We start from the raw sequence: 144,179 nt of genomic DNA on the forward strand, positions 1-144,179 counted from the left end.
ACAACCTCGTACATGCAAACCTTAATCCCACACGCCGCACTGTATTTATCATGCCATCATATGAAAATACGAGAACCACACTATCAACCCTAAACCCCAAGTGGGATACACGCTCCATTAGCCAGATAACTTTCACTCAACTCCCATCCAAGAGAAAATCACAACATGCAGCATACTCCTCATGTTTGTCGAAAACATCTGTCCTAAGCCGTGGTCAAAAACATAGAGAACTCTCCGAGGCCCATTAGCACAAACCAAACCATCGAAACTGAATCCCTCTAACTCAATCAAGTCATGCAGCATATCGTTTCTATTATCATGCCGAATCGAACCACTACCAAGATGACTAATTTCTTCGAGTTCCTCTCGATTTGCCTTCAAGTTAACACTTTTCCTTGCTATTACACTACGATCCTTAACCCAAAGCTTACCATAAGAGATCCTAGCATGAAACCACATCGTCTTAAGGCCCATAAGTCATTGTATTTCCTCTTAAGAACCCGATTGTATCGCAACTGACTCACTCTAAAGAGACCTTCTGTAAATTGAAGATGGTCTTTAACCTCTATGATACTGAAATGTAGAATCTCTAATAATACAAAAATACTGCAAGTCTCAGAACCACCCAATGCTATCTCAGATCTTATCCATATACAATTTCAGAAAACCGTCAATACCACACATTAGAATTTTCTCGGGAGTCATCCACTCTGCTATAATCTCCTAATGCACCGCCAATACAAGTCGAACAACTTGTGCTCCATTAGAACACAAATACCTAAAGAAGCAACCCCACCTTTAAGCAATCGAGTGTATCCCTTCTCCTTGCACACTACGTCCACCACAAATAACAAACCTGAATCACTCCAAGATTTTCATAAATCCATAATGTGTAATACATCATGCATCCAGAAATTTTCTTACTCGAGTCATCCTCAAAATCAACCACTTCAAGTCATAACATATCCACAGGTATGCCTTAGACCAAAACTAACATAACACATTACCATGCAATTTGATCATCGATAGCAGACTCCCCCACTTGGCTCGAAGTTATAGAACACAATATCTGATAACCCACAAAAACCTTACTCCATAATTGCCATGATCTCACACTGTAATTCAACTAAATCTTTCATAAGCTCATGTAGCATCATTCATAAAATATGCTATATTATCTTCTAAGCAGATATCCATCCTTGTGACAGTCATGTGATCTTCCTCAAATGACACAAACTCATATTGCAACACATATAACCCACTGGTAGAAAGGCAACTTCTCCACAGAAACATCATAAAGATCACACATCTGTAGACCACCCCGTAGGTTGCAATGACCCCATCATGGTTGCAACCACTATGCAATCGTGAAATCCTCCCGAGTCTGAACTTGTCAACAAGACATAAGAATCTACTTTATTCCACAAATGTACAGCTAAAAGATCCCTCAACACACTCGAAACTCGAGACTATGCAACACATCAAGATAGAAATCAAGCATCTATAGTCCTTTTGCATCCCAAGCAAATTCTTCTCGTCACATGCAAATCATCTAAGAATATACCATAATCACATCATACTAATCATAAAGTTATCCAACTACTCACTAAGAATATCATCCCATTCCTAGGGACACTACCGAAAATATAAGACCATCAATATGTAGTCACACAACTGGAATCACCGAGCTCGAACTACGGTCTGAACCTAGCCTCAAGTCCTCCAAACTAGCCTATCTCCATAACACCAGGAACACATCTCTTACCTCATCCATGAAATCACTAGCCGTCAATGCAAAGCTGATACCAAAGTGCTCAACATAACATATGCGCAGATGGAAGGAATTAAACGAGATACGCTACAAGTTAAATAAATGTCGCATGATACGGAAAGAAAGATAAGAATTTTCCTACATGTCCTGTAGCCTCTCGAAGATAGGTATGGACGTCATCATACCATTCTACAAGATTCTATTAGACACTTGCTCATAACTCGTAGAACCTATGAACCTAGGGCTCTGATACCAACTTGTCACGACCCAAAATCCCACAGGAGCCGTGATAATGCCTAACGCTACTTGGTAGGCAAGCCAATAGTTTCACAATAACACTAAACTCCGTCAGAAATTTATAAATCTCAACAACAGAAATGTCATTAAATATCTAAGAAAACAAAGATAACACAACTACAACCATCCCAAAGATCTAGTGTCAACGAGTGCTTGAGCACTATCGAATGTCAAAATACAAGGCTAAATCCTCAATACAATTATCTGAATAATAGAACTTCAATAACAGAGCTCCTAGGTCTGCAAACGAGATAGCAGCTACCTTGTAGTCTCTTCAAGCTGGTATCGGTTCAAACTCTAGCAATCACCACGCTTGAAAATACCTGGATTTGCACATGAAGTGTAGAGTATAGTATGAGTACAACCGCCCCCATGTACTCAATAAGTAACATACCTAACCTTGGACTGAATGTAGTGACAAGCTCAGACGAAATAGCCAGTAACTGATATAAATAATCAACAACAACTTGGGATATAATGGAAATAGTAAAAGTAATAACTCAATGATATCATGTTCAGCTTGTTCATAGTTACAGCAATTTAGACATGCTTTTCAAGTATAATATTCAAAGCCCAAACAGATAATACATTTCATTTACCACCTAGCATGAGAAAATACATCACTATGCCTACATGTCAAATATACATGTCAAGTCAATAACAATATAGTAAAATCATCTAGTATAACCACACTCAGCACGCTCCCAGTGCCTGGCACAAGTGCCCCTCACCTTCAAACACACAACCACACTAAGCACTGTACGGGTGCCTTGCATAATGCCCCTCGCCAAAGGACATATATATTATTGTGCATATTCTCAGTATAGTATTAGACTTCAATAGGGCATATCCTAGCCCAAACACTAATCAATACCACATAGCCCAATCGGGGGGGCATGGTGCACGCATACTCCCTAATTAGTACTACTTAGCCAATATGGGCTTGGCTTATGCGTCACCTCAAAATCAATACCAAATCGGTTCTATGAATACTATAGTGCACGCACACACGCCCGTCACATCACCCCCAACACATCTCAAATATCATAGTTATCCGAGATAATTACCCTCAAATCAAAGTTTAGATATGTTACTTATCTCGAACAAGCCAACATAATTCTCTAGAAATGACATCCCGCAAAAATCGACTTTCGAACGGCTCAAAACTAGCCAAAAGCAACTCAAAAATATAACCTAATATCATAGGAAACAAACTGAAACGATAAAGGTTGAATCTTTAACCAAATACTCAAAGTCAACAAAACATTCAACCTGGTCCTGCACCCTATAACCCAAAAAACTCACAAATTCTGATAACTCATTTGAATACGAGTCCAGCCATACTAAGTTTACTCAAATCCGATTCAAAATCGATGTTCAAATCTCAAATATTCACTTTAAAAGATTTTTGACAAAACACCCCCAATTTCTCTTTTAGATTCATTAATCAAATGCCAAAATAAAAGATGGAATCAAGTGAAATAATCAGATCCGAGTAAAAAATAATTACCCCAATCCAAATCCTAAAAACCGCCTCAAGAATCATCCAAATCCGAGCTCCCAATCTCAAGATGTGATCAAATGAGCCAAAACCCTCGATATATAGAATCTACCCAGGCATCTCCTCATCTAGGGAACAAGCAGCCGCACCGGCGGTGTCACCTCTGAGACAAACAACTCGCATTTATGAGTTCCACTGAAACTGATCGCACCCGTATCTGCGGACAAGAACACGCATTTGCGGCTCCGCATGTGCGCAAGAAAATACGCAGAAGTGCCTCCGCATCTGCGCCTCATGCTCCGCAAAAGAAAACTCCTAGACCAATTCCCCTTCGCAGAAGCAAAATCCTCTCTCGTATAAGCGGTCCGTAACTGCAACCACACCTGCGCAAGTGAGATAAACCAGAATTAAAACTGCCCATCAAGACCAAAATAATCTGAAACTCATCTGAAACTCACCCGAGGCCCCTGGGACCCCGTTCAATCACACCAACTAATCCCAAAATACAACACGAACCTACTCGAGGCCTCAAATCGCACAAAATAACATCAAAACCACGAAACGTCGATCTAGATCCATCTTAATAAACTACTTCAAATTTCCTAATTCTAATTTTTTGTCGAACACCTCTAAACAACTCAAAATCACCTCAAATTTTACACACAAGTTTCAAATGACATAATGAACCTATTCCAACTTCCGGAAAAACAATCCAAACCTGATAACCTCGAAGACAACTTCCAGTCAAAACTATGAACTTTCCAAACCTTCAAATTGCCAATTTTCGCTAAATAGAACCGAAATATTCTAAAAACATACAAATGCATATCTAGGCATACGCCCAAGTCAAATATCACCATCCGGATCTAACAGAACCACCAAAACTCTGATCCAAGGTCAGTTACCCAAAAGTCAAACTTGGTCAACTCTTCCAACTTAAAGCTTTATATTTAAGAATCATTCTTCCAAATCAATATCGAATCACTCAAAAACCAAAACTAACAATACACACAAGCCATAATATATCATATGAAGCTATTTATGACCTCAAACCCCCAAACTAAATGCAAATGCTCAAAGCAACAGGTCGAGTCGTTACAGACCTACAATGAACCTATGCAATAATATATCAAGAAGTAACGAAATAACAGATAGAGTATCAAATATAACAACGGGATAATGACAAGTGAACGGGATAACAAGTACACAAGTGAAGGGGCATATAACAAAAACATAAATTAAAGTGTCACTGTGTAAGCCTCTTTCAAAAGTAAATAATGAAACCACAAAGCCAAGTCCACATTCCAAATATCAAAGTAAAGAGAAATGAAATCAAGAAAATTGCACGGCATCACCCTTTGTGCTTTTACTCTCATCATCATCTTATAATGTTGAAACAATTGCACTGCATCACCCTTCATGCTTTTACTCTCATCCTCACATTATAAAATAATAACAAGTACGAAAATACCCTTCGTGCATATATCGGCACGTTCACTCAAAGAATAATATCAGTATATAAATAAGGCACGAAAACACCCTTCCTGCACAATCACTCTTCCTCACAAGAACGGCAATACCATTCATGCATTTCACTCCTTCTCACCAAGCAATCATATACAACACATTACCAAGTAAGGTGGGAAGCAAATTCAATATCAACAACAGTATTTGAACACAACTTGTCATATGAGAATCTTCCAACAAATATCACCAACAACCAATGAACAATTCAACGATCTCAAAACCAATATCTCAATAATCTCAACATAGAAAATTACATGAATACGAGAAATTAAAAAAATTAAATAATCTATCTAAAGCGTGGAAGATATAATACACAAAACATGATACAAATAAGGTTGATTCTACCCGCATGCTTATATCATAGCCAACGCATAGATCACATAGCGAATAGATTTGATTCTACCCTATTTCTCTCAAATCAAGGTTAACCAAGAAACTTACCTCTTTCCGGAACACGACTAATAATCCAACATGGCTTTTCCTTTAGAACAAGCCTCCAAACCAATCAAATCTAGTCAAATATTGTTCAAACAAGTCAAAACAAGCTTTAGAGACTACCCTTGAATGAAAAAGGTTCAATCTTTAACATAAATTCGAACCCACGTGGTCGAAATCCGAAATTAAGACCAAATTCCGATGACCTATTCACCTCGAGCCCGGATATATGATTTGTTTCGAAATCTGACCTCAATTTGAGGTTAAATCTTAATTTTACCAAATCCCTAAATTCTATCCAAAACCCCTCAATTTCTACTTTGAAATTCCTAGATTTGATGATAACATGCATGAAAAAGTAATGGAGATTGAACAAAAATAAGTTAAGATTACTAACCTATAAATTTGAAAAGAAATTGCTCTCCAAAAATCGCTTCTATGGAGTCTAGGGTTCAAAAATGGTGTAAAATGAGTTAAGTACCTAAATCCCCACATTTTGCCCAGCTGCAGATATTGCAATTGCGAACAAGAGTTCGCAATTGTGATATTCACAAAAGCAAACCATTGTTCGCTTTGCGAACAATGTGTGAGTGCCTCTGATGTCGCAATTGCAACCCAACCATTGCATTTGTGAAGGGCCCCTTTATCAAAAATACGGACCAAGCTTCGCATTTGCGAAGCTACCTTACAACTGCTCAGTGTCATAATTGCGACATTCTCATCGCAAATGCGACACTGACTTTGTAATTATGAAGCTTTTCAGCCCATGCCTAATATCGCAAATGCGAACCTGACATCGCAAATGCAAGCCTCGCATTTTCGAACAGGTTCTCGCAAATGCGAGATCTACAGATCATGCACACCAGCAGTTCTCAGCTTAGCAAAAATCATCTGAAACTCACTCGAGCGCTTTGAGCTCCAATCCTAACATCCATACAAGTGTTATAACATCATATAAATTGCTCGCAAGTTCAAATCATCAAAATGGCATTTAAATCAAGATTCGATTAAGGGTGTGTTTGATATAAAGGAAAATGTTTTCTATGGAAAATATTTTCCTGAAGAATGTTTTCCATGGAAAATGTTTTCCTGAAAAATGTTTTCCATGAAAAATATTTTTCTGGAGAATGTTTTCCTAGAAAATAGGTGATTTTATCACTTATTTTTCCTTGTTTGGTTGGTGATGGAAAAGCATTTCGGAAAGTATTTTCTAATATTTAGTTAGAGTAGAAAATATTTTTTGAAAAATTAACATTTTATGCTACTCTCCTCACTCCCCCCCCTCTTCCCCCAAATCGTCATATTTCCTGTGCTCCCATTCCCCCTCTCCCTCCCCCCCCCCCAAATCGTCATGTTTCCTATGCTCCACATTCCCCTCTCCCTCCCCCCCCCTCCCACAAATCCTCATGTTTCATGTGCTCTCCTTCCCCCTCCCCCCACCCCCACACCCCAAATACCCAACGTTTTTAGGATTCTATTTTCTTTAAGAATTTAATTATTCTTTTAAAAATTCCTACAAATCAAAGGAACTAATGTGTTGCTTTACTTTTTAGCAAAAACAACGGTAAAATTGTGCGCCATAACTAAAAAGAAAAATTTTTTTTTGGTTGAAAAAGAACGACTCTTTCTATAACATGAAAAGAAAGTACTTTTTTTTCTACATCATGAAAAGAAAATACTCATTTTGTTGAAATGAAAGAAAACACTTTTTTCTGCATCATGAAAAAAATACTCATTTTGTTGAAATGAAAGAAAATACTTTTTACTACATTATTTTGTTGAAATGAAAGAAAATCCTATTTGCATATCATGAAAATAAATTACTTTTTTTGTTGAAATGAAAGAAAATACTTTTTTTATATCATGAAAAAAATACTCATTTTGTTGAAATGAAAAAGAAAGTACTCTATCTACAACATGAAAAGAAAGTACTCTTAATAATATTTTTATTTAGGGTGGGGGGTTTGGTGGGGATGGGGGAAAACTATACAAATTTGCTTCTACTTCTTAAACTATTTTTGGTATTCAAATATGCATCTGTCCATCCCAAAATCCAACTAGTCGTGATGGCACCTAATCCAACCCGCTAGGTAAGCCAATTATCAACTATCCAATTCCAATAAAAATTATTAAAGCAATTTAAGTAAAGAAAAATCTTAATCTTATACATTCTCCAAGAACTGGTAGTACAATTCAAGAGCTTCTAAGAATAGAGTATACAAAGCTGGTATGAAGTAATACATCATCTGTTTGAAAAGTACATAAACAGAGTTTTATGAATCTAAGGCTACTATGAACAAGAGGCAGCTACAACCGGGTCGCGGGTACATCTTCAAATCCAGCTCCCAACAAACACAGCAACATCAGCAGCCAACATCTGCACGCAAGGTGCAGAAGTGTAGTATGAGTACAACCGACCCCATGTACTCAATAAGTAACAAACCTAACCTTTGATTGAAAGTAGTGACGAGCATGTACTAAGGTCAGAGTTCAACTCCCATAACCAATAGCAGTTCATAACAACATAAAGCAAGAAATACAAAAGGTAACTCAGAGATAAAATGTTCAGCTTAATTCATGATTTCTGAAAAATAGTTCTGCCTTTCAAGTACATCAGTGAAAACTCAAATCGTTTACCGAAGTTGTCAAAAATATGAATAAGTTTGAAAACAGTAATTTTTCCAAAATCCTTTCAATGATAATTAAGATGTCTCAATACCTAGTGTAAAACAAATGCATCGCTATGCCCATCTTTCAACATGTGTGAGAAATCATGAATGATGTGATACCGTACAGCATGAGAAAAATACATCTATATGCATGTATGTCATGTATGCATGTCAATGCAATGTATCTCAGAGATGAACTCATGTACTCACACTCTCAGAGTACTCAATCTCACTGTCTCACATATTCCACACATCATGCTCAATCACTCGGTATTGTATATGGCCAGTCGGGCCCAGGGAAGATCCATCCCGGAATATACACATCAACTGATCATCAGTCACTCAGTACCGAGTAGGGCCAATCCAGCCCATGGAGAAGATCCATCTCCAGGTATATAATTCTTCGAACAAGATCTATGTGTAGGGAAGATCCATCCCTCAATAATATCAACCGCGCTCACTGGGGGATGTGTGCAGCCTCCGGAGGGGCTCTTTCAGCCTAAGCGCTATAAACCACACGGACAACTCACGTGCTATAGTATCAATCTGGATCCGCACGGACAACTCACGTGCTATAGTATCAATATCTGGATCTGCACGGACAACTCACATGCTATTTTAAGCCTATAAGGCCTCCTGCAGGCGGGCAGCCTCGATCCTTATAATAATAATATGCGTACATCCAATATGGCCTGCTGCGGCGTACATCCCGATCCCAAAATATCCTCACAGTTAGGCCCTCGTCCTCACTCAGTCATCAAACTCTCCAGTATCTCTCTCACGGGCTCACAATGTCATGAAACTAGACCGAAAATGATCATATGATGTATCAATGAATAACAACAGAGACTGAGTAAGAAATTGCAATGTAAGCAAATAACTCAACAGCAGTAATGACCTCAATTGGTCCCAACAGTATAAGCATGTAGCCTAGAAATAGTTTCTAACATGGATCTTAACTAAATAACTCTAGTACGTAGATATTTTCATGATTTCAAATAATTTCAAGTAATTACACAGTACCACAGAATTAACAGATTCACAGTTCACACGGTGCATGCCCACACGCCCGTCACCTAGCATGTGTGTCACCTCTAAGCAATTCACATAATACGTATTTTCAGGGTTCATACCCTCAGCTCCAAGATTAGAAGAGTTACTTACCTCAAATCATGTAATTCTTTATTCTGCAATGCCTTTGCCACAAGAATTGGTCTCTAAAAGCCTCGTATCTAGCCAAAATTAATTTGATTCAGTCAATACAAATTATTGTAATTAATTCCATAAGGAAATACTAATTTTCCAATAAAAATCCGAAATTAACTCAAAAATTACCCGTGGGGCCCATATCTCGGAACACGACAAATATTATAAAATATGAACGCCTATCCAACCACGAGTCCAACCATAAAAATTTTACCAAATTCCGACATCAATTCGACCCTCAAATCTCCAATTATAGTCTTTGAAGATTTCTACCATTTTCAACCCAATCTTTACCCATTTGAACTCAATAATCTTTCCCAAAACCTTATTGATACGTATAAATAATACTCTTACACCCAAGAATCATACTCTTAATCACCAATCTTTACCCAAACTCTAAATTGAAGACTAGAGGTTAGAACCCTGCCGCGGATTGATCTATCTCGGCACCACAAAACCTTAATTTACTCAGCAAAAATTCTCCAGGGTCGTTACACATAATTCCATATCCGGTCAACCTTTTCAACTTAAGTTCTAAACCTTGGAACTAAGTGTTCCAATTCATTTCAAAACCTCGCCAAATCCAAACCAATTACCCCGACAAGTCATATAAAAACTGTAAAGCACAAATTGAGCGGTAAATGGAGAAATGGGGTTGTAATACTCAAAACGACCGATCGCGTCATTATATTCTCCCCCACTTAAACATACGTTCGTCCTCGAACATGTCAAGAGTTATTTCCAAGCCACCAAATCATTATTCCATCTTACCACACACGTACTCGGGGGTGATCCCACGCCACCCTATTCTGTGTAAATTGTATAGGCCTAACAACACAATATAATTGAAAGTCATTAATTTAACCTTAGCCCAAAAACCTTGGAATTCAATTCCAACCTTCAGAATTTATTTTCAAGACACGAATCTTACATTTACACATTGTATGAGTCTGAACAAGCTGCATCGACCCATAACCATAACCACGGATATAATCACCTAACATATTACACAACTCGCATGCTCATAGCACAATTCTTGATCACAGTAACTACTTCAAACCAACCAAGTACTGGTATTAAACCCCATATCAAACAAAACTTCATTCCAAAACCTTCGTACAATATTGATAATGAAAGAAACACGCAGAAATCTCATGACCCCTTTATTATATCAACAAGTCATGGAGCTCTCTCGCCCCAACCAGAACCATAATCGCTTTCTAAGCCGAATTTCAATATTATCCTCCCGAATATACTGTTTCAAACCTGATAGTACTCATTCTAGATCCAATGGCCATATATTACTAAACACAACTATCCCACAGACATGCCACACAAATATAACTCAGAGCCACAACTCGTGCCATCCGTGCGCCAATACGAAACAATGCAAATGTACTTAGTCATGGACAAAAATGACTCAAATGAGAGAATTGCCCCGCAAGATTAACGCAGAAATAGTAACTGCCCCATTTATCCAGGGAATTAGCCTTTTTGTAACCTCAAATGTAGACAGATAGTTCTCAACAAAGGTAAGAACATGAGAAATGTTATAACTTTACGCTTAACAATCAACTCTAGGCATATCATAGCCTAAGCATTCTTTCGAGTATAAATACTTGCCCCGATGCCTGCACATTGGCTCAAACCTCACATATATGCACACTTATAGCACGTAGCTATCACAAATAATTAACACAACTAGTGCCTCCACTGAGTTGAAATAAAATACTCACCTTAAATAGGCCGCAACCCGAAACAATATGCTTCTGAGAACTCCAATCTCCAAATTCATCGAGCACATGAATCACCGTAACTGATCCAAACTCCATCACTAGAATGACTAACACATCTTTCATGCACGATCATCCCACGAGGAATACTTCTATAATTCACCCGTGCCACATAGCAAAAATTTGAATATCAGAAGTCTATCAACCAGTTGAGTACCGCAATACCAATGAACACCCGTAAATCAAAACGTTATGAACTTTTTGAAATGCACACCCTTCTCAGGGATTACCGAGCAGTTATAACATTCATCTAATTATTTCAGACTGGCCATTCTGTCCAAAATTCGTGATCTTCGTTTTCAAGAATGAACTGTCATCTTGTACATGTAAATCTAAACCCCGCACAACACCCACATCTATCATGACATCATATGAAAAATACGAGAACCTCATAATTATTCTGAGTCACAAGTAGAATACAAATCCTCTCGGCCAGAAGCCTTCCATTTGATCCCATCCGGTAGAAAATCACAATACTCAACATGTTCCTCAGACCGGTAGGAAATATCCATCTCAAACCGTGGTAGCAATCCTCGAGAATGCCTTGGTATCCATTTGTACATAATCAAGCCATCATAATTAAATCTCTCTAACTCAACTAAGCCCCTGCAAGTCACCAAACCCAAGAATATTGCCGCCAAACATCTGTAGAACACCACTACATAATAATTACCCAAAAGAACCGAGCATACCATTACCATACCGGTCTAGCCTACTACCCAGTTGTCCTATATCCCCGAGTTTCTTCTAAATTATTCTCAAGTTGACACTTATTCTCGTCTGAACTCCAAAATCCTTTTCTAAAGCTCACCTGCAAGACATCCTAACGTAAAACCACACCGCCCTAAGGCCCATAATTTGTTGTATTCTTCTTAAGCACCCCCATAAATACCACAATCGAGACACCCACTCTGAAAATACCTTATTGAGTCTAAAGCCATTTTCCTTCACATTTTCGATACCGAAATATAAAATCCATAATGATAAAAAGAAATGCCGCAAGTCTCGACACCATCCAACTTAAATCTCAGATTCTAGCCATATACAAATCCGTAAAAAAAATCTCAGTTGCTACGTATTAATCTTTAATCCATTAGAACTTTCTCGAGAGTCACCCACCTTGCTCAAATCTAAATTGTTCCGCCCAAACAGGCCAAGAGACACATGCCTCATTAGCACAACAACACTCAAAGAAGTAACCCTTCCTTAATACCACCGATCAAATTCATACTCTATGCGCACTATATCCTTCACGAATAACCACTCAATTATTTTATAATTCCCATACACCCATAGAGTGTAATACAACCTGTATCTTGAATTTCCTTTACCTGAGTCATCCTCGATCTTGACCTCTACAAGTCATAATTGATTCACCAATATACCCCGAACCGAAACCAATACAACACATAATCGTGCAATCAACTCGTCCATAGCAGGCTCCCCTACTTGGCTCAAAGCCACAGAACAAAACACTCGATAACATCATGATACCCATACTCTATTACTGCCAAAATCCCACAATGAAATTCAACTAAATCCTACATAAGCTCATGTAACACAAACTATCTAATACTTCACATTATCTGCAAATCTCACATTCACCCTTGTAATAGTCAAGCCAACTCCACAAGCGATCCAAACTCAAATTGCAACATATATCATTCACTCGTAAAAGAGAACTCTCTACAAAATATCATAAGGATCACACAACCTCAGGACACCTCGCAGGAGATAACCCACCTGCTCTGCCTCAAACTGACATCTCTCTATATCCTTCCACAGTCACGACTACTACGCAATCACTTAATCTTCTTAATTCTGAACTCATCAAAAGGACATGAGAATCTACTTCACTCCACAACTAAACAACATGAGAGATCCCTCAACACACCTATAACTTGAGACCATATGCCATATCAAGACAGAAATCAAACACCCAATAGTCCTTGCTACCTCTCAAGTAAACTCTTCTCATCACATTCGAACAATCTGAACACATTCCGCAGCCACATCATACACACCACATAGTCATCCAATCATAAATTCCACTATTAGGGACACCACTAGACATATAAGTCCCAAAAGCACGTGCTCACACAATCGAAATCTCTTTGCTCAAGCTACAGTCAAAACCCGGCCTCATGTCCCCCAAACTGGCCCATCATCAGCACGCCAAAATCACATCTCACAAGTCAACCATGGAATCACAAGCTGTCGATGCACAGCTGATACCGAGTGCTCATGTGCGCATACGAATGCGTGGGAGGAATTCAAAAAGTTACGCTTCAAGCTTAATCAATGCCGCATGATAAGGAAAGAAAGATGGAAAGTATATCCTAAATGTCCTGTAGCCTCTCGAAGATAGGTATGAACGTCATCATACCGATCAACAAGACTCTACTAGACACTTGTTCATGACTTGTAGAACCTATGAACCTAGAGCTCTGATACTAACTTGTCACGACCCAAAATCCAACTAGTCGTGATGGCACCTAACCCAACCCACTAGGTAAGCCAATTATCAACTATCCAATTCTAATAACAATTATTAAAGCAATTTAAGTAAAGAAAAATCTTAATCTTATACATTCCCCAAGAACTAGTAGTACAAATCATGAGCCTCTAAGAATAGATTATACAATGTTGTTATGAAGTAATACATCATCTATTTTAAAAAGTACATAAACAGAGTTTTATGAATCTAAGGCTACCATGAACAAGAGGCAGCTACAGCCGGGTCGCGGGTACATCTTCAGATCCAACTCCCAACGAACACAGCAACATCAGCAGCCAACATCTGCACGCAAGGTACAGAAGTGTAGTATGAGTACAACTGACCCCATGAACTCAATAAGTAACAAACCTAACCTTAGGTTGAAAGTAGTGATGAGCTTGTACCAAGGTTAGAGTTCAACTCCCATAACCAACAACAGCTCATAAAACCATAAATCAAGTAATACAAAAAGTAACTCAGAGATAAAATGTTTAGCTTAATTCATGATTTCTAAAAATAGTTCTGCCTTTCAAGTACATCAGTGAAAACCCAATTCGTTTACCGAAGTTGCCAAAAATATGAATAAGTTTGAAAACAGTAATTTTTCCAAAATCCTTTCAATAATAATTAAGATGTCTCATTTTCTTTCCTGATAACCAGTGTAAAACAAATGCATCACTAAGCCCATATGCCAATATGTGTGAGAAGTCATGAATGACGTGATACCGTACAACATGAGAAAAAATACATCTCTATGCATGTATGTCATGTATGCATGTCAATGCAATGTATCTCAGAGTTGAACTTATGTACTCACACTCTCAGAGTACTCAATCTCACTGTCTCACACACTCCACTCATCATGCTCAATCACTCGGTACTATATATGGCCAATCCTGCCCAGGGAAGATCCATCCCGGAATATGCACATCAACTGATCATCAGTCACTCAGTATCGAGTAGGGCCAATCTAGCCCGTGGAGAAGATCCATCTCCAGGTATATAATCCTTCGGACATGATCCATGTCCAGGAAAGATCCATCGCTCAATAATATTAATCACGCTCACTGGGGGTGTGTGTAGACTCCGGAGAGGCTCCTTCAGCCCAAGCGCTCTAAACCGCACGGACAACTCACGTGCTATAGTATCAATCTGGATCCACACGGACAACTCACGTGCTATAGTATCAATCTGGATCTGCCCAGACAACTCACGTGCTATAGTATCAATATCTGAATCTGCACGGATAACTCACGTGTTGCACGGACAACTCACATGCTATTTAAAGCCTATAAGGCCTGTTGCGGCATACATCCAATACGGCCTGCTGCGGCGTACATCCCGATCAAAAAAATATCCTCACAATCAGGCCCTCGGCCTCACTCAGTCATCAATCTCTCCAGTCTCTCTCTCACGGGCTCACAATGTCCTGAAACTAGCCCGAAAATGATGATATGATGTATCAACGAATAACAACAGAGACTGAGATATGATATGTAATGAATGAATATGACTGAGTATGAAATTGCAATGTAAGCAAACAACTCAACAGCAGTAACGATCTCAATGGGTCCCAACAATATAAGCATGTAGCCTAGAAATAGTTTCTAACATGGATCTCAACTCAATAGCTCTAGTACGTAGAGATTTTCATGATTTCAGATAAGTTCAGGTAATTACACAGTACCACAGAATTAACGGAGTCACAGTTCACACGGTACACGCCCACAGGCCTATCACCTAGCATGTGTGTCACCTCCAAACAATTCACATAATACGTATTTTCAGGGTTCATACCCTCAGCTCCAAGATTAGAAGAGTTACTTACCACAAATCGTGTAATTCTTTATTCTGCAATGCCTTTGCCACGATAATTGATCTCCGAAAGCCTCGTATCTAGCCACAATTAATTCGATTCAATCAATACAAATTATTGTAATTAATTCCATAAGGAAATACTAATTTTCCAATAAAAATCCAAAATTAACTCAAAAATTGTCAGTAGGGCCTACGTATCGGAAGCCGACAAAAGTTATAAAATATGAACGCCTATCCAACCACGAGTCCAACCATAAATATTTCACCAAATTTCGATATCAAGTCGACCCTCAAATCTCCAATTATAGTCTTTGAAGATTTCTACCATTTTCAACTCAATATTTACCCATTTGAACTCAATAATCTTTCCCTAAACCTTATTGATATGTATAAACAATACTCTTACACCCAAAAATCATACTCTTAATCGCCAATCTTTACCCAAACTCAAAATTGAAGACTAGGGTTTAAAACCTTACCTCTTAGGTGAAGATCTTGTGATATTTTCTTGTTGGATTTCAAAACTTGAACAAGATCTTGATGAACAAAGCACTTGAGCTCCTTCCTCTCTCTAGAACACTCTCCCTTATCTCTAAAAATGTCAGATTTTTGCTCCAAAATGAGCTTCAAGGGCTATTAATTGAAGTTGGGTCGGGTCAAAAATTAGAAAGAATTGAAGCCTCGAAGGAGATTTGCGATCGTATATGCGATCACATAACACGTATGCGGTCCGCAAACTGACCGCATAATTGAAGCTCCAAAAACGAGGGTTGCCTGGCTGGGTCTGCAGTGATTATGCGGCCCGCATACCTGTTCTGCGATCGCATAATGCATCACAGAACTGGTTTGCGATCGCATAATGCGACGCAAACCTAATCTCCAAACTCGCCTCACCTACTTCACTCTGCAGCCATTATGCGGTCCGCAGAGTGATTCTGCTACCACATAGTGGGCTGCAGAAATGAATGTTTCCGGCAAAAATTTTCCTTTACTTCCCAGTACATTGTTCAACCCAAAAAGTGCCAGCCACGGATTGATCTATCTCGGCACCACAAAACCTTAATTTTCTTAGCAAAAATTCCCCGGGATCATTACACATAATTCCATATCCGGTCAACCTTTTCAACTTAAGTTCTAAACCTTGGAACTAAGTGTTCCAATTCATTTCAAAACCTCACCGGACCCAAACCAATTACCCCGGCAAGTCATATAAAAACTGTAAAGCACAAATTGAGCGGTAAATGGAGAAATGGGGTTGTAATACTCAAAACGACCGATCGCATCATTATATTCTCCTCCACTTAAACATACATTCGTCCCCGAAACGACCGATCGGATCGTTACAGTAAAATTGAAAAAGAGTTTTGAAAAATATTTTTTCTTCTCTTAATAGGGAAAACATTTTCATCTAATGGAGGAAAATGAGTTCATGAGAAAAATATTTTTCAAAACATTTAAGCCAACCAATCATGGAAAAATTTGAAAATATTTTTCGGAAAAATATCTTTTCTTTGACGAACAACTCGTTGAAAATTAATTATCGTTGAAGACTTGAAGATTTCAATTCACTAACTTCACAATTTTTCATAAATTGTAACAATAAAGTAAGCAATTATAGAAGAAAATTAGAGAGAGATTGAGAGAGATTGATGATTTTGTGAGAAAAATGAAAGAATGAGAGGGTATATACAGTTGAAAATTGGGAAAAAGTATAATTATAAAAAGTTTGGGATTAAAACAAAGTTTGGGGGAGGTTAAATGGCTATTTTGTAAATAGCCAGCGACTATTTTGACAGAGAAAATGGCTAGATTTTAAATGCCCAAACGGACAGATTTTATTTTAAAATATTATGGCTGTTGGGACCGTTTGGGACCGCTAGGACCGCTCCGGTCCCGATCTCAAACGGTCCGATCTCGCGGGCCTCAAAATAAGGATCGGCCCACTTGCCATGCCCACCTCCCCGGTCCGTTTAGGCCCACTACCCATATGGGTCGCGGTCCTAGGCCGGTCCCGGTCCAGGGCCGGTCCTGGACCGGCCCGCTTGCCAGCCTTATACCAAACACACCCTAAAACTCAAGATTTTCAAGCTCAAAACTCAAATTTTACAACTTTTCACATAATACGCTGAAACGGCCTCGGGTCACCTGGGACCCCAATCAAATATGCTTACAAGTCGAAAATCATCTTACCAACCTACCAGAATCGTCAAAACACCGATCCAATGTCATTTACCAAAAAATTGACCATGGTCAACTATATTTATTTTTAAAGTCAAAAATCAAATTTTCTTCAAAATTTCATATAGAAACTTTCCGAAAATCAGCAGATACTACGCACGAATGTCATAAATCATCAAATTGAGCTATGAAAGATCTCAAAACACAAAAAATGAAGCTAGTACTCAAAACGACCTATCGAATCGTTACACTTTTTCTCATTTTTCACTTTTTATTTTGATTAATCAAAGGAGTAGAATGTAGTACGGAGTAGTATTTTATTACAATTTATGATTAGAATGTTTCTCTCTCAAAGATAGTAGTACTTTATGAATAGTTCAATTCAGTTTCTAAATTTCTTGGCGAAACAGTGCAGTCAACACTCAAACCCCTCTAAAAGAACTTGAAACTGGGAGTATTCCTTAAAAACTCAAAGTCGGGAACAATACGTTTTGTAAGACTGTAACAGGTATATAAACACCGCATTACTTCATCATAAAATATCTCCCATTACCAAACTCATCATCAAGATCTCATTCCTTCATTTCCCGTTTAATTTCCATAAAATCACGTCTCGATTTCTATATATGACAACTCAAAGTAACTACATAATTGATTATAGGCTATAATTACGTATTTTAGCCGTTTATTGCACTTTATGTTAGGAATATAGTAGATATGCCCTAGATCCAATCTCATATTTGATGATTTGAACATATTTTTTTGAACGTTATTTGATATAAAATATATATTGCATTTGATATTCTTTTATCATAGTTATTATTAATTGCTTGATTAATTTAATAAGGTCCTTGATTAAAGTTTGAGACTTGACATTGTGATGGAGATCATGATAATGAGAGTGAAGTTTCTTATAATTTAATCTAAATTTGTTCTTGATAGTAGGATTATTAATTTGGACATTAGTAATCCGGTTAGATCAATATTTATGTGATATTCTTTATGGGATATATATTAGTTGATCTCATTAACTAAATCACTTAGATAGATGATGCATATAGAGATATGATCATTGAACCGACTCATTGGATAATTCCTAATGGTTAGAATTACCATAAACTGTCAATAGGATATTCTCTTGAAGATTGTGATATAAGAGTTTCCTTTGACCTAAGATCGCCATAGTAATTGAGAAGTTATTTATTGTGCTTTGATACTAGACACCTATGGCTCTAGGGCGATAGTTGAAAGGATATTGGGTATGATTAAATACATGTAGAATTAATGATTGATCAAGATGGAATCTGTCAACTCTTGGTAATGAGTTTAAGCTCCAAGTTGTCATGAATTATAAACAACCAAACTAAGACCTTGGCCAGGAAAATTGAATGAAAGAAGAAAAGAGTTTCTTAGGTTATTCAATGGTCGGTTATATTCGACATGAATACATAGTTGGTCGCCTATTAGGATTTAAAACTGTTACTTACCTCAAACCGTGAAATTCTCATTCCGCTAAGCCTTTACCTCGTGAATTGGCCTCCAAACGCCTCGAATCTAGCAACAAATAATTCGATTTTGTCAATAAAATTTATTAGAATTAATTCCATAAGAAAATACAAATTTTCCATAAAAATCTGAAATTTAACACAAAAATTGCCCGTGGGGCCCACGTCTCGGAACCTGACAAAAGATACAAAATCCGAAAGCCCATTCAACCACAAGTCTAACCATACTAATTTTACCAAAATCCGACCTCAACTCGACCCTCAAATCTTCAATTTAAACCAAGAGGGTTTTCTAAATTTTTCAAATTAATTCACTCATTAAATGATAAAAACAACCATGGATTCGGGTAATTTAACTAATATTGAGTTAAGAATACTTACCCCGTTATTTTCTCTGAACATCTCCCAAATATCACCTCAATCCGAGCTCCAAATCGGTAAAAATGGAAATTGGGATGAAGTCCCACGTCCCATTTTCAGAACTTAAACTCTCTGTCCAGTCATTTACTCTACGCGATCGCGGACAATCTCACGCGATCGCGAAGCACAGTTTGCCCCTGACCAGTTTTAACCTTACGCGATCGCGGACCTGACCACGCGATCGCGATGCACAACTTCACAGACCTATGCGATCACGGACTCGTCTACATGATCGTGGACTCATCTACGCGATCGTGAAGCACAAACGCGTGACCTCCACTTCTGCTCCACTTACTCTACGCGAACGCGACCTTTTTCATGCGTTCGCGGATAACAAACACCTATAGCTACGCGATCACGGCCCTCTTCACGCGATCGCGAAGAACAAAATCGTCACTGCCTCAACAAGCCTACGCGATCGCGGTTGTCTTCACGCGATCGCATAGAAAAATTTCACCTCTGCCCAAACAAGCCTATGCAATCGCGGACCTTCTCACGCGATCGCATAGAAGGATACCAGTGACAGAAAACCAGCATTCTTCAGCTGAAATGCCAAGTCCAAAATTGATCTATTAGCCATTCGAAACTCACCCGAGGCCCCCAGGACCTCAATCAAATATACCAACAAGTCCTAAAATATCATACGAACATAGTCGAGCCTTTAAATCACATCAAACAACGCTAAAAATACGAATCATACCCCAATTCAAGCCTAATGAACTTTGAAACTTCTAATTTCTACAAACGATGACGGAACTTATCAAATCAAGTACGATTGACCTCAAATTTTGCACACAAGTCATAAATGACATAACGGACCTATTAAAAATTTTAGAATCAGATTTCGATCCCGATATCAAAAAGTCAACCCCCGGTAAAACTTCCCAAAAATTTGACTTTCGCCATTTCAAGCCTAATTCCACTCAGACCTCCAAATAATTTTTTGGACACGCTCCTAAGTCCAAAATTACCATACAAAGCTACTGAAGTCATCAGAATTCAATTCCTAGGTCATTTACACATAAGTCAATAACCTGCTAACTTTTCCAACTTAAGTCTTCAGCTAAGAGACTAAGTGTCTCATTTCACTCCGAAATCCTTCCGGACCCGAATCAACTAACTCGGTAAGTCATAAAACAAATGTAAAGAATAAATTGAGCATTAAATGGGAGAACGGGGTTATAATACTCAAAACAATCGGCTGGGTCGTTACATTCTCCCCCTCTTAAACAAACGTTCGTCCTCGAACGGGTTTAGAATCATAACTGGAGTTTCAAATAGGTGTGGATATCTGCTCCGCATTTCCTGCTCAATCTCCCAAGTAGCTTCTCCGACTGGCTGGCCTCTCCACTATACCTTTACTGATGCTATGTTCTTTGACCTCAGCTTTCAAACTTGCCGGTCTAAAATAGCCACCGGCTCCACATCATAAGTCAAATTAACGTCCAGCTGCACTATACTGAAATCCAGAATATGAGACGGATCCGCGACATACTTTTGGAGCATGGACACATGGAACACTGGATGAACACTTGATAGACTAGGTGGCAAGGCAAGTTCATAAGCCACCTCTCCAATTTTCTTAAGTATCTCAAAAGGTCCAATATACTGAGGGCTCAACTTGCCCTTCTTCCCGAACCTCAACACACTCTTCATGGGTAACATCTTGAGCAGAACCTTCTCCCCAACCATGTAAGCAACATCACGGAACTTCCGGTTGGCATAACACTTCTGTCTAGACTGCGTCGTGCGAAGTCGCTCCTGAATCAATTTAACCTTCTCCAAAGTATCCTGAACCAAATCAGTACCCAATAGTCTCGTCTCACCGGGCTCAAACCAACCCACCGAATACCGACACCGTCTCCCATATAAAGCCTCATACAGAGCTATCTGAATGCTCGATTGGTAGCTGTTATTGTTAGCAAACTTTGCCAGTGACAGAAATTGATCCCAAGAACCTCCAAAATCAATGACACAAGCGCGTAGCTTATCCTCCAACATCTGAATAGTGCGCTTGGACTGTCCATCCGTCTGAGGGTGAAATGTTGTACTCAACTGAACTTGTATGCCCAATTCTCGCTGCACTGCTCTCCAAAACTGTGATGTAAACTACGTGCCTCGATCTGAAATGATGGACACTAGCACACTGTGAAGGCGAACAATCTAGAGGATATAGATTTCATCCAACCGCTCCAAAGAATAATTAGTACCAATTGGAATAAAATGCGCAAATTTGGTCAACCAATCCACAATCACCTAAACAGCATCAAACTTCCTCAAGGTTCGTGGAAGCCCAACTACAAAATCTATGGTAATACGCTCCCATTTCCACTCTGGAATTTGAAGTATCTGAAGCAATCCTCCCGGCCTCTGATTTTCATACTTCACATGTTGGCAATTTAAACACCGAGGTACAAACCCAACTATATCTTTCTTCATTAGCCTCCACCAATAGTGCCGCCTCAAATCCTGATACATCTTCGCGGCACATGGATGAATGGAGTACCGCGAACTGTGAGCTTCCTGGAGAATCAACTCACGCAAACCATCTACATTAGTCACACATAACCTGACATGCACCTATAATGCACTGTCATCTCCAATAGTGACTTCCTTGGCATCACTATGCTAAACCGTGTCCTTAAGGATGAGCAAATGGGGATCATCACACTGGCGCTCTCTGATGCGATCATATAAAGAAGACCGAGAAACCATACAAGCCAAAACTCGATTTGGCTCGAAAACATCTAATCTAACAAACTGGTTGACCAAGTCCTGAACATCCAAAGCTAAAGGCCTCTCTGCAATCGGTAAGTATGCTAAGCTGCCCAAACTCTGCGCCTTATGACTCAAGGCATCAGCCACCACATTGGCCTTTCCGGGATGATAAAGAATTGTGATATCATAATCCTTAAGCAAATCCAACCACCTTCGCTGCCACAAATTAAGATCCTTCTGTTTAAACAAATACTGTAGACTCTAATGATCAGTGTAAATCTCAAAATGGACACCGTACAAGTAATGCCGCCAAATTTTTAAGGCATGAACAATAGCTGCTAAAAGATCGTGGACTGGGTAATTCTTCTCATGTACCTTTAACTGTCTGGATGCATAGGCAATCACCCTACCGTCTTGCATAAGCACTGCGCTGAGACCAATATACGACGTGTCACAATACACAGTATAAGACTCTGAACCTATAGGCAACACCAATACTGGAGCTGTAGTCAAAGTTATCTTGAGCTTCTGAAAGCTCTCTTCACACTCATCAGACCACCTGAACGGAGAACCTTTCGGGGTCACTTTAGTCAAAGGCGATGCAATAGACGAGAAACCTTCCACAAAGCAATACTAATAACTGGGCAAGCCGAGAAAACTCCGAATCTTAGTAACTGAAGATGGCCTGGGCCAACTCTGAACTGCCTATATTTTCTTTGGATCCACCTTAATTCCTTCACTGGACACTATATGTCCCAAGAATGCCACCGAACTAAGCCAGAACTCACACTTAGAGAATTTGGAATAAAGTATCTCCTCTCTCAATCTTTGTAATACAATACCCAAGTGTTGTGCATGCTCCTCCTGGCTACGTGAGTACACCAGGATATCATCAATAAATATTACGATAAATAAATCAAGATATGGATGGAATACACTATTCATCATGTGCATAAATGCTACTGGGGCGTTGGTTAGCCCAAATGACATCACAAGAAATTCATAGTCGCCATAATGAGTTCTGAATGCCGTCTTTAGAATATCCGAATCCCGAATTTTCAACTGGTGATACCCAGATCTCAAATCAATTTTGGAGAACACCCTCGCTCCCTGAAGCTGGTCAAATAAGTCATCAATACGCAGCTAGGGTTATTTATTCTTTATTGTAACTTTGTTCAACTGCCTATAATCGATGCACATCCGCATAATACCATCTTTCTTTTTTCACAAACAGAACCGGTGCACCCCAAGGTAGCACACTAGGCCTAATAAACCCCTTTTCAAGGAGTTCCTGAAGTTGCTCTTTCAATTCTTTTAACTCAGCTGGTGCCATACGATACGGAGGAATAGAAATGGGTTGAGTGCCCTGCACCAAGTCAATACAGAAATCAATATCCCTGTCGGGTGGCATACCCGGCAGGTCTGCAAGAAATACATCCGGAAAGTCTCGCACGACCGGTACTGAATCAATAATAGGATTATCTACATCAACATCTCTCACAAAGGCCGAATATGATAAACATCCCTTTCCAACCATACGTTGGGCCTTCAAATAAGAATTACCCTGCCAGGAACAAAATCTAGAGAACCTCTCTATTCAACCTTTGACAACCCTGGCATCATCAACATCATGATTTTTGTGTGACAGTCCAGAATAACATGACATGGAGACAACCAATCCATACCTATGATTACATCGATGTCAACCATACCGAGTGATAAGAGATCAACTCTAGTCTCCAGCTCCCCAATAGTTACCACACACGATCGATACACACAGTCCATAGTAATAACATCGCCCACCGATGTAGATACCCAAATAGGTGAAACTAAGGACTCACGAGGCATATCCAAATAATGAGCAAAATACGATGATACATAAGAATAAGTGGAACCAGGGTCAAATAATATAGAAGCTTCCCTGTTGCACACTGAAACAATACTTGTGATCACTGCATCTGAAGAAATAGTATCTGTCCGGGCAGGAAAAGCATAAAATCTGGCCTGACCGCCACCTGATCGGCCTCTCCCTCTTGGGTGACCCCTAGCTGCCTAACCCCCACCCCGAGCTGGCTGGGCGGGTGGTGGAACAGTTGGTGCTGGTTGCCGTCAGTCGAGGACTCTGTTGTGGAGCCCCACTCAACAGCCTAGGACAATCTCTCTTGAAATGACCAAATTCTCTACACTCGAAACAATCCCTCCTCTGACGGAACTGTTGCTCCTGATAACCCGAGAAATTACCTGTAGAAGCCTGAGCAGACGAGTCATGATGAGAACTCTGCGCTGGTAGTGCACTGAATGAAGACTGGCCTGAGTGAGCACTATAAGAACTGTGGCTAGCTGATGCACCACGATGAGCTGGATGACCTGTCTGAGCGTGTCTGTAAGAGCGACCGGTCTGAGCGTGTCTGTAAGAGTGACCCCTACCGCGGTAAAACTGACCCCCTGAAGGAACACTACTGTAATCACCTGGACCACGAGGCCTCTTAGCCTCCCTCTGTCCATGTTCCTGGCTACAAACCATCTCTATCTGCCAAGCAATGTCAACTACCTGATCAAAAGTAGCACCAGATACCCTCTCCCTAGTCATAAGCAACCGCAGCTAATATGTGAGGCCATCAATGAACATATTAATCCTCTCCCTATCAGTGGGAATCAACCAGACTGCGTGACGAGCCAACTCAGAAAATCTCATCACGTACTGCGTCATAGATATACCATCGTGATGTAACTGCTCAAACTGTCTGCGCAGCTCCTCTCTGCGAGACTGCGGCACAAACTTCTCTATAAAGAGAACGGAGAATTCCTTCCATGTAAGTGGTACAGCACCGGCCGGCCTGCGCCTCTCATAAGTCTTCCACCACCTGAAGGCAGCCCCAGAAAACTGAAAAGTAGTGAATGAGACCCCACCGGTCTCCAGAATACCCGTTGTCCGAAGCATCCGTTGACACATATCCAGAAAACCCTGAGCATCATCTGACTTAGTACCGCTAAATGGTGGAGGTCGAAGCCTCTCAAATATCTCAAGTATCCTCTGCTCATCATCTGCCATAACAGGAACTATCGGGGCCTGAGCAGTTGCAGCCGGCTGGGCTCGTAGTGCCCCCGGTATCTGAAGTCCCTGTATTACCTGGTCTGGAGTATGGGCAACAGGGAAATGAGTACCTCCCTCGGCCTGAGAAGTGGCAGGTACGGCCTGAGTAAGACCAGTACAAACTGTCAATATATGGGCTAGAGCCTCCTGAAGGCCTGGAATCACAATAGGTGTAGCGGGTGCCTGAGCTGGTCCTGCCGGCTTAACTGTATCTAGAATCTGCTCCTGAGCTGGAGCAACTGGTGGTACTACAGGTGCTGCTCCAACTGCTGCACGAGCTATATCTCGACCACTACCTCGGCCCCGGCCTCGCAGCCCTAATTGGTGGCACTGGTGGCTGGCCGTCCGATCCGGTAGTACGTGTCCTTACCATCTGTGAGAGAATAGAATAACAGAAATTTAGTTTCTGGAATCAACAAATTCGCACGACAGAATACAAGAAAGTGAAATTTTCCTAAGGGTTATGCAGCCTCTCACAGATAAGTAGAGACGTCTCCGTACCGATCCGCAAGACTTTACAAAGCCTGTTCATGACTCGTGAGACCTATGTAACCTAAGCTCTGATACCAACTTGTCACGACTCAAAACTCTATCATGTCGTGATGGCGCCTATCTCGATACTAGGCAAGCCGACAATCTCAACAAACCATAATTTTTTTTAAGTTTGAAAATGTAATATTTAAACACAATCCACAAATCTCGCAAATACTTATACAAACACTCCCAAAACCTGGTGTCACTGAGTACATGATCATTTAATATGAATACAAGTTTAGAAAATATGGTCCATAATAGTCTGAGACAAAATACAGTAAATAAGGAGATAGGGAAGGAGAGGCAAGATCTGCGAAACACGACAGCTACCTCAAAATCTCCGAAAAATCAACTGTGCAAAAGAATCAACACTCACTATGTCTAGGAACACCTAGATCTGCATACGAAGTGCAGAGTATAGTATGAGTACAACCAACTCAGCAAGTAACAATAATAAATAAGGAACTAAAGATAGTGACGAGCTACACAATTACAGTTCATTTTTAGTAATTCCAGCAGGGAGTAGACATGCTTTCAATTCCAGCAGTTTAAGTCAAATCAGTTTTATACAGTTCAAGTTTATGTAATCCAAATATAAAATCTTTTAGAGAATTTCACAACAATGACAGATAGTAACTAAGTGCAACAACAAATGAAAAGCAAGTACAGCCTCTTAGGGCAACAGTAACTCAACTTGTCACAACAGCTCAACCACTCGGCTTTAGCCCTCAACACTCACACTCAATGGGTACCCACGCTCATTGGGGGTGTACAGACTCCGGAGGGGCTCCTACAGCCCAAGCGCTATAATCTGCACGGACAACTCGCGTGCTGCATGGATAACTCACGTGCCATAGTATAAATATATGGATCCGCACGGACAACTCACGTGCTATAGTATAATATAAGGATCCGCACGGACAACTCACGTGCTATAGTATAATATCTCACAATCAGGCCCTCGGCCTCACTCAGTCATAAATCTTTCCAGTCTCTCGGGCTCCCAATAGTCATGATGCTCAGCCCAAATAATAATAATATGATGCATCAATACTAAACAATAGAGACTGAGATAAAATAAACAAGTAAATTTTGACTGAGTACAAAATAATAATTTAGCAGGTAATTCAACATGTACAAGACCTTTGTGGTCTTTATAGCACCAACACATAGCCTAAGCATGCTTCACTGTCAAATATTTATAGCATAGAAAGGGCACATAGGTAACGACAAGCTTATTCAACTTTCCAATTTTAGGGAATGGACCAAGTCCCAATTCCCACGGTGCACGCCCGTCACCTAGCATGTGTGTGACCTCCAAAATACTCACATAATACAATAATCTGGGGTTTCATACCCTCAGGACCAGATTTAAAATTGTTACTTACCTCAAATCATAAAATTCTTATTCCGCTAAGCCTTTTCCAATTGAATTGGCCTCCAAATGCCTCGAATCTAGCCACAAATAATTTGATTTAATCAATAAAATTTATTGGAATTAATTCCATAAGAAAATGCAAATTTTCCATAAGAATCCGAAATTTAACTCAAAAATCGCCCGTGGGGCCCATGTCTCGGAACCCGACAAAAGTTACAAAATCCGAAAGCCCATTCAACCACAAGTCTAACCATACCAATTTTATCAAACTCCGACCTCAACTCGACACTCAAATCTTCAATTTAAACCAAGAGGGTTTTCTAAATTTTCCAACTTAATTCACCCATTAAATGATAAAAAAAACCATGAATTCGGGTAATTTAACCAATATTGAGTTAAGAACACTTACCCCATTGTTTTCTCTGAAAATCTCCCAAAAATCGCCTCAATCCGAGCTCCAAATCGGTAATCTCACGCGATCGCGAAGCACAGTTTGCCCCTGACCAGTTTTAACCTTACGCGATCGCGGACCTGACAACGCGATCGCGATGCACAACTTCACAGACCTACGCGATCGTGGACTCGTCCATGCAACGCGAAGCCCAAACGTGCGACCTTCACTTCTGCTTCACTTACTCTACGCGAACGCGACCTTCTTCATGCATTCGCGAATAACAGACTCCCACAGCTACGCGATCGCGGCCCTCTTCACGCGATCGCGGCCCTCTTCACGCGATCGCGGTAGCCTTCACGCGATCGCATAGAACAATTTCACCTCTACCCAAACAAGCCTATGCGATCATGGACCTTCTCACGTGATCACATAGAAGGAAACCCGTGACAGAAAACCAGCATTCCTTAGCTGAAATGCCAAGTCCAAAATTGATCTGTTAGCCGTCTGAAACTCACCCGAGGCCCCCGAGACCTCAACCAAATATATCAACAAGTCCTAAAACATCATAAGAACTTAGTCTAGCCTTTAAATCACATCAAACAAAGCTAAAAACATGAATCATATGCCAATTCAAGCCTAATAAACTTTGAAACTTTCAATTTCTACAAACGACGCCGGAACCTAACAAATCAAGTCCGATTGACCTCAATCTTTTCACACAAGTCATAAATGACATAACGGACCTATTAAAAATTTTAAAATCGGATTTCGACCACGATATCAAAAAGTCAACCCCCCGGTCAAACTTCTCAAAAATTCGACTTTCGTCATTTCAAACCTACTTCCACTACGGACCTCCAAATAATTTTCTGGATACGCTGCTAAGTCCAAAATCACCATACGGAGCTACTAGAATCATCATAATTCAATTTTGAGGTCATTTACATATAAGTAAATATCCGGCCAACTTTTCCAACTTAAGTTTTTACCTAAGAAACTAAGTGTCTCATTTCACTCTAAAATCCTTCTGGACCCGAACCAACTAACTCGGTAAGTCATATAACAACTGTAAAGCATAAATTGAGCAGTAAATGGGGGAACGGGGTTATAATACTCAAAATGATCGATCGGGTCGTTACAAAAACTCCCACAAAAGTGTGGAGATCCACAGAGTTTTACTATACCTTGCTCTGTAGGAACTATTCATTTTGATAAGTCTTTATATGATTTTACTGCCTCTATTAATCTAATGCCTCTATCTATTTACATGAAATTGGAGAAGGAGGTTGGAGAGATAAGGTCGGTTCCAATATCTTTGCAGCTGGCGGACCAAACGACTTTAATACCCGAGGGGATAGTGGAAGATGTGTAAGTTCGGGTGGATAAGTTCGTATTTCCTGTAGACTTGATAGTGGTAAATATGGAGGAGAACAAGGAGGTCCCCCTCATCCTAGGAAGATCATTCTTAGCGACGGGTGGATCAATATTGGATATACACGAGAGAAAACTCATGCTTAGAGTAGGTGAGGAGACTATGACTTTCGAGATTAATATAGCAAATGGGGCACAAAAGGAAAAACCAGGTGCAAGTGAAGGGCTCGAAAGAGAAGGCTGCAGTGAGCGAGAAAGATAAGTGTGGGGTGTAACCAAAAAAGGCTGAGAAGAAGTTGTATGCATGGATATGTGCATTAGTTCGGGCGCGAGGAATGGAGCCCGATTTCGACTCAGACCCCGACTAGATATTCAGGGAAGTTTCCTTTATCTTATGCTTTTTAATTGTGTGTCATGGAGACATGCCATAACTTAAAGTGTGGGGTGGGGGTATTTGTATGTATGTATGTTTGTATGTATATTAGTTTTCTATTTGTGTTAGTTGTAGTAGTTAGAGATAGAAAATAATTGAAAATTTTGAAAAATAATTGATTTTTCCCGACGATGGATATCATTCGACGGGTTTCTTGAGGGATTAAAGTCGAAAGAAAAAGACAAAAAAATATTCTTTTGTTAGGTAGTGTACTAATTTCTTCTTGGTTTTTCTTTATGCGACGGTTCTTTTCCAAGGGTTTTGTTTGAACCGGGTGTAGTTAGTTTTTATTTTTATTAGGAGTAGGAAACGTTTTGCTATGATTTTAATAGAAGGCAATATCTTTTAACTTTATTATACCTTGAGAATAGTGAGTACTTTAGTTGTGACGCTTAGGCTCAGTTTTTTGACTCTTGTATAAGTACCTTAAATTGTATGATCTTAACTTTGCTTAATTGCTTTGACTAAAGTGTTGTAATAGTCCGATCCTAAGTGACTTATTTGCCAGGTGTGTGTGAGGTTTTGTGTATTCTGTGCATTGCATTTGATGTCGAGAACTTGCCCCGTGTGTTTGCAAAGCGAAATAGTAGTTTTCTTCAGTTTTGGAAGTGATATAGGCATTTCTTTATTAATCCAGATATATGTGTTTACCCACCTAATTATTATGTATCGTAGTTAACCCCTTTGAGCATGTAATCCTGTTTCTTTAGCAACCACATTACAAGCCCTACCCATTTGTTTGAATTGACCATCTATTTGAACCTTGTACCTCTCGTGAGCCCTTGAATTTGTTATGAACTTTGTAAAAGTTAAAGTGTGGGGTGTTGGGTTGGCTTTTGAGTGGAACTATTGAACTAAGGGGAAAGGTGCACTGTTTTGAAAAAGAAAGAGCCACTTGAATTGAAAAAGAAAAATAATTAAGTATATGATTGTGAAAAATATTTCTTGATATTGGTATATTGATGTAATTGTGCTTAGAGAAGTAGGGAGTTAATGTATATTGATGTGAAAGTGGAGTTATGGTTTGACATAAGTGTGGGGTTTTGAACAATGAAATGTATGTATTAAAGTGCTCAGGGAGGTGTGATCACTCTTATATCTAGATAATTCCTACCCATCCCGCAGCCTAAATTACAACCAATTAAAGTCATATGTGATCTTTGACTGAATGAGCTCAATTAGTAGAGTAGTACACTATGGGTAAGCCTATGGTACGTCTTTTGTGGCATATGAATATTGTTTCTGAGAGTGAGTGAATTCTTTCTATCTTGAGTTCCTAATTGTTCTTAAATTATATTGTGTGCGGAACTACTCTCTATTGTGGTGTGAGGGTACTTGATTCACGAAGGAAAGGTAATGCTTGACCTCTGTGTTAGAGTAAGTGAGCGGGTTATAAAAATGTGTGGTGCTTTTGAGTCAAATCTTGAGGCGAGGATGTTACGGTATTGTACTTAATCTATTTTAATTATTTTTTGTATGCTGAGTTAGAAGAGTTGTTGAAAATAGGTCATGTCTATATGGAGTGTAGTTTGATTGCTTGAGGACGGGCAATGGTTTAAGTGTAGGATGTTGATGATAGGCTATAATTACGTATTTTAGTCGCTTGTTGCACTCTAATTCACTGCACTTTATTCATGTTTGTGCTTTAATTGATAATGTTTTACATTTATTATGTGTTTTATGCCTTGTAGGAGTGATTCCGAGCTATGTAAATGTTATGGAATGAATTCGAGCTATTTGAATCTTTGAAATCTGAGTAAAAGCCCATGGGATTAAGCCGGGATCGTGTTCGGGGGTCGAGGACCAAGCCTGGACGTCAAAAAGCAAGATCTAATCTATGCTCTGAGAAAAATGGCTTGCCGCGGCGTGTGGGGCGTCGCGCTTGTGCAAATCCCTGTCACTACTTCTCAGGGGTTAGGCTATATACTTACTGGGTACGCATTGATTTACGTACTCATGCTACACTTGCTGTACTTATTGTGCAGGTATATATATGTTTTCGGTGGTCCTCTGGGGGCAGAGGCACGGCTATTGCGGGGACTTTACAGTGAGCTGCATTCCATGTTACGATCCGCATCATTTAGAGTCTTCATCAGAGGTATTTATATTCTCCTGTCTAACTTGTATTCCACACGGATGTTGTATTTTTTTTGTACTCCTTAGTAGATGCTCATGCATTTGTGACACCGGATTTTGGGGGTTCCTACTGGTTGTTCATTATTGTAGTTCACGTAAATATTATCATTTTACCCTGTAAATTCTATTTTATACTATTCAAATGGAAATTATGATTTCGGAAATAATAAAATGAGTAAATAAGTTGATCGATCACCGTTGTGTTAGGCGCCATCACGACTTATAGTGAATTTTGGATCGTGAAACTTAGTCCAAAGCCAACAATATCACACCATGTTAATAGCATCTACGGGTTGGTTGAGCCCAACAACTAGTATCAAAGCCTAGATTCGCTAGGACAAGTATGGCGATGGCAGGGTGATAGTGCGGGGCTCGACTTGCTTACGGGTGATGGTACGGGGCTCGATTTGCTTGCCCGTACGAGCTTAGAGATGCACCCGCAAGAAGAAGCTAGTTGCGGGCTTTGGTTGCCATAAGTACTCTAACGATGTGGGTGGCAAACAGTGAATCTCGGGGGAGAAGCTTGGATTGTGGTGATGGGCCACGTGGTGTGAGGCCTTTTGGAAAACTCATGCGGGCTTTGCCCAAAGTAAAAAATATCACACCATGTTAAGAGTATCTGCGGGTTGTTAAGCCTAACAACTGGTATTAGAGCCCAACTTCAACGGGACGAGGATGGTGATGGCGGAGTGATGGTGCGGCGCTCGGTTTGCTTACCCTTACGAGCTAGAGATGCGCACACAAGAAGAAGCTAGTTACGGACTTGGATTGCCATAAATACTCTGATGATATAGGTGGCACACAGTGAATCTCAAGGGAAGACTCGTGGATTGTGGTGATGGACCACGTCGATCATAAGTTGAGGGGAGATTGTTGGGTGTGAGAACGAAGTCCCACATTGGTAGCTGAAAAGATTGGGAACCTACATATAAGATATATGGATCTCTTAATGGTATGAGTCTTTTTGGAAAATCCATACGGATTTGGTCCAAAACGGATAATATTACAATATGTATGCGGGCTGGTTGAGCCCAACAGTATCGGTCCAGTTATATTAAATTTCCCCAAATGAACATTGATTTGAATTTTTAAATTGAGGAAAAAGTCGATTAAAAAACCCATTTGAAATAGTAAAAAATGCCAACTTCTATAACGTTCGTGCATAAAACTTACTTAAAATCATAACTAATCAGAGGGCTGTCAGTCAGCCATCCTAGTGTCCTCGGACTTCAGTTCAACCAAAAATCGTCTGCCATTTCTTTCTTCCGCGGGAACATAGACAAAAAGATTGTAGGACTGGGACAAACCTGGAAAAAGCTTCAAGCTCAGAGCATACGAGTAATGACAAATTCAAAGGGACCTGTTCAAAGCGTACAATATTAGAATCCTAAATAATCGGTTCTTAATTAGTCTCTCTTTCCTTCTTATACGAAGTCTACTAATTAGTAAGGACTTAGAGTTTAAAAAAAATGAACGTTCAACTAGACTGAAAGTGAAGTGCCTCTTTTTCCCTTTTTAATTAATTTGACGATTTCAAGAATGTACCTTTTTTCCCTTTTGTTTGTTCCTTTTCCATGAAGAAAGAGAAGAAGAAATAGGTAAACATGAGTTCACAATAGAGGAAACGATATAAGAGATGAGCAAACGATAAAGGATAGAAGCACATAGTGCACGAGAATTAATTTAATGAATACTGATATTATTCGCTTTCCCCCACTTTTAGTTTGTTATTTATTTAGATATTAGCTTTCTTCTGGTTTGGTAGATAAAATTTGTAAGACATATATTCTATTTGTGATCTTAAAAGGTATCTCGGTAAATTTATTAACCAGCTTATAGTAAGCATTTTTTGGCTTATAATCTGCGTGTTTCGTAAATATATAATGTATAACAACTACTGTCATTCTGCCCCTTATTAATTGCCAAGTAAGTATCTTTATTTCTCAAACTTTAAAGTTAACGTGAGAATGATTGTTTATGTGGTGTTTAAATAAGTAAGCAGCATAACAACTTTCGCCTTATGTTTTCCCCTTTATTTTTCATTTTGTTGTCTTTCTTGTTTATTGTAATACCCTCGTCTTCTATATGACTCATTCAATTCAAAAATTCTTTTTAAGCCCAAACCAGTCAACGGTCAAAACTGTTGCATAAACTTAAAACTTGAAAGAGGTTTAAATCTTACTAGCACGTTATTGCATGGGTTTAAATAGCCCTCATATACTGATCTCTTCTTAACCAAATCAACCAAATCGTCTTCCATTCGAAACAAGACAAGATATATCCTTCATAATACACTCATTCCATCAGAACCAAACATGAAACATCAAAGTAGAACAATACTAATGCTACTGCTTTTTCTTCTAATAATTAGCATCACACCAAATGAGGCTGCTCGATTTCTTAACGATATTAACAGAGGAAAAGAAGTAGAGTTTTTGAATGGAAACAAACATCTATTGTTACCATCTCTACAATGGAATCCTGTTCGTCCACCAACTCCGAATCCAGGAACCAACTCTCGTACTAATCTGACAAGCCAAGTTGCTCAAAGGAACTTTGCAGGTCGCAAAGAATTTGCTCCTCCTCCTCCTTCTCCTTCTAATAATTATTCGCAGCTTAAAGTTGCATTTAGCGTGGCTATGGATTGAATATAAGGCCAAACGGATAAATCTAGGCCTAGCCACTATAACACTCTTGACAAATGAACAATACCTTCGACAAAACAATAAAATTAAGATACTCTTAAATGAGTAGGTAGCAAGCTAGCCAGGATATTATACTCATGAAAATAAACAAGATATTGGTTCAGTTTTTTTAGGAAAAAAGTTGTTTGACTAAGCTCTATGTACTCATGTTTTTGCTATCTGGCATTGCATGCCGGAAGAGTTGGGCTAGGGTGACTTGGTGTAATAGAAAAAATTTCAATTATACTTTATTGTAATTGTTTATTGATCAAAGTTGAAACTTATGTCAAATTTGATTACTCATGATTTTTGGTATGAATGTCAAGGGAAGCGTTTGCAAATTTATTTGACAAAAATTTGTCAAAGCACAAGCTTTTCATACATTGACTTTCAGTATAATGTGCCATCCAGTAGGTGTTAGTATTGGAAATATTTTTAGAAAGAATGGAATGGGAAAAATGTAAAGAGATGCAGAAATTTAATAATTGTTGGGTTCTATATTATTAACAATATGTTTAGATATAGTATTTAATGTGGAATAATTATTTTTTCAGTTTTAATGAAGATTTATTTAGTAGATTATATATTCGTATGTTCGTCCGTTTACTTATATAGTTGATGATTTAGTGTGTAACATTTTTGCTTATGCACGGAATATTAAATCATCAGTTCTTATAAGTTATAAAGTTTAAGTTCACAATCTAAGATGGAAATTGAACACTCCATCGGAATAATTGTAGCACAAGCTTACTAACTTATCTTGATTATGCGAATGTATAGTTCCAACTTCTTGTGCTAGTACTTATTGTATCAAGTATTAAACAGACCATGTAGAGATATGTATTTTTATTCTTACTATGTAAAATAATTCCTTAATACATTAAGTGTGCTTATACTCTTAATCTAGATATAATTATTTTGAGTAATGTATATTAAATTTCATAAAATTAAAATATTGAGATCCTTTTCTTGGTGGAAAAGAAAATACAACAGATTTCGAAAAAGGTTTATTAACCTAAAATCGGGATTGTTAAAAGATGTTGCTTCTCTTAGCTATTTGCCCACACACGTGCTAAGAGCCCGTTTGGACATAAGAAATTTTTTCTTTTTTCCAAAAAAAATTCACTTGTTTTCCGAAATCAGCGTTTGTTCATAAAATTTTCAATTTTCATTTGAAGATACATTTTGAAAATTTTCGAAAATAAAACTCCGAAAAGTTATTTTTCAAAATTTTCACTCAAATCACTCACAAAACTTCAAAAACAACCCAAAATTTTATTCATGTCCAAACATAATTCTAAATTTCAAATATCATTTTCACTTGAAAATGTTTTTCCCCTATTTTGGAATTTTATAACTCTTATGTCCAAACGCCCACTAAGTCTAACGAGTTGTTGAGTCACACAATGGAAGATCACGGGAATGTATAGGTTGGTTCCATCATTGCCGTCACGCTTTAAAAGATAAGTATTAATTAACGTTTGATTAAAATCTATGATTATAATATGCGTTGTCTATATTTCTTGCAAGAGATCGTGGCTATTTGCTTCTATTGATTGATATTTCGTTCAATGATATCAAATCATGTTTGCATCTAAATAGATATCTTAGAAACCTTTTTTTAAGATATATATTCTATATATACATAATCTCTCACACACAAACACACACACACTATATATATATATATATATATAGTGTGTGTGATTATATATAGATTATAATTTTTAAAATAAAAGGTGAGCTTGCAGTTGGATTTCGGTGACAGCACAACATGCACGTTAATTCTGGGAGAAGCCCATGCACAAATACCTGATTTCGGTGTCACTATTTATGTTAAGTCCTAAGTTTATAAAATTTTGCACGTCTCCCAAATGACCCTATATAGGCTCTCAAAATTTTAATAGCCCATATTTTTCTCCATTGACACGAAATGTCCCTCCGGTCCAAATATATTATATTTAATAGCCCGAAATATCTATTTTGTATATATTTTATATATTTTTTTTTATAGTGATAGAAAATTTTGTATATTTTTGGTATAGTGATAGTCTATTGTATATAAATTATATAGTGACAGTCTATTTAGTATATTTCTTATATAGTGACAATATATTTTGTATATATTTTGTATAGTGACAATCTATTTAGTATATGTTTGTATAGTGACAGTCTATTTTGTATATATTTTGTATAGTGACAGTCTATTGGTTATAAATTGTATAGTGACAGTCTATTGTATATAAAGTGTATCGTGTATTTTGCAGTGTATCCCTAATGTATCATTAATGTATCCCGATCATTTTTATCAATATAACGTGTATAGACTATTGTATCGATGTATAAAAGTGTATATATGTAACGACCCGAACGATCGTTTTGAGCATTTGTACTTCGCTTGGTATTTTGGGGGCACGAGTAGCTCCATATAATATATTAGGACTTGTATTCAAAATTTGAGTTCATTCTGAGTTTATTTAATATATTTCGGCGCGAGTTTTTGGAAGTCGAAAGTTCGAAAGTTCATTAAGTTTGATTTGAGGTGTGTTTCATCGTTTCGATATTGTTATGCATGATTTGAGGCCTCGAGTAAGTCCGTGTTATGTTATGGGACTTGTTGGTATATTCGTACGGGGTCCCGAGGGACTCGGGTGAGTTTTGGATAGAATTGGGTTGTGTTGCGCTCATTTTTCTTATATTTCGACGTCGTTTCTTCAAGCATAAATGGTACCACATTGAACAAATGAGATCCGATTTCTATTTTGATTGAAGCATTAGATCTGTATCGTAATTACGGATCCGTAACAAAAAGAATCGTCGAATTTGGACATCGTATGAGGATTTTATGGTCATTTTACTATGAATTGGATTGCTAGATTTTTCAGATTCATTACGAAATTGCCACTCACTTCGTATTTAAAAATCTGCACTATTTCCAAATATTAAAACCAACATATCTCCTTCATTATAAGGTCAAATGGAGTGATTCAAAAGTCTATCTTGACTGAAATTTTACAAGGAATCCATTGGAGGTATTAAAAGCAAGTTTTGGGATCGTTTGGCATACAAAACGAGGCAGCACAGCTGGACAAACGTACTTAATATCAAAAATTTATTCATTTAGTCATATTTTGAGTTGGGGAGCTCGGATTTGGATAATTTTTATAGGAAGTTTTCATCATATGGATTGGGATAAGTGTTCTATACTTGGTTTTGATTATATTTCTTGAATCCATCTTCGTTTTTAGCATTTGATTGATGATTTCAAAGTAAAATTTGGGGGTTTTGTCTAAAATTTCATAAAGTGAATTTTGAGTTTTGAACATCGATTCGGAGTCGGATTTGAGTGAAACTAGTATGGTTACTCGTAATTGAATGGGTTGTCGGATTTTATGAGTTTTGTCTGGTTCCGAGGCGCGGGTCCGGGTTGAGCGTTTTGGCCGATTTTGGGCTTTTGATTAAAGATTCTACCTTGTTCGATTGAGATCGGTTCCTTTAGCATTTTTTGATGTATTTGAGTTATTTTTGGTTAGTTTCGAGCCGTTCAGAGGTCGGAACGCGCGGGGATGGTATTTTGGAACATCGCTTGGCTTGCTCGGTATTGGAATTGGCTTGTTCGAGGTAAGTAACTCTTCTAAACTTAGTGTTGAGGGTATGAAACCCCGAGTTACATGTTATGTGATTGATGATGAGGTGACGCACATGCTAGGTGATGGGCATGTGGGCGTGCACCCGGTGAATTGTGACTCCTTTGTTTTCATGGCACTGTTTAGTAGCCTTATTTTGTTGATATCTGTGTTTTCACCAAGTGATTAAGTAACTGAACTGTGAATCATGCTAGCTATCCTGTTTAGGCCTTATGCTAATAAATAGTGGTCGCTTCTTACTGTCATCTCACTGATTTCATTGATATTTCGTACTCAGTCATATTCTTGCATTCATATCATATCTCAGTCTCAGTTGTTGTGTATTGATATATCAAATCAATGTTGTCGGGCTACTTTCATGCTTTGTGAGCCCGTGAGTGAGACTGGAGGGAGTGATGATTGAGAGAGGATGAGAACCTGTTTATGAGTGGCAATTATGGGATTGGGCTGCACGCCGTAGCAGTTATATTAACGATTATGATAGTGCTTGGGTTGTAGGAGCCCCTCCGTAGTCTGTAACATACCACAGTGAGCGCGGATGATATTATTGAGGGATGGATTTTCCTGGACATGGATTTGTCCGAAGTACTTGATACCTGGAGATGGATTTCTCCATAGGGTTGGATTGCCCTTTTTCCTCGGTACTGGGTGACTTATAGTCAGTGTTGTATATGTTGTGGGATGGATTTTCCTGGGCTGTATGGGTCATATACAGTACCGAGTGGTTGAGCATGATGAGTGGAAAGTGTGAGACAGTGAGATTGAGTACTCTGAGAGTGTGAGTACATGATTCATCTCTGAGATACATGGCATTGGCATGCACACATGACATACAGGCATAGAGATGCATTTTTTCTCATGTTGTACGGTATTACGTCATTCATGAATTTTTACACATATTGATATGTGGGCATAGAGAGGTACTTCACACTTGCTATCTGGAAAGAAAATGAAACATCTAATTTATTGAGGAAAGGATTTTTGGAAAAATTTACGGTTTTCAAATTATCTCATATTTTACGACGATTTCAGTAAAGGATTTAAGTTTTCACTGATATTCTTGAAAAGCAGAACTATTTTCGGAAAACTGTGAAAATGCTGAGCATTTGTATCGCTGAGTTACTTTCTTATTTATATGCTCTATGTTGTTATGAACTGCTATTGGTTATTGGCGTTGGACCCGACCTATGTTCCAGCTCGTCACTGCTTTCAACCTAAGGTTAGGTTTGTTACTTACTCAGTACATGGGGTCGGTTGTATTGATACTACACTTCTGCACATTGCGTGCAGATGTTGGCTGATGTTGTTGCTGTGCTCGATGGTTGCCGGATTTGAGGATGTACCTGCGTTCCTATTGTAGCTGCCTCTTGTTCATGGTAGCCTTAGATTTATAAAAATTATGTTTATGTACTTTTCAAACATAAGATGTATTTACTTCATATCAGCTTTATAAATTCTATTCTTAGAAGCTCATGATTTGTACTACCAGTCCTTGGAAAAGGTTTAAGATTCAGTAAATTCCTTTGTTTGATTGTCTTATCACTATTATTGAAATTGGACAGTTATTAGTTGGCTTATCTAGCAGGTTGGGTTAGGTGTCATCGCGACTAGCGGATTTTGGGTCGTGACAGATTGGTATCAGAGCTCTAGGTTCATAGGTTCTACAAGTCATGAGCAGGTGTCTAGTAGAGTCTTGCAGATCGGTATGATGACGTCCATACCCATCTTCGAGAGGCTACTGGACATTTAGGATATACTTCCCATCTTTCTTTCCTTATCGTGCGGCATTGATTCAGCTTGAAGCGTAACTCTTTGAATTCCTTCCACGCATTTGTATGCGCATGTGAGCGCTCGATATCAGTTGTGCATCGACGTCTTGTGATTCCATGGTTGAGGTGCAAAATATGATTTTGGCGTGCTGATGATGGGCCAGTCTGGAGGACTTGAGGCCGGGTTTTGACTGTAGCTTGAGCACGGAGATTTTGATTGTGTGAGCACGTGCTTTTGGGACTTATATGTTTGGTAGTATCCCTATTAGTGGGATTTGTGATTGGATGACTATGTGGCGAGTATGATATGACTGTGGAAAGTGTTCAGATCGTTCGAATGTGACGAAAAAAGTTTGATTGAGATGTAAATTTGGTGCTTGATTTCCGTCTTGATTTGACGTATAGTCTCGGGTTATGGGTGTGTTGAAGGATCCTTTCATATTTTTTAGTTGAGGAGTGAAGTAGATTTTCATGTGGTGATATGAGTTCAAACTCAGGAAGATTAAGTGATTGCGTAATAGTTATGACTATGGAAGGGTATAAAGAGATGTTAGTTTGAGGCGAAGCAGGTGGGTTATCTCCTACGTGGTGTCCCGAGGTTTGAGTGATCCCTATGTTGTTTTGTAGCGAGTTCTCTTTTACTAGTGAATTATATATAGAGCAATTTAAGTTTGGATCTCTTGTTCAAGTTGGCTTGGCTATTACGAGGATGAATGCGAGATTTACAGATGATTTGAGATATTAGATGGTTTGTGTTACATAAACTTATAAAGAATTTAGTTGAAGTTCAGTGCGAGATTTTTGCAGCAACAGAGTATGGGCATTGTGAGTTATTGTGTGCTTTGATCTATGGCTTGGAGCCAAGTGGGGGAGTCTGCTATGGATAAGTTGATTGCACAGTTATGTGCTGTATTGGTTTCAGTTTGAGGTATACTGGTGAATCAGTTATAACTGGCAGAGGTTGAGTTCGAGGAGGACTCGAGTAAAGGAATTTCTGGATACGGGTTGCATTATGTTTGTGGGTATATGGGAAACACTGAATGATTGATTTGTTATCCGTAAAGAATGTAGTGTGCATGGAGTAGGGAATTCACTCGGTTGCTTAGAAGTATGGATTACTTCTTAGCATGTTGGTGTGCAAATGGGGCACGGGTCGTCCGGTCTGTTTGATCAGTTTAATTGAGATTTGAATAGAGTGGATGACTCTCGAGAATGGTTCTAATGGATTCAAGATTTATATATAACAATTGGGAATCTTCAGGATGTATATTTGGCTAGAAACTGAGATTTATATTGGAGGGTGTCACGACTTGTGGCATTTCTATATCATTATGGATTCTACATTTCAGTATCAGGAAAGGGGAAAGAAGTGGCTTTAGATTCACGGAAGGTCTCTTCAGAGTGGGTATCTTAGTTGTGGTACTTTTGGGGTGCTTAAGAGGTAATTCAATGGCTTATGAGCCTTAGGGTTGTGTGGTTCCATGCTAGAGTTCGAAGGGCACGTTTGGTTAAGGATCGTAGTGTTCTGGCAAGGAGAAGTATCAATTTGAAAGGCAATTCGGGAAGGACTCGTAGAATTAGGACAGCTTGTTAGTAGGTTGGATCAGCACAGTAATGGATATAATCGGTTCTTTGGGTGCTTATGATGTGGTGGGTTTCTATAGGTGCTTCATGGCAATGCTCTTGGGTTTTGGCTGCCTGCGTGGCTTGGTTGAGATAGGGAGATTTAGTTCTGATGGCTTGATTATGTGTAAATAAGTTTCGAAGAGTTTTCAATGGTTACTACCATGGTTCGAGGTGTATATTTCCTACCGGTGTGTGGAACATGTTGCGAATAGGGGTTTTCTCTTGGATGAGATCAAATGGAAGGTTTCTAACTAGTTGAGTATGTAGTTTACTGTGACTTGGAGTGGATTATGAGATTTTTGTACTTTTCATACGATGGCATGGTATATGCGGTGTGTTGTATGGGATTGAGATTTGCATGAGCAAGGTCACGATGTATTCTTAGGCAGCATGGACGGTTTCAAAGGACTAGGTGAATAATATTACTATTTGGTATGGCTGGATGAAAGTATACATTTCAGAAGAGGCAATGTGTTTTAATTTATGTATACTTCATTGGTATTGCGGCACTCTTGGTTGATGGACTGCTGATATTCAAATTTTATTATGTGGCACGGAAGAATTATAGAAGTATTCCTCATGGGATGATCGTGTATGAGAGATGTGTTAGACATTCGGGCGGTGGAGATGGGATTATGGTGATTCGTGTGTTCTATGGATTTGGAGACTAGGAGTTCTCAGGAGTAGATTGTATCATGGTTGTGGACTGTGACGTCGTGGCCGAAGCTAGCCAGATGATAGTGTGTGTTATGATTCAGTTATTGTGGAACATCAGGAGGTTATTTATCTATTTTTAGGTGACTAGAGCTGATTTGGGGTCCATTGGTAGGCCCAATTAGAATGTGTATTCTACACCAAGTCGGATTGGTTGGCTCCATATTGTTATTGCTGAGGGATGTGCCATTCGGTTGTTGTTGATCTTATTCGTGTTCTGAAATGATCTGTGGGTTACTCTTCTATGCTACGAGGAGTTGTGAATTGTGGGTTATAAGTGTCACGACTTAATTCCTTCGGGCCATATAACGGAATTTGAGCGAGATGAGTATTTGAGTTTTGCATGATTGATGACGTATTGGTTATGTTCTTTCGGGGTTTGTATGGCACTGTGTCATTTGCCTCTCCATGGTTATGGTAATGCATTTTGAGTACTTGATGTCGAATTACGCGTGGCTATTGATTATGAGTAGGGTGGCTTGAGGTATATGCCATGGATCAGTGTTTGGATGGGGCACACATTGCAGCGAAATTATATCGAGGTATAAACCTTTGTGTTAGATTCGTATGATGGTCCTACGGGGTGTGATGGATTTTCAGTATTTCGATGTGGCAGTACTTGTTAAGCTTGCGGGACAGTTCTCTCATTTGAGTCATTTTTTCATGATTTGAGTACATTTGGATTGTTGCTTATTGGTGCACAGATTGCACGAGTTGTGGCTTTAGATTGTGTTGGAGTGGCATGTCACTAGAATGATTGTGCTGGATGAGATGAGGTCATTGGACCTAGAATGGATACTATCGTAATTGATTACAGCATAGTTGGAAGGATAATATCGGAAGTCGGCTTAGAAATCGGCTATAGTTCTTGTCGAAGGAGGGAGAGTTCCATGACTTGTTGGTCTGATAAGTGGTTACGAGTTTCTGCGTGTTTCTTTCATCATTGGCAGTGTACAAAGGTTCCGAACAAGATTTTAGTTGATATGAGGTTCGTTACCGGTGTCGAGTTGGTTATCGAGTAGCTATTGCGGTCGGAGGTTATCGCTATGAGTATTTGAGTTATGTGGTATATCCTGTGATTGTATCGTGGGTCATGGTTATGGCTTGATACAGCTTGTTCAGACTTATATAATGTGTATATGCGAAGTTCGGGTCTTGTAGTAATTTTGGATGTTGGAAATTGGATACTGTGGTTTACGGACTAAGGATGGAGTAATGATATTCAGTTGTGTGGTGTGGTCGATCCTAGTTGAAATAGGGTGACGTGGGATTAACCCCGAGTATGTGCATGGTAAAGTTAAATGGCGGTCTGATGGCCTTGGGAACAACTATTGGCACGTTCGAGGACGAACGTATGTTTAAGTGGGGGAGAATATAACGACCCGAACGGACATTTTGAGCATTTGCACTTCTCTTGGTAATTTGAAGGCACGAATATCTCTATATGATGTATTAGGACTTGTGTGCAAAATTTGAGTTCATTCTGAGTTGATTTGATATGTTTCGGCGCGAGTTTTTGGAAGTCGAAAGTTCGAAAGTTTATTAAGTTTGATTTGAGGAGTGTTTCATCGTTTCATTGTTATTATGCGTGATTTGAGGCCTCGAGTAAGTCCGTGTTATGATATGGGACTTGTTGGTATGTTCGTACAGGGTCCCGAGGGGCTCGGATGAGTTTTGGATATAATTGGGTTGTGTTGCGCTCGTCTTTCTTATGTTTGACGTCGTTTCTTCAAGCATAAATGGTACCACATTGAACAAATGAGATCCGATTTCTGTTTTGGTTGAAGCATTAGATCCATATCGTAATTACAGATCCGCAGCAAAAAGAATCGTCGAATTTGGATATCGTATGAGGATTTTATGGTCATTTTACTATGAATTGGGTTGTCAGATTTTTCAGATTAATTACAAAATTGCTACTCACTTCGTATTTAAAAATCTACACTATTTTCAAATATTAGAACCAACATATCTCCTTCATTATAAGGTCAAATGGAGTGATTCAAAAGCCTATCTTGACTGACATTTCACAAGGAATCCATTGGAGGCATTAAAAGCAAGTTTTGGGATCATTTGGCATGCAAAACGAGGCAGCACAGCTGGACAAACATACTTAATATCGAAAGTTTGTTCATTTGGTCATATTTTGAGTTGGGAGCTCGGATTTGGACAATTTTTGGAGGAGATTTTCATCAGGTAAGTGTTCGATACTTGATTTTGATTATATTTCTTGAATCCATCTTCGTTTTTAACATTTGATTGATGATTTCAAAGTGAAATTTGGGGGTTTTGTCTAAAATTTTATAAAGTGAATTTTAAGTTTTGAACATCGATTTGGAGTAGGATTTGAGTGAAACTAGTATAGTTGGACTCGTAATTGAATGGGTTATCGAATTTTATGAGTTTTGTCGGGTTCTGAGATGCGGGCCTGGGTTGGGCTTTTTGGCCGATTTTGGGCTTTTGATTAAAGATTCGACCTTTTTCGATTGGGATTAGTTCCTTTAGCATTGTTTGATGTATTTGAGTTATTTTTGGTTAGTTTCGAGCCGTTCGGAGGTCAGAACGCGCGGGATGGCATTTTTGGAGCATCGCTTGGCTTGCTCGGTATTTGAATTGGCTTGTTCGAGGTATGTAACTCTTCTAAACTTAGTGCTGAGGGTATGAAACCCCAAGTTATGTGCTACGTGATTGATGATGAGGTGACGCACATGCTAGATGACTGGCGTGTGGGCGTGCACCCGGTGAATTATGACTCCTTTGTTTTCATGGCACTGTTTAGTGGCCCTATTTTGTTGATATCTGTGTTTTCACCACGTGATTAAGTAACTGAACTGTGAATCATGCTAGCTATCATGTTTAGGCCTTATGCTGATATTGTTAGGACCCATAGTGGTCGCTTCTTACTGTTATCTCACTGATTTCATTGATATTTCGTACTCACTCATATTTATGCATTCATATCATATCTCAGTCTCTGGTGTTGTGTATTGATACATCATATCATTGTTGTCACGCTAGTTTCATGACATTGTGAGCCCGTGAGTGAGACTGGAGAGAGTGATGACTGAGAGAGGCTGAAAGCCTGTTTATGAGTGACAATTATGGGCTGCACGCCGCAGCGGTTATATTGATGATTATGATAGCGCTTGGGCTGTAGGAGCCCCTCCGGAGTCTTTACACATCCCCAGTGAGCGCGGATGATATTATTCAGGGATGGATTTCTCTACTAGGTTGGATTGCCCTTTTTCCTCGGTACTGGGTGACTTATAGTCAGTGTTGTATATGTTCTGGGATGGATTTTCCTGGGCCGTATGGGCCATATACAGTACCGAGTGGTTGAGCATGATGAGTGGAAAGTGTGATTGAGTGAGATTGAGTACTTTGAGAGTGTGAGTACATGATTCATCTCTGAGATACATGGTATTGGCATGCACATATGACATACAGGCATAGAGATGCATTTTTCCTCTTGTTATACGGTATCACGTCATTCATGAATATTTACATACATTGATATGTGGGCATAAAAAGAGATATTTCACACTTGCTATCTCAAAAAAAAAAAACAAAACAACTAATTTATTGTGGAAAGGATTTTTGAAAAAATTTACGGTTTTCAAATTATCTCATATTTTACGACGATTTCGGTAAAGGATTTAAGTTTTCACTGATATTCTTGAAAAGTGAAACTATTTTCGGAAAACTATAAAAAAGCTGAGCATTTTTATCGATGAGTTACTTTCTTATTTATATGCTCTACATTGTTATGAACTACTATTGGTTATTGATGTTGGACCCGACCTATGTTCCAGCTCGTCACTGCTTTCAACCTAAGGTTAGGTTTGTTACTTACTCAGTATATGGGTTCGGTTATACTGATACTATACTTCTGCACATTGCATACAGATGTTGGCTGTTGTTGTTGCTGTGCTCGATGGTTGCTGAATTTAAAGATGTACTTGCATTCCTATTGTAGCTGCCTCTTGTTCATGGTAGCCTTACATTTATAAAAACTCTATTTATGTACTTTTCAAACAGAAGATGTATTTACTTCATATCGGCTTTGTAAATTCTATTCTTAGAAGCTCATGATTTGTACTATCAGTCCTTGGGAAAGGTTTAAAATTCAGTAAATTCCTTTGTTTGATTGTCTTATCACTATTATTGAAATTGGACAGTTATAAGTTGGCTTACCTAGCGGGTTGGGTTAGGTGCCATCGCGACTAGCGGATTTTGGGTCGTGACAGTAATTCCTGGATATTGTATAAAATTTGTATATAAAGTGTATCGTGCAATTTGCAATGTATCCCAAATGTATCTCCAAAGTGTATAGACTGTTCTTGATGTGTGTGTATATATATATATATATATATATATATATATATATATATATATATATATACACACACATCAAGAACAGTCTATACACTTTGGAGATACATTTGGGATACATTGCAAATTGCACGATACACTTTATATACAAATTTTATAATGTATAAAAAGAGTGTGTGTGTATTATACTAAATTTTTATTTCACTCTCGATGAGATAATTTATAATCACAAAAAAATTTGTGACTTATTCATGACCACTAATTTCAAGATCTTCTTTTCTCTTTCAAGCTCCGAAACTCGGAAAAAAAGAAAAGAAAATTGAGCTTACATATGCCGAGTAAAAGAAGTCATACATGATACCACATTGCAGTCTCTGCAGCGTGTAGCCCTCTTAGTTTGATAAGAACTTATTTTGGGGACAATACAGCTGGCACACTATACTGTGTATATTTGTTATCCAAATTGATACATGGCAATTTTGAGGTGTTAGTATTCACTCTGCCACATGACATCATGCTCGCATCATCTCTAGTCCAACAAGCTCTTTAATTTGCTCATCCAATTCTTCTGTGCCTAAGAAAACGTGTACTTATAGAAAATTTGAACCGTGAAAAAAAAAAGAAAGAAAAGTAAAAATAGTCTGCATACGGTAAGTTTGGGCTAGCCGGTATAATTAGTTTAGGGTTATGAATTGTCTGACTAATATTTATGACTAATAGATGCTATTTATTTTCTCCGACCGGCTAAAGGTGAATTTCTCTCTCAAAAGAACTCTTGAAAAAGCCCAGCTTTTGAAGTTTCTGCTGAAGTTTACCTTGCTACATTAGTCAGTTTTGCCTGACTTCAGCCATTTTTGTCTGAAATTCATGCACATATGGCTAATGTTCAACTTCAGCATATCTGAAATTGTTTCGAAGTAAACAGATGTAAAAAAATATTTTAAAATTTGGATACAAGTTAAATAACTATGTTCAAATGGAATACCCTATGAAATGTTTATGTTAATTCTTGGATCCCTCTATTCATATTTTTACGAAGTCCTTTGTATGAATTACAGGAATCAAATTGTTGAGATTGCCGTATAGGCCACTTTCCTGAAAGCGGGTTCGGTGTCTTTTGTATAATTACACAACACAGTAAATATTTATATTGTATTTATTATTCGTAGTTATACTTTCAGCAATTTTACCATTTGTAGCTATATTTTAATTTTATAGCAAATTTTTTGAATAAGAGATTAATTGTTTTGAACTAAAACAAGATAGCAACAAGCTCTTGTAGCTCCGTTCGTTAGAACGCTTGCTTAGCTAGCTAAGGTCTTGAGTTCGAATCTCAGCAAGACATTTATTTTTCTGTATTTCGCCTTAGATGTATTCGTTGCGCGAACAAATACAGTCGATACATGTTGTATCCTTTGTATATACTATTCGTTGCACATTTAGATACAAATGATACAAGTTTGTAACAACTGAACAGTAGCTACGAATGGTAATTAGGTAAATTATAGTTAGTAGGCTCTAAACTATAGTAGTTTATAAAAAATCCTCATCTTTTGTATATATATAGTGTGAGTTGTTATATGTAAATAGTTTCTTGCGCGAATTAAAAGTAAAAAAAACGCATTTAAATTGACATGGTTATGTGTCCTTCAGCAATCCGGGTTTCTTACAAATTGTATTGACTTGATTTTGATTGGAAAAGAACCAATGCCAATCATGTGATATTGAAACTAAGAGTAAATTTTATGGGTTGTTATTCAGCTTAGTGTTCATTATTTAATTTTTTTTTATTACGTAAAAGTTATTCAACTTTGTGTTTATTATCAAAAATTATTTTTCTTTATTTTCTTATACAAAAATTATTTTACTATGCTCTAATTATCAAAATAGTAACTTTGACCAGATTTTATAAAACTTTCACCTGAAAAATCTATTATGCCCTTGATACTATAATTTTCTCCCATTTATGTAATACCTTCTATTACAATTAAAATACACTTTATATTATTTTATTTATTATTATTATTTTAATATATTAATACATTTAATTTTTCCTTAACATTAATTTTCAATATAGGTAGCATTATTAAATTTGTTTAGTAACATTACCGTGAACAAATCTCAAGTTCATGTTCATAACAATGGCTAATGAAATATTTTTAATAAAAATTATAAAATTAAAGCTCGCAAATTTATCAGCCAAACCATATTCATTAATCTTCATTAATCTGACAAACAAAATACTCACATTTAGAACACTGACACATCGTATTAGTAATTTAAAAAAAAAATATCAAGAGATAAAGCTATAAAACTTTTAATATTAAACACAAATATATTTAATTTTTTTAAAGTTACTAGCTAGAAAAAAAATCATTTGTTACATAATTTTTATTATGTCAAATAAATATTAAAAATTAAATATTTTTTGTCTTTTTTATATTTTTAAAATATGTTCATATTTGGAAATGATTAAACAAATTGAGTGCCATGGAAAATTTTAATGTACGAATATATTATAAAAATAATAACTAAAATAATATAACTTTATTTCAATTGTAAGTAAAATATCTAGGTAAAAATATATTATATAGTATATATGTGATGACTCAAAAGGTCATCTCATATTTTAGAACTTGATTCTGTGCTCTTAAATCTTAATTTTTTTTATCTTTCTCGATTTGCGTGCGCAGTCCGGGAGTGTTTTCGGAAAGCTTTCGTGTTAAAAATTGATAAAAATAAGAATATTTGCCTAAAAGTTGATTTTAGCTGACTTCGGTTAATAATTTTGGTAAACGGGCTCGGATCTATGTTTTAAGGTCCTGGTGGGTCCGTATCGAAATATGGGATCTGGACGTATGCCCGGAATCGAATTCGAAGGTCCCTAACTCGAGTTATGAATTTTTGATGAAATTAAAAGTCTAAAAGTTTAATTATTTTTCAGAATTGATTGATGTTTGGCATTGTTAGTACCGGGTCTGTATTTTAGTTTCGGAGCATGGTACAGGTTTATTATAATATTTAAGACTTGTTTGTGAAACTTGGTGAGAAACAGAGTTGGTTTGACATGATTCGGACGTCCAGTTGAGAAAATAGAAATTTTAAAGCTTTCTTGAAAATTTCATTCGATTTGGTGTTCAATTCGTAGTTCTAGGTGTTATTTTGGCGATTTGATCGCGCGAGCAAGTTTATATAATATTTTTAGACTTGTGTGCATGTTTGGTTTGGAGCCCCGAGGGCTCGGATGAGTTTCGGATAGGCTACGGGATGCTTTTGACTTAGAAAATCTGGTGTGTCTATGCTGTATCTGGTGTCTGATATGTTGTGCTTCGCGACCGCGTAGTCACTCTCGCGATCGCGAAGGGGAACCTGGGCTGGGGAGGATTTTACTCAACGCGAACGCAAGACCATGGTCGTGAACGCGGAGCATTGGGGGGAGTTGCTCTACGCGAACGCGACCCGTCGAACGCGAACGCATAGCTTTAGCTAGGCTAGGCAGGGGACCTGGGAAACTCTATGCGAACGCAAGCCCTGTCTCACGAACGCGAAGGTAAGGCGGGGTAAACCTTCGCAAATGCGTAAAGCCTCCCGCGATCGCGTAAGTCCTTAGGAGGCTGCTCTTCGCGAATGCGACCGTGTTCACGTGATCGCGATGAACACTATCGCCCTGCACTTAAAACAGAATCAAAAACGGGATTTAGCCATTATTTCACATTTTCAAGAACCAAACGGGCTATAGGCGATTTTCAAGAGATATTTTCTTCCCCAAAGTGTTGGTAAGTGATTCTAAACCATTTTCTTTCAATTACTCATTTCATTTCATGAACTTCAAACCTAAAATCTAGAGTTTTCATGGTAGAATTAGGGGTTATGGGTAGAAACTAGGGATTTCAGAAATTTGGGAATTTAAACCTCAAATTGAGGTCAGATTCCAAAACAGATTATATATCCGGGCTCGAGGGTGAACGGGTAAATAGATTTTGGTCCGAACCTCGGGTTTTGACAAAGCGGTCCCGGGGTCGATTTTTGACTTTTTGGAGGAAAATTTGGAAAATCTAAATTTATGTAATGTAATTGATTCCTTTATCAATATTTGATATTATTGAGTTATTTTTGAATAGATACGAGTGGTTTGGAGGTGAATTCTAGAGGAAAAGCTGTGATTGAGTATTGAGTGGCCTTCGGAGCGAGGTAAGTGTCGTGGTTAACCCTGACTTGAGGGAATTAGGAACCTCAGATTATTTGCTATGTGAAATTCATATGAGTGGCGTATATGTGAGGTGACGAGTACTTATACGCCGCCAATTTACATGTTTTCCCTATTTTCTCCCGTATTTCTAATATTGTCTCTTTTTTATGCCTAATTGCTACGTGTTTAGACTAGTGTTATTGAATCGATCGTTCTTATCATGTTTACGGATTTTCTGGTGATAACTGAGTATTTATTTCAACGTTGAGATTGATATTATAGAACCAAATGTTGAAGTAAGGCTTGTATTCGTTATTCTATCTTCCTGTTGTTAATTGTTAATTGCATTATAGTGAGGGAAAATGTTAATGCACGAAGGGTGATGTCGTGCTATATTGTGAGTGTCAATGCACGAAGGGTGATGCCGTGCCATATTGTGAGTGTTAATGCACGAAGGGTAATGCCGTTCCATATTGCGAGAGTTAATGCACGAAGGGTGATGCCGTGCCGTTTCTATTGATGTTATGGTGAGGTTGAGAGTAAAAGCACGAAGGATGATGCCGTGCATTTTTTCTTTACTTTATTCACTGTTCCTGTTGATTCATAGTATATTGGTTGTTCCAGTTATCATTCTGCTATAGTTCTCTACCTCGTATTTTCCTCAGTACGTTTCCCCCTCCCGATATTTCCATTTAGCTCTTCATTACTGTTATTTGTATATGCACTGTTAAATCATACAGTTTGATTTGTAGGTGCCTTGCCTTAGCCTCGTCACTATTTCGTCGAGGTTAGGCTCGACACTTACCAGTACATGGGGTCGGTTGTACTGATAGTACACTCTGCACTTTCTGTGCAGATTTTGGTACCGGCTCGAGTTGATCGAGATTTTTGCTGTTGGACCACAATCCAGAGACTCAAGGTAGATATGTCGACGTTCACATACTTTGAACTCCCCGTCTATCTTTTCTGTTTTACTATTTCTTTTATTCAAACAGTTGTATTTCCTTCAGACTATTTCTTGTAGTGAATTTTAGAATGCTCGTGAATTGTGACTCCAGATTTAGGTAGTAGTAATTAAATACAGTCTTTATATTATTCCGCACTCACTATATTTCATCTTAGCTAATTTTTGTTATTTATTGAATGGAATAAGGATCAATTTAAATGATTCTCTAACGTTGGCTTACCTAGTAAGTAAAATATTAGGTGCCATCACGGTCCCGACGGTGGGAATTCCGGGTCGTGACAAGTTGGTATCAGAGCACTAGGTTACATAGGTCTCACGATTCACGATCGAGCTTAGTAGAGTCTGGAGGATCGGTACGGAGACGTCTGTGCTTATCTTCCAGAGGCTATGAGGTTTAGGAACAAATTTCACTTTTATTCTTTTCTTTCATGCGATGTTGTTTTCTCAATACTGATTGAACTCTTATACTCTTATTCTCTCGCAGATGGCAAGAACACGTACCGCTTCCTCAGTTGAGCAGCAGCCAGAGCCTCCAGTGGCAGCTCCTATGAGGGGCAGAGGTCGAGGCCGTGCCAGAGGCCGAGGCAGGGGCAGGGCTCAGCCCAGAGCCTGAGCAGCAGCCCCAGCAGTGGAGCCTCAGATAGAGTTGGGCGAGAAGGTTCCAGCCCAGACTGTTCCTGCCGGACCAGCTCAGGTTCCGGAGGGGTTCATTGCCACCCCAGTACTTCAGGACGCTTTGGTCCGTTTGGTGGGCCTTATGGAGAGTGTGGCCCAGACTGGCACATTTCCCATGGCACCAGCCATCTCTCAGGATGGAGGAGGAGCCCACACTCCCACTACTCCCGCTCCGGAGCAGATGGCTCCCCAGTATCAGGTTCCAGCAGCTCATCCAGTCGGAATAGTTCAGCCGATTGTTGTGCCACAGACCGGTGATGGGTTAGCTATGTTTTCTAAGGATTTGTGGAGATTGGACAGGTTTACCAAGCTCTTCCCCATTCACTTCAGCGGTGCCTTTTTAGAGGATCCCCAGGAGTATCTTGACAGCTGTCACGAGGTCCTACGGAACATGGGTATAGTGGAGACCAATGGGGTCGATTTTGCTGCATTTCAGATGATTGGTTCCGCCAAGAAATGGTGAAGAGATTATTTGTTGACCAGACCAGCTGGGTCGCCTGCTCTTACTTGGGACCAGTTCTCTCAGCTCTTCCTAGAGAAGTTTCTACCTATCACATTGAGAGAGGAGCATCGCCGTCAGTTCGAGCATCTCCAGTAGGGCAGTATGACTGTTACTCAGTATGAGACCTGTTTGTGGATTTGGCCCGTTATGTTATTCTTCTCCTTCCTACCGAGAGAGAGAGAGGGTGATGAGGTTTATTGATGGACTTGCTCAGCTTATCAGATTGCAGATGTCAAAAGAGACTGGGAGTGAGATTTCTTTTCAGGTGGCTGCCAATGTTGCCAGGCGAGTCGAGATGATTTTAGCTCAGGCGAGTGTGTCAGGGGTATGACAAGAGGCTTCGTCACTCTGGTGGATTTAGTGGAGCCTCATCTGGAGGCCGGGGTACTTATGGCATAGGCCATCCTCCCAGGCCATTTTATTCATCACTCCAGGCATCCCACGGTGCCTCAGGTGGTCGTGGCCCTCAGATGCATTATTCCGACCAGCTAGCCTATAGTGCACCACCAGCCCCTATTAGTGCACCCCCGCTCCAGAGTTTTCAGGGTGGTTACTCAGGTCGACAGGGTCAGTTTCATGGCCAACAGTCACAACAACCAAGGTCTTGTTACACTTCTGGTGATCCGAGGCATATTGCTAAGTTTTGCCCTCGGACATCGAGCAGCTCACAGCATCAGGGTTCTCATGCCATGGTTCCGGCACCAATTGCTACACCACCTACTCAGCCAGCTAGAGGCAGGGGTCAAATAGCTAGAGGTAGGGGCTAGACTGTTGGAGGTGGAGGTCAGGCCGTTAGAGGTGGAGACCAGTCAGCTAGAGGCCATCCCAGGGACGTAGTTCAGGGTGGTGGGGTAGCCAGGCCTGAGGCTGAGTCATCCAATGCTGTTATTACAGGTACTGTTTCAGTTTGTAGTAGAGATGCTTCAGTTCTATTTGATTCGGGATCTACTTACTCCTACGTCTCATCCTATTTTGCTTCATATTTGGTTGTGCCTCGTGATTCTTTTAGTGCTCATGTGTATGTGTCCACACTTGTGGGAGATGCTATTATTGTAGATCGTGTTTATCGTTCATGTGTAGTCACCATTGGGAGTCTTGAGACTCGTGTAGATCTTCTACTTCTCGATATGATTGATTTTGATGTCATTCTGGGTATGGATTGGCTGTCACCTTATCATGCCATATTATATTGTCACACCAAGACGGTGACCTTAGCCTTTCCGGGGTTGCCTCGATTAGAGTGGAGAGGGACTCTTGGCCATTCTACCAGCAGGGTTATCTCTTATATGAAGGCCCGACATATGGTCAAGAAAGGGTGTCTAGCTTATTTGGCTTTTGTCCGCGATTATAGTACGGAGGTTTCTTCCATGGATTCAGTGCCGGTTGTTCGTGAGTTTCCAGAGGTGTTTCCTGCAGACCTGCCAGGGATGCCACCCGACACGGATATTAATTTTTGCATTGACTTGGCTCCTGGCACTCAGCCCATTTCCATTCCACCATACCGTATGGTCCCGCCAGAGTTGAAAGAATTGAAGGAACAATTGCAAGATTTGCTTGATAATGGCTTCATTAGACCCAGTGTCTTGCCCTGGGGTTCACCTGTATTGTTTGTGAAGAAGAAAGATGGATCGATGAGGATATGTATAGATTATCGGCAGTTAAACAAAGTCACCATCAAGAACAAGTATCCATTGCCAAAGATTGATGATTTATTTGATCAACTTCAGGGTGCCAAGGTGTTTTCGAAGATTGATGTGAGATCTAGCTACCATCAGTTGAGTATTGGGGCATCCGATGTCCCTAAGACAGCTTTTCGGACTCGGTATGGGCATTATGAGTTTCTAGTGATGTCATTTGGGCTGACAAATGCCCCAGCAGCATTCATGGATTTGATAAACCGGGTGTTCGAGCCCTACTTGGATTCCTTTGTGATTATGCTTATTGATGATATCTTGATCTACTCCCACAGCCGAGAGGAGCATGAGCAGCACATCACCTTCGAATCATTCTTTAGACTCTGAGAGATAGTCAGTTATATGCTAAGTTCTCAAGATGTGAGTTTTGGTTGAGTTCAGTTGCTTTCTTAGGTCACGTTGTATCAGCAGAGGGTATTCAGGTGGATCCTAAGAAGATTGAGGCAGTTTATAACTGGCCTAGACCCACATCACCTATAGAGATTCGTAGTTTCTTGGGATTGGCGGGTTATTACCGTCGGTTTGTGGAGGGGTTTTCATCTATAGCAGCCCCATTGACCAGGTTCAATCAGAAGGGTTCCCCGTTCAGATGGTCAGACGAGTGTGAGGCCAGCTTTCAGAAGCTCAAGACTGCTTTGACTACATCACCGGTATTGGTGTTACCCTCAAGTTCATGATCTTATACAGTATATTGTGACACATCTCGTATTGGTCTGGGTGCGGTATTGATGTAGGGTGGCAAGGTTATTGCATATGCTTCGCGGCAGTTGAAGGTTCACGAGAAGAACTACCCTGTCCATGACTTAGAGTTGGCAGCCATTGTTCATGCGCTGAAGATTTGGAGGCACTATCTTTACGGCGTGTCATGTGAGGTTTTCACAGACCATCGGAGTTTATAGTACTTGTTCAAACAAAAGGAGCTCAATTTGAGGCAAAGGAGGTGGTTAGAGCTATTGAAAGACTATGATATCACCATCTTGTATCATCCTGGGAAGGCCAACGTGGTGGCCGATGCTTTAAGTAGGAAGTCAGTGAGTATGGGCAGCCTTGTGTATATTACAGTTGGTGAGAGATCACTTGCACTAGATGTTCAGGCTTTGGCCAATCAGTTCGTGAGGTTGGATGTTTCTGAGCCTGTCATGTTCTAGCTTGTACCGTCGCTCGGTCTTTGTTGTTTGAGCGCATCAGGGAGTGATAGTATGATGAACCTCATTTTCTTGTCCTTAGGGATACTGTGCGGCACAGTGATGCCAAGTAGGTTACGGTCGGAGATGATGGAGTTTTGAGGATGCAGGGTCGTGTTTTTGTTCCTAATATGGATGGACATCGTGAGTTGATTCTAGAGGAGGCCCACAGTTCCCGATATTCTATTCATTCGGGTGCTGCAAGATGTATCAGGACTTGTGGCATCATTATTGGTGGAGGAGGATGAAGAAGTATATAGTTGCATATGTAGCTCGGTGTCTAAATTGTTAGCAAGTCAAGTACGAACATCAGAAGCCTGGTGGTTTGCTTCAGAAGAAAGAGATTCCTGAGTGGAAGTGGGAGCGTATCACTATGGATTTCGTTGTTGGACTCCCACAGACTCAGAGGAAGTTCGATGCCATTTGGGTCATTGTGGACTGGATGACTAAGTCAGCACATTTCATTCCTGCGACAGTTACCTGTTCCTCGGAGCAGTTGGCAGAGATTTACATCTGCGAGATCATCCGTCTTCATGGTGTGCCCGTGTCTATTATTTCTGATTGAGGTACACAGTTCACCTTACACTTCTGGAGGGTAGTACAGTGTGAGTTGGGCACGCGGGTTGAGTTGAGCACAACATTTCATCCTCAGACGGACGGACAGTCCGAGCGCACTATTCAGATCTTGGAGGATATGCTCCGCGAATGTGTTATAGACTTTGGAGGATCGTGGGATTAGTTCTTGCCCCTTGCATAGTTTTCTACAACAACAGCTGCCAGTCGAGCATTCAGATGACTCCCTATGAGGCATTATATTGTAGGCGGTGCCGATCGCCAGTTGGGTGGTTCGAGCCGGGGGAGGCTCGGTTGTTGGGCACAGACTTAGTACAAGATACCTTGGATAAGGTCAAGATTATTCAGGATCGACTTCGCACAGCTCAGTCCCGGCAGAAGAGTTATGCCGACCGCAGAGTTTGTGATGCTGCATTCATGGTTTGGGAGAGAGTGTTGCTTCGGGTATCACCCATGAAGGGTGTAATGAGGTTTGGAAAGAAGGGCAAGTTGAGCCCTAGGTATATCGACCCTTTTGAGATTCTGGAGAGAGTGGGAGAGGTGGCTTACAAGCTTGCATTGCCACCGAGGTTATCATCAGTTCATCCGGTATTCCATGTGTCCATACTTCAAAAGTATCACGGCGATCCGTACCATGTGTTAGATTTCAGGTCTATCCAGTTGGACAAGGATTTGACTTTCGAGGAGGAGCAGGTGGCTATTCTAGCCTGACAGGTTCGCCAGTTGAGATCAAAGAGTTACCCTTCAGCTCGAGTGCAGTGGAGAGGTCAGCCCGTCGAGGCAGCTACTTGGGAGTCCGAGTCGGACATGCGGAATTGATATCCACATCTTTTCACCAGGCCAGGTACTTTTCTATGTTCGTTCAAGGACGAATGGTTATTTTAGAGGTGGAGAGTGTGATGACCCCAAAGGTCATCTCATGTTTTAGAACTTAATTCTGCGCTCTTAAGCCTTAAAAATCTCATTTTTACCCTCCTCAATTTGCGTGTGCAGTCCGGGAGTATTTCCGGAAAGCTTTTATGTTAAAAATTAATGAAAATAAGAATTTTTGCCTTAAAAGTTAATTTTAGTTGACGATTCCGGTGGGTCTGTATCAAAATATGGGACATGGGCGTATGCCCGGAATCGAATTCGGAGGTCCCTAACTCGAGTTATGAATTTTGATGAAATTAAAAGTCTGAAAATTTAATTGTTTTTAAGAATTGATTGATGTTTGACATTATTAGTACTGGGTCCATATTTTGGTTCCGGAGCCCGGTACAGGTTCATTATAATATTTAAGACTTGTCTGTGAAAGTTTGGTGAGAAACAGAGTTGGTTTGACGTGATTCAGATGTCCAATTGAGAAAATACAAATTTTAAAGCTTTCTTGAAAATTTCATTCGATTTGGTGTTCAATTCATAGTTCTAGGTGTTATTTTGGCAATTTGATCGCGCGAGCAGGTTTGTATGATGTTTTTAGACTTGTGTGCATGTTTGTTTTGGAGCCCCGAGGGCTCGGGTGAGTTTCGGATAAGCTACGGGATATTTTGGACTTAGAAAATCTGGTGTGTCTATGCTATATCTCGTATCTGATATGTTGTGCTTCGTGATCGCGATCACGAAGGGAACCTATGCTGGGGAGGATTTTACTTTATGCAAACGTGAGACCATGGTCGCGAACGCGGAGCATTGGGGGGAGTTGCTCTTCGCGAACGCGACCAGTCGAACGCGAACGCATAGCTTTAGCTAGGCTGGGCATGGGACCTGGGAAACTCTATGCGAACGCGAGTCCTGTCTCACGAACGCGAAGGTATTAGGGAACATTCAAGCACCAATACACTGGCTAACGAACTTAAAAGGGTCAGATTATCCAAGTTAGACTTAGGCAATATCAGAACTAGCAGCATTAGGTGGAGGTTAAATGCTAAAGAGACTTAGAACAAAGTAGAATTAACAGAATCGTGCACAAAAGTAATCCAGAAAACATATTAAGCCATAGATTTTAGAGCTGAGAACACATGTAAATCAAAGACACATAGGGATGAAATTGCAGAAGTCATGTGGCTTACCAATTAAATGGACAACAATAAAGAACAAAAGATCCACAAGAACCCAGAAACCTCGATGCGTCAAAGTTCCCAAGAGCTTCGAAAGAACCCTGGGCAATGCTTGCACCAAGAGAAAGTTAGAACAGCAGACGCTCAGTGGCCTTTGCTTTCAGCCGGCCAACACAAAACACAGAACAAGATAATGTAAGAATTAACAGAGCAAAGCTTCAAATTTTAGTGAGATTATATCGATTCCCCTTTTTCAAAGGGGAATGGGGAGGGGTTTATATAGTGACAGTAATCGAATAAGTAAACAAGGAAAACTGTAAAATCAAACATAAATAAGGAAGGATTAACATGCATAATCAATAAAAATTGGATTAGGAAAAAAATAGGTAAACCCTAGTTGACAGAAATCAAAGATTGGCCGGAAATCCTGGCTAATCGGACCCATATAGCCATGGTCTTGATGTATATGGACTAGATATTGTCCAGATTCAAATGGTGGAAGTAAATGGGCAGAATCGGAGAGATAGTACTTGCCATGTTTAGGAAAGTACTAAGTAATACCATGGAGAAACACCAGTAGCGGGGAAATAATAGTATGGTAAGTGAATGATGGGAGAATCCCATTATCGACGGGATTAGGGAATGATTTGGAGAAGGCGGCGATTAGGGTTTTTTGGTGGGAGGAGGAGCATTTGAGGGCGGCTGGGTAAAGATAATGGGTCTTTAGGATTAGGGGGTCGGATTTAAGAGAAGGGGTTAGTTTATTAGGGGTCGTTGATCATTTGAGATCAACGACTAAGATGAAAGAATGGGGTTAGGCGGATCGTTTAAACAAGTTACCGGCCGGGTTATTTTTAAAGGGTGGTTTGGTTTTGGGCTTGGGGTAATTGGGCTAATCCTGGTCCGAAAATTGGTTAAAATTGTGATATTATTTAAATACCCAAAAATTATCAAAATAATTTATAAACAATGCCTGATAAATAAATATAAAATATTATTTATGAACTAAAAAGATTAAAAATAATAACTTTGTATTATAAAAATATAAAATGTTATTTTGACAAAATTAATATAAATAAAGAGCATTTATGTACATATATAGGCTATTACTGCAAAATTGCGCAAATAGCTTAAAAATATTAATGTAATTACATAAAATGAAATAAAATATTTTAAGCATGTATTATAGGTGAAAAAAGAATAAATTTAAGTAGTTAAGTCATCATAAAATAATTTGAATGAGTAATTAAAAAATATTCAAGCAATTTAAATACAGAAAAATCAATTTTAAAGCTCTAAATATTATAGGAAATTATAGAAAAATGATTGTATAGATTTGTAAACTAAATAATGATGTAAAAATGATGTTTTGAAAGTATATATATATTTTTAAGAAAAATATGAGGGCAAAATTGGGTATCAACAGGGGATTTAAGTTATTTTCGTAGAAGCGGAGAATTTACTACAGAAGCGGTTCTGCAGGTGCGTAAATCCTGGGCAGATTATTAAAACAAGGGTTCGTGATTTTGGCTTCATATCAAATAGTTCAAGCACGGTTTAAGCGATTCTTGAGAGGGTTTTCGAGGGGATTCTTGAGGTAAGTCCCTTGTGCTCATTTTTTATCATTAATCTCGCTTCCCTATTAATTTTTCACCCTAGTTGATGTGTGTTTAATGTGTAAATTGGGGGTTTGAGGCTAGGGATTTGGAGGGTTTGATTTGGAAATTTGGGTGACGATTTGGTGTCGGATTTTGATAATTTTGTTATGGTTAGACTCGTGGTTGAGTGGGCTTTCGGGTTTTGTGACTTTTATCAAATTTCGAGACGTGGGCCCCGAGGGGCTTCTTTTGAGTCGATTTTAGACTTTTGATTAATAACTTATCATTTTCTTATGGAGTTGATTCATTTAGCCCGTATTGATTATATCACATTGTTTATGGCTAGATTCGAGACATTCAGAGGCCGTTTCACAAGGTAAGGGTGTGTTGGAGTAGAGATTTACTCGTATTGAGGTAAGTAACAGTTCTAAATTTGGTTATGAGGGTACGAAACCCCGTGTTACGTGTAATATATTTTGTTTTGAGGTGACGCACATGCTAGGTGACAGGCATGTGGGCGTGCACCGTAGGAATTATGACTTGGTAAAATTCTGTGGAACCGTGTAGTTGAATAATCTATTTTTATCTATACATTCTCCGTGTAGTAGAGAAATTAAACCACAAATCATGTTAGAAATCATTTTTAGACTGTGTTGGCACTGTAGGGACCCACAGAGGTCATGTACATATTGAATTATCTGCTAAATTGTTGTTTTGTACTCAGTCACAGTTTTACTTGTTTATTATATCTTAGTCTCTATCGCTCCTTGCTGATACATTATATCATTTCTATTGGGGTTGCCTTTTATGACTACTGAGAGCCCGAGAGACTGGAGAGATTGCTGACTGAGTGAGGCCGAGGGCCTGATTGTGAGATAGTAATACTATAGCACGTGAGTTGTCTTATAGCATACTTTATTATTATAGCACGTGAGTTGTCCGTCCAGCACGTGAGTTGTCCGTGCCGATTATAGCGCTTGGGCTGAAGGAGCCCCTCCGGAGTCTGTACACACCCCCAGTGAGCGCAGGTACCTACTGAGTGCGAGTGCTGAGTGACTGGGAGGCATGAGTGATTGTGAGGTATGCCCTAGTGGCAAGAGTGATTGTGATTTTATTATTGTTGCACTTAGCTGCCATTTATCACTATCTTGAAATTTATGAAAGATATTACACTATGTTTCACTTAAACTTGCCATGGAGTAACTGTTTGGCCTAATATATCGAACTTGAGAGCATGCTTACTTTCCTACGTTGAAATCTCTATAGTTGAACTATAACCGTGAAGCTCGTCACTACTTTCAGCTCTTTATTTAGTCTTGTTACTTACTAAGTTGGTTGTACTCACGCTACACCCTGCACCTTATGTGCAGACCGAGGTGCTTCCGGTCATGGCGGTTGCTGAGTTGTGGAGTTCGGATTCTAGGAGACTATCGAGGTAGTTGCTTGGCATTTCGCAGACCTTGTTTCTCCTTTCCTATATTTTCACTTATTATATTTAGTTTCAGATTATCATAGACAGTATTTTTTGGACTTGTGATGTATAGATGCTCATATACTCAGTGACACCCCAATCTTGGGAATTTTCGCGTTGTGTTTTGGATTTTCTATCCTGGTTATGAGGAGTTTTGTTATTCAAACTGCTTTACATCCATTTTCTTTTAAACGCGTTGTAGTTATTTTGTAAATGTAGGCTTGCCTAGTTCACGATATGAATCATCACGACAGGTTAGTATTTTGGGTTCTGACAAGGTTGTATCAGAGCCTAGGTTACATAGGTCTCACGAGTCATGAGCAGGTTTAGTAGAGTCTTGCGGATCGGTACAGAGACGTCTGTACTTATCTTAGAGAGGCTGCTGAACCCTTAGGAAATTTCACGTTCTTGTATTCTTGTTGTGCGAATTTGTTGGTTCCGGTAACTTAACTTCTGTATTCTATTCTCTCACAGATGGTGAGGACACATGCTACCAGACAGGATGGACATCCACCAGTACCACTAGCTAGGGCCACGAGAGGCTGAGGTCTTGGTAGGGGTCGTGGTAGTGGTAGAGGTGCAGCTCGTACATCAGCTAGAGCAGCACCTGCAGATCCACCAGTTGCTCCAGCTCAGGAGCAGGTTCTAGATGTAGTTGGGCCAGCGGAGCCAACTCAGGCACCAGCCTGGCCTTCAAGAGGCTTTGGCCCAGATATTGATAGTTGGCATTGGTCTTGCTAAAGTGATTTCGGCTTAGGCCGCACCAGCCACTTCTCAGGCCGGGGGATGTACCCATACCCCCGCTTCCCGTACTCCAGAGCAGGCGATGTAGGGACTTCAGACACCAGAGGTACTACCAGCCCAGTTGGTTGCAGCTGCTCAGGTCCCGGTGATCCCTGTTATGACTGATGATGAGTAGAGGAGACTTGAGAGATTTGGGAGGCTTTGGATTCCATCATTTAGCGGTGCTGAGTCGGAGGATGCCCAGGTCTTCTTGGAAAAGTGCTAGTGGATTCTTCATACATCAAGCATTCTGGAGACCAGTGGGGTCTCGTTCACTACTTTTCAATTTTTTGGGGCTGCGTTCATATGGTGAGAGGCTTAATAGAGGCGCATGCGGGACGGTGCAGTACCACTTACATGGCAGGAGTTCTCCGTTATCTGCTTGGAGAATTTCGTGTTGCAGTCTCACATGGAGGATATGCGTAGACAGTTTGAGCAGCTTCAGCTGGATGGCATGTTTGTGACCCAGTACGAGATGAGGTTTTCTGAGTTAGCTCGCCGCGCAGTTTGGTTAGTTCCCACTAATAGGGACAAGATCGTGAGGTTCATCGATGGCCTCACGTATTAGCTGCAGTTGCTTATGACTAGAGAGAGGGTATCTGGTGCCACTTTTGACGAGGTGGTTGACATTTCTCGGCAGATAGACAAGGTCTGTAGCCAGGAGTGTGGTGACAGGGAAGCCAAGAGGCCTCAAAGTTTGAGAGGTTTTGGTGGTGTACCTTCTGGGGGGTAGTCCTTCCACAACAGGGTTCGTCCTAATAGGCTTGCTCAGATGACTCGTCCAACTCATCGTGGCGCATCAGCTAGTCACGGTTTTTACAGTGCTCACTGAGGCCAGTCTTCATTCAGTGCACTACCAGTGCAGAGTTCTCACCATGCCTCGTCTGCTCAGGTTTCTACAGGTAGTTTCTCGGGTTATTAGGAGTAGTCATTCCGTTAGAGAAGGGGTCATTTTGAGTGTGGATACTTTGGTTATATTAAGAGAGATTTCCCTAGGTTGTTGAGTGGGGCTCCACAGAAGAGTTCTCGGCTGATGGCACCAGCACTAGTAGTTACACCACCCACTCAGACAACTCAAGGTGGGGCCCAGGCAGCTAGAGGTTGCCCTAGAGGGAGAGGCCGATGGGGGGGCGATCAGGCCCAATTCTATGCTATTCCTGCCAAACCATATGTTGGTGTTTCTAATGCAGTGATCACAGGTATTGTCTCAGTATGCCATCGGGATTCCTCTGCATCATTTGACCCTGGTTCCACTTATTCGTATGTATCATCGTAATTTGCTTATTATCTGGATATGCCCCATGAGTCCTTAGTTTCATTTGTTCATGTATCCATGCCAGTGGGCGATACTATTGTTGTGGGTTGTGTATATCGGTCGTTTGTAATGACTATTGGGGGATTGGAGACTAGAGTTGATCTTTTGCTACTTAGTATAGTTGATTTTGACGTGACCTTAGATGTGGATTGACTGTCTCTATGTCATGCTGTTCTGGATTATCATGCTAAGACCGTGATGTTGGCGATGCCGGGGTTGCCAAGGATTGAGTGGAGATGTTCTCTAGACTATGTTCCCAATAGAGTGATTTCATATTTGAAGGCCCGGCGGATGGTTGGGAAGGGTTGTTTATCTTATTTGGCCTTTGTGAGGGATGTTGATGATGATACTCCTGCTATTGATTCTGTTCTGGTGGTGCAAGATTTTTTAGATGTGTTTTCTATAGACCTGTCAGGCACGCCGCCCGACAGAGATATTGACTTTGGTATTGACTTGCTGCCGGGCACCCAGCCCATTTCAATTCTACTGTATCGTATGTCACCAGCTGAGTTAAAGGAATTGAAGGAGAAGCTTTAGGAACTCCTTGATAAGGGGTTTATTAGGCCTAGTATATCGCCTTGGGTACGCTGGTTCTGTTTGTGAAGAAGAAGGATGATACTATGCGGATGTGCATTGATTACAGGTAGTTAAACAAAGTTACAATCAAGAACAAGTATCCTCTGCCACGCATTGATGATCTATTCGACCAGCTTCAAGGAGCGATGGTGTTCTCTAAGATTGACTTGAGGTCTGGGTATCACCAGTGGAAGTTTCGGGACTCGGATAATCTAAAGACAACATTCAGGACCCAAAATGGTCATTATGAGTTCCTTGTGATATCTTTTGGGCTGACCAATGCCCCAGCAGTATTCATGCACCTGATGAACAGTGTATTTCAGCCTTATCTTGACTCGTTTGTCATAGTGTTCATTGACGATATCCTGGTGTACTCTCGTAGCCAGGAGGAGCATGACCAACATTTAAGGATTGTGTTGCAACGGTTGAGGGAGGAGAAACTTTATGCTAAGTTCTCCAAATTTGAGTTTTGGCTTAGTTCAGTGGCATTCTTGGGGAACGTGGTGTCCAGTGAGGGGATTCAGGTGGATCCGAGAAAGATAGAGGGAGTTCACAGTTGGCCCAGATCGTCCTCAACTACGGAGATTCGGAGCTTCTCGGCTTGGCCGGTTATTATCATCGCTTCATGGAGGATTTCTCGTCTTTGACCAAATTGACCCAAAAAGGGTGCTATTTTCAGATAGTCAGATGAGTGTAAAGAGAGCTTTCAGAAACTCAAGACTGTCTTGACCACAGCTCCAGTACTAGTTCTACCTTCAGCTTTTGGTTCTTATGTAGTGTATTGTGATACTTCCCGGATCGGTATTGGATGTGTTTTGATGCAGGAGGGTGTAGTGATTGCTTATGCTTCACATCAGTTGAAACCCCATGAGAAGAACTACCATGTCCATGATTTAGAGTTAGCTGCCATCGTTCATGCATTGAATATTTGAAGGCATTATCTCTACGGTGTGTCTTGTGAGTTGTTTACAGAACATCGGAGTCTCCAACACTTGTTCAAATAGAAGGATATGAATTTGAGGTAGCGGAGATAGTTTGAGCTACTAAAGAACTATGATATCACTATTCTGTATCATCCCGGGAAAGCCAATGTGGTGGACGATGCCTTGAGTAGAAATCCCGGGAAGGCCAATGATGACCCTCATTTGCTTGTCCTTAAGGACACGGTTCAACACGGTGATACTAGAGATGTTACTATTGGGGATGATACAGTATTGAGGATGCAGGGTCGAATTTGTGTGCCTAATGTAGATGGGCTATGTGATTTTATTCTTGAGGAGGCCCATAGTTCATGGTATTCCATTAATCCGGGTGCCGCGAAGATGTATCAGGATTTGAGGCAGCATTATTAGTGGATAATAATGAAGAAAGATGTAGTGGGGTTTGTAGCTCGGTGGCTCAACTGTCAGCAAGTGAAGTATGAGCATCAGAGACCAAGCGAATTGCTTCAGAGGTTAGAGATTCCAGAGTGGAAATGAGAGCAGATCACCATGGATTTTGTAGTTGGGCTCCCATGGACTATGAGGAAGTTCGATGCTATTTGGGTGATTGTGGATTGGGTGACCAAGTCCACGCACTTCATTCCAGTTGGGACTACTTATTCTTCAGATTGGTTGGCTGAGATTTATATCCAAGAGATTGTTTGCCTCCACAGCGTGCTAGTGTCCATCATTTCAGATCGGGGCACGCAGTTCACATCGCATGGAGAGCTGAGTAGCGAGAGTTGGGTACCCAGGTTGAGTTGAGCACATCGTTTCACCCTCAGACGGACAGATAGTCCGAGCGCATAATTCAAATATTGGAGGATATGCTACGCTCTTGTGTCAATGATTTTGGGGGTTCTTGGGATCAGTTTCTGCCACTCGCGGACTTTGCCTACAACAACAGCTACCAGTCGAGCATTCAGATGGCTCTATATGAGGCTTTATATGGCAGACGACGTAGATCTCTAGTGGGTTGGTTTGAGCCTGGTGAGGCTAGGTTATTGGGTATTGACTTGGTTTATGATGCTTTGGACAAGGTTAAATTGATTCAGGAGCATCTTCTCTCGACGTAGTCTAGAAAGAAGAGTTATGCTGACAAAAAGGTTCGTGATGTTGCTTACATGGTTGGGGATAAGGTACTACTCAAGGTTTTACCCATGAAGGGTGTTATAAGGTTCGGGAAGATGGGTAAGTTGAGCCCTCGCTATATTGGGCCATTTGAGGTACTTTAGATGATTGGGGAGGTGGCTTACAAGCTTTCCTTGGCACCTAGTTTGTCGAGTGTGCATCCAGTATTTCATATTTCTATGCTCCATAAGTATGTCAACGATCTGTCTAATGTTTTGGATTTCAGCATGGTCCGGTTGGATGGTGATCTGACTTATGATGTGGAGCCGGTGGTCAAATGACATAGCTTCAGTGAAGGTGCAGTAGGAGGCTACTTGGGAGACCGAGCGGAAGATGCGTAGAAGATATCTACACCTATTTGGGACTCCAGGTATGTTTCTAGACCCGTTCAAGGTTAAACATTTGTTTAAGAGGGGCAGGATATAACGACCCGACCGGTCATTTTTGAGAGTTGTAGCCCTGTTTCCCCATTTACTACTCATTGTGTACTTTATAGCTATTTCGTTACTTGCCAGGGTAGTCGATTTAGGTCCTGTGAGATTTCAGAATGAAATGAGACACTTAGTCTCAAGGTTTAAAGCTTAAGTTGAAATGATTGACCTCATGTTGATATTTGAAACAACTCCAGAACAGAGTTTGTTGGTTCCGTTAGCTCCGTTAGGTGATTTTAAACATAGAAGAATGTTCGGATTATGATTTGGAGGTCCGTAGCGAAATTAGGGCTTGAAATGGTAAAAAATTGGAATTTTTGGAAAGTTTGACTGGGAGTGGACTTTTTGATATCGGGGTCGGATTTCGATTCCGGAAGTTGGAGTAGGTACGTGGTGTCATATGTGACGTGTGCAAAATTTGGGGTCAATCAGACGTGATTTGATAGGTTTTGGCATCGTTTGAATAAATTGAAAGTTCAAAGTTCATTAGGCTTGAATCTATGTGCGATTCGTATTTTTGATGTTTTTCGAGGTGAATTGAGGGCTTAACTAAGTTCGTATCGTGTTTTAGGACTCATTGGTATGTTTGGTTGAGGTCCCGGGGACCTCGGGTTGGTTGCAGATAATTAACGGATCGAAAATGGGACTTAATGCATTGCTGAAGCTGAAGCTCTTCTAGTGTGATCGCACCTGCGAGAGGTTGACCGCAGGTGTGATGCTGCAGATACGACTTGATTTACGAAGAAGCGGAGCTGGTCTGCCCTTCCCTGGGCAGAGCGCAAGTGTGAGGGTTTAACTGCATCTGCGAGCCCGCAGGTGCGAGCGAGGCTCTGCATATGCGGAGTTGAGGGAAAGGCCACTTTTCGTAGAAGCGGCTCCCCACATGCGGAACCTGAAGCGCAGATGCGGACCTGGGGGACTTAAGTGATTTCCGCAGAAACGGTTCCGTAGGTGCGGATATTTGGTCGCAGGTGCGAAAAGCCTGGCAGATTATTAAAACAAGGGTTCGTGATTTTGGCTTCATTTCAAACATTTCAAGCGCGATTTAGGCGATTCTTAAGAGGGTTTTCGAGGGGATTCTTGAGGTAAGTGCCGTTTGCTCATTTTTTATCAATAATCTTGCTTCCTTAATGATTTTCCCCCTAGTTGGTGTGTATTTAAGGTGTAAATTGGGGGTTTGAGGCTAGGGATTTGGAGGGTTTGATTTGGGGATTTGGGTGACGATTTGGTGTTGGATATTGATAACCTTTGTATGGTTAGACTTGTAGTTGAGTGGTCTTTTGGGTTTTGTGACTTTTATCAAATTTCGAGACGTGGGACCGGGGGAAGGGGGCAGCTTTTAAGTCGATTTTAGACTTTTGATTAATAACTTAGCATTTTCTTATGGAGTTGATTCCTTTAGCCCGTATTGATTATATCGCATTGTTTATGGCTAGATTTGAGGCATTCAGAGGCCATTTCGCGAGGTAAGGGTGTGTTAGAGTAAAGATTTTCTCATACTGAGGTAAGTAACAGTTCTAAATTTAGTTCTGAGGGTACGAAACCCCGTGTTACGTTTCATGTATTTGGTTTTGATTTGACGCTCATGCTAGGTAACAGGCGTGGGGGCATGCACCGTAGGAATTGTGACTTGGTCAAATTTCGTGTAACCATGTCAATGAATAATATGTTGTTATCTGTACATTCTCCATGTAGTAGAGAAATTGAACCACAAATCATGTTAGAAATCATGTTTGGACTATATGTTGGCACTGTAGGGACCCACAGAGATCGTGTACATGTTGAATTATCTGCTAAATTGTTATTTTGTACTCAGTCACAGTTTTACTTGTTTATTATATCTCAGTCTCTAATTGCTCCTTGCTGATACATTATATCATTTCTGTTGGGGCTGACTTTCATGACTACTGAGAGCTCGACAGACTGGAGAGATTGATGACTGAGTGAGGCCGAGGGCCTGACTGTGAGATAGTCCTACTATAGCACGTGAGTTTTCCGTACGTATCTAGATATTATACTATAGCACGTGAGTTGTCCGTGCAGCACGTGAGTTATCTATGCGGATCCAAATATTATTCTATAACACGTGAGTTGTCCGTGCGAATTATAGTGCTTGGGCTGAAGGAGCCCCTCCGGAGTCTGCACACACTCCCAGTGAGCGCAGGTACCTACTGAGTACGAGTGGCGAGAGCTGAGTGTTGAGTGAATGGAAGGGCTGAATAACTGTGGCCTTGAGAGGATGCATTTGATTTCATTATTGTTGCACTTAGCTTCCATTTATCACTATCTAGAAATTTATGAAAGATATTACACTCGATTTCACTTAAACTTGTCATGGAGTAACTGTTTGGCTTAATTTATCGAACTTGAGAACATGCCTACTTTCCTACGTTGAAATTTCTCTAATTGAACTATAACCGTGAAGCTCGTCACTACTTACAGTTCTTTATTTAGTATTGTTACTTACTGAGTTGGTTGTATTCACGCTACACCCTGCACCTTGTGTGCAGACCCAGGTGCTTCCGGTCATGGCAGTTGCTGAGTTGTGGAGTTCGGATTCTCGGAGACTATCGAGGTAGCTGCTTGGCATTTTGCAGACCTTGTTTCTCCTTCTCTATCTTTCCACTTATTGTATCTAGTTTCAGATTATCATAGATAATATTTTTCAGACTTGTGATGTATAGATGCTCATGTATTTAGTGACACCCCGATGTTGGGAATTTCTACATTGTGTTTTGGATTTTCTATCTTGTTTATGAGGAGTTTTATTATTTAAACTGCTTTACATCCATTTTCTGTTAAAGTGTTGGAGTTATTTCATAAATGTCAGCTTGACTAGTACCACGATAGGCGCCATCACGACATGTTAGGATTTTGGGTCGTGACATTGTTCTACTAGCATATAAATGGGACGAAAGATCTTATCCTTTCTCTGGCCTAAAACAGCTCCAACTGCTGTATCACTAGCATCACACATGACCTCAAAAGGTTGATTCTAGTCTAGGGACACAACTATAGGGGCAGTTGATAACTTTTCCTTAAGGGTCTCAAATGCTTTCAAACAATCACCTGAAAAATCAAACTTAATATATTTCATCAAGAGGTTAGTCAACGGTTTTGAAATCTTTGAAAAGTCTTTTATGAACCATATGTAAAAACATGCATGACCTTGAAAGCTTCTAATACCTTTAACAGTTGTGGGAGGGGGTAATCCTTCTATAAGATCAATTTTAGCCTTATCAACTTCTATCCCTTTAGCAGTGATTTTATGTCCTAAAACAATTCCCACAGTAACCGTAAAATGACATTTTCCCAATTAAGAATTTAGTTTGTCTCTTCACATCTCTTAAGGACTAAGGTCAAGTGGTAAAGACAATCTACAAATGTTTTGCCAAAGAGTGTAAAATCATCAATAAAAATTTCGAGAAAGTTTTCTGTCACGACCCAAAATCCATAAAGGTCGAGATGGCGCCAGACACTACTGTCAAGCAAACCAACAATAAGTACTTAATTGGATTCTCGTTTTGTTACTTTTGAAAACATATTTTTCCTTCAATTTAAATCACAAATGATGAAGTTTACAAGATAAATAATAATATCTTTAAATTTTTCCATACAGCACAGCCCATAATCCCCCCAAAACCCGATGTCGCAAGTACATGAGCATTAACTAAGAATGTAAAATAAAATACAACAGCTGTCTGTAATACAAATTGGACAGGAAAAATGTAAGTACTTTGAGGGAGACTCTGTTGGGTACAGATCGTCGTATAGAATGGAGCTCACCTAAGTCCCTGTCATTATCGCGCCTCTGCACAACATATGTGTACCTGCACAAAAATGTGCAGCAAGTGTAGTATGAGTACGTAAATCAACGCGTACCCAGTAAGTATCCCGCCTAGCCTCGAAGAAGTAGTGACGAGAGGTCAACTTCGACACTTACCATGGGCTATAAATAAATGGAATAATATCATTAAATTAGACATGAATTAATAAATACGGTTGCAAGCCCATTATTTTGAAGTAAGTAAACAGTTCTTTCATAATTAAGGAAATCTCCAAATTTTATCTCCCATTTTGTTTAACGATTATATCTCCGGCCATATCAAATTATCAGTTTATCTCAGATCAGGGAGGCAACATCGTTATTTATAAACTTCAAGGCAAGAAATACAAGCATGCGCAAGTCATGCCGAGGTCGTACCACCCGATCCAACAATTATTTAAACTGTGCACTGCCAGAGAGTCAAATGGCGTGAACCATAGATGCATCTATTTAATCTACCGAGGCGTTCGGCCAGTTCCACAAAAGGTAACACATTCAAATAATCAATCAAGAATTCATAAAGGGGCAATTAGCCAAGGAAAAGGCAGTTACTCTTTTAAAAGTCAAGAAAACGATGTCTAGCCTTTTAGAAATTTATTAGCAAAGTTCGATATGATTTAAGAATTTTTAAATTGACAACAAGATTACAAGTATTACAAGTAAAGCATGCTTTTGGGTCCTAGACTACCCGAACTTAAGCATAATAGTAGCTAAGCACGGACTCCCATCACCTCGTGCGTATGTAGCCTCCACAAATAAGAGCACACATTGATTTATTTCACCTATGGGGTACATTCCCTCTTACAAGGTTAGAAAGGAGACTTACCTCGCTCCGAAGTTCTATAACCGGTTTCCGAGCGCTTCAAACAACTTGAATCGATGCAAAACGCTCTGAAACAAGCCAATAATTATGCAAACCCATTAATATATACTCAAATACTCAATGTAATCCAATTTATAACAATTTCTAACCCCAATCGATAAGTCGATAAAAATCACCCTCGGGCCCACGTACCCGGATTCCAAACATTTTCAACTTTACCCATAACCTCACGAACTAAAATATATAGTTTATTCTCAATTCCATGTCAAAAATTCGTGGTCAAAATCCAAATATACAAGATTCTAGGTTTTTCCACCAAAGCCCCAGTTTCTACTATTTCCCATGTTCAAATCCATTTAAACTCACGTATTTAACTCAAAATTGTGAAGAAAGCACTTACCCCATTATGATTGATGAAGATGGCACTCCAATGTGCTCCAAAATCGGCTCCCATGGGCAAAATAAAAATGAGATAGAGACACACCCTCGTTTTAAAGAAGACACTGCCTAGCCACGACTTCCGCACCTGCGGTCACTTGGCCACTTCTGCGGTTTCGCAGGTGCTTCCCAACTACTACTTCTGCGGTCTTCCATCATACCCCTCAACTCTGCATTTGCGGCCACCATCCGCTTATGCGCCTCCGTTTCTACGGCTCTACGCGCGCAGGTGCGGTCCCGCTTCTGTGGATCTTGACCGCATCTACGGTGCACGCATCCCCCTGCCAAATCCGCTTCTGCGAGTTCTTTTCCCGCACCTGCGGGCTCGCACATGCGGCCATCATTACGCAGGTGCGATTACACCAGAAGCTCAGCTGCTTCAGCCCTTCTTCAAATTCCAAATTGAATTCGTTAACCTTACGGAATCCACCTGAGGCCCTCGGGACCTCAACTAAATATACCAACACGTCCCAAAACATGTTACGAACTTAGTCGAGCCTTCAATCACATGAAACAACGTCGAATTCATGAATCACACCCTATTCCAAGCTTAATGAAATTTAGAATTTCAACTTCTACATTCGATGCCGAAACCTATCAAATCATGTCCGATTGACCTCAAATTTTACACACAAGTCATATTTGACATTACGGACCTACTCCAACTTTCGGAATCGGAATCTGACCCCGACGTAAAAAATTTCACTTCCGGTCAAACTTCTCAAAAACCTTCAATTTTCTAACTTTTGCCAAACGACTCCAAGATGACCTACGGACCTCCAAATCCACTTCCGGACACGCTCTCAATACCGGAATCACCATACGGAGCTATTCGCATACTCGAAATTTCAAATGGACATCGATAACATTGAAATGCACTTCAACCCAAATATACGGAATTCTTTCAAAATGCTAACTTCCACAATAGGTGCCGAAACGCTACCGGGGCATCCAAGACGCGCTAGAGCTCAAAACGACCGGTCGAGTCATTACATTCTCTCCCACTTAAACATACGTTCGTCCTTGAACGTGCTAAGAACTGCACAGGAGTTGTCGGAAATCACTGTTTAAGACCTCGTGCACCAACCCGTGCTACCACAACTCAGTTGAGCACATTAGCTCGATCAAATCTGAAGATATTCACTTTTATTTAGGCAAATAAGCCTTAGAGTCCAATCCCAACATCTGGAATTCTCTGCCAGGCCTGCTTCCAACATACAAACACCGTATCAATCGCCACACGATGTACCAGAACATGACTGCATACCTTTGTTGAATTCACACCATGCACCGCAACATTCACATGACCATAATAATATTCTCTTATCATAATAGCCGAAAGGTTTACGAATTCGATGCTCACAATGCACCTCATGGCATATATAACTCTTGCTCCAACTCTTGCAATACCGCCACAACGGAAGAGATGTGTAGAAATTCGTAACCAACTGCCGAGTTATCAAACCATTAAATCTCCCCTCTTTACTAGAATCATCACCTCATTATGAACCAAATAATGGTAATTGCTCTTTAATATACTTCATATAATCCGATCGCACTGATCCCAGATCCAAGATCTCGTCTCACCCAGTATAAGCCGCTCAGGCAACAAGCTGCCCCAAACATGACCAAAAGTCTCATATGCTACCGCAATATGCCAATATGCTACAAACTCGAACGTGACACATAAGGAAAATGAATTTATGGAAAGGATTACTCAACCCGCGTAACTAATTAGACAACCGAAAAGGTGTTACGAACCTTCCTCAGAAAAAGGGACACAAAACACACAAAATAGAATATAGGGGATTGTACTCAACATCACACTGTTGCGGCGCGCAACCCGATCTGAACATAAAATCTGTATAAGGAGATACTTACCGAGCTAAAATGCTCATTACTACAAAATATCCGAATATCGGACACAAGCACGCTAAGTGCATAATACCATCCCTAGGAGGACCAACAGTGCCATACACTACAAAACTCAAGCACAACTAAGGTGCGATATATGATCTGAGTCTCGAGAGCTATCCTGCTCATATAACACCATCGCTACGCAGAACCTCAACACACATGAAATTAACAAGCCATTTCACAACTCACACGGCAAAATATAGTATTACATGAAATAGCCGTCGACGAAACGACGTCCAACGTCCGAATACTCCTTCATAAGGAGCGCTATGCTGAAATGAACACATTTGGCCCGACATAGAGCCCATATTCACATTTAAATCCATTCAAAGACCTCAAGCTAATTTTGATCGCACCGTACTAGGCTAATAACCTTTCAAGGGTCCATAATAACCCTTTTTCCCATAACACACAAGAATAACCATTATAGCAGGAACAAACCTCTACAGTCCACAACCAAATGAACCGAGCGCACTCCAGGCATAAATTCTCACATGAAAAATAGTACCTTAATCCAAATACTTGGTTCCAATCTTCGATCAATAAAGTGACTACATGTCACACTTATACAATCTTCCCGTGGACTGTTCTCCCATGACCTTCCGCACCGGGTAACAAGTCTGCACATCTATACAACCGACCGCACAAACGCTGTGAATCAAATCGAGAATCTGCAATCAGTATGCAAAGCCTTTTACACAAGACACCGATCTCAGAAGACGCTGAAGAAAATACCAGCTTACTCTAACTATCTGAATCCTTTCCCGCTCATCCGAGCTCTTGACATTCTTACCGACACCAAACTGCAACCTTGATCCTCAACTTCTGAATCCCATGTCGATCACTGCACTTAATTGTGCCAATGCACAAGAGTGTAAGAATTTTATCAAAACTCCTGAACCACTAATAGGGTAAACACTTCATCATATAGAAACCTTATACTTAACTCATTTCAAGGGAACCATTGTAACACGTGACTAAATTCTCATATCCGCAGAAAATACCAACCTCAAGTAGTGGTCTAAACCACCATAACTCTTCCGGGATCCATCTGCACATAACATGCCATAATACTCGAAAGCCTCCAAATAAGATCAGTTACGGCGACCGTCAAACTTCGCATGTACCGTCACCAATCACATGAATAACCCAACACACTGAAGGAGTTGATCATTGCCATTATTATGCCAATTCACCCATTGCTAACCATACCCGACTTCCCCTAATTTACTCTGGATCTTCCTTAGAAATAACAACAGCTCCTTTATCAATATAACGAACACAATCCGCACTCATCCTGAGTGGCCTTGAATCACGAGACCACATTGTCTCAAAACCCACGAACCATTTCATACCCTCCTTGTGCGCATAATCGCGACTTAAACTGACACACCCATTCTAATGATTCTTCTATAAATCCAAAGTCACATGCTCCCCTTCCTCTCAAGATACCCCGTAGACCAAAGATAACACGGAACACTCCAAGCTCCTTTATCATAATCCGCTACAAAAGCTCGATATTCAACCATACTATGGACTTGAAATCCTTAGAAACCACACCTTAACTTTTGAATCTACTAGGACCGTTATTGAGAGTCACCCAGTCTGACTTTGTCCCGAATATAATCAACTCCAAGGCTCTGATAGCACATGAACGCCCTCTCAAGAAGCACCCGGCTGAATCACTTTCCTTGTAAATCACCTTTACACGAAGCATAAATCCCGAGTCTTCCCAAAGCCTGAGCATGATTCGATAAGGCTAACTATAGCACACATTCCTGAAATCGCTTGCTCAAATTACCACTGATGTCCTCTTCCCTTAGTCATAATAACCCATCAATATGTCGATAACCAGAAATCTTACAAATAGATGACCATGCAATCCAACTGTAGGCGGTGGGACTCTCCCACTTAGCTTGAAACTACTATTACCTGAACCTGGAACCCACCAAGATCCTTCCTTCATCGACATGCTCTAGCACAATCAACCTGCCAAATTCCTCGAAATCCTTCCATTAACCTTTAATAAACACTCTAAACCACTAGCCACATTTACATATTCAATCTCTTACTGCATAGCTAGTAGAATTCTTCGTAGAATTTTCGTCATCCACGCGACCGCTGACCTGCTCACAGGAGATAACCCACTTGTGGAAATTACATGTCGACGTCTTCTAACGTCGCTGCACTGGGTACACTTACTACATAATCAGTAACCCATCCTGAGCCCGTGCTCATTCACCAGCTGTATAAGTTCGTTCACTACTCATGGACATCAACTAAATGGTGTGACAGTACATTCCCATCCAAAGTCATGTTGTAACCTTCTTCGTATCAAGTAACTCCTTTCTGTTTTATCCAATTTCCCGCCGTATAATAGCCAATATTTCAAATTAAGTCCGTAGACCCAATCACCGTCCACCATAATTCCCAAATCACTCTAAACTTTCCTCAAGGCGTGTAGCTATCCTATCACAGAACCCGCATGCTACTCTGTCACTCTCCCACTTGGGTCAAACCCTCTCCTTTAAGAAACTACTCGACTTTTGTTTCTCGCACTTAGCCTTCTAGGAAATTAACCACCACAAGACACCTCCCACATGTCCTTCCTCATCCTTCGCTACACAGTTATTTCCTTAAATCAAAAGCTACCTCTATAGCACTTGAACCGATAGACCGCTACCAACTTCAAACCTTTCCGAAGATCATCTTCCTTGAGCCCTCAACACCCGTACCACCAATTAAATCCTGAACCACGACACACTACGATCTCTGACAACCGCTTCCCCGGCACTATTTCACACCACCCTGTCCGAAGGCAAATTGATGAAGACCGTAACACCGGCGAACTTAACACATTCAATCAAGGGCGACGACACCACATTATTGATGAAAATTCCACCACGCTAAAAAATACCGAATCTCGTTATTCCATCAACCCAAATCTAAACATTCCTGGTCCGATTGCCTTACCTTCACCAAAAATAAAATACCGGATCTCTGAATCATGCACTGAGTAAACCTCCTTCCAAGTCATTTACTGCTTTGACGCATAGACAAGCATCCTTCCATTACACAAACACGGTGTGATAGCAACACATGAATCGTCATACCAATTGGCGTATAGCCCCAAAACCATCAGAAATACAGCTACTGAGCTGAGATGACAGAACATCCTTCCACAAGGCGATGACGTTAGCCCCAATCGAATATGCAGGGGGAAACATCCTGCTCTACATCATTAGTGCCATTAAAATTCCTTGATTCCAATTTATAATAAGTACTTCGCGTCGCGTAAGATTGAATAGGAAGTAAATGAAGGCATAAGCCTCAAAGGAATCGAATCGCACGATGAGGAATCAAGAAGGGAAGTGCTCCTAATAGCCACGTAGCCTCTCGAAGATAAGTGCAGATGTCTCCGTACCGATCCGCAAGACTCTACTAGACTCGCTCATGACTTGTGAGACCTAAGTAAACATAGTGCTCTGATACCATGATGTCACGACCCAAAATTCATAAAGGTCGTGATGGCACCGGACACCACTGTCAGGCAAGCCAACAACAAGTACTTAATTGGGTTCTCATTTTTTTACTTTTGAAAACATATTTTCCCTTCAATTTAAATCATAAAATATGAAGTTTACAAGATAAATAATAATAACTTTAAAATTTCAAATACAGCACAACCCATAATCCTTCCAAAACCTGGTATCACAAGTGCATGAGCATTAACTAGGAATGTAAAATAAAATACAACAGTTGTCCGTAATACAAATTGGACAGGAAAAATGTAAGTACTCTAAGGGAGACTCTGTTGGCTGCGGATCGTCGTATAGAATGCATTTTACCTATGTCCCTGCCATAATCATGCCTCCGCGCCCACAAGGCCGCTAAAATGTGCAGCAAGTGTAGTATGAGTATATCAACACGTACCCGGTAAGTATCCCGCGTAACACCGAAGAAGTAGTGACGAGGGGTCGACTTCGACACTTACAATGGGCTATAAATAAATGGAATACTATCATTAAATTAGACATGGATTAATTAATACGGCTGCAAGCCCATTATTCTGAAGTAAGTAAACAGTTCTTTCATAATTAAGGAAATCTCCAAATTTTATGTCCCATTGTTTTTAACGATTATATCTCCGGCCAATAAGACCATATCATATTATCAGTTTATCTCAGACCAGGGAGGCAACATCGTTATTTATAAACTTCAAGGCAAGCAATACAAGCATGCGCAAGTTATGCCGATGTCGTACGACCCGATCCAACAATTATTTAAATTGTGCACTGCCAGAGGGTCGAATGGCGCGAACCATAGATGCATCTATTTAATCTACTGAGGCATTCGGCCCATTCCACAAAAGATAACACATTCAAATAATCAATCAAGAATTCATCAAGGGGCAATTAGCCAAGGAAAATGCAGTTTCTCTTTTAAAAGTCAAGAAAACGTTGTCTAGCCTTTTAGAAATTTATTATCAAAGTTTGATATGATTTAGGCATTTTAAAATTGACAACAAGATTGCAAATATTACAAGTAAAGCATGCTTTTGGGTCCTAGACTACCCGAACATAAGTATAATAGTAGCTATGCATGGACTCCCGTCACATCGTGCGTACATAGCGCCCACAAATAGGAGCACACATTGATTTATTTCACCTATGGAGTAAATTCCCTTTTACAAGGCTAGAAAGGAGACTTACCTCGCTCCGAAGCTCTATAGCCGGCTTCCGAGCCCTTCAAACAACTTGAATCGATGCACAACGCTCCAAAACTAGACATTAATTATGCAAACCCATTAATATATACTCAAATACTCAATGTACTCCAATTTATAACAATTTCTAACCCCGATCGAAAAGTCGATAAACATCACCCTCGGGCCCACGTGCCCGGATTCCAAAAAGTTTCAAAGATAACTTTACCCATAACCTCACGAACTCAAATATATAGTTTATTCTCAATTCCATGTCCAAAATTCGTGGTCAAAATCCAAATATACAAGATTCTAGGTTTTTCCACCAAAGCCCCAATTTCTACTAACTCCCATGTTCAAATCCATATAAACTCATGTATTTAACTCAAAATTGTGAAGAAAGCACTTACCCCATTATGATTCATGAAGATGGCACTCCAATGTGCTCAAAAATCGGCTCCCAAGGGCGAAATAAAAATGAGATAGAGCCACACCCTCATTTTAAAGAAGACAATGCCCAGCCCCGACTTCCGCACCTGCGGTCACTTGACTGCTTCTGCGGTTCCGCAGGTGCGGCCCAACTACCGCTTCTGTGGTCTTCCACCAGACCCCTCAACTCCGCATCTGCGGCCACAATCCGTGTCATGACCCAAAACTAACCCCTGTCGTAATGGCGCATATCGTGGAACTAGGCAAGCTAACTCATTTCCAAAACAAACCGATATTTTCATTTCAAAGATAATCTCAAGGTCATTTAACATAAAACCTCCATTTAATGAGTTCAAATTAAATAAAAACATAAGTGCGGAAAACAAAAGTTCGACATCGGGGTGTCACTAGTTATGAGCATATACTACAATCTGTCTAACAATATCAAGGCTAACTCAGCCCGAACAATAGCTAAATACAACTAGAGGAAGATAGGAGGGAGAAGAGCATGGGCTGCGATCGCCAAACATCTACCTTGCTATCTCCAGCAACCAGAACACTCAATAACCGCTACCGTGTCCAGCTACACCTGAATCTGCACACAAGGTGCAGGGAGTAACGTGAATACGCCAACTCAGTAAGTAACAACAATAAATAAAGACTGAGTAGTAGTGACGAGCAATAAAGCATATAACATTCATATCAGGAAATCTCAGTAAAATACCACATGCTTTTTAAAAATCAGGATTTGAATCAAATTATTTAGTTTAAACCCAGTTCCAGTAAAAATCATTTAAAGACATTTTTCCAACAGTTTTTCAAACAAAGGCTCAATGCAAAGGTGAGCAAAAATGATGAAATCATAAACAACCCCTCGGGCAAAACATCACTCATATACAGCCCCTCGGGCAAACCTCACAGTCACTCGTACCACTCGGGCATACCTCACAATCACTCTTGCCACTCGGGCATACCTCACAATCACTCATGCCTCCCAGTCACTCAGCACTCGGCACTCGCACTCAGTAGGTACCTGCGCTCACTGGGGGTGTGTACAGACTCCGAAAGGGCTCCTTCAGCCCAAGCGCTATAATATGCACGGACAACTCACGTGCGATAATAATAAAGTATGCTGCAGGCGGGCAGACCCGATCCACACTCATCCTCACCAATCAGTCCCTCGGCCTTACTAAGTCTTAAGTATACTGCAGGCGGGCAGCCCCGATCCACACTCATCCTCACCAATCAGGCCATTAACCTCACTCAGTCATAAATATCTCAAGCCACTCGGGCATTTCAGTAAAACAGGGCATTCGGCCCAAAATATTTATATGCATCAAAATAGAGTCATAAAAACTGAGTTATGCGGTAAACAAGTATAAACATGACTGAGTATATATTTTCAATCGAAAACAATGAGAGGATGGTAAGAAACAACCTCTAGGGTCCAAACAGTATTGGCGCAAGGCCCAAACATGGCATTCAGCCCAATTTATAGAAAATCTTTCTAAAACATATAATTATCAATGGTTTCAACAAAGTATGCAACTTTACAGTTGCTACGGGATGGACCAAGTCGCAAATCCCCAACAGTGCACGATCACACGCCCGTCACCTAGCATGTGCGTCACTTCAAAATAGTAGAATGATACTAAATCCGGGGTTCCATACCCTCAGGACCAGATTTACAATCGTTACTTACCTCAAATCGGTCAAATCTCTATCCCGCAATGATCTTGCCCCTAGACTCGGCCTCCAAATGCTCCGAATCTATTCAAAATCAGTACAATACCATCAATACGCGCTAATGGAATGAATTCCACAAAAAATAAACTACAAAATTAGACCAAAACCCGAAATTGGCTCAAAAATCGCCTGTGGGGCCCACATCTCGGAACCCGACAAAAGTTACAAAATCCGAAAGCCCATTCAACCACGAGTCTACCCATACCAATTTTACCAAAATCCAACCTCAACTCGACCCTCAAATCTACAAATCTTATTTCCAAATTTCTAAGTTCCAATCTCTGATTTACACCTCAAAATCATGTAATCTAGTCAGATTATTCGATTATAATTCAATATTATGGAGTAGAAATGATCACAAGGGACTTACCTCATGTTTTCCTTTAAAATATATCAAAAATCGCCTCTCTTCAAGCTCCAATTTGTCAAAAATGGCAAATGGGACGAAGTCCCTGTTTTTATAATTCTGCCCAGACAACCTCGGTTCTGCCTCGATCTTGGCCTTTGATCTTGGCCTTCGATCGAGGTCCTTGATCCTGGTCCTCGATCCTGGCCCTCGATCCTGGCCCTCGATCCTAGGCCTTCGATCCTGGTTCTCGATCCTAGGCCTTCGATCCTGGTTCTCGATCCTAGACCTTCGATCATGGTTCTCAATCCTAGGCCTTCGATCATGTCTTCGACCCGGCCTTCGATCGTGACCCTCGACCCTGGGCTCGATTTCTAGGAGATTTCTGGGCTCGATTTCTGGGCTCCATTCTGAGAGATTTCTAGGCTCGATTTCTGGCAAAAGAAATTTCCAACAGAAGGAAATTGCAGTAGCTGTTCTAGTTCAATTTTTGATCAGTTAACCATCTGAAACTCGGGACCTCAACTAAATATACCAACAAGTCCTAAAAAATCATACGAACTTAGTCGAATCCTCAAATTACCTCAAACAACGCTAAAACCATGAATTACACCCCAATTCAAGCCTAATGAACTTTGAAATTTCTAATTTCTACAAACAACTCTGGAACCTATCAAATCACGTCCGATTGACCTCAAATTTTGCACACAAGTCCTAAATGACATAACAAAGGTATTACGATTTTTAGAATCGAATTCCGACCCCGATATCAAAAAGTCAATCCCCCGGTCAAACTTCTCAAAAATAAAACTTTCGGCATTTCAAACCTAATTCCTCTACGGACTTCAAAATAATATTCCGGACACGCTCCTAAGCCCAAAATCACCTTACAAAGCTATTGGAATCATCAAAATTCAAATCCGCGGTCGTTTACACATAGGTCCATATCCGGTCCACTTTTCTAACTTAAAATTTTCAATTATGAGACTAAGTGTCTCATTTCACTCCGAGTTCCTTCCGGACTCGAACCAACAAACCCGATATAACATAATATAGCTGAATAACACAAAAAGAAGTAGGAATGGGGAAAATAGGGGTATAACTCTCGAAACAACCAGACGGGTCGTTACATCCTCCCCCTCTTAAATATACGTTCATTCTCGAACGTGCCCAGAGTTGTTCCAAAAGCCATCAAATCGCTGTGTTGCTTTCACATGCATATACCCAGGGGTGATCCCACGTCACCCTATCCCATACAGGTCTGATAGTACAGCATAACTAAAATTTCTCAATTCAACCTAGCCCACAAGCGTTCGAATCAAATTTCCAATATCCAAAATTTCCTATAAGATGAGAAGTTTGCATCTACATACCATATAAGTCTGAAAAATCTATACCAAAAGCTGTAACCATAACTCAAATACTCAAATTCAAATACCGCATAGCTCGAATGCTCGAAGCAATGATTTCAAATCACAGTATCGACTCAAATCAATCTAGTGCCAGTCATAAACCTCATATCAAACAAACCCTCGTTCTAAAACCTTCGTACAATGCCGATGATGAAAGAAACATACCGAATTCATAACCATTCATTAGACCATCAGGCCATGGAGCTCTCATTCCTTCTACAAGAACTATAGCCAATTTCAAAGCCGACTTTCGATATTATCCTCCTAATTATACCACAATAAAATCTGATAGCATCCATTCTAGGCCCAATGACCTCGTCTCCTCCAACACGACCACTCTAGTGACATGACACATCAATATAATTTAAAGCCACAACCCGTGCAATCCGTGCACCAGATAGCAACATTCCAAATGTACCCAATCGTAATAATGACTCAAACAGGAGAACCGTTCCGCAAGCTCGACGAGTGCCACCTGGACGCAATGTTAAGAACCCAACATATACCGCAGAACCATAACTTATGAATCTTACACAAGGGATCATATTTCCACATAACTCTGCTGCAATACGCGACCCTATCCAAATACTGGACCATATAAAATACCTCAAGTTACCCTGCTAAAAAATCAATAACCATGCGCAATTCGACATCAAGTACCCAAATTGCATTACCATACCCACAGAGAAGCAAACGACACCATGCCACAAAAAAACCCGAAAGAACACGACCAATACGTCATCAACTAAGCAATATCCAATACTATTCTCGCTCAAATTCCGCTATAAGGCCACAATAGAACTGCACCATATGTGCATATAACCACGAATCCCAACTCCTCGTAGCATAGAAGAGTAACTCACCGATCATTTTCGAGCACGAATAAGCTTCACATCAACCGAATGGCACATCCTTCAACAATAGCAGTATGAAGCCAATCAATCCGGCTTGGTGTAGAATACACATCCTAATTGGGCCTACCAATGGGCCCCAAATCAACTATGGTCAGCCACCAATAGATAAACAACCTCCGAAAGTCCACAATGACCGAATCATAACACCTTCTATCATCTCGCTATCTCCGGCCACAACTTCACAGTCCACCACCATGAAACAATCTGCTCATGAGAACTCCCAATCTTCAATTCCATAGAACACATGAATCACCCTATTTGATTACACCTCCACCGCCTGAATGCCTAACACCTCTTTCATATACAATCCTCCAACGAGAAATACTTTGAAACTTATTCCGTGCCACCTGGAAAAAATTTGAATATCAACAGTCGATCAACCAGGAGAGTGCCGCAATACCAGCGAAGTACCCATAAATCAAAACACACTGCCCCTTCTGAAATGCACACTCTCATCAAGCTATACAAGATAGTAATATCATTTACCTAGTCATCGGAAACCGTTCATGCTGCCAAAGAATTTATGTCCTTCCCTTCAAAACTGAACTGTGACCTGGTACATGTAAATCCTATTCCCGCTCAACACACCACATCTATTATGCCATCATGTAACAAGCATAAGAATTCCCTTATCAATTCTGAGTCACTAGCAATTACATACCTTATCAGTCAGAAACCTCTTTCTTGCTTCTTTCTAGGAGAAAATCATAACACACAACACGCTCCGTGCATCGGCAGAAATTATCCAGTTTAAACCATGGTAGAACCCATCATGAACACTTTGAAATCTATTTGCACATAATCAAGCTATCTGAACCGAATTCCTCTATCTTCACCGAGCCACACAGGTTGCCAAATCCGGGAGCATTGCCACGAAGCACTTGTAGATACTAGCCACGTCATAAGTACACAAATAACCGATTATACCCATTACTATGCTACCCCAACCTACTTCCAAACTGTCCTATTTCCCCAAGTCCTTTCCAAATTGCCTTCAAATTGCTATTTTATTTCCTTATTAGAACACTACTATCCTTAACTAAAACTTGCCCCACGAACTCTAGCATAGAATCACACCACCCTAAGGCTTATAAGCCGCCGAATACCCTTTTTTTAATGGATTCCAAAGGTTCCACAACCAAATATGCTTACTCCGAAGAGACTTTATAGGAACCTAAAACCGTTTCCTTCACCTTCTTGATACTGAAATGCATAATTCACAATGATATGAGATGCAACGAGTCTCAACACCATTCAATGCGACTCCCAGTTTTCTAGCCATATTTATAAATCTTGAATCCATTGTAACCATTCTCGAATTAACCGACCAAACAGACCGAAACGACATGTGCCTCATTAGCACATCAACACCCAAGGGAATAAAGAGTAACCCTCACTCCTATGCAACCGAGCAAATTCCCGCTCCATGTACACTACATTCTCTGTGAATAAACACCCAATTATTTTTATGGTCCTCCTATAACCATAGAGTGTAATACAACTTGTGTCCAGAAATTCATTTACCCGAGTCATCCTTGATCTCGACCTCTGCAAGATTAAATCCAACGGAATAGTATATGCCCATAACCGTGCAATCAACTCGTCGATAGCAGACTCCCCCACTTAGCCTTAAGCTACAATTATATAAAATTAAAACCCGTAAGGATTTCTCCTTCTCAATTACCAAGGTCTCGCACCATTAACCTGCCAGACTTCTCGAAGTCTTTTATTAAGCCTTTCATGAACATTCTGAATCCGACCTCAACTCGACCCTCAAATCTACAAATCTTATTTTCAAATTTCTAAGTTCCAATCTCCGATTTAAACCTCAAAATCATGTAATCTAGTTGGATTATTCGATGATTATTCAATATTATTGAGTAGAAATGATCACAAGGGACTTACCTCAAGTTTTTCTTAAAAATATATCAAAAATCGCCTCTCCTCAAGCTCCAATTTGTCAAAAATGGCAAGTGGGACGAAGTCCCTATTTTTATAATTCTGCCCAGACAACCTCGGTTCTGCCTCGATCTTGGCCTTCGATCTTGTCCTTCGATCGAGGTCCTCGATCCTGGCCCTCGATCCTAGGCCTTCGATCCTGGTTCTCGATCCTACGCCTTCGATCCTGGTTCTCGATCCTAGACCTTCGATCATGGTTCTCGATCCTAGGCCTTCGATCATGTCTTCGACCCGGCCTTCGATCGTGACCCTCGACCCTGGGCTCGATTTCTAGGAGATTTCTGGGCTCGATTTCTGGGCTCCATTCTGAGAGATTTCTAGGCTCGATTTCTGGCAAAAGAAATTTCCAACAGAAGGAAATTGCAGTAGCTGTTCTAGTTCAATTTTTGATCAGTTAACCATCTGAAACTCGGGACCTCAACTAAATATACCAACAAGTCCTAAAAAATCATACGAACTTAGTCGAATCCTCAAATTACCTCAAACAACGCTAAAACCATGAATTACACCCCAATTCAAGCCTAATGAACTTTGAAATTTCTAATTTCTACAAACAACTCTGGAACCTATCAAATCACGTCCGATTGACCTCAAATTTTGCACACAAGTCCTAAATGACATAACAAAGGTATTACGATTTTTAGAATCGAATTCCGACCCCGATATCAAAAAGTCAATCCCCCGGTCAAACTTCTCAAAAATAAAACTTTCGGCATTTCAAACCTAATTCCTCTACGGACTTCAAAATAATATTCCGGACACGCTCCTAAGCCCAAAATCACCTTACAAAGCTATTGGAATCATCAAAATTCAAATCCGCGGTCGTTTACACATAGGTCCATATCCGGTCCACTTTTTTAACTTAAAATTTTCAATTATGAGACTAAGTGTCTCATTTCACTCCGAGTTCCTTCCGGACTCGAACCAACTAACCCGATATAACATAATATAGCTGAATAACACAAAAAGAAGTAGGAATGGGGAAAACAGGGTTATAACTCTCAAAATGACCGGCCGGGTCGTTACAATCCGCTTCTGTGCCTCCGCCTCTATGGCTCCACGCGCGCAGGTGGGGTCCCACTTCTGCGGATCTCGACCGCATCTGCGGTCCACGCCTCCCCCAGAAAAATCTGCTTCTACAAGTTCTTTTCCTGCACCTGCGGGCTCGCACCTACAGCCCTCTTCACGCAGGTGCGATTACACCAGAAGCTCAGCTGCTTCAACCCTTCTTCAAATTCCAAATTCGAACTGTTAACCTTCCGAAATCCACCCAAGGCCATCAGGACCTCAATCAAATATATCAACACGTCCCAAAATACGTTACGAACTTAGTTGAGCCTTCAAATCACTTAAAACAACATCGAATTCATGAATCGCACCCCATTCCGAGCTTAATGAAATTTAGAATTTCAACTTCTACATTCGATGCCTAAACCTATCAAATCATGTCCGATTGACCTCAAATTTTGCACAGAAGTCACATTTGACATTACGGTGCTACTCAAACTTTCGGAATCGGATTCCAAACTAGACATCAAAAAGTCCACTTCCGGTCAAACTTCTGAAAAACCTTCAATTTCCTAACTTTCGCCAAACGACTCCAAGATGACCTACAGACCTCCAAATCCACTTCCGGACGCGCTCCCAATATCAGAATCACTATACGGAGCTATTATCAGACTCGGAATTCCAAACAAATATCAATAATATTGAAATGCACTTCAACCCAAATTTATGGAATTCTTCCAAAATGCTAACTTCCACAATAGGTGCCGAAACGCTCCCGGGACATCCAAACCCCAATCCGAACATACTTCCAAGTCCGAAATTATCATACGAACCTGTTGGAACCTTCAAATACCAATTTTGAGGTCGTTTACTCTAAAATCCAATCTTAGTCAATTCTTTCAACTTAAGGCTTTCGAAATGAGAATTTTCTTTTCAATTCAACTCCAAACTTCCCGAAATTTAATTCCGACCACACGCACAAGTCATAATACCTGAAGTGAGACTACTCATGGCCTCAAACTGCCGAACGACGTGCTAGAGCTCAAAACAACCGGTCAGGTCGTTACATTTTCAGTCATGTCAGAAAACATTGCTCACATGCAATGCTGAAATGTAGCAGGGGCATTGCATAGACCAAATGGAATTCTCCTATAGTTATATGTTCCATGAGGACATGTGAAAGTTGTCTTGTCCTTATCTTCAGGTGCAATTAGTATTTGGTTATACCCTGAATAGCCATCAAGAAAATAGTAAAAACCAAATCCTACAATTCTTTCTAACATTTGAACAATAAATGGTAAAGGAAAATGATCTTTTCTAGTGGCATCATTGAGACGTCTGTAATCAATACAGACTTTCCATCCTATGACAGTCATTGTAGGTATGAGTTCATTACTTTTATTTTTTATAATTTTCATACCTCCTTTCTTTGGTACTACCTGAACAGGGCTTACCCAAAGACTGTCTGAAATGTGATAAATAATACTTGCCGCCAAAAGCTTTACGATCTCTTTTTTTTACTACTTCCTGCATTGCTGGATTCAATCTCCTTTGGGGCTGGACTATTGGTTTATAACTATCATCGATGAGATTTTTGTGTGTACAAATAGTTGGATTAATCCCTTTGATATCTTCTATAGTCCACCCCAAGGCTCCTTTATGTGCTTTTAATACTTCAATCAGTTTTTCTTCTTGTCCTGCAGTAAGACAAGATGAAATAATTACTGAAAATAATTCTTCTTTAAGATAAAAATATTTTAAATGAGATGGGAGAACTTTGAGTTCAATTTTTGGTTGAACTTGTTCTGGTTGCATCTCCACATCTTCAGAATCTTTTTCTAGTATTTCGGCTTTTCTTCTGATGATAGGATCATCGTCTTATATAGTGCCGGATTTGGCCAAATATCTTTCTATTGAGTCTGAAATTAATTGATCATCTTTGAATTCATTTGTAAGATAATTAAGTATGTCAATCGAAAAACACGAAGATAATGTCTCATCTCCTGAAAATCTTAATATCTTTTGCATATAAAAAATGATTCTTTCTTCATCAACTCTCAAAATTAGTTGTCCTTGATGAACATCTATGATTGCTCTACCTGTGGCAAGAAATGGTCTACCCAAAATAATTGGTTCATCGGGACATTCCTTCATTTAAAGTACTATAAAATCTACAGAAAAACAAACTTATCTACTCTTATGGGCACATTTTCAATTATTCCCTTAGGTTTCTTAGTACTTTGATCTAATAACTGAAGAGAAACACCTATCTCTTTTATATCACCAAGATTTAATTTTCTAAAGATAGAAAATGGCATCAAGTTAATTGAAGCTCCAGAATCACAAAGTGCTTTTTCAAAATATACTCCTCCCAAAGTGCATGGAATTGTAAACAACCTGGATCGCCAAGCTTTTGTGGTAGCTTATTTTGAAGTATAGCACTACATTTTTTAGTAAGCATCACCACAAAAACTTCTTTCAATTTCTTTTTACTTGATAAAATTTCTTTTAGAAATTTGGCATAAGAAGACATTTGTAACAAAGCATCAGTGAAAAGAATATTGATGTGAATCTATTTTAAAATCTCCAAAAACTTTGAAAATTGATTATCAAGCTTTTCTCTTTTCAGTTTTACTGGAAAAGGAATTGTCACAGGGAAAGGAGTCAATTTTTCAATATTTGTTTATTCATTTTTCTTGACTTCCTTCTCTTCAGATAGTTCAGAAGGTATGTCAACATTCTTACCATTGTTTACCTGTTTGCTCTGACTGGTCTGCATAGGGTTCATCAAGCTCCTTACCTGATCGTAAGGTGATGTCCTTAAGGTGCTCATTTGGATTTTTTTTTTGTATTGCTTTGCAAGGGACCTTAAATCTTTTCTGACACAAAAGTTGCCAGTTGGCTTAATTGAATTTCTAGATTTTTGAGGGCTGAACCCTGACTTTCCATATTTTCATCAGTGGCCTTAATGTACTTATACAAAAGGTCATCAAGACTTGAATAAGCTTGTTGAGGCCTTTGCTGATATGACCCTGCTTGTAAATAAGGTTTGTAGTTTGGTTGCCCACGGTTCTAATTCTGGTATCCCGGCGGACCTTGTACTTGTTGCTTCTGGAAGCTTTGAGATTTCTCTGCACCATTTGGATTGCTCCATTAAAATCCTGGATGCTTTTGTGCCATTGGACTCCCAAAAGGGTACAGTTTATAACCGACAGAATGGACCTGTTCATCATTATGATTGGTTGCTTGACATTCATGGTTTAGATGGTTTCCTCCACATATGTCACAAGCCTCAGACTGGCTTGGTTATTGTGCATTCACCTGAAAAGATTCAAACTTTTGTGCCAAAGAAACAATTTACTGCGTTAGTATATTTAAATCATCAACCTGATTTACCGTAGCAGTCTTCTTGATGATTATACAGTTAGATGGCCATTAGATGGCATTCTCAGAAATCTCGTTCAACAATTGTAATGCTTTCTCCGATGTTTTTCCCATTACAGAACATCCTACAGCTGCATCAATCACATTTCTAGAAGAGGGTTTTAACCCGTGATAAAAAATATACAATTACATATGTTCAGGAAAGTCATGGCGTGGGCATTTTCTTAAAATTGCTTTTAATCTTTCCCAAACTTGATTAACTGACTCAGTGTCAGTCTGCAAGAAACTAGAGATGTCTTGTCTTATCTTTGTGGTTTTAGCAGGGGAAAAATATTTGTTTAAAAAATTCTGAGTCATTTGGTTCCATGTGGTAATAGAACCTTGTGGCAAACATCACAACAAAGTTTTGGCATCTCCTTTTAAAGAAAAGGGAAATAGCCATAACTTGATAGCTTCAGGAGGTACTCCATTATATTTAGCTCTTTCAACAAGTTCCAAAAAGTCAATTAAATGAGTGTGTGGATCTTCACTTGTGTCTCCAGTGAAGATGCAAGACTGTTGAATCATTTGAATCAGGCAAGCCCTAATTTCAAAGTTGTTAGCTGCCACTGGGGGTTTTCTGACACTAGATTCACAGTTGAAGCGGTCAGGTCTAGCATAATCCCTTAGGATTCTATTTGGTGGCCTTGCTGCTACTTCATCAAACTGATCCTCCACATGTACTGGTGGTTGAATGTCTTCTACTCCCCGATTCTCTATTCCTTCACGAGATATGCTTTGAGAAGATGATGTTTGTCCTTTCCTGCACAATCAAAGAGATTTTTCAATTTTTGGATCGTAACTAACCAACTTTTAAAGAGAAGAAAAATAATAATAAATTAACACTAATTTAGCAGTACTAGTAGTTAATAAAATAACTAAAGAAATTTTTAAATATAACAAAAATAGTTAGAAAACAAAAGTACGATAATAGTTTAAGTATAAGTAAAGGTAGTACTAGTAAATAATAGTAATTAGAAAGAAAGTTAGAATAGTATTGTATGTAAAAGTACTAGTAATATTATATTAAATCTACTACAGTAAGGGTAATGATAGAAGTAATTGGAAGAAATACTTATTAGTAGATAAACAACAACAACAACAACAACAACAACAATAATAATAATAATAATAATAATAATAATAATAATAATAATAATAATAATAATAATAATAATAATAATAATAATAATAATAATAAAATTATCAAATTAGTAACAAAATATTTAATCTAAAGTAGATGAATGCCAATCCCCAGCAATTGCGCCAAAAATTTGATGAGGCCAATGTGTATTGGAATTTTCTACTCGCACACTGTCAAATTCTAGTATTGTTTAAGATATCGTCCCACAGAGACAGGATAATCTATGCTACAGACTTGTAATATTTTAACTACTATTTGAGAGAATCAAATTGATGAAAAATGATTGAGGTTTAAAACTTGGTAATTACTTAAATAAAACAAATAACTTTTAAAAGATTTATAATTTAAAAAAAAGTTGGGAATCATTGAATTCACTTGATAATATTACTATAATAAAATCTCAATTTCTATATTTATTTCTTTAGAGAATAATTGCTTATTTCTAATACAATTATATTTTGCTCACTAAGAAATAATCAATTAATAACACTCCGTGAGAATTATGTTAATTAATCAACGTAAGACTAGTGACGTTTAAACCGAAATATTTTTCAATCTTGAATTGTGCTAAAAGAAAGTAAAAACTTCGTGAGAATATTTTTACTAAGGATAAATAATCTTGCCTAAAACAATTCCTCGGTGAGAATTAAAACTGGGGCAAGCAAGATTACTGACTTAAAATATTAGTTTACTAAAAAATTACTTTCACTCTACTATTTTATTCATCAGTTATTATATATTAATTTTGTTCCGCAAGAATTACAAAATTAATATATGTTACACCCCGTAAGTTTAACAACATTGATACTCTTAGATATTATGTGAATGTGGTATTTTCTTTTAAGTGGAGTATTTTAGTAAAAGTTTTATAATTATAATTTTGGATAGTTACCATTATTACTATTTTTGAATATGATAAATTATACACATAATATGAGAAAGTTTATGAGATTTTCTTTATTGTAAAGATAGAAATTATTTTCTCACAAGAAAAGAAGTTTTTCTTTTTACCATTTTAAGAATTAAGCGTATGAAATTTTTTCTCTTTGTATGAGATTAGCAAAATTAGAAGTTGAAAAAATATATATATCTTTACACGGATATTTTAATGAAATAATAGTGAATGTATTTATTTTATATGGCACCATATGACCATGATAGTAGGGCACATAAAGTGTGTTAAAAGTGGGTAGTATTTTAGGTAATTTAAGACAATTCTTAATTATGAAAGTAATTGGTTAATTATCGGATAGCGGGATATTACCTAATTAATTAATTAATTATTGAATAAGATTAATATCCCCACCCGACCCCCACGTGGCAGCAAGCCACTAAACCAAACAAATGACTCTTACTCCCTTTTAGTTAGGTGGCCATCTAAAGTAATGTAGATATGACACTTACGTAGAAGTTTGACTTCATTTTGAATAAAAGTAATCAAGTGAGAAATCTTATACCTTCTTCCTAATTCAAGACTTAAAAAGATCCTATTTTTGTTCCTATATATTACATGCCAATATTCTCTATATTATTATGGAATTGACAATCACTAGCAAATGCTGATTCGTAACTATCCCTCTTCTGCACGTGGTTGCATTGATAAAGAGCTACTACAATACTTGCATTCAAGAAGTAAAAATGGAATGTAAAACCATACCACGAGTGATGCTGATTCCGTATAGAATTTAGAGAGATGGATAAGAATTCAGCAAAGTAACGATATTAAGCAAATATTTCATATGAAATTATACTGCGTAGTAGCAACGGAATTTTAGCGGTTCTAAAGGAGTACGGTGCAACTTCTTCCAAGAATATCATATGGATTTTTTCCTACTCCAGGTATGTTAAGGTTATCCATTCTTTCTTTTGGCATGATCCAAGTAATGATACGTAAACGTAATACTATTCCATAAGTGATTCTACTCTTAGCAGTTAAGGATGCCTATATTATTCATTCCGGTAAAGTGATATTCAAGCATGTCTACGTATGTCCATAGTCCCTATTGAGATATATGACAGAGAACTTGTGTTAGGATTTGTTTATAAATATAGTTTTTATAGTTTAACTAAACATGCAGTAATTATATGCATATAATGAACAAATATAATTGATTGTAGAAACATATTAATATTATAGTTTGTAGTTGTTTGTGACAAGTTAAACTTGAAAATTGATTATGAACTATAACATAATGAATTATAATATCGTATATATTGTTACAACACAAAATATTATAAAATATCAATTTGATTATAATATATCGTTAGATTGTTGTAGATTGATTTTGATGTAATGATTCATGCATAATAAAGGGTTATAATGTATTTTTTATTTAATTGTATAGGTAGTTTGACATTGTGATATGTATGATTGTATAAATACTATGATGAAATTCATTCAACTTAATGTAAGACAATTACCACATATTGTCGTGACTGAAAATTGCACTATTAACGATGTCTATCTTGACAACTTTGGGGGTACTAAATAAAAGATATACGATTGTGTATATAGTTTAATATAGTATAATTATAATGTGTTAAGGCTGTATGATATTGATGGAATTAAGTGTTTTGTGGTGTAGTTTTAGATAATTGATTTTGATTAATTGTGATAGTAGATAGTGACGTGTAATAAGTAATAGAACTAATGTTATGTAATAAATATGATTAAAATGTTGAATGAAGTTGTGTATTGTATACGATAGAGAAGTTAATGTTTATAATATTATTACAACCCGACAGATCGTTTTTAGAATGTAAGTCCCGTCCACCGGCATAAGGCCCTGAGAAGCTTCGTATTATGTGTATTGACTTGCGTGCATGGTTGAATTCAGTTACCGGATGATTCGGAGTGATTTGGGACACTTATTCCCTAAAATGGAAGCTTAAGTCTTAGAATTTTGACCGTAGTCGGAACTGTGTGAAGACGACTCAGGAATGGAGTTCCGTCAGTTCTATTAGCTCCGTTGGGTGATTTTGGACTTAGGAACGTGTTCAGACTGTGAATTTGAGGTCTGTAGCTGATTTAGGCTTGAAATGGCAAAAGTTAAATTTTTGAGATTTTGACTGGAAGTGGACTTTTTGATATCGGAGTCGGAATGTGATTTTGAGAATTGGAACATCTCCGTTATGTTAATTGGGAGATGCCTGAAAATTTTGACGTCATTCTGGGTTGGTTTGATAGGTTTCTGCGTGAGTTTTAGAAGTTGGAACTTTTGAAACTTCATAAGTTCGATTCGTGATGCGATTTGTATTTTCGGCGTTGTTTGAAGTAACTTGAGACCTCGAGCGAGTCCATGTTAGGTTATAGAACTTGTTTGTGTATTTAGACAGGGTCCCGGGGGCCTCGGGTGTCTTTCAGATGGGCCACCGGCCATTTCCTTTTATTTTTGAACTGCTGTTTTTTGTCATCTGGTTTCCTTAATTGCGTTCGTGTTCCTTCCTTCGCGTTCGCGAAGAGTAATTTTAGAGGAGGAAATATTTCTTCTTCGCGTTCGCGAGCTTCTATCTGTGATCGCGTAAGTATGCCCTTCTCTTCTTCGCGTTCGCGTAGTAGAAACTAGGAGCTGGGAGCTGGTGATCATTTTCCTCTTCGCGTTTGTGAGTTTCCCTACGCGTTCACGAAGGTTTCCGTCTCTTCTTCTTCGCGTTATCGTTCGCGAAGCACTTCCTGGCAGCCTTAATTTTTCTTCTTCGCGAACGCGTCCCTTTCTCCGCGTTCGCGATACACAAAACACCTGGGCAGAATATAAAGTCCTCTATTTTGAGGGTTTGCCATTTTCACCATTTTTGGAGTTCTAGAGCTCGGTTTTGAGCGATTCCTTGTAGGTTTTTCAATCAAATCGATTGGGTAAGTGTTCTTCACCTAGCATTTATTTATTTTGTGACTTTTACCCGATTCTGAGACGTGGGCCCGGGTTGACCTTTCAAGGTGGATTTCGGGAGTTTTGTTAAAGTATTGATTTTATTAATTAGATGAATCTATTATGGTTGTATTCATGATATGTAATTGTGTTTGGCTAGATTTGGGGCATTCGGAGTCGGATAATTGAGGAAAGGGCATTCTTACGGACTGGTTGAGCTTGGTTTGAGGTAAGTATCTTGCCTAACTTTGTGTAGGGGACTTTCCCTTATGATTTGAGTCTTCTATGTTTATTGTAATCCGTGTACACGAGGTGGCGAGTGCGTGCACGGACTTATTTATAGAAAGTTGGCCTTTTAGGGTTCTTAGGTCATTGTAATAATTGAATATGCAGTTATTTTTGTTATGATTATATATCTTAATAACTAGATTCACATCCACCTGCCTAATTAGAATCAATTGCTTCATGACCCACTATTATTGTTACTGGATTCATATGTACCTTAATTGAAACTGTTATCTTTTTTATAGTCATGCTATCTTTTCATAACTGCTTATCTTTATTTGGAATTAATAATATTTTATCCTACAATTATTCAGTCTTAATCGAGGTTATGATTATTTTTCTGCTGCTTATCCTTAATTGAATTGTTGAATATCGTTCATAATTTTCTCAACCTTAAAAGAAGTTTAGATATCCTATATCTTAGTCGACTTATTTTATTTGTAATTACTTGATTCGTGTTAGTTTCCCTGTTGTTGAAGTGTATATTGTGGGATCATTGCTATACATTAGTTTTCCCTTTGTTGAGCTATTCTCTTTATGCCTAGCATTCTTTACTGTGGTTATTCCTCTTGAATTGGTTCTACCGTTTCTTTGTGAATTAAAGTTCTAGAGTTGATTTACTTGTCGTACTTTGTATTATTGTCATTGTTGTTGTGGTACTTGTTGTGGTGATGCACGAGGTTTCTGCCGTGTGGTTGTTATTACTGTGATGCACGAGGTTTCTGCCGTGCAGTTGTTATTATGGGGTTGCACGAGGTTTCTGCCGTGCTATTGTTACCATTGATATTTGCACATACGGCATGATAAGGCGGGATATATATATATATATAAATATATGGGTTGCGCATGTGGCGAGACAAGGTGGGAATATTATTATGCACGTGTGGCGAGAAAAGGCGGGCATTTATGTTACTATTGCACACGTTGCGAGATAAGGTGAGCTTTGTCAGGGATTGATTAGTGATGATTTATGGCATTGGGGCATTCTTGTTGTTGATATTTGTGTGGTGGTATACGTACCTGTGTGAGCTTTATCTTGTGAAAGCTGTGAGAAAATATTGTACGTGTTGTCTGTTCTTCTTGTTCCTTATGCATATTTATGGTATGGACTATGTTAGGACACTTGCACAAGCATACACATAGTTAAGCACTCTTATCGGATAAGAGGTGTTCTTGATATTGTTGATCATAGATGCTCACCCTTGTTTACTTGCCCTCTATGTGAGAATGGCTCTATTGGCACGTGGTCATCAGTGCGGTTATGAGGTGTTATGAGGGCACAGGATGCCAAGTGTTAGGGTGCAGGTATTGAGACCCGTGAGTTATGATTTGTCCGAAGTTCGGTACCTCATGGAGTTGTTGGCTAAAACTTGATGTAAAAGCGGTTGTAGTTGTTGAGTTATTACTTGTCCTTGCCGTATTTGTGATTCCGGATTTAGGTTGTGTTCCATTCACTTTGTCTGTGTCATTTTCATGATATTCCGCTAATACTTGTTATTTATTTCTTTAATGTCATTACTGTATTGTGAGCCATATTGCATAGTCCTTATGTAGACATCATACTCTTGTTGTTCATATACTGTACCCGTTTAGTTTATTAGACCAGTGGGTGTCTTGACTGTTCCTCGTCACTACTCCACCGAGGTTAGTCTTGATACTTACTGGGCACCGCTGTGGTCTGCTCATGCTACTCTTCTGCACAATTGTTTGTGCAGATCTAGATATTTGTTCGTTAGCTAGCTGTGTGGACTGTTGCTGCAGAGACTCAAGGTAAACTTGTCGCTGTGTTCGCATGCTTCGGAGTCACCTTCAAGTTTTCGTTTTGCACTGTTTATTCTTATTTCTGGACAGTTGTAATTAGTAGTTTTCTAGCAAACACTCTGTAAAGCATATGACTTGTACTACCGGTTTTAGGAATTGTAAGAGATTTCTATTTAACTTGTAAGATGTTATTTAAATAGTGTTGTTTCAATTAATGTTAGGTTTAGCTAGTCCCTAAGACTAGGTACCATCACGATACCAAACAGAGGGAAAATTGCGTCGTGACAAATATAGTGATACATGTACATGCATCTTCATGCGTTTACCACCGTGCTACGGCAGGTCGGGCAGTTACCACCGGTTGGGCAGTTATGTATCATTATTTACCGCCGGTTGGGCAGACATGCATATTCATTTACCACCAAGCTACGGCCGGTTGGGCAGTTACACATTTACTACCGAGCTACGACCGGTTGGGCAGTTACATATTTAACACCGAGCTACGGCCGGTCGGGCAGTCATGCATTTATCACCGAGCTACGGCCGGTTGGGCAGTTATATATTTACTACCGAGCTACGGCCGGTCGGGCAGTTATCACTGATTAGTTGGGAAGTCATGCATCATACGATATGGATAACAGTCTCAAAAAGAAGCATTGTATATATGTAAGTATAATAAGTATGCATATACGGTGGCACTTCAGAGATTCAAGTTGATTCTTATATGTCTTTAATTAATGTTGACTTACTGTTATGTTTCAGTTCTGCCTTAAATACTCGGTACATTATTCGTACTGACGTCCTTTTGTTGGGGACGCGGCATTTATGCTTGTAGGTATAGATAATTAGTTTGATGAGCCCTCATAGTAGACGAGATTGGCATTCAGCGAAGGATCGGTAAGACTCCACCTCATTCGGAGTGCAACAGAGTCTATGAGTCATCCTATCAGAGTTTTTCTACAGACTTATGAGTAGGCCGGTACCCTGTCCCATTTGATGTCAGATAATCCTAGAGGCTTTGTAGATAGAGGTTCATTTTGTACAGTATGTTAGAGGCCTTGACGGAAAATATGTATTCATATTTTAAGAACGACAGTTTATTGATACAGTGTTGCCCACTTAGAGTTATACATTACGAGTTATGGCCATGTTGGCCCATGATAGTTGCAGAAGAAAAAAATGAAATACATAATTGTTCAGTCGGGCCAGTAAGGCACCGGGTGCCAGCCACGCCTCCCCAGGTTTGGGGCGTGATAATATATGAATAACTTAGAGAAAAAATATATAGATGTAATAATAGAATAATTAAAAACCATCATTTCAGCACAATATGAAATGTAAATAAAAATTTTCAAGCCAAGAATATAAAAACTGAGATAGTATTATAAAATATATTAAGCTTCATCAACTATCCCAACGAAAAGAGATTACTCTATTATGGAGTAAGAAAAGCTAAAATAGATATTTAGAAGACTAGTAATATTTAAAAGATTAAGGAAATATTTTTACTACAAAAAGAGAAGACCAAGACTAGTTCTTGTCTTACAAAGATTGGATATCTGTAATGACCCGATCGCTCATTTTGAACCCTAGCGCATCATTCGGTGGTCTGAGGCCATGAGTAGTCTCACGTCATGTATTATAATGTGCGCGCGTGGTCGGAATTGAATTTCGGGAAGTTCAGAATTGATTTGGAAAGAAAACTCTCATTTCAGAAACTTTAAGTTGGAAGAATCTGACTAACGTTTGATTTTTGAGTAAACGACGTCAGAATTATGATTGGAAGGTTCCAACATGCTCGTATAATGATTTTAGACTTGGGCGTATGTCCGGATCGGGTTTTGGATGAGCCGGGAGCATTTCAGCGCCTATTGTGAAAGTTGGCATTTTGGAAGAATTTCATATAAATTGGGTTGAGGTGTATTGCAATGTTATCGATGTCCGTTTGGGATTACGAGTCTGAGAATAGCTCCGTACTTTTATTCTTGTATTGGGAGCGCGTCTGGAAGTAGATTTGGAGGTCCGTATGTCATTTCGGGGTCATTTGGCAAAAGATAGAAATTCGAAGGTTTCTGAGAAGTTTGAACGGGAGTGGACTTTGTGATATCAGGGTTGGATTCCTATTCCGGAAGTTGGAGTAAGTCCGTAATGTCGAATGTGACTAGCGTGCGAAATTTGAGGTCAATCGTACGTGATTTGAAAGGTTTTGGCATCGAATGTAGAAGTTTGAAGTTCTAAAGTTCATTAAGCTTGAATTGGGGTGTGATTCTTAGTTTTAATGTTTTTTCGGGCGTTCTGAGGGTTCGAACAAGTCCATTTTATGATTCCAAACTTGTTGGTATGTTCGGGCAGGGCCCCAGGGGCCCCGAGTGGCAATCGGACGAGACTCGGACCAAGTTGGAAATTGGGAGCAACAGATGAAGCTCCTAGTTACTGTCATAATCGACCTGCGCTTGGCCAGCCACAGCTGTGAGCTCGCAAGTGCGAGCTACGAGCGGAAGAAGGGAAAGAGTGAGGCCAGCCCAGCCACCACAGGTGCGGAAGCTTTGGTGCACCTGCATGACCGCAGGTGCAAGAGCAGTAGTCGCAGGAGAGGATGGGCTCGTAGAAGCGGTCCCTTTTGTCCGCAGATGTGGAGCTTGGCCAGGTAAGGGAAATGCGCACTTGCGAGGATTTTGTCATAGGTGCGGGACCGCAGATGCGGCCAAGGCACCGCAGGTGCGAAAAATCGTTAGGCAGAATCATTTTAAGATTGGGATTTGGCTCTTCTTCTCTCATTTTTCACTTGGTTGGGGCGATTTTGGAGAGCTTCAAGGAGGGATTTTCATCATCAATCTCAAGGTAAGTGATTCATGCATATTGTGAGTTAAATACAAGATTTTTACATGGATTCAAGCATGAAAATTTGTAGAAATTAGGGATTTTGAAGAAAAAAATTAGAAATTGGTATTCTTGGATTTTGATCACGAATTTGGGCATGAAATTGAAGATAAATTATATATTTGAGTTCATGGTGCTATGGGTAGTGTTAGTCTTAGAAAATTTTCGGAATGCGGGCACGTGGGCCCGAGGGTTGCTTTATCGATTTTTCGAGCAGAGTTGGAGATTGCTATTAATTGATTAATTAGACACAAGCAATACAACACAATCAATAAAGGCTAAAGGGATCAATTCCACAAGAAAACTACTAAAATATAGCCCAAAATCCAAAGTCGGCTCAAACCAGCCCCCGGGCCACGTCTCAAAATCCGACAAAAGTCACAAAACCCAGAAGCCCATTCACTCACGAGTCTAACCATATGAAATTTATCAAAATCCAACATCGTTTGCTCCCTCAAATCCCCAAATTACACTCTCCAAAATCCCAAGCCCTAACCCCCAATTTTCACTTCAAAACCCTGAGAAAACAACGGGAAAACACCATAGCTAAGGGTACTTAGGCTCAAGGGACTTACCTCAGTGAATTTCCTTGAATCCCCTTCAAAAATCACCTCAAAAGCTCCAAAGTCCGAGTTAAAAATGGTGGAAATGAGGAAAAATCTCGAAGTCCTATATTTATACTTTCTGCCCAGTAAAACCATGCCTGCAGTCCCTTTTTCCGCTTCTGCGACACCGCACCTGCGCAGTTTCCATCGCAGGTGCGGAACTCACTTAAAATCCCAGGTTACGCATCTGCGCTTCTCACTCTTCTTATGCGGAAATCGACCAACTCCTCACTTCTGCATCTGCGGCCTCGCAGATGCGACCCCCTTCTCACACCTGCGGTTCTAGTCCAACTCAACACTGCCTGCATCTGCGACCTCCCATGCGCTTCTGCATTCGCACACCTGCGTCTCCCTCTCCGTAAGTGCGGAAAACACCAGCAGCAAGAGTTTAGCTGTATAGTTCAAGTTCCAAACCTTCCCTTAACCACCCGGAACCACCCCGAGGCCCTCGATACCTCAACCAAATATACCAACACTTCCCAGAATATCATAAAAACTTAGTCGAGCCGAAACCTATCAAACCACGTCTGAATGACCTCAAATTTTACACACATGTCGCAAATAACACCATGAACCTATTCCAACTTCCGGAAATCCATTTCAACCTCGATATCGAACTCTCAAAACATGTAAAACAATATCAAAACTAAGAATTGCACCCCAAAATCAAATTGAACTAAATTATGAACTTCAAGCTTTTCAACTTACTTCAAACGCACCGAATCATACTTAGACTACTCGGAATGACACCACATTTCGCGTACAAGTCATAAATCACCATACGGAACTATTCCCAGGATCAGAATCCTAAACGGACCTCGATAACACCAAAGTCTTCCCCAAACCATATTTAAAGAACTTGAAAACCTTCAATGCACCAACTTTCAACATTAAGAGTCGAAACACTCTTGAGTCATCCGAAACCCGATCCGAACACACACCCAAATCCAAAATCATCATACGAACCTATTAGAACCGTCAAATCCCATTTTCGAGGTCGTTTACTCAAAATATTGACTCAAGTCAAACTTGGCCATCTTAGGCCACTATTAAGGAACCAAATGTTCCGGTCTCAATCCGAACCCTTCCAAACCCAAGTGAACCATCCCTGCAGGCCATGAAACAATAAAGAAACATATAGGGAGTCTTAATTAGGGAGCATCCTTCACTAAATCAGTGACATATATCCTGGCCTCGCCGGGCTCAAACTATCCGATGGACGAACGACATCGCGACCATATATAGCCTCAAATGGAGTCATCTCAATGCTGTACTGATAACTGTTGTTATAAGCAAACTCGGCCAAAGGCAAGAATCGATCCCACTGCCCTCCAAAGTCAATGATTTTATTCCATGATTGCCTTGATATAGCGCTTGGGCTAATGGAGCTCCTCCGGAGTCTGTACACACCCCTAGTGAGCGCAGGTACCTACTGAGTGCGAGTGCCAAGTGATTGGGAAGACTGAGTGACTGTGAGGACTAAGTGATTGGGAGGACTGAGTGACTGGGAGGACTGCGTGAATGAGAGGTCTGAGTGAATTGATACTCTGAGAGTATGCATATGGTCTTTATCACTGATTTGCATCGCATTTGGCATGCACACTTGACATACAGGCATAAAGATGTATTTTTCTCATGCTATATAGTATCACGTCATTTATGACTTCTCATACATCTTGACATATGGGCATAGATAGACATTTTACACTTGCTATATGAAAGGAAAATGAAACATCTTATTTATTGTTGAAACAATTTTTGGGAAAAATCACAGTTTTTTAACTTACTCATATTTTTGGCAATTTCGGTAAAAGATTTAGGTTTTCACTAAGATTCTTGAAAAGCATGCCTACTTTCTGGAACTGTGAATGAGCTGAGCATTTTATTTCTGAGATACTTCTTTTATTACTTGTACTATGCCGTTATGAATTGTTGTGGGATATTGGTATTTGACCCGACCTTTGTTCTAGCTCGTCACTACTTTCAACCTAAGGTTATGTTTGTTACTTACTGAGTACATGAGGTGGGTTGTACTCATACTACACTTATACACCTTGCGTGTAGATGTTGGCTGCTGATGTTGCTAAGACCGACGGAGCTGGATTTGAAGATGTACCTGCGCTCCGGTTATAGCTGCCTCTTGTTCATGGTAGCCTTAGAATGTATAAATCTGTTTATGTACTTTTCGAACAGATAATGTATTTATTTTATACCATCTTTGTAAACTCTATTCTTAGAAGCTCATGATTTGTACTAGCACTCCTTGGGGGAAATGTATAAGATTCAGTAACTTTTCTATTTAATTGTACTGCAAACTTCTGTGGAATTGGATAATTGTTAATTGGCTTACCTAGCGAGTTGGGTTAGGTGCCATCATGACTAGATTGATTTTGGGACTAAATGGATTTTGGGTCGTGATAAGTTGGTATCAGAGCTCTATGTTCATAGGTTCAACAAGCCATGAGCAAGTGTCTAGTAGAGCCTTGCAGATCGATATGATGACGTCCATACCTATCTTCGAGACGCTACAGGACATTTAGGATATACTTACTATCTTTCTTTCCTTATCGTGCGACATTGAATCAGCCTAAAGTGTAACTCTTTGAATTCCTTCCATGCATTCGTATGCGTACATGAGCGCTCGGTATCAGCTGTGCATCAACGACTTATGATTCTATGGTTGAGGTGCGAGATGTGATTTTGGCGTGCTGATGATGGGCCAGTTTGGAGAACTTGAGGCCGAGTTTTAACTGTAGCTTGAGCACATAGATTTCGATTGTGTGAGCACCATCTTTTGGGACTTATATCTCCAGTGGTGTCCCTATTAGTGGAATTTGTGATTGGGTGGTTATGTGGTGAGTATGATGTGACTACGAAATGTGTTCAGATTGTTTGAATGTGACGAGAAGAGTTTACTTGAGATGTAGAAAGGACTATTAGGTGTTTGGTTTTTGTCTTGATGCGATGTATGGTTCCAAGTTATGAGTGTATTGGCGGATCTTTCATGTTGCTTAATGCTAGAATGAATTAGGTTCTCATGTCTTATTGTTGAGATCAGACTCAGGAAGATTAAGTGATTGCATAGTAATTGTGGTTGTGAAAGGGTATGAAGAGATGTCAGATTGAGGCTAAGCAGGTGGGTTACCACCTGCGGGGTGTCTTGCGGTTTTGTGATCCCTATGTTGTTTTGTAGAGAGTTTCCTTTTTCCAGTGGATTATATGTGTTGCAATTTGAGTTTGGGTCTCTTGTGGGAGTTAGCTTGGCTGTTACTAGGGTGAATGCGAGATTTGCAGATGATTTGAGGTACTTTGTGGGTTGTGTATGTGAGCTTATGAAGGACTCAGTTGAATTTCACTATGGTATTGTGGCAGTAATAGAGTGTGGGCATTTTGAGTTATTATGTGTTTTGATCTATGGTTTTGAGGAGCATTATAACTTGCAGTTTAAGCTCATACGTTGAGGAGCATTGCAACATGTAGTTTAGGCTTGTGCATTGAGGAGCATTATAACTTGCAGTTTAGGCTCGTGCGTTAAGGAGTGTCATAACTTGCAGTTTAGGCTCGTGCATTGAGGAGCATTATAACTTGCATAGACTCTTCAGTTTAATCTTCGGATGAATACTTGCCCCCATTCTCATCATCCTCGGCTTCTGTTTCATCATGAGGCTCAAAACTAGAAAACCTTTGATCTCCATTTGTAGCCATACTCAATTCCATATCATGTGTACAAGTTGCTAGTTTTTCAAATGTTTTGGGCTTTATGCCTTATAAGATATAGCGAAGACCCCAATGTATGCCTTGAATGCACATTTCTATGCCGGAAGTTTCGCTAAGGCAATCTTTGCAGTTAAGGCTTAAGCTTCTCCAGCGGTTAATGAAGTCAATAACTGGCTCATCCTTTCGTTGATGCGAGTTTGTAAGTTCGATCATGCTTATGATGCATCTTGTGATATAGAAACGATTGAGAAACTCTTGCTCCAACTGCTCCCAACTATCGATGGAACCAGATTCGAGATCTGTGTACCAATCGAAAGCATTACCTTTGAGAGATCGAACAAACTGTTTGGCAAGATAATCTCCATACGTTCCAGCATTGTTGAAAGTTTCAACAAAGTGTGCTACATGTTATCTCGAATTTCCCTTGCCGTCGAATTGTTTCAACTTAGGAGGTTGATAACTAACATGCATCTTCAAGTTATCAATGTTTGCGTATACGACTTTGCATATGTGAGAGATAATTTGGACGACTACGGATTATCTTTGATAGCCTCCATAATGAAGTCCTTTAATTTCTTAACAGGAATCAGACCTTCAGCGGAGACTTGAATCTCCTTGGCTGTTGTTGCTTGCTTTTCGGAGGAGTCTCCTTTCTCTTGTGATCTTTGAAAATTTAAAGGTATTTGTGTCTATTTTCCTTTTAATATGTATCCAATGTATTTGTTAACTTCAAAAGTTTAGCATCTTGATCTTTCACGTGATTTGATAAGCTTTCAATTGCTTTTGTCCAATTTGCAAGTTGTTCTTCTACTGTAGAAACTTCAATAACCATTGCTTGCATGATCGCCATAGAGGATGAAGAATAATATGGATCATTGTTGGAATAGAGCTTAAATGTCAAATTAATGGAGACTATAGGAGATCCAACGCTCAAGTCATCCTATCGGCTTGCATGAAAGGTTTCTTGGACTTAGATAAACTAAATTGAGCAAGAACCTCTTCGATCCTTTTGGCGACATCGTTCCCTTTTTGGGTCGCGCTTGTAGAGGATCTTGTTCCTTTTGAGGATGAAGATCCGACAATAAGGCTTGATGCGGATGACACTTGAAGTGTTTGTTATCCTAAAGAGCATACTTTGCTCCTTGTAACTGGCCCAAAGCTTCCAAAGGTAATATTGAGGATGTTTTCCACATCAGCATAGAACTTGGAATTAACAGCTTTAGTGGAAGTTGATCTGGAGTTGATTTTCTTTGAAGCCATTTCGATGTTCTTAACCTTCAGTGATTGAAAAGTTGAGATGAGAGGTAGAGATTGTCCCATTGGGCGTGCCAGAATTTGTAGACAATATATTTGCGTCGAGAAAATAAAATCAACATCGAAAAATATTGCAACAATCATAGTATTTGATTTCAAATAATTTGAGTGTACAATCTCTATAAATCCTCTGATTCATCTTTCCAATAGTAAATAAATTCAAGGGCCTTTGAGCTTGAGCTTGAATATGTAGTTGTTGCCACGAATGATGATCTTGAATTCAACTAGGACGAACTTTGATTTGAACTCGATTTCTTGAACCTTGATCTATTCTGCGTTCTTGAGCTTGAACTTGATTTGTTCTTCGTTCTTGAGCTTGAACTATATTTGTTCTTCGTTCTTGATCTTGAACTTGATTTCTTAAACTTGAACTTGATTGCTTGAAGCTTGAAACTTGTGGAGGAATTTGCAGTGTTTGATCCACGAGCTCTTTCTTGCTTCTTATTATAACTTCTGGTGTCTTTTCTGAGTTATGAAGACCCCTATTTATAGTTATGGGAGAGAAGAGTTATGATAAGAACAAACTCGTTCCGACCAATAAAATTGAAGTGTGACAAGGTCGTATTTGATTGGTCAAAATATGTCACTTGCACACGTGGCACGATTTTATTGGCCTTTTAATGTGACGTGGCATGTCATGTCATTTTGACATGTGGTATGATCCTATTGGATCTTCCGCTTGACTTGGAGTGCCACGTCATTTAACGTGTGGAACCAAGCTGGGCCTCTAGCAAGATGATATTTTGGGCCTTATTGAAATGGGCTCATCATTTGTGGCCTAATTAAATGGGCTAGCCCAATGAATTTTGTAATGACCCAACCGGTCGTTTTTAGCATTTGCACTTCGCTCGGTAGTTTACGGACATAAGTAGCTCCGTATGATATATTATGAATTATGTGAATCGTCGGTTTTGATTTTCAGGTTATTAAGAATCGAATTGGAAGAATAGATTTCATTGTTGAAGCTTTAAATTAGGAGAGCTGATCAAGTTTGACTTTTTGTAAAATTGAAATCGGAACGGAGTTTTGATGGTTCTGGTAGGTCTGTTGGGTGATTTTGGAATTAGGAGCGCGTCCGGATTATGATTTGGAGGTCCGTAGTAGAATTTGGCTTGAAATGGCAAAAGTTGGATTTTTGAAAAGTTTGACCGGGAGTGGACTTTTTGATATCGATTCGGATTGTGATTCCAGGAATTTGAAATAGATTCGTTATTTCATTTGGGACTTGTGTGCAAAGTTTGACGTCAATCAGACGTGATTTGATATGTTTCGGCATAGGTTATGGAAGTTCAAAGTTCAAAGCTCATAGATTTTGATTTGAGGTGTGATTCATCGTTTTGATGTTGTTATGTGTGTTTTGAGGCCTCGAATATGTACGTACTGTGTTATGGAACTTATTGTCATGTTTGGACGGGGTCTCGAGGGGCTCGGGTGAGTTTCGGACGAGGTTCAGATCATTTCATTGCATTTTTGGATTTTTGCTAAGCTGCTTATTCTGGTGTGATCGCACTTGCGGCTGGTTTGTGCAGGTGCGATGGTCGCAGAAGCGACAGAGGAGTCGCAGAAGCGTTAAGGGGAGCTGGGCGTGAGGATCGCAGGTGCGGGTGCTTGGACGCACCTGCGCAACCGCAGATGCGGTTCAAGTGCGTAGAAGCGTTGCTGTTGAGTTATTTGCTTACATTGCAATTTCATACTCAATCATGTTCATTCATTTCATATCATACCTCAGTCTCGGTTGCTACATATTGATACATCACATCATTATTTTGGGATGATATTTTTGACATTGAGAGCCCGATATACTGGAGAGGTTGATGACTGAGTGAGATCGAGGGCCTGATTAAGAGGATATTATGGGATCGGGCTGCACGCCGCAGCATGTTTCATTGATTTTATGCCATGATTGGCTTGATATAGAGCTTGGGCTGATGGAGCTCCTCCAGAGTCTGTACACACCCCCCAGTATGCGCAGGTACCTACTGAGTGCGAGTGCCGAGTGATTGGGAGGACTGCGTGAATGAGAGGTCTGAGTGAATTGATACTCTGAGAGTATGCATATGGTCTTTATCACTGATTTGCATCGCATTTGGCATGCACACTTGACATACAGGCATAAAGATGTATTTTTCTCATGCTGTATAGTATCACGTCATTTATGACTTCTCATACATCTTGACATATGGGCATAGATAGACATTTTACACTTGCTATATGAAAGGAAAATGAAACATCTTATTTATTGTTGAAAGGATTTTTGGGAAAAATCACAGTTTTTAAACTTACTCATATTTTTGGCAATTTCGGTAGAAGATTTAGGTTTTCACTAAGATTCTTGAAAAACATGCCTACTTTCTGAAACTGTGAACGAGCTGAGCATTTTATTTCTGAGATACTTCTTTTATTACTTGTACTATGACGTTATGAATTGTTGTGGGATATTGGTATTTGACCCGACTTTTGTTCTAGCTCGTCACTACTTTCAACCTAAGGTTAGGTTTGTTACTTACTGAGTACATGGGGTGGGTTGTACTCATACTACACTTATACACCTTGCATGTAGATGTTGGCTGCTGATGTTGCTGAGACCGACAGAGCTGGATTTGAAGATGTACATGCGCTATGGTTGTAGCTGCCTTTTGTTCATAGTAGCCTTAGAATGTATAAATCTGTTTATGTACTTTTCGAACAGATAATGAATTATATTATACCAGCTTTGTAAACTCTATTCTTAGAAGCTCATGATTTGTACTAGCACTCCTTGTGGGAAATGTATAAGATTCAGTAACTTTTCTATTTAAATGTACTATAAACTTCTGTGGAATTGGATAATTGTTAATTGGCTTACCTAGCGGGTTGGGTTAGGTGCCATCACGACTAGATGGATTTTGGGGCTAGATGGATTTTGGGTCGTGATAAGTTGATATCAGAGCTCTATGTTCATAGGTTCTACATGTCATGAGCAAGTTTCTAGTAGAGCCTTGCAGATCGATATGATGATGTCCATACCTATCTTCGAGACACTATAGGACATTTAGGATATACTTCCTATCTTTCTTTCCTTATCGTGCGACATTGATTCAGCCTGAGGCATAACTTTTTGAATTTCTTCCATGCATTCAAATGCGCACATGAGCGCTCGATATCATCTGTGCATCAACGGCTTGTGATTCCATGGTTGAGGTGCGAGATATGATTTTGGCGTGCTGATGATGGGCCAGTTTGGAGAACTTGAGGACGGGTTTTGACTGTAGCTTGAGCACAGAGATTTCGATTATGTGAGTACGTGCTTTTGGGACTTATATGTCCAGTGGTGTCCCTATTAGTGGAATTTGTGATTGGGTGGCTATGTGGTAAGTATGATGTGACTACGAGATGTGTTTAGATTGTTTGAATGTGACGAGAAAAGTTTACTTGAGATGTAGAAAGGACTATTGGGTGTTTGGTTTCTGTCTTGATGCGACGTATGGTTCCAAGTTATGAGTGTATTGGAGGATCTTTCCTGTTGTTAATGCCAGAACGAATTAGGTTTCTCATGTCTTATTGTTGAGATCAGACTCAGGAAGATTAAGTGATTGCGTAGTAATTGTGGTTGTGAAATGGTATGAAGAGATGTCAGATTGAGGCTAAGCAGGTGGGTTACCTCCTGCAGGGTGTCTTGCAGTTGTGTGATCCCTATGTTGTTTTGTAGAGAGTTTCCTTTTTCCAGTGAATTATATGTGTTGCAATTTGAGTTTGGGTCTCTTGTGGGAATTAGCTTGGCCGTTACTAGGGTGAATGCGAGATTTGCAGATGATTTGAGGTACTATGTGGGTTGTGTATGTGAGCTTATGAAGGACTCAGTTGAATTTCACTACTGTATTGTGGCAGTAATAGAGTGTGGGCATTTTGAGTTATTATGTGTTTTGATCTATGGTTTTGAGGAGCATTAGAGTGTCTGCTATCGACGAATTGATTTCATGGTTATGTATTGTATCGGTTTCTTTCTGAGGCATACTTATCAATCAGTTATGACTTGCAGAGTTTGAGATCGAGGATGACTCGAGTAAAGGAATTTCTGGATACAAGTATTACAGTCTATGGGTATATGGGAATCATAAAATAATAGCGTGCTTATTCATGAAGGATGTAGTGTGCATGGAACAGGAATTTGCTCGGTTGATTAGGAGTGTGGGTTACTTCTTAGGGTGTTGGTGTACTAATGGGGCACAGGTCATTCGGTTCATTTAGTCAATTGAATTGAGATTGGAGAAGAGTAGATGACTCTCGAGAATGGTTCTAATGGATTCAAGATTATATATAGCAATTGGGAATTTTCAGGATTTGTATATGGCTAGAAATTGAGATTTACATTGGATGGTGTCGACACTTGTGGCATTTCTATATCATTATGGACTCTACATTTCAGCATTCAAGAAGGTGAAGGAAACAACTTCATATTCGCAGAAGATCTCTTTAGAGTGCGTATCTTGGTTGTGGTACTTTTGGGGTGCTGGAGAGAGAATTCAACGGCTTATGGGCCTTAGGACGGGGTGGATTTATGCTAGAGTTCGTGGGGTGAGGTTTGGTTAAGGATTGTGGTGTTCCAGCAAGGAGAAGTATCAATTTGAATGCAATTTGGAAGGAACTCGGGGAATTAGGACAGCTTGATAGTAGGTTGGATCATCAAAGTAATGGATATAATCGGTTCTTTGGGTACTTATGATGTGGTGGGTTTCTACAGGTGCTTCATGGCAATGCTCTTGGGTTTTGGCGACTTGCGTGGCTTGGTTGAGTTAGAGAGATTTAGTTCCGATGGCTTGATTATGTGCAAATGGGTTTCAAAGAGTTCTCGGTGGTTACTACCACGGTTCGAGGTGTATATTTCCTACCGTTGTGTGGAACATGTTGTGTATTATGATTTTCTCCAGGATGAGATCAAATAGAAGGTTCCTAGCTAATTGAGTATGTAGTTTGCTTGTGACTCAGAGTTGATTATGAGATTCTCGTGCTTTTCTTGTAATGCTATGATCAGTGTTGTGTGTCGTGGGAGATTGAGATTTGCATGTGCAAAGTCACGGTTCAGCTTTGAAGGGAGGGTTATGAATTCTTAGGCAATATGGATGGTTTTAGATGGCTAGGTGAGTGATATTACTATTTGGTATTGATTTACGGATGCTTCATTGGTATTGCGGTATTCTCGTGGTTGATCGACTGCTGATATTCAGATATTGCTATGTGTCACGGAAGAATTAGAGAAGTATTCCTCGTGGGACGACATGAGAGATATGTTAGGCATTCGGGCGGTATAGTTGGGATCAGATAAGGTGATTCGTGTGTTTATGGATTTGGAGGCTGGGAGTTCTCAGAAACAGATATTTTCGTGGTTGTGGGTTGTGAACTTGTGGCTAGAGCTAGCCAGATGATAGTAAGTGTTATGATTCAGTCATTGTGGACCTTTGGAGGGTTATTTATCTATTGGTGGGTGACCAAAGTTGATTTGGGGGTCCATTGGTAGACCCAATTAGGGTGTGTATTCTACACCAGGTCAGACTGGTCGACTCTGTACTGCTATTGTTGAGGGATGTGCCATTCGGTTGGTGTTGAGCTTATTCGTGTTCTGATATGTTCTGTGAGTTTCTCTTCTATGCTATGAGGGGTTGTAATTCGTTGGTTGTATGCACACATGGTGCAGTTCTATTGGGGCCTTATAGCGGAATTTATGCGAGATGGGTATTTGGGTGATGCATGATTGATTGCGCATTAGTTATGTTCTTTCGGGTTTGTGTGGCATTGTGTCATTTTCTTCTCCATGGTTATGGTCATGCACCTTGGGTACTTGATGTCGAATTGTGCGTGGTTATTGATTTTGAGCATGGTGGCTCGAGATATCTCATATGGGCCAGTGTTTGGATAGGGTCGCGCATTGCGGCAGAGTTATGTTGAGATATGATCCTTTGTGTTAGATTTGTGTGTTATGGTTCTACAGTGTGTGATGGGTTCTTAGCATTGCATTGTGGTGGTACCCCTTGAGCTTACGGTACGGTTCTCTTGTTTGAGTCATTTTTGTGATTGGATACATTTGGATTGTTGCTTATTGGTGCATGGATTGCATGGTTTGTGGCTCTGGGTAGTATTGGTGTTGCGTGTCAGTAGAGTAGTTGGTATTTGATAAGATGAAGTCGTCGGATCTAGGATGGGTGCTATCAGATTTGATTGCAGTATATTTGGAAGGATAATATCGGAAGTCGGCCTAGGAATTGGCTATAGTTGTTGTTGAAGTAGAGAGAGCTCCATGACTTGTTGGTCTGATGAATGGTTATGAGTTTCCCGTGTTTCTTTCATCATCGGTAGTGTATAAAGGTTTTAGGACAAGGTTTGGTTTGACATGAGGTTTATTACCGAAATTCATTTTGTTTTTGGACAACTGCTGTGATTATAAATCATTGCTATGAGTATTTGAGTTATGCAGTATATCATGTGATTACATCTTGGGTTATGGATATGGCTTGATACAGTTTGTTCAGACTTATACAGAGTGTTGATGCGAGATTCTGATCTTATAGAAAGTTCCGGATGTTGGAAATTGGATTCTAAGGATTATGGGCTAGGCTGAATTAAGGAAATCTTAGCTATGTTGTGTTACCAGACCTATATGGGATAGGGTGACATGAGATCACCCCCGGGTATGTGCATGGTAAGGTTATACGGTGTCTTGATGGCTTTGGAACAACTCTTGGCACATTCGAGGATGAACGTAAGTTTAAATGGGGGAGGATGTAACGACCCGACCGATCATTTTGAGAATTTGCACTTCGCTTGGTAGTTTGCGGGCATGAGTAGCTCCGTATGATGTATTATGACTTATGTGAATCGTCGGTTTTGATTTTCAGGTTATTCGGAATCGATTTGGAAGAATGAATTTCATTGTTGAAGCTTTAAGTTGGAAGAGCTGACCAAGTTTGACTTCTTGTGAATTTGATCCCAAAATGGAGTTTTGATGGTTCCGATAGGTCCGGATGGTGATTTTGGACTCGGAAATATGCCCAGATTTGCATTTGGATATTTCTAGAAGGTTTCGGCACAAATTGGCGAAAATTAGAACTTTGAAGATTTGGAAAGTTCAAACGTTTGATCGAGAGTTGTCTTTTTTATATCAGATTTGAATTTTGGTTTCGGGAATTGGAATAGCTTTGTTATGTCCTTTGGGACTTGTATGCAAAATTTGGGTTCATTCCGGGTTGATTTGCTATGTTTCGGCATGAGTTATTGAAGTTGAAAAAGTTCAAAGTTCATAGATTTCGATTTGAAGTGTGATTCGTCGTTTTGATGTTGTTATGTGTTTTTTGAGGCCTCGAGTAGGTCCGTGTTATGTTATGGTACTTGTTGGTATGTTTTGATGGGGTCCCGAGGGGCTCGGGTGAGTTTCGGACGGGTTTCGGACTATTTTGGACCATGTTGTTATTGTTGGGTTTCTGGTGTTTCAGTTGTGCTTCGCGATCGCGGATGGAGCAACGCGTTCACGATGGGTATTTTGGTCAGTGCAGTGGTTTGTTATTCGCGTTCCCGCTTCCTTGGTCGCATTTGCGGTGGGTTTATGTGGTGTTCTTTGCGTCCGCGTGCATGGATATGCGTTCACGTAGTGTTGAGGTTTGGCAGCTGGGAGTTGGAGGATTCTTCAATGCGATCGCGAAAGGTAAGTCGCGTTCGAGAAGCTGGGGCATCTATGGTCATCGCATTCACATGAGGTGTGCCGCGAACGCATAGAGTGTTTTGGTGGCAGGATATTTTTTTTGTTCATCGCGAACGCAGTGGGTTTTCCATGTTCGTGAAAGAGAGACGTCTGGGCTGATTATAAGAACTCTGTTTCGAGGGTTTCGACCATTTTTACATTTTGAGAGATGGAGCGCGGGTTGAGGCTATTCTTGAAGCAAATTTCACCATATGAATTGGGGTAAGTGCTCTCTACTCGGTTTTGGTTATATTTCATGAATTTATCTTCGATTCTAGCTTTTGGTTGATGAATTTCAAAGAGGAAATTGGGGGTTTTGGCCTAAAGTTTCATAATGTGATTTTTTGAGTTTTGAACACTGATTTGGAGTCGGATATGAGTGAAACTAGTGTGGTTGGACTCGTAATTGAATGGGTTGTCGGATTGGCTCGTTCGAGGTAAGTAACGCTTCTAAACTTGGTGATGAGGGTATGAAACCCCGAATTGCGTGATATATGATTGGTGTTGAGGTGAAGCACATACCAGGTAGCGGGCGTGTGGGCGTGCACCATGTAAGTTGTAATTCTGTTATTTCTGTTGTACTGTGTAGTTACATGATCAAATCTGTAACCATGAAATCTACGTACTAGAGCTATTGAACTGTGATTCATGTTAGAAACCATGTCTAGGCTACGTGCTTATTCTATTGGGACCCATTGAGGTCGTTACTGCTGTTGAGTTATTTGCTTACATTGCAATTTCATACTCAGTCATGTTCATTCATTTCATATCATACCTCAGTCTCTGTTGCTACATATTGATACATGACATCATTATTTTGGGCTGATATTTCATGACATTGAGAGCCCGAAAGACTGGAGAGGTTGATGACTGAGTGAGGCCGAGGGCCTGATTGTGAGGATATTATGGGATCGGGACACATGCCGCAACATGTTTCATTAATTTTATGACATGGCTGGCTTGATATAGCGCTTGGGCTGAAGGAGCTTCTCCGGAGTCGGTACACACCCCCAGTGAGCGCGGGTACCTACTGAGTGCGAGTGCTGAGTGCCGAGTGCCGAGTACCGAGTGATTGGGAGGACTGAGTGAATGAGAGGACTGCATAAATGAGAGGTCTGAGTGAATTGATACTCTGAGAGTATGCATATGGTCTTTATCACTGATTTGCATCGCATTTGGCATGCACACTTAACATACATGCATAGAGATGTATTTTTTCTCATGCTGTATAGTATCACGTCATTTATGACTTCTCATACATCTTGACATATGGGCATAGAGAGACATTTTACACTTTCTATCTGAAAGGAAAATGAACCATCTTATTTATTGTTGAAAGATTTTTGGGAAAAATCACAGTTTTCAAACTTACTCATATTTTTGGCAATTTCGGTAAAAGATTTAGGTTTTCACTGATATACTTGAAAAGCATGCCTACTTTCTGGAACAATGAATGAGCGGAGCATTTTATTTTTGAGATACTTCTTTTATTACTTGTACTATGCCATTATGAATTGTTGTGGGATATTGGTATTGGACCCGACCTTTGTTCTAACTCATCACTACTTTCAACCTAAGGTTAGGTTTGTTATTTACTGAGTACATGGGGTGGGTTGTACTTATACTACACTTCTTCACCTTGCGTGCAGATGTTTGCTGCTGATGTTGCTGAGACAGACAGAGCTGTATTTGAAGATGTACCTGCGCGCCGGTTGTAGCTGCCTCTTGTTCATGGTAGCCTTAGAATATATAAATCCGTTTATGTACTTTTTGAACAAATAATGTATTTATTTCATACCAACTTTGTAAACTCTATTCTTAGAAGCTCATGATTTGTACTAGCAGTCCTTGGGGGAAATGTATAAGATTCAGTAACTTTTCTATTTAATTGTACTATAAACTTCTCTGGAATTGGATAATTGTTAATTGGCTTACCTAGCGGGTTGAGTTAGGTGCCATCACGACTAGATGGATTTTGGGTCGTGATACTGGTATAATCCTTCCCTTGTCTATAACCCCTCTTAATTCCCTTTATCACATTGCTGACTTGAATCTATAATAGGTGAAGCTCACCATGTCCGTGTAAGATCACACCACCATTTGAAATGTCTATATATATATAAAACTGACCAAATGTTGCATGTATCCCTGCTTGTCTGCATGACTTCATATTTTGTTCTGAAGTTACACTCAGTATTTTCTTTCCTGCTATTCTGAAACTGAATCTGATTTTCTATAATATGAGAAGTTCTCTATTGCTACTACTTAAACTTAGTGGATTGTTTAAGATTGATACTATTATGAGAATGATCTTGTCAAGCATCTTTAAGAGTTCCATGTTTGGATATAGAACCTATAGTCATGCTAAGAGTCCAAATATCTTTGACAATACCTATAGTGTTTGCTAATCATGACCATATGTCTGAATCTCTGTAGATTTTTAAGTAGTATTGTCAATCTCTGCATATGCCAGTTGCAAAGCCCGAGTTAACCAATCTGTTGTTAAACGTATTTGTATTGATGCATACCTGAACTGGGTGCTCTTTACCTTTCCTTTAATTGTGTTCCTCAGTGTTTAAATCATTAATAATAATAATAATATTATAGTGTTTCTGTTCCCCTTTCATATGTGTTTGAAACCTGACCTTTAAATTTGTTTAGCATGAGCATCATTCATTTGATATTAGAAATGTAGTTATAAGGTAAAACTGTTCTCATATTATTTTATCAAGGGAAACGTATCCTTCTGTGGTAGGGAGTGCTATGGTAGTTAGTTTACATTGAAAGGGCCTCATCTTATCGTAAACTTGGCTAACAAGGAATTGGGTCAATCGAGAGATTGGTTAACCCAATTAAAGGGTTCAACCTAGAGATAATAATAACCGACTTGAGCTTTTATCAACTGTTTTATGTGATACCCATTTGGTCTTGAGAAAGCTAAATTGGGCAAAACCACTCTCTGACCGAGAGGTATTGAGTGGATAATTGAAGTTGATAGTTATAATACACCCCAATCAACAAAACAAGCATTAAAGTTTTTATCCTATTAGGCAAACACCTAGTTGATGGTCACGGCCCTAGGCTTTTTATAAATTTGAAAAATATCAAAAACAATCATCCTAGTCTTATTTCCTTATTCTCCAAACTATACTATAAAAATTAGAAATAGAAACAAAACCCTTTTTGTGGAAGTGCAAATTAAGATAATTCAATTTCACGCATTAGAATATATACCCCTAACTCCCATCTAGCTCCCTGTAGATTTGACCCCGACTCTTCGTTGGGTTACTATAATTGCAATCCACCGTTTCATACCTTGTTTTGAGGTGTGCATTTGAGCGCGATTCAATTTTTGGCGCCGTTGTCGGGGAGTTAAAAACGGTGCTAGCTATATATTTGGGTGTATTTTTGGAATATCTTCTTTTCATTCCGTGTTACTAACATGTTTGAGAAATTGTAGGTGCAACCATGGAAAACAATGAGCTAGGAAATATTGCTTTGGGGGGATGTGGACATTGAGGATGATCAAGTGGATGAGGTTCCTCTTGAACCTCAAGCCAATAGAAGTGGCCGAGTGCCTCATGACAATATGCCCGTTCCACCCCCACCTCCACCACGAGCGGCTCCACACCGAGTGTTGCCCAATAAAGGATATGCAAGTGTAATATTCCCTCCCCGTATTAGGGCGGACAACTTTCAAATAACCAATGTGATGCTCCCTTTGCTAGAGCAACGAGGCTTCTTCACCGATGCTCCAGGTCAAAATGCATACAAACATTTGAAGGGGTTTGTGGACATGTGTTGGGGTAGTAAACAAACAAATTTCTCCGAGGATGATTTGAGGCAAAGGCTTTTTCCTTTCTCTTTACGGGGGAAAGCTTTAGATTCGTTGGAATGTTTGCTGAACCATTCCATTCACACTTGGGATGAATTGGCGGAAAAGTTTATTTCTAAGTACTTCTCTCCTGGGCACATGGCTACACTTAGGGATGGGATTCTAGTATTCAAGAAAGATCCCAATGAACCACTACACGAGATATGAGAGTGATATAGAACAATGGTTAAAGAATATCCCAACAACGATATGACGGAGAACATGATTCAACAAACTTTCTATCATAGGATCAACACAACCAACCAATGTGTAGTGAATCAACTTGCCGATGGGAACTTCATGACTACGCCTTATGCGGAAGCGTGTGAGATCATAGATGAAATGGCGGACACATCATTGGCATGGAAAACCCAGGCTAATGTTCCACAAGGGGATCCCAACGTGATTCACCTCCACAAAGAGTTGCATGACCATGGGCAATCCATAGCCGAATTGACTACCACCATGAATCAACTAGCAAAATCTCAACTTCAACAAGTGCAAAATCCTAGGCAAGTCAATGCCATGGAGGGAGTAAACATGATGGTCAACAAACGGAAAACCAAGGGTCCACAAGTAAAACAGCGAGTGGACAATTTTGTGCAAGAAGATAGTGAGTTTGATCAAGATGATTTTTACAATGACCAAGAAGAGGAGGTGCAATATGTGAACAACTTTCAAGGGCAACGAAACAATTTCCAAGGCCCAAATCAACATCAATGGCGACCTCAAAATAATCAAGGCAATTGGAATTCTAATAACCAAGGTAATTGGAGTGGTGGAAACAATCAAGGGAATTGGCATAACAACAACAATCAATGAAATTGGAATAGCAATAATCAAGGTAATTGGAGAGGTAACAATCAAGGTGGATGGAACAATAACCAAGGAAACCAGGGATCGGGTTTTCAAAGGCCCCCGATGTATCAACAACTGAGTAAACTGCTTCCTTATCCTTCCCATGGTCCTAGTTCTTCAACCAATGATATGGGGAATATTGAGAACATGTTCAAGCAAATGATGGAAAAGAATGCCGATTCCGATGCCCAAAACATCGATCCGAAACTTAGAAGTTCAAATGGAGAAAATCTCTCAAGCTCTAAATTCTCGTCCTAAGGGGGCACTACCAAGTGACACGGTGGTGAACCCAAAGGGTGGGAACAACACGGTGCATGCCATCGCCGTTACTACAAGATGTAGAAGATGTAGGAATGCACCCACCTCAAGTCAAAGTCAACTTGTGAATGATGAGCAAGTGGTACAAGAAGAAGAGGTCCCGAGCAATGTGATGCAATCAAATAATAAAGTTCGGATTGATATTGATGACATTGTGAAAGAGACTCAAGAGGAAGTGAACCCGTCTAGGGATCACATTATTGACATACCAGAACCGGTAGTGCAAAAGTCTAAGGCACCATTGCCTAAGCCTCCTCCTCCATATCCTCAAAGGCTTACCAAGTAAAATGGCGAGAATCAATTCAAAAGGTTCATTGACATGATGAAGAGTCGCTCGATCAATGTGTCATTAGTTGAAGCTTTGGAATAAATGCCCAGTTATGCAAAGTTTATGATGGATTTGGTGATAAAGAAGCGGTCGATGAATTTTGAAACTATGAAAGTCACTCATCAAGTGAGTGCAATTGTGCATTCAATGGCTCCTATATTGGAAGATCCCGGTGCTTTCACAATCCCTTGTACCATTAGAAGTGCCGAGTTTGCTAAAGCTCTTTGTGATCTTGGGGCAAGTATCAATTTGATGCCCTATTCAGTTTTCAAGACTTTGAGAACTGGGCAACCAAGACCCACATGTATGAGATTACAAATGGCTGATCGTACCATGAAGAGACCATTGGGAGTGATTGAAGATGTATTGGTTCGTGTTGATAAATTCATTCTTCCGACGAATTTTATCATTCTTGATTGTGAAGTGGACTATGAGGTGCCGATTATTCTTGGAAGACCTTTCCTTGCTACATGGAAGGCTCTTGTTGATGTGGAAGCCGGAGAACTCACTTTCCGGGTGGGTGATGAAAAGGTGGTATTCCACATGTGCAAATCTATGCGGCAACCAAATAGTAATGAAGTGTTTTCTTTTGTGGACTTGGTGACAATGTGATTGTTGATGATACAAGTACCACGATCAATGTGGGTGATTTATTGTAGGCCGTCTTGCTCAACTTTAATGATGTCGAGATGGATGGCTTCATGGAATGTGTGAATTCTATGCAAGGAATGCGATCGTACAACTATGAACCCCGGAAACTCTCCTTGGATCTTGAAAATAGGAAAACTACTCCTACAAAGCCTTCAATTGAAGAGCCTCCGACTTTGGAGTTATAGCCATTGCCTCCACATCTTTGGTATGAATTTCCTGGCCCTTGTTCTACTTTACCGGTTATTCTTTCCTCTTGTTTGACTAACATGCAAGTTGACTCTACATTGGTGGTGCTACATAAGAGGAAGAAGGCTATTGGATGGACATTGGCAGATATTCGAGGAATAAGCCCCGCATTTTGTATGCACAAGATTAACTTAGAGAAAGACGCCAAACCATCTATTGAACATCAAATGAGACTCAATGAGGCTATGCAAGAAGTGGTTAGAAAGGAGATTATCAAGTGGTTGGATGCTGGGTTGTCTACCCCATTTTTGATAGTTCGTGGACTTTTCCATTGCAATGTGTCCCAAAAAAGGGGGCATGACGGTGGTCACCAATGACAAGAATGAGTTGATTCCTATAAGAATAGTGACCGGGTGGAGAGTGTGTATGGACTATCGCAAGCTCAACAATCACAAGGAAAGATCATTTTCCACTTCCCTTCCTTGACCAAATACTTGATAGGTTGGCCGACAATGCTTTCTATTATTTTCTAGATGGATATTCGGGCTACAACCAAATCCTTATTGCTCCGGAAGATCAACAGAAAACAACTTTTACATGTCCTTATGGTACATTTGCATTCAAGCGGATGCCATTTGGTTTATGTAATGCACCAATGATTTTTCAAAGGTGTATGATGGCTATCTTCACGGATATGGTGGATGACTACCTTGAAGTTTTCATGGATGACTTCTCGGTGGTTGGGGATTCTTTTGATGATTGCTTGGCAAATTTGGATAAAGTATTGGCAAGATGTGAAAAAATGAATTTGGTGCTAAATTGGGATAAATGTCATTTCATGGTCGAGAAAGGCATTGTCCTAGGCCACAAGATCTCAAAGAATGAAATTGAAGTTGACAAGGCAAAGATTGAGGTGATTTATAATCTTCTACCTCCAACTTCGGTGAAAGGCGTGCGGAGTTTCGTAGGCCACGCAGGGTTTTACCGGCATTTCATCAAGGATTTCTCTAAAGTGGTTAACCCGTTGTGCAAACTATTAGAGAAAGATTCTAAGTTTCACTTCAATGATGAGTGCATGAGATCCTTTGAATTGTTAAAGTTCAAGTTGACAACCACTCCCATTATCACCGTTCCTAATTGGAGTATCCCTTTTGAGCTCATGTGCGATGCTAGTGACGTAGCGGTTGGAGCTGTTTTGGGGTAACACATCAACAAGAGTTTTCATCTGGTCTAATATACTAGTAAGTGCATGAATGGTTCCCAAGTCAACTATACCGTTATGGAGAAAGAGCTCCTTGCCATTGTGTTTGCAATTGAGAAGTTCTGCCCGTACTTGATGGGTGCGAAAGGTATTGTCCACACGGATCATGAGGTACTTCGTTATCTTATGAGCAAGAAAGATTCCAAAGCTTGGTTGATGAGAAGGGTGATTTTGTTGCAAGAGTTTGATATTGACATCCAAGATCGAAGAGGGAGTAAAAATCAAGTGGCGGACCACTTGTCTCGTTTGGAGGAGGATGGGAGGCTGCACGATGGCCTTGAAATCAATGTCTCCTTCCCCGAGGAGCAACTCTTGGCTATTTCAATAAAGGAGGTGCCATGGTTCATGGATCTAGCAAACTTCTTTGTGTGTGGAATTATCCCGGATGAGTTCTCTTCAAACCAAAGGAAGAAGCTCAAACGGGAATGTCAAGATTATTATTGGGATGAGCCATACCTTTTCCAGATTAGTACGGATAGGGTAATTAGAAGATGTGTACCGGAAGAAGAGCAAAGTGATATTCTTGGGGCTTGTCATTCTTCGCCATATGGTGGTCACCATGGTGGAGAAGAATGACGGCCAAAGTGCTAAGTTGTGGTTTTTATTGGCCCACTCTATACAAGGATGCAAGTGATTTAGTGAAAAGATGTGACGAATGTCAAAGGGACGGTGGAATCTCGAAGAAGAATGAAATGCCTCTCACTACCATTTTGGAGATTAATATCTTTGATGTGTGGGGTATTGACTTCATGGGTCCTTTTGTGAGTTCTTGTGGAAACACCTACATATTGGTCTCGATTGATTATGTGTCTAAATGTGTTAAGGTCATTTCCCTACCCAACAACGAAGCGAGGAGTGTGATGGCGTTCTTGAAGAATAATATTTTCACAAGGTTTGGTACTCCGCAGCTATCGTAAGCGATGTGGGGTCGTATTTTTGCAACAAGGCTTTTGACACTTTACTTAGCAAGTATGGTGTTACTCATAAAGTTAGGATTCCCTATCATCCACAAACTAGAGGTCAAGTGGAAGTCTCCAACCGGGAGATAAAGAGTATCTTATCCAAAACAGTGAATGCTAACCGAACGGATTGGTCTAAGAAGCTTGATGATGCACTATGGGCTTATCGGACTGCTTACAAAACTCCTATCGGAATGTCCCCATACCGGTTGGTGTTCGGCACAGCTTGTCATCTTTTGGTAGAACTTGAGCATAATGCCATGTGGGCTCTAAAAAAGTTGAATCTTGATCGAGATGTAGCCGCTAACTTAAGGGTTGCACATTTGAAAGAATTGGATGAGTTCTGGTATCATGCTTATACAAGTTCGTCCTTGTACAAAGAAAAGATGAAATATCTTCATGACAAATACATTTAGAACAAAGAGTTCAAGGTGGGTGATCTTGTATTGTTGTTCAACTCACAATTGAGGATGTTTCTCAGAAAGCTAAAGTCTAAATGGAGTTGTCCCTTTGAAATTGTGGGTGTGACACCTTTTGGTGCATTGGACTTGAAGAACAAAAATAATGAGGTATTTCGAGTCAACGGTCATCAGGTGAAGCACTATTTGGGAAAAGTTGGTAATGGCCACGTCGTGGTGGTGATTCATTTCAAATGATGGTAATTTGCATCGTGTCGCGACGTTAAATCAGGCGCTTCTTGGGAGGCAACCCATGTATTTTTCTTTTCTTTGTTTCTCTTGTAGTTAGGAGTTATTTTTTGTGCTAACTTGATTTGAAGTACGCTGTAGGGATGATTGTGCCCAAAAATCTGGTTTAAGTGTGGAAAGAATTGCGATCCGCAATTGCATTGTGCAAACCACACAATTTTAGTTGCTGAAGCAAAAGGGTGATCTGCAGCCGCACAATTAAATTGCAGACCACACAAATTGAAGGTGGAAAGTGATAGCTCTCTGAAGTTGACTTTTCAGAAAAATGGTCGATCTGCGGCTACAACGCAAATTTTGTGTTCCGCAACAAAATCTGCGGACGCAAACACAATTTTGCGGACCACAAAATGAAAGGGCAACTGAGTCCCCAGGTAACAGATTGCGGACCGCAATTGGAATTTTGCGGCCGCACTTACTTCCCCTTCCCTTAGAAAAAATCGTTAAGTATAAATAGAGAGGCTATGGCACTGTTCCCCTTGTCCCTCTCTGAGCACAAAACTTGCACCAATTTGAAATCCCTTGCTAGATCATCTGCCCACATGTCTAGTAACTATAGATCACTCATCTCTTGCACTCATTCATGTCTGGTATGCTTTATAATCTTGTTAATTTCTTTTAATTTGTAGATTTTTAGTAAAAATTTATACCATTTGTCTGATTGAATCTAATTGAACAACCATATGGGGTAAATATATAGTGGGTAGACTAGAAAATGCTCTAGGGGGAATGGGTCAATAGAGTTTCATGCTTAGATGTTGTTTCCATGTCAAAATTGGGTAAATTTTGCAAGCCCTAGGCAAAACGTACTGCTTGTTCGTCAATGTTCAGAAGTTGAGTCTAGGGTACTTTAGAAAGGAATGGTTCTGCGTCCGTAAGAAAATTGTGCGGATCGCAGAAATCCTATTGTGGCTGCAGAACAGCCTTTTTCATGACATCAGAGAGTTGTAAACTTGGTGACTCACATGTGCGGCCGCAAGACTATTTGTGCGGACCGCAGAAAACTGGTTGCGACCGCAAAATAACCAATTCTCTGTTATCAAAGAGTTGGCATATCGGTGGTATCTAAATTGCGGCCGCAATGAAAAATGTGCGGACCGTAATCCAATTCTGTGGCCGCAAAAGAGAATTGTGCGGTCCGCAAGTCCCATTCTGTAGCCGCAATAAAAAGTATGCGGACCGCAAATCCCTACCTTGCAAACATGTTTCAACTGTGTTCCTCACTGTATCTTCTATGTGTCCTTACATTCATTGTATGTCTGAACTTGAATTGCATCTAACAATCGCCTTTGCTTGGTACAGAAAATGGTTCGTTCCAGAGGCAGAAGCGACACTTCAAAAGGAAGGGGTGACCCTTCTCAGGGACGAGGGAAGAGACCCTTGCCTAGTGCCTAACAACATGAAATTAGGAAAAAAATAGCAGCCGGCAGAGGGAGAGGTGCAGACCTTTTCGAGACCAGTTCTTATGCCCTATCTAGGGAAGCATTAGAGGGCAACTCAGCGTTTGTACATGAGTAGCCGGTTGTCCAGTCAAGGCCGCCAGAGAGGTATCAACTTAGGGACGAGTCATCCATATCACACAACACTTTCGAGGGTTCGGAGAGTTCCAGTCAGACTTCTGAGCCTTCTACTACACATGCCCCCAAGCACCAGAGACATAAGTTCAGTACATCCCCGATGATGGTAGAAGGGGAGATGCTACAGTTACCGACCTTGAGCGATCGAAGAAGAAAGAGGTGTGGGAGGACCGGTTTGTCAGTTTGGCCGCTTTCTCCAGCTTTCGTGATTGGTGTCCTGTGAGGTCGCTCACTGTTGAGCGACAATTTTAGTTGAAAGATTTAGAAAAGAGCCCTGTAGTTTTTACGTAGTTTCAGGAATGAAAAGGGTGGATGTGGTTTACCTAGAGTGTGATGGATGCAAGGAGTACCTTGTCCGAGAATTCTACGCCAATGTGGCACATATCAAGAAAGGGATAAAGGTAACTAAAGTGAGGAACCTCAAGGTTCTATTTGATCAGCACACATTGAACACTTACTTGGGGTTTGAGGATGTCGAGCCCACATAGTACTTAGTGAAATGTGCACTTGGGGATGTAACTCGTCCTTGGCTACCAGATATTTTAGCAGCTCCTGGGCCACCACCACCATGGATCACAACAGGGGTTTCTATTCACAGGAGTACGCTGAGCTTTGAGGCAAAGGGTTGGTAAACCTTTGTATGCAGCAGACTAGACCCGTGCCAGAATGAGACATATCCTCCGATCCCTCAAGCTATTTTAGTTGCTTCCATCATGGCCGGGTACCCTATCAACGTGGGTGTCGTGATGTCGGCCAACATCTCTGTAGTTTCCTGGCAAGCTGAGACATCCTAACCGTATCCCAACACCATTACAGAGTATCTCATGGATGCGAGGGTAGATCAGAGGGATTTTGACACAAAGGTGCGGCTGAAGAAGCCCTTATGATGGTACTCACTGATGGATGCACACAACCCTAAGAAAAAGGTTTAGCCATCTACCACCACAGGCCAGTCTGATGAGCCATCAATGGTAGTTGCGAAGGCAGTTGATATTCCATCCACTTCGGCCGAGCCTTCATCTAGTTCTGCAGCCATGCCTCCACCACCATCCGCAGTTCCCACAGTAGTTCCTGCCATATGTTCCACCTCGGCTTTGAAGCTGGCGCCCATGCCTACTATTCCACTTTCTATGCTGCGAGTCTCCTAGATATTGGCGAGCATCAACAACTGGATGTAGATAGCCACTGCAAAGCTGTCTCACTTATACAGTACTATTGCAATGCAATATTCTATTCCGGCACCTCATATTCCCCCATCAGTGGAAGAAACTCCTGGAGAACCAGAACATAATCATGGCTACATTGGTGCAGCATGGGTCAGTGATAGAAGAGTTGGGTAACAAAGTAAAGAAGATGATAAAGTCCCAGGCCTCCAAGAAGTCAGTGAACAAGATCCGGAGATAAGTTACCAAGCTTACTGCAGCTGGAGATATTCCATTCGACATGCTGATTGACCTACACCACCCAGGCCCAGATCCTACAGCACCAATAGCACCGGTGGCACCAGCTGGCCAGTATTAGGAGCCAGACTCTGCTGCCAACATTGCCGAGGCAGTGCGTCAGATGTTCACCAACCTACTCACTCTTAGAGTTGAGGATGATGAGATCCGGTTGGAATAGACTGAGGGTGGTGACATTGCTGGGGATACAGAGATGTCCAAGGAGCCATAGGGAGTCTTCTTCACTCTTTCCCTTCATTTACTCTTATTTTGTTAAGCATTGGGGATAATGGTTATTTTTATTCGGGGGGGGGGTGTGGAGTTTATTTGATCTTATTTGATGATTCTGCGACAATTGGTTTGTAATATCTTGACATTATTTTTCTTCTCTTTCCTTATTCTGTATATATTCTCTCTTCTTCTCTTATTATGTATATATCTTCTCCTTCTCCCCCATTGTGTATATTCGTTAGGCTTTCAATAGTTTTTGCTTTGTATCTTCTTTATGTTTGTTTTCTTATTAGTTAGTGTTTAAGTGAGTAGCTTCCTTTTGAGTTAGTAGCTTCTTCTTGATTTAGTAGCTTCTTTTTATGTTTTAGTAGATAATAAGCCTTTGGTTTTATTAATGCCACGGTTCTTTCCAAATGTAGTTTTTGTGTGAACCGGGTGACTCTTCCCAACGATGGATGGCGTGACAACCTTATTAAGGGATTGAGTCCATTTTTGTGTTTAGGTAATAACAATAGTAGTTTTGAATAAAAAGACCTAGTTAAGTCATGCTCGAAGAGTCAACCATGCTTCACTTGGTACCAACACACTTAACTACGTGCTTATGGTTAGAAACAAGGTTTTTGAAAGAAATAGCTGTAGTTAGTGACTTTGTGACTCTTGTGTTGACTTAGGCAACCATCGAGTGGTTTAATCAAACCATAGTGATTTTCAATCTTGAATGTGGTCGTTATGGGACATCGGCTCTTTCCTCTTTAACAATCCAGTTGCGTGAGGGGTGAGATGCTTTGTTGTTAGTCCAAATACCCATGTGAAAGGTCTAGAACTTGCCCCGAATGTGTTTCAAGGCGAAATCCTAAGTTTTGCTTGGCTTGAGAAGTGATTGTAGGCTTTTGTTGGCCCGTTTGAGTCCTCTATTGCCTACCAATGATGACATCCCTAGTCAACCTCTTCGATCGTTTAGCCTTTCTCATTTGAAAATCATGTTACAAGCCTTTACCCGTTCTATTGTGACCCTCTCTTGGCACCCGAGCTTTCCTTAACACTCATGTGAAACAAATTGCTAAAAATGTAAGTTTGGGGGAGAGACAAGGAAATTGAAAAAGGGTATCAAGGCACAAAAAGAGAAAAAGAAATGATGAGAAGATAAGTCAAAGAAAAGAAAAGAACAAAAAGAAAATTGCAACAAAAATGAATAAGTAGAAGAGTTGAAGGGATTCAAAGAAAGGCAACGAGCCCAAACATGGAGAAATATGAGTGTAATGATCAAGAAAGAGTGATGTTAAGTCTATCTAGTCCCCCAAGGAAAAGAAAACGCCTCAAAGAATAGCCGAGAATAAAAAGATGGAGTGCTTAAGGAAAGGTATAACTACTCAACCATATTGTATCCAACCCTAACCCCAAATCCTTCATTACATCCCAAAAGAAGTCCTACCTGATTTCAAGCAGAGTAAGCTTACATTAGTGGCGATATACTCGAGGGGAAAGTCTATGATACTTGAAGCCGTACTTGCGACATTCTCTTGAGAGAGATGAGTGATCCTTTCATAAATCTTTGGACTGAGTGCTAAAATTTTAAGTGCCCTAGGCAAACGGAGAGTAGAGGAGGAGGAGTTTGGGATCCATAATGACTACATGAGAGAGCGAGCTTCTTTGATGAGTAAAGTCAACTCTTGTTTAACTTGTCGCCTTGTTGATAATACATAAGCAGTGTGGGTAATTGCTAGTCCCAACTGATGTGTGAATGGCTCACCTTTGACTGGCTGAAATAACCCTTAAGTTGTGGAGGTGGGAACTATTTTATTTGCTTGAGGACAAGCAAATACTTAAGTTTGGGGGAGTTGATAAGTGGGGATTTTGACTACTTATTAGCGCCTTTTAGCTTTTGTTTTAGTCTAAAAGCATTGAATTTCGTTCCCGAAACTAATAAAATATGTGAAATTGCAGGAATGTTGGAAGTTGGAATCCCGAGATGAAATCTAACTCAAAGAGGAGCAGACCGAGCACAAGGCAACGAAAAGGGCACAGAAGCATACAAAGCACGGTCCGCAGATAAAATTCTGTGGCTGCAGAAGAAATTACAGTCCGCAGAATTTCGTCTGGGGCCACAACCAAAGAAGGAAAACCCAGCAGACTTTCTTGCAAATTACGGACCATACATGAATTGTGCGGCCACAAAACAAGGGCTCAAGACCAAGATCAGAGAAATGATAAAACAGCCAAGTCCAGAGCTTCATTGAATTGCGTTCCGTATAAGATTTGTGCGGCCGCCGAAGATTGTCTTGCGGACGCAATCATACTATTGCAGGCCACAGAAGAGAGCCTTGGGGCCGCAGTGCTAAATCCGCAGACCACAAAAATATTATCGCGCGGTCGCAGTTCAGTATTATGCAACTGTAGAATACCAGCTCCTACGAGATGAAGAATTATGCAGATCGCACATGGAATTGTGCGGCCGCATAACCACCCGAAGGGTATTTTTGTCCAAAATTTATAGCCTTGTATAAATAGATGAGTTTCATAAAATTAGGTTAAGTTTTGACATCAGAAAGTTCTGTAGCCATTTTTCTTTGCCTATTTTGGAAGTTTTCTATATTTTGGTGTATTTTACTATATATTTTATCATTTTAACTTTACATTATGAGTTTAATAAGTATTTCTTCTTCTTATTCTTCAAACCCAAGCATGAGTAGCTAGATTTTTACTAGGGTTGTGACCCAACCCTAGTGTGTTAACCTTATGGGTAATTAAATTAGTGCTTGTTTATGATTGAGTGTTTATTATTTAGCCTAGTTCATGCTTTAATTTGTACAATTAATGGTTGCAAACATTAGTTCATGCCTATTTTACTTAGTCTCTACTTGAGAAAGAGAGACTTAGTCTAGGAAAACTTGGCTAACAAGGAATTGGGTCAATCGAGAGATTGATTAACGCAATTAAAGGGTTCAATGTAAAGATAGTAATAACCCGACTTAAGCTTTTATCAATTGTTTTGTATGATACCCATTTGGTGTTGAGAAAGCTAAATTAAGCAAAACCACTATCTGACCGAGAGGTATTGGGTGGGTAATTGAGAGTTGATAGCTATAATACACCCCGATCAATAAAACAAGCATTAAGGTTTTTATCCCATTAGGCAAACACCGAGGTGATGGTCACAACCCTAGGCATTTTACCAATTTGAAAAACATCAAAATTAATCATCCTATTCTTATTTCCTTATTCTCCAAACTTTAGTGTAAAAATTAGAAATTGAAACAAAACCCTTTTTGTGTAAGTGCAAATTAAGATAATTCAATTTCACGCATTAGAATATATACCCCTAACTCTCATTTAGCTCCCTGTAGATTCGGCCCCGACTCTTCATTGGGTTACTATGATTGCAATCGACCGTTTCATACCTTGTTTTGAGGTGTGCATTTGAACGCTGTTCAGCTGGCCGCAATAATTGGGAAAATGGCCGAAGCAAATAGGATGAGTTTCAGAGGAGAACAAAGCTCTTCATATCACTGCCAAATATGGGGACAAAGTGGTGTCCCGAGTATTGGTCGATGGAGGGTCAGGAGTCAACATTTGTCCTCTCTCCAACTTACGGGAGTTAGGAATTCATTTGAGGGATGTCAAGGAAAGCCACGTAAGGATAAGGGCCTTTGATGGTTCGCAAAGTGATGTTATTGGAGAAATTTATTTGGCCTTGCAAATCGGGCCGGTCGAATTTCCCATAGTTTAAAGTGATGGACATCTCCTCTTCCTACAACTTGCTACTGGGAAGGCCCTGGATACATATGTCAGGGGCCATCCCATCCACTTTAAACCAATACATGATATTCGAGTGGGGATGTCAGGAGATCGTGGTTCACGGTAAGTGGGGTCACTCCGCTTATTTGGAGTATGGTGTTTCGCTCATTGAAGGGTTGGATGGAGTTTCTTTCCATGCAGTGGAAATCGTCTAGACTACTAAAATGAAAAAAACTGAAAAAAACCTGGAAATGCAATCACCGTATAGATCCAAGATGGCTATGAGGGAGATGGTGAAATATGGATACAGGCTAGGAATAGGGCTGGAAGCCAGGTCGGACGGAATCACAGAGCCAATTGAACATAATGGATAGAAGGAAGGGCTGACATAGGATATCAACCTCCGAAAGGGAAATCTCGTACCGTTAGCTCCTGGAAAAAGGATTTTTTGCCAGAGCATGTTTCAAGTCCCGGTCAGAATTTAGTACCAGAAGATGATATCATCAACGAGATGGGAAAGTTGTTCATGAATATGATTGAAGAATGCTGTGAAGGGACTAACATGAAGACACCGACTATCAGGGATGCCGAACCAGGGTAAGAGCTGCGGAATTGGACTGCCAGTCCATCTTTGGTTCGCCGAAACTCTTGGTAGTATGGAAATGTAAAAGTTTTCTTTTGAAAAGCGCATAGTCAATTGAGGCTTGCACCGTGCCTGTACCTTTTTGTTATTTGCCTCTTTTGAACGCTTAACACGTTCGTGTTTTGATGAAATAAAAAGAATCATTTTCTCAAATATTGCAACTTTATTTACCACTTCATTTATACTTAGCTTTTCTTTTCGGTAATCAAAATGCTAAAAACCCGCGTCCCGCGATTATGACATGTAATGAAATCGTCTAGGCTAACGACCCAGATTACGAGGAGTATGGCGAGAGTATAATACCAGACAATCTCCCTTAGGAAATCGAGTTGTTGGAGAGTTAGAAAAAGCCTAACCTCGAAGAGACGGAAATGGTCAATCTTGGAAGTGAAGAAGACGTAAAAGAAACTAATATCAGCATTCACCTAGAAGCCGAGCAGAAGGAAAACTATTTGAGCTCCTCCGACGGTACGTCCATGTGTTGGCATGGTCATATGATGATATGTTGGGATTAAGTACTGACATTGTCTCGCATAGACTTCCCACCGATCCCACTAGACCGCCGGTCAAGTAGAAACCCAGGAAATTAAAACGTGATTTAAGTTTGAGGATAAAGGAAAACATGACCAAGAAGATAGAAGCGAATGTGGTGAGGGTCGCCAATTATCTCAGCTGGTTGGCAAATATCGTTCCAGTACCCAACAACGACGAAAAGATCAGAATATGTATGGACTACTGAGGTCCCCTGCCAAATATCCACATCTTTATCGACAACTTTGCGAAGCATGAAATGTAGTCGTTTGTGGATTGTTTCTTGGGGTATCACCAAATCTTGATGAACGAGGAAGATGCAGAGAAGATAGCCTTCACCACACCTTGGGAAGTCTACTTTTATAGAGTCATGTTGTTTGGTCTCAAGAATGTCGGCGCCACCTACATGAGGTCCATGACGACCCTTTTTACGACATGATTAATAAGGAGATTGAAGTGTATGTGGATGACATCATAATAAAGTCTCGAAAAAGTTTGGAGCACTTGGATGATTTGAGGAAATTTTTCGAACGCCTACGAAGGTATAGTCTGAAGTTGAACCTGACAAAGTGCGCGTTCGGAGTCCCCGCTGGAAACCTGTTGGGCTACATTTCAAGCATAAAAGGAGATAGAGTTAGACCCATAAAAAATCAAGGCCATTCAGGAATTACAAACACCAAAGGGGAAGAAAGATGTAATGAGTTTCCTGGCTAGATTGAATTACATCAGATTGAATTACATCAATCGCTTCATAGCCCACTCCAATGGTAATCTGTGAACCCATTTTCAAGTTGCTAAAGAAGGATACTGCCACAAAATGGACAGAAGAGTGCCAGAAAGCCTTCAACAGAATCAAGGAGTATCTATCAAATCCACTAGTGCTAGTTCCCCCAAACCAGGGAAGCCATTTTTTCTCTACATGTCAGTCTTGGATTACGCCTTTGGCTGTCTGTTGGAACAACATGACGAAACTGGGAGAAAGGAGCATGTCATACACTACTTCAGTAAGAAGTTCATGCCATGCGAGACAAAGTATACTTTGATAGAGCGCACTTATTGTGCTCTGACTTGGATTGCCCAGAAACTAAGGCATTATATGACAGCATACACTACGCATCTGATATCTCGGCTCGACCCGCTCAAGTACATCTTCCATAAGCCGATGCCTACCGGAAAGCTAGAAAAATGGCAAATTCTCCTTAGCGAATTTGACATTGTGTACATAACTCAGAAGGCTATCAAAGGGCAAGCTTTAACTGACCACCTCGCAGAGAATCCAGTGGATGGGGATTACGAGCCACCTACTACATATTTTCCTGAAAAAGAAGTATTCTTTATTGGAGAAGATATTGTAGAATCGTACCTCGGATATAGAATGTTTATCGATGGAGAAGCAAAATTTAAAGGAGTCGGAATTGGGGCAGTCTTGATTTCGGAATCTGGACAGCACTATCCAGCATCTGCAAAGATAAGATTCCCTTGTACCAATAATATGGCTGAATACGAAGCGTGCATCCTTGGGATCAGAATGGCAGTCGACATTCAGGGAACCTTTGGTCATAGGAGATTATGATATATTTATACACCAAGTCCTGGGGGAATGGTCCACAAAGAATGTCAAGATACTGTCGTACATGCACTGTGTGAAGGAGTTATGCAAGAAGTTCACAATGATTTAGTTCAAGATTGTCCTCAGGATTCAGAACGAGTTCGCCGACGCCCTTGCAACCCTATCATCTATGATTTAGCATCTAGACAAGAACTATATCGACCCTATTGAGGTAGAGATCAGGGATCAACATGCATATTGCTTCCATGTAGATGAAGAACCAGATGGTAAACCATGGTATCACGACATTAAGAAATTCCTTGCAACTAGTAAATACCCGGAGAACGATACTAATGGTCAAAAGCCAGCCCTCAGGAGGCTAGCTAACCACTTTTTCCTCAACGGAGAAATCCTATATAGGAGGACCCCAGATCTAGGTATGTTAAGATGTGTAGACGCTGCCAAGGCAACCGGACTATTGGAGGAAATACACGTAGGAACGCGCGGATTCCCAATTGAATGGGTTCACGTTAGCCAAGAAGATCTTGTGAGCTGGATACTTTTGGATGAGTAGGGAAAGCGACAGTATCCTCTACATATAAAAGTGTCACTAGTGCCAAATTCACGGGGATTTCATCTGGGTTCCGCCAAATAAGTTAAACGTAATGGATTCACCCTGGCCATTTGCCACATGGGTAATGGATGTGATTGGACCTATAGAGCCCGCCACATTAAATGGACATCGCTTTATCTTGGTAGCTATCGACTATTTCACCAAATGGGTCGAAATGTCTTCTTACAAGGACGTAACAAAGAAGGTAGTGGCATATTTCGTCCGAAACAACATCGTCTGCAGATTTGGGATACCAAAATCTATAATCACTGACAATGCCGCTAACCTCAATAGTGATCTCATAAGATAAATCTGCGAGAATTTCAGAATCATCCACCGCAATTCCACAACCTACAGACCACAAATGAATGGGGTAGTCGAGGCAGCCAACAAGAATATCAAGAGAATTCTATGGAAGATAGTGGATAATCACAGAAAATGGCACAAGAAACTACCGTTCGCCTTACTGGGTTATCGGACTACTATGAGAACATCCACTGGGGCAACGCCGTGCATGCTAGTATACGACACTGAAGCTATGATAATACTATCTTTAAGGGTCATTCAAGAGGAAAAACAGGATGACACATAATGGATATGGGTCAGACAGGAGCAACTCATGCTCATTGACAAGAAAAGAATGGACACAGTATGTCATCGTCAGCTATATCAGAACAAGATGGCCAGTGAATTTAATAAGAGAGTGAAGCCTCGCCAGTTCGCACCGGGGCAGTTTGTCTTGAAGAAAATATTTCCCTACCAAGAGGAAGCCAAAGTAAATTCACACCAAACTAGAAAAGTCCTTACGTGGTTCACCGAGCACTATCGGGTGGAGCTCTAATCTTGGCAGAAATGGATGGAAGAGTCAACATGAAGCCCATCAACCCAGACACAATCAAGAGATACTTTGTTTGAAGACAAATAAAGTTAGTTTTTGATTTAACAGAACTATGTTCGACGTGACTTCCCATGGAGGGATACGTAGGCAACCCACGTAGGGTTTGGTTTCTCTCCCCTTTTCTCTTGTAATAGAAAAACCAAATATCACTTTGTATGTTGCTCAGGAACTACGCTGAATTGAAAGGAATACCTAGGCAATCCTCATCATATTCAATCGTCTTTTGTAATTGAATTATGTTCTGGCCTGATTCCATTTGGATACGTAGGCTGTCTGAGACAGACTCGACCATTTTCATTCTTAAATATCATCATTTTGCATAAGTGGTAACTGAACTATGCTTTGGCCTAATTCCATTTGGAAACGTAGGCTGCACGAGTCAAGCTCGGTCATCTTCACCATATTTTGGATACGTTGGCAACCTAAAAGGGTTCGGTCATAACCTTAGGAAATCCTTGTAATGCATTAGTTCGAATTAGGACACAGTCGCGATAGCAAGCAGCCGTGTTGTCAGAAGTATCACGGAAGAACGGCATAAACAAGAGAAAGTTTTCAAGAGGATATACTCGCATGTGGAGAATCTTTCGTAACATGTCATAATCAAGAAAGACGACATTTGTCTTTAAAAACCAAGTTTTTTCAAAATGTTTTCGAAAAAAATATATATACATTAATTTGTTCCATCTACCGAATTTCACAGCGCAATCATATCAAACGCCGGGGCAAACCAACAATGTGGTCGACACAAACCAACTTCCCCGCCCCCACTAAGAAATTTTCTTTGACGTGCAGGGACAACAGGGAGTAAGAAAGCACTAAGACCACACTGGGTCAAATAATGGATCCACCACTTGCCTAAGATTATCTCTCTTCCTCCTTTACTTGATTTTTTATGGTATAGCTATAGTTAACCTTTGAATCCTTTACAGGTACCTTGGAGTCAGACCGCTAATACGAAAAACTTGTACATAGCAAAACGCTTGCTCAAATAATAGGAGCACCTTGTACAAAATGGATCGTTGGCTTCACCAATTAATGTCGTGTATATAGCAAACCGCCTGTTCAACTAATCGGAACACCCTGTACAAACAAGCCGCCGACTTCACCAATGGAAGTCCTGTATATAGCAAATCGTTAGATCAACCAATCGGAGTACCTTGTACAAATCAAACGTCGGATTCGCCAACTGGATCATTATATACAGAAAACTGCAAACTTCGCCAACAAAGCAATCTGCATCGCCGCTCCGTCGCAATGGGTGCCAGAATAGACAGTCGCAAACCTCATCACCAACATTCTGCCAATCGATGGCCACAACTTAACTTCGCAGTCAAGAGTATCTCTTGGGCATGCTTTTATTTCCTTTTCTATTATTTTGAATGTTTTGACGTTTTGCTCATGCAGCTTCAGGCATGATTACGGTCTTAATCAATCATTCCCAAGTGGAGGTTACTTTACATTTTTCAGTGCAAAGCTCTCCCAACAAGTGGTGACGCACTCTACAAATCAAGCTCTCCCAACTAGCGGAGATAATCATCAAATGCTCCGACAACTACGAAATGGTACACAATCTGGCTAACAAATCGAGTCAAGATCAAGTATCCTATCATCAAGCTCCCAAATAACTGTTCGCCGGCAGCTAGGCATCATCATTCCTGCATCATTTACATCGCATCTTAATATATTCTACATTACAATATATTGGTATGCATGTATTTCATTTGTTTTGCAGGAACAAACACCGTAGCGTGGAGCTTTTTCTAAGCAACAGACCAAACTACAATGCTATGAGAGACAACAAACCTATTAGCGGGCCAAGGATCCAAGTTCAAGCACATAACGACTAGTGAAACTGAAAATTATCAAATCCTTAAAATCAAGCCACAAAATTCAAGCTATCATGAGCACCCAATCCTCCGTCTAACTATATCGTCATAATACAATATTGGGGCAATACCTGCGTCGCTTCCTCAAAAATCTTCACTCTAGAAATACATGAGGCGTGATCCTCGTTAAGCCTGAGGTATGTAAGCAATTCAAAGCCAGAATTCGACCCCAATATCTCCCAATCTCCCCCAAAATATTCCCAGAATCTCCCTTAACTAAATCCTACAATCTTCATGCCATTTCTGCAATGCATGCCTAAAGTCGGAAAAAATAGGATTTGGTTTAATTTCTTTGTCCGAAAACTCTTTCATCGTCTCCGGTCAAAGAGGGACAGCTTTTGACGACAAATTTTGACCCTCCCTTTTAATATTAATTTATTTGTACTTAATAATTTACAATAAATATTTTAAAGTGTTTTCTAGTAATAAATAGTTATTTTTACAAATTAATAAAGTATTGGTTTTAAAGTTAATCACGTAGTATTAAAATTATGTAATTACAAATATATTTACTATTTTAAGATTATTAAAATAACTTTTTTAAATACATCACATAGGCCTATATAGTTAATTTAATGAATCAACAGCCCACATTTTAACTCTATTTCCACTTTAATTCTTAAGCATACAAAGATTTATTTTCAACTATTTGATCAAAGTGATCCAACGCCCACCGATTTTCCCACTGAAATCATTCCTAAATTCTCAATTATCAAAATGATCGGATCCATTGATCAACATATCCAATATCTCCCATTCCATCTCCTAACTTAAACTCAGAGACAACCCTAAACCTACCCAAAACCCTAATCATTTATCACCTCACCTTGCCGCCTCTCTTTCCCTTTCCTCTCTCTTTTCTCTCATCTCCATCAGCCATCAATCTCTAAAAACCTTGCACAAATTTGTGCAAGGTCACTCTAAATCCCTCTAAAATCATCCTTTCTGTCCCTGCTACACCCCGAATCCTGCCTGAACATTCCAATTTCATAACACAAATCCAAGACCCCGAATCCGAAACCCTAAGCTCGAAAAAGGAAAACCTTCAAATCATCTGATTTTCTCTCTTGAGTCAAAGATCGAGTCTGAAACCATCCTTTTGCCTTCTGAAATCTGCGATTCCAGCTGGCTATTTCCTATCTCATCACTTAAAATTCAAAATACCCAAACCCGAACCCTAGACTCGACGATGTAATATCAAATCTCGAATTTCTCTCGTGTGCTATTAAATCCATGTCATGCATGGCGTTTCTTCATCATCACCACTGTTATTCTTTGTCCAGAGGTAAAACGCAGTAACCTCTGGATGTTAGGGTTTAACCACTGGTCCAAAAACTTCAACGATCGATCTCTTCGTGCTCAGGTAAACTCGACCCTATTTTTCCTCTTTGTTTCTTTCAATTTCACTCAATCATGCTCACATCATCTACCATTCGTCACTTTTCACTCACGATTTTGAATCTGTGAAATCCTAGAGCCTTAAATGGCACTATAAATAGGGCCTTTAATGTTCTCATCTACCACCACCTAACATTGATGAAAAGCACACTAAAAACATCTGAAAAAAGGCTGAAAATCAATATAGCAGTTGTAGAATTTTTTCGACTAAGGCTAGGCTCTTACTCGAATTCTGAATTTTGCTCTGAGGTACTCATTTGGTTGAAGTCTTTGAGTTCTTAGATCATAACGGCTAAACGAGTCCTATTTGGTCTGCTTCCCTAGAGAAGGTTAGTACGCCTTCACCCCTATCTCTTTAATTGTTTTACAGGACTACTATGGACATGTTGTTGATTTCTTTTAACAATGTTAGCTTATGATGCTTATAATTAGAATAGAAATGTTATTTTCAGCATATGATAATATGTTGTTTACTTATGATGACTTTCCATGCTTCTAAGTCTTTAATTAATGTTGATCAAGCTGTTATGTGACCTCAAATGAATTTCATTTTTGAGTCTAAATAGTCAACATGATCAAGCTGTAATTTACCCTAATGACTTCTCATGTTTACTTAGACTTCATAATTTCCATTGATGATTTTGTTGTGATCTTTATCTTTACACATTGTTTCCTGCATTCTATTTGTCTTATGGTTGAGATCATTGTCTGATAATCCTAATTGGGATAAAACCTTAGAGTTCATAGTATATATCCTGTATCATTAAACTGAAGCATGGAAGTCTAAGTGTTTAAGTACTCTCCTTCTCTATGCCTGTATCTACTAACTCTGAGGGAAACTTCTGGGTTATCACTATGACATTCTCATGATTATATCTAATTTTTGGTTGCATCTGTATGAAATAGTCTTGTTGAGTTGAACGTTTTCATGAATGTCAATAACTTTCTTGTATATATTCTGCTAAGATTAAGTCACCCCTTTTCATAAAAATAGGACATAATCATGTTTGTTATAGTTGACTGGTAATTGTTGTTAAGCTGAATATAGTTGCCTCATGTTTAGATGTAACCCTCAACTGCATAACTGAGTTAAAACCTATTTAGTACAACACTTTTCCTATCTATACATTCCTCCATGGAACTGCTGACTTTGTGAAGCTTTCATTTAGTTGTCTTTCATAAAAGCAGGTCATAATCATTTTGCTATAATTAAGTGATAACTATTTTCAGGCTGAGTATGACAGTTGCATAATCACATGCTAATTTTAGTCCATACACCTGAGTTAAACATGTTCCGGTATAATCCTTCCCTTGTCTATAACCCCTCTTAATTCCCTTTATGGCATTGCCGACTTGAAACTATAATAGGTGAAGCTCACCCTGTGTGTGTAAGCTCACACCCCATTTGAAATGTTTATATATATATATATATATATATATATATATATATATATATATATATATATATATATATATATATATATATATATATATATATATATATATATATATAATCAAATGTAGCTTATATCCATGCTTGTCTGCATGACTTCATATTTTGTTCTGAAGATACACACAATCCTCTCTTTCTTGCTATTCTGAAACTGAATCTGATTTTCTATCATATGAGAAGTTCACTATTGCTACTACTTGAACTTAATGGATTGTTTAAGATTGATATTATTATGAGAATGATCTTGTCAAGCATCTTTAAGAGTTCCATGTTTGGATCTATAACCTATAGTCATGCTAGGAGTCATGATATCCTTGACAATATCTGTAGTGTTTGCTAATCATGACCATCTGTCTGAATCTTTGTAGATTTTTAAGTAGTATTGTCAATCTCTACATATGTCAGTTGCAAAGCCTGAGTTAACCAATCTGTTGTTAGAAGCATTTGTATTGCTGCATACCTGAGCTGGGTGCTCTTTACCTTTCCTTTGAATGTGGTCCTCAGTTTTTAAATCTTTATTAATAATATTATAGTGTTTCTGTTCCCCTTTCATATGTGTTTGAAACCTAACCTTTAAATTTGTTTTGCATGAGCATCATTCATTTGATATTAGAAATGTAGTTATAAGGTAAAATTGTTCTCATATTATTCTGTCAAGGGAAAAGTATCCTTCTATGGTATGGAGTGCTATGATAGTTAGTTTACATTGAAAGGGCCTCATTGGCATTTAAACCCATAGGAAAAAATGAGTCGTCAGTGGTGAGGGTGTATTTTGGAGTAGGGTTTAACTCTAGGTTGGGCTACTATTCCCGGCACAAGCATTACCCTGGGCCTTGAGACCCTTGGAACTTTGAAGTGTCGAGAGATTCAAAGGGGGCATCGACCTTGAGTACAACTCTCTCCTTAGCCCTTAATTCATTGACACTTGTTGTTCTTTAAGGGGTTTAATGTTTAATGACAATAAAAGATTTTCGATGCAAATTATTTGCCATGTACAACCATCACATTAGTATACGTTTTCTCATATATTTGAGTATTGATATTTTATTATATTCTTGCTCCAATCATTTGTTTATATATTTACTACATGGTTTAATATAATGAATATATAGAGCATGTATCTAATGACCTTGTCCTTCTTTGGACATGTACATTTGTTTGAGCATGCTGAGTTCCTAAGGAACTCAGACCCAAGCACAGTACTGCTGCATTATTGGAAGTCTGAAGTCAACTATTGCTGTCCCTTTATGTCATAACCCAAAATTCACTATAGGTCGTGATGGTGCCTAACGCCGCCGTCAGGCAAGCCAACGATGATTTACCAATTTAATTACTAATTTTAGTATTTTGAAATCATAATTTTCCTTGATTGAACATTATAAAATAGAATTTACAAAGAAAAAAAAAATTTACACGAACAACAATAATGAATATTCTAAAGGAAACCCCCAAAAATCCGGTGTCACAAGTGCACGAGCATCAACTAGGAAATATAAAAAAAATACAACATCTGTCTGGAATAAAAATTAGATAGGAGAATATAAATAATTCTGATGGAGACTCCGCATGCTACGGACCATAACATAAAATGCAACCCACTGTAATGTCCCCGCAATAGCCGCGCCTCTGCGCCCAAAAGACTACCAGACATATATGTACCTGCACAAAAAGTGCAGCAAGTGTAGCATGAGTACGTAAATCAACTCGTACCCAGTAAGTATCTAGCCAAACCCCAGAGAAGTAGTGACGAATGGTCGACAACAACACTTACTAGTGGTCCAATAAGACAGATACAATAGAAATAGACAGGTGTGTGTCAGAGTAAACAAATGAAATAACAAGTATAATACGTGGTACAATCCTCCTCTCAGTAATGACTCAGACTATCAGCCAGTAGCTACCTCCCCGATCGGAGTATATGTACAATGGACCTTACCAGATAGTTCGTCACAGTTTAATTAGTAAAAGCTCCTAGATATGCTGGCTTCTTGCCAATTATTACGCATGATTTCATAAAAGTATTTTATAGAAGTGCCGAGGCGTATTGCCCGATCCATCATAATATTTCCGAACCATAGATACATCTATTTTATTACCGAGGCGAACGAATAGCTCCCATGAGAGTGTGGTATATAAATCCTGTCATGGCGTACGACCCGATCCCGTTAGTATGCGCACTGCCGAGGGTCGAACGGCACGAACCATAGATGTATCTATCCTGCCGAGGCAAACGACAAGATACAACATAAATAGTATAGTTATAGCATGGTGTGAACCTAGCATGAATTTAGTTATGCACGGACTCTCGTCACCTTGTACGTACGTAGCCCCCGCAATAAGTGACACATAACAAATACATCATCTAGGGGTAGTTTTCCCCTCACAGAGTTAAACAGGAGACTTACCTCGCTCTGAAGTTCCATAACCGACTCCAAAGCCTCTCTAACACCCCAAACTGATGCCCGTCGATCCAAAACTATTCCAACAAATGTGCAAACCAATCAAAATATATTCTAATACCCATATTTAATCATTTTAAACAATTCCCAACTCCGCTCGAAAAATCGATAAAGTCAATCCTCAGGCCCACGTGTCCGGATTCTGAAAATATTTCGAATGTAAACTTTACCCATAATATTACTAACTCAAATATATAATCTATTCTTAATTCCATTTCCAAAATCGTGGTCAAAATCCAAAATTTATCAAATTCTAGGTTTTATACCAAAATCCCACAATTTTCCTAAATTTTCCTCCTTAAATCGACATAAAAACCTTACATTTAACTCACAACAAGTGGGAATTTACTTACCTTGTTTTACATGATAAAAACTCCTCAAAATCACCCCAAGAACAGAGATCCAAAATCCCAAATGAAAATGACGAAATGACCAAGTTCGATCCCCTTATGTTCTGCCCAGTTTCGCTTATGCGAACATACTAGCCGCTTCTGCGGCACCGCATTTGCAGTCCGCCCTTCGCATATATGGAGGGCACTAAATCGCCCAACTGCTTCTGCGGTTAGGTCCCCATTTATGTGGGCGCGCATCTGCGCGAACTAACCCGCTTCTGCAGACCAGCCTCATCACCTCTGCTTCCACTTCTACGACCCTCCAAGCGCAGGTGCGAGTCAGCACCTGCGAAATTTCTTCCGCATCTGCGCTCCGCAATCCCCAGTCCGTTTCTCCGCATATGGGCAACACATCCTGCACTTGCGAGCTCGTACCTGCGATCAATGCTCCGCAAGTGCGGTTACACCATCAGAGCCCAACCTTCAGCAATCTCGAAACTTTAATTTTTGATCTGTTAACCATCCGGAATTAACCCGAGGCCCCTGACACCTCTACCAAATATACCAATCAGCCCTAAAACACAATACAAACTTAGTCGAGCCTTCAAATCACATCAAACAACGCTAAAACTACGAATCGCACCCTAATTTAAGCTTAATGAACTTTAGAACTTCAAACTTCTACATTTGACGCGAAAACCTATCAAATCAAGTCTGACTAACCTCAAATTTTGCACACTAGTCATAATTGATATTACGGACCTACACCGACTTCCGGAATCAGAATCCGACCCCTATATCAAAAAGTCCACTCCTTGTCAAACTTCCTAAAAATCATCCAATTTTCCAACTTTTGCCAATTTGATGCCGAAATAACCTACGGACCTCCAAATCAACATCTGGACACGCTACTAAGACCAAAATCATAATACGAATCTGTTGGAACCTTCAAATCCCGATTCCGAGGTCATTTACTCAATAAGTCAAAAGTTAGCTAATTTTCCCAACTTAAAGCTTATGAAATTAGAATTTCCTTTCCATATCAATACCGAACTTCACAAAATTAAATTCTGACCACACGCATAAGTCACAATACCTGAAGTGAAGCTACTCAAGGCCTCAAACCGCTGAACGACGTGCTGGAGCTCAAAATGACCGGCCAGGTCCTACCACAGAAGGATACTTCTCCCCCACTTAATCATACGTTCGTCCTCGAACGTGCTAAGGACTGCTCCGGAATTGTCCAAAGTCACAACATATTACCTCGTGAACCTACCCATGCCACCACATTCCTGTTGAACACACTAGCTCGAGCCATACATAAAATCCTCCATATAACCTTAGCTAACAAGCTTCAGAACCAAGTTCCAACTTTCGAATTTCTTTACCATACCTGATTCTAACACACGAACACCGTACCAATCACCACGCACTGTTCCACTACATGATCATACTCCTTGGCCAAAATCACACCATGCACCACATAATTCGGTTGCCCATAATAACATCCTCCGACCACAATAGCGGAAATTTCACGAATCCGCTGCCCGCAATACATCTCAGGACACATATAAGTCCCGTTTCAATTCTCGAAATACTGCCATGACGAAAGAGACACGCAGAAACTCATAACCACTTTCCGAATCAACAATTCATGGAGTCTCTCCCCCTGACCAAAACCATTACCTCATTCTGAACTGAATAACAATATTTTCCCTTTAATGTACCTTATATAAATCAGATTGCACAAATTTTCGGTCCAAAAATCTCGTCCTACCCAGTACAAGCTACGTAGGCAATAAGTCGCCTCAAATGCTGACTCAGATCTCATATGACGCCATCTATGCGCCAACAAGCTACAACTCAAATATGACACATAAGGAGGAACAAACTATGGAAAAGAATTATCCAGTCCGCGTAACGAATAAAACAGTCGAACAGATATTGTGAACCCTTCTCAGATGAAAAGAAACAAAATATGCAGGAATAGATATAGGGAACCGTATTCAACATAAGATTGTTGTGGCGTGCAACCCGATCCAAACATGATACCGTTGCGGCGTGCAACCCGATCCAAACAACGTACCCGTGGCGGCGTGGCACCCGATCCACAAATAATAATAAATAAGGAAATGCCCATCCAACCATAATGCTTATACCTAATAAATAACAAATATCGACCACAAGCACGCCAAGTGCAAAAAATACAACACTAGAGAGCCGAATAGTGCCATGCGCTACAAAACTCGAGCTCGGTTAAGGTGCAATAACGATAAGCTACACAGGACCACAACACACGTACGAATAATCAGGTCGTGTCATAACCCATATGACATAATAGAGTATTACAGAGAATAGCTGACGACAGGAATAACACCCAATACCCGAAGACTCCTCCATAAGCAGTGTTATGCTGAATGAACACATTTGACCTGATCTGATGTGGAGCACGTATCCACATTAAGTCAGCTAGCGGACCTCAACCCGATTCCGATCATCCCATACTGGGCCATTAACTTTCCAAGGATCCAAATGACCCTATTCATGACATATAAGAACAACCGTCAAATCCGAAACAAATTCTCACAATCCAAAACTAGAGGAATAGAGCACCTCTAATTCATAACCTCTCCCATTGGCGACAGTACCAAAATCTCCATATCTATTTTAAATATCTAACAATTGAATGACTAACACGTCACACTTATACGATCTTCCCGTGGGATATACTCCCATAACCTTTCGCACCAGATAGTAAAATCTGAACATTAATGGCCATCGACCATGCTATTTCTATAATACTGGCCAAGCTTCCACATTTCAGTACCCAACACTTCAACCACAAAACACACCATCCTCAGGCAACACTAGGATAATGTCAGCTTACTCTGAACATCTAACTACAACCTTGGTCCTTAACTTTCAAATTCCCATGCCGCTCACTACACCTATCATATCGCTATGCGAGAATACACGAATTCATCATATCCCCTGAATTAGCAGTAGAATAACACTTCATTGGCTTGAAACCTTTAACTTAGCTCATTTCCGAAGAGCCCATGCGACACGTAACTAAACTCCCAAACCACAGAAAACACAACCTCAAACTGTGATCTAAATCGTCATAACTCTTCGGGAATCCATTTACACAACAAAGCCATTTGAATCAAATACCTCCCAAATCAATCAGGTCATGTTGGCTGTCAAGCCACACGTACAACCATAAACCACATGTAAAACATCACACCACGAAGGAATTGATCCTTCCCACAATCATGTTGATTAAGCCGTTACTAACCGACCCAACTTCTTTCAATTTACCCTTGACCTGACTTAGGAATACGATAGCTCCTTTCATAATATAATGAACTCAATCAGTAATCATTCCGAGTAACCCGAATCGTGAGACCATATCGTCTCAATACCCATGAACCATCTCATACCCTCCTCATGCGCACAACAGCATCTCTAACTGGTACACCCATTCTGCAAGACCTTTCACGAATTCGAAGCTA

General features: G+C 39.9%; 1 non-coding gene across 1 annotated transcript; it reads left to right on the forward strand.

Moving 5' to 3' along the window:
- Positions 1 to 89,664: 89,664 nt before the first annotated feature.
- LOC142173933 (small nucleolar RNA R71) lies at positions 89,665 to 89,771 on the forward strand. The gene has a single exon (XR_012703299.1). It is a non-coding gene; the product is annotated as a small nucleolar RNA R71 (small nucleolar RNA).
- The last annotated feature ends 54,408 nt before the right edge of the window (positions 89,772 to 144,179 follow it).

This window comes from Nicotiana tabacum, chromosome 19, assembly GCF_000715075.1.
Source record: "Nicotiana tabacum cultivar K326 chromosome 19, ASM71507v2, whole genome shotgun sequence".
NCBI classification, from domain to species: Eukaryota; Viridiplantae; Streptophyta; class Magnoliopsida; order Solanales; family Solanaceae; genus Nicotiana; species Nicotiana tabacum.